This window comes from Phyllopteryx taeniolatus, chromosome 18, assembly GCF_024500385.1.
Source record: "Phyllopteryx taeniolatus isolate TA_2022b chromosome 18, UOR_Ptae_1.2, whole genome shotgun sequence".
Classification (NCBI taxonomy): Eukaryota; Metazoa; Chordata; class Actinopteri; order Syngnathiformes; family Syngnathidae; genus Phyllopteryx; species Phyllopteryx taeniolatus.
Genome location: NC_084519.1, coordinates 3591263 through 3735441, shown reverse-complemented (window position 1 = coordinate 3735441; position 144179 = coordinate 3591263). Strand labels below are relative to the sequence as shown.

The 144179-nt window shown below is 41.5% G+C and overlaps 6 protein-coding genes and 1 non-coding gene across 21 annotated transcripts; 4 read left to right on the top strand and 3 right to left on the bottom strand.

The window, feature by feature from the left end:
- The first annotated feature begins 29112 nt into the window (after window positions 1-29112).
- Window positions 29113-50019, top strand: LOC133468525 (adhesion G-protein coupled receptor F1-like). Its single transcript, XM_061754534.1, has 18 exons — window positions 29113-29155; window positions 33291-33437; window positions 33546-33707; window positions 33842-33919; window positions 34854-34883; window positions 34955-35043; window positions 35122-35183; window positions 35453-35577; window positions 35714-35929; window positions 36176-36376; window positions 42929-43063; window positions 43163-43347; window positions 43652-43828; window positions 43908-45284; window positions 46630-46671; window positions 46949-47005; window positions 47096-47156; window positions 48098-50019. The coding sequence occupies exons 3-18, from the start codon at window positions 33650-33652 to the stop codon at window positions 48148-48150; spliced, it is 2946 nt and encodes a 981-aa protein (XP_061610518.1). The 5' UTR covers window positions 29113-29155; window positions 33291-33437; window positions 33546-33649; the 3' UTR covers window positions 48151-50019.
- An 11811-nt stretch (window positions 50020-61830) lies between these two features.
- On the top strand, window positions 61831-87198 carry LOC133468551 (adhesion G protein-coupled receptor F5-like). 4 transcript variants are annotated; one of them, XM_061754595.1, is made up of 22 exons: window positions 61831-61964; window positions 62378-62487; window positions 63023-63257; window positions 63350-63508; window positions 64281-64313; window positions 66712-66855; window positions 66938-67099; window positions 67227-67262; window positions 73752-73781; window positions 73865-73953; window positions 74062-74123; window positions 75034-75158; window positions 75315-75485; window positions 75711-75911; window positions 81068-81202; window positions 81319-81503; window positions 81766-81942; window positions 82012-83385; window positions 85274-85315; window positions 85687-85743; window positions 85831-85894; window positions 86008-87198. In XM_061754595.1, the coding sequence occupies exons 2-22, from the start codon at window positions 62383-62385 to the stop codon at window positions 86061-86063; spliced, it is 3642 nt and encodes a 1213-aa protein (XP_061610579.1). In that variant the 5' UTR covers window positions 61831-61964; window positions 62378-62382; the 3' UTR covers window positions 86064-87198. The 4 variants fall into 4 exon arrangements, with proteins under 4 accessions (XP_061610579.1, XP_061610578.1, XP_061610580.1 ...); XM_061754594.1 differs by having other exon boundaries at window positions 75270-75485; XM_061754596.1 differs by lacking the exon at window positions 81068-81202 and having other exon boundaries at window positions 75270-75485.
- Window positions 87199-89870: 2672 nt separating this feature from the next.
- On the top strand, window positions 89871-111251 carry adgrf3b (adhesion G protein-coupled receptor F3b). Of its 11 annotated transcripts, XM_061754579.1 has the most exons (19): window positions 89871-89935; window positions 93693-93753; window positions 94548-94560; window positions 94660-94719; window positions 96006-96161; window positions 96982-97134; window positions 98130-98191; window positions 98286-98344; window positions 98464-98588; window positions 100589-100819; window positions 101609-101833; window positions 102866-103006; window positions 103133-103320; window positions 104776-104961; window positions 106925-107497; window positions 108041-108229; window positions 109080-109121; window positions 109217-109246; window positions 109369-111251. In XM_061754579.1, the coding sequence occupies exons 1-19, from the start codon at window positions 89886-89888 to the stop codon at window positions 109417-109419; spliced, it is 2595 nt and encodes an 864-aa protein (XP_061610563.1). In that variant the 5' UTR covers window positions 89871-89885; the 3' UTR covers window positions 109420-111251. The 11 variants fall into 11 exon arrangements, with proteins under 11 accessions (XP_061610563.1, XP_061610567.1, XP_061610566.1 ...); XM_061754583.1 differs by lacking the exon at window positions 108041-108229 and having other exon boundaries at window positions 106925-107019; XM_061754582.1 differs by lacking the exon at window positions 108041-108229 and having other exon boundaries at window positions 106925-107399.
- Window positions 111252-111368: 117 nt separating this feature from the next.
- LOC133468545 (meprin A subunit alpha-like) lies at window positions 111369-119301 on the bottom strand. The gene is made up of 14 exons (XM_061754585.1): window positions 119173-119301; window positions 119071-119095; window positions 118928-118981; window positions 118811-118848; window positions 118652-118727; window positions 118451-118568; window positions 118154-118329; window positions 117526-117747; window positions 115742-115888; window positions 115426-115641; window positions 114906-115352; window positions 113645-113818; window positions 113339-113537; window positions 111369-111750 (listed from the first exon to the last, which is right to left on the bottom strand). The coding sequence occupies exons 1-14, from the start codon at window positions 119233-119235 to the stop codon at window positions 111579-111581; spliced, it is 2127 nt and encodes a 708-aa protein (XP_061610569.1). The 5' UTR covers window positions 119236-119301; the 3' UTR covers window positions 111369-111578.
- Window positions 119302-122530: 3229 nt separating this feature from the next.
- On the top strand, window positions 122531-122612 carry trnas-gcu (transfer RNA serine (anticodon GCU)). The gene has a single exon. It is a non-coding gene; the product is annotated as a tRNA-Ser (tRNA).
- A 502-nt stretch (window positions 122613-123114) lies between these two features.
- brox (BRO1 domain and CAAX motif containing) lies at window positions 123115-138904 on the bottom strand. 2 transcript variants are annotated; one of them, XM_061754143.1, is made up of 13 exons: window positions 138747-138904; window positions 138208-138336; window positions 137916-138086; window positions 135997-136093; window positions 133464-133559; window positions 133320-133392; window positions 128338-128443; window positions 128074-128163; window positions 127851-127936; window positions 127669-127750; window positions 126553-126703; window positions 126050-126209; window positions 123115-124895 (listed from the first exon to the last, which is right to left on the bottom strand). In XM_061754143.1, exons 2-13 carry the CDS (start codon window positions 138245-138247, stop codon window positions 124812-124814), a joined length of 1236 nt encoding a protein of 411 aa, XP_061610127.1. In that variant the 5' UTR covers window positions 138248-138336; window positions 138747-138904; the 3' UTR covers window positions 123115-124811. The 2 variants fall into 2 exon arrangements, with proteins under 2 accessions (XP_061610127.1, XP_061610128.1); XM_061754144.1 differs by having other exon boundaries at window positions 137916-138022.
- A 1899-nt stretch (window positions 138905-140803) lies between these two features.
- si:ch73-91k6.2 (alpha-1,6-mannosyl-glycoprotein 2-beta-N-acetylglucosaminyltransferase) lies at window positions 140804-143915 on the bottom strand. Its single transcript, XM_061754591.1, has 2 exons — window positions 143787-143915; window positions 140804-143708 (listed from the first exon to the last, which is right to left on the bottom strand). Exon 2 carries the CDS (start codon window positions 143554-143556, stop codon window positions 142300-142302), a length of 1257 nt encoding a protein of 418 aa, XP_061610575.1. The 5' UTR covers window positions 143557-143708; window positions 143787-143915; the 3' UTR covers window positions 140804-142299.
- Window positions 143916-144179: the final 264 nt, after the last annotated feature.

Sequence of the window (144179 nt, the reverse complement as noted above, 5' to 3'; positions counted from 1 at the left end):
AACCCAGCTCCTTCTCCCATTTTACGAGGGCCAAATGACCCGTAGTTGCGTGCCAGGACTCTGTACACCTGCCGCTCTCCACTCCTCACATCACCACAGGGACAAGGTGGAATGCCTTTTCTAAGTCCACGTCACCCTGAGGAGTAAGTTTACCCTAACGTTGGAGCCAACCCATTGATCCTCCTTAATGGGGGGGTTGGCAAAACCCTAGTGGGTCAAATTTGAAATTCTTTGCGAATCTCCTACGCAATGTTGAACATGTCTAAGATGACAGTCCCAGAAGTTTGAAAGATTTTGAGGTATTCAGGGCTGTGGAATTGATGGCAATTTCCATGTATTGTGTATCTAGCTGTCTTTTATTCAAATGACAGTTGCTATAAAGTTTTTTTTTTTTAGGGTTTGAAACATTTGATAACCTTTGACTGACTGGTGAACAGCCCAGAATTTACCAGACCTCTCCCTTAAAGCCAGCTGAGATTGGCTCCAGCTCACCCACAACCCTAATGAAGACAAGCTCTTTCGAAAGTTAGATGGATAGAAAGAATTTGATGAGGGCATTTTTTTCCCACTTCAGAGAGCAATACTAAAATCTTTTTTCCAATTTTTCTCTTCAGATATCGACACATGTGAATCACCACAACCACCACAACTAAAAGAAGGTACTGTATAAAAATATTTGATAACTGTTACATGACGATGTAAGACATTCTTTGAAGGCACTTTTAAGGACTATCATTGTATTAATGTCATAGAAGCTGAAGAAATTAAAATAGCAATCAAGTAAATGGAAGCAAAATATTCTTTACTTTTGTGTTAACATTTTCAAGTGATTCAACAATATTAGGTGTGTTCATTCAGTCTTGACAGGTTTGGTTAAATCTTATAATTTCAATTCAGCATCTTAGGTACTTGGAAATACTTGTCTTCATTTAAAGCAGAAGATTAGACAATTTGGTCTTAAAGTCATAAAGACTGCATTTTGTGTACCATGTCAGCAAACTTACTTTACAAATAGCAAAAGTACCATGAGGTGTAAAACTTCATCATGAGATGAAGTGCAGACAAATAGCTAATCAAGTCATGATGGCTGCATTTGGAGTAAAGTATTTTTTCCTGTCTCCTGTGGTGCTCGTCTCCTTCAGTGGACGTTGTCCTCACGGTGGACACTCCAGCCGACACTGAGCCATCAGACATCATTAATCTACTGAGGGATGCTGTGGATAACGTCTCTTTGCCATTTGAGATAGCAGATAATTTAAGACTGACAAGCTGGAATTTGACCACAGGTGAGATTTTCTTAGTTCATCAGTCTCCTCCACAAATGATAGAGGCCATTGTCATTGTATGTTTTTAAATAGGTTACTATTAATATTGTGGCACCAATATCTTTATAGGCTGCTATCTAAAGTCTACCGGAGGACATGAGTGTCATTGTGAAGATTCCTTTGCTTGGTCATGTGACATCTGTGACACCTATGGTGCATGCAGCAATGCCAGTACATTCACCTGTGACTGCATTAATGGCATCCCTCCGTTTGGACAGTTCTGTAAACCAATCTCAAGTAAGTGCAGCTCTTATGAAACTGTTCAAACAACAGTCTATAAAAGTCAAGCATAGCTGGTGTCCATCAATCCATTGTCTTCTAATCATCGGGGTTGTGGGCGCAGCAGTCTAAATTGGGATGCCAAGACTTCCTTGTCTCCGGCCACCTCCTCCAGCTCCACTTAGTTGTTCCCAGGCCAGCTCTGACACGTTGTCCCTCCAGCATATTCTAGGTGTGCCCCAGGGTCACCTCCCAGTGGGACATAACTGGACCACTTCGTCGTGATCTGTCAGGGAGGAATCTTACCGAAGTGCCAGAGCCAGCTCATCTGGCTCATCACAATGCGGAGAATCAGTGGCTCTGACTCATTCCTGGATGACAGAGCTTCTCTTGCCATAGATTAGAGTAAGCAAAGCCACACGACGGAAGAAGCTTCTTTTGGCCGCTTGTGCGCTCGATCTTGTCCTTTAGGTCACTCACCAAAGCTTGTTACCATCGATGAGGGTGGGAATGTAGGTGGACTTATAAATTGGAAGCTTCCTGTTTTCACTCAACTATTACGTCCCCATACCAGTTCCATGCAGTGAATGCATTACTGCAGACGGCCGTATCGAATCGACTTTGGATTTCACAATGCATCCGTCACTCACGCGTAACCAAGACCACAAGAGACTAGAACTGCTCCACCTATTGCACCTGAAGAAAGACTTTGTTCCAACCCCGTAATGCACAATTCACCCATTCCCAAATGAAGAAAAGGACCTCCAATTTATAGGGGATAATTCTAGTCCCAGCAGCTCCGCACTCAGCTGGGGACCATCCCAGCAAATGTTGCAGTTTACCGATTATTCAGGCTATCAGCGCCACATCATCTGCAAATAAAAGAGATTAGATCCTAAAGTGACCAAACTGGATGCCTTCTACGCATGGGCTGCATAGAGAAATTATTTCCAGAAAGATAATGAACACAACCGTTGACAAAGGACAGCCTTGCCAGAGTCCAACATTCACAGTGAACAAGCACGACTCACAACCGGTTATGTCAACCCAGCTCCTTCTCCCATTTTACGAGGGCCAAATGACCCGTAGTTGCGTGCCAGGACTCTGTACACCTGCCGCTCTCCACTCCTCACATCACCACAGGGACAAGGTGGAATGCCTTTTCTAAGTCCACGTCACCCTGAGGAGTAAGTTTACCCTAACGTTGGAGCCAACCCATTGTTCCTCCTTAATGGGGGGGGGGGGTTGGCAAAACCCTAGTGTGTCAAATTTGAAATTCTTTGCGAATCTACTACGCAATGTTGAACATGTCTAAGATGACAGTCCCAGAAGTTTCAAAGATTTTGAGGTATTCAGGGCTGTGGAATTGATGGCAATTTCCATGTATTGTGTATCTAGCTGTCTTTTATTCAAATGACAGTTGCTATAAAGTTTTTTTTTTTTAGGGTTTGAAACATTTGATAACCTTTGACTGACTGGTGAACAGCCCAGAATTTACCAGACCTCTCCCTTAAAGCCAGCTGAGATTGGCTCCAGCTCACCCACAACCCTAATGAAGACAAGCTCTTTCGAAAGTTAGATGGATAGAAAGAATTTGATGAGGGCATTTTTTTCCCACTTCAGAGAGCAATACTAAAATCTTTTTTCCAATTTTTCTCTTCAGATATCGACACATGTGAATCACCACAACCACCACAACTAAAAGAAGGTACTGTATAAAAATATTTGATAACTGTTACATGACGATGTAAGACATTCTTTGAAGGCAGTTTTAAGGACTATCATTGTATTAATGTCATAGAAGCTGAAGAAATTAAAATAGCAATCAAGTAAATGGAAGCAAAATATTCTTTACTTTTGTGTTAACATTTTCAAGTGATTCAACAATATTAGGTGTGTTCATTCAGTCTTGACAGGTTTGGTTAAATCTTATAATTTCAATTCAGCATCTTAGGTACTTGGAAATACTTTTCTTCATTTAAAGCAGAAGATTAGACAATTTGGTCTTAAAGTCATAAAGACTGCATTTTGTGTACCATGTCAGCAAACTTACTTTACAAATAGCAAAAGTACCATGAGGTGTAAAACTTCATCATGAGATGAAGTGCAGACAAATAGCTAATCAAGTCATGATGGCTGCATTTGGAGTAAAGTATTTTTTCCTGTCTCCTGTGGTGCTCGTCTCCTTCAGTGGACGTTGTCCTCACGGTGGACACTCCAGCCGACACTGAGCCATCAGACATCATTAATCTACTGAGGGATGCTGTGGATAACGTCTCTTTGCCATTTGAGATAGCAGATAATTTAAGACTGACAAGCTGGAATTTGACCACAGGTGAGATTTTCTTAGTTCATCAGTCTCCTCCACAAATGATAGAGGCCATTGTCATTGTATGTTTTTAAATAGGTTTCTATTAATATTGTGGCACCAATATGTTTTTAGGCTGCTATCTAAAGTCTACCGGAGGACATGAGTGTCATTGTGAAGATTCCTTTGCTTGGTCATGTGACATCTGTGACACCTATGGTGCATGCAGCAATGCCAGTACATTCACCTGTGACTGCATTAATGGCATCCCTCCGTTTGGACAGTTCTGTAAACCAATCTCAAGTAAGTGCAGCTCTTATGAAACTGTTCAAACAACAGTCTATAAAAGTCAAGCATAGCTGGTGTCCATCAATCCATTGTCTTCTAATCATCGGGGTTGTGGGCGCAGCAGTCTAAATTGGGATGCCAAGACTTCCTTGTCTCCGGCCACCTCCTCCAGATCCACTTAGTTGTTCCCAGGCCAGCTCTGACACGTTGTCCCTCCAGCATATTCTAGGTGTGCCCCAGGGTCACCTCCCAGTGGGACATAACTGGACCACTTCGTCGTGATCTGTCAGGGAGGAATCTTACCGAAGTGCCAGAGCCAGCTCATCTGGCTCATCACAATGCGGAGAATCAGTGGCTCTGACTCATTCCTGGATGACAGAGCTTCTCTTGCCATAGATTAGAGTAAGCAAAGCCACAGGACGGAAGAAGCTTCTTTTGGACGCTTGTGCGCTCAATCTTGTCCTTCAGGTCACTCACCAAAGCTTGTTACCATCGATGAGGGTGGGAATGTAGGTGGACTTATAAATTGGAAGCTTCCTGTTTTCACTCAACTATTACGTCCCCATACCAGTTCCATGCAGTGAATGCATTACTGCAGACGGCCGTATCGAATCGACATTGGATTTCACAATGCATCCGTCACTCACGCGTAACCAAGACCACAAGAGACTAGAACTGCTCCATCTATTGCACCTGAAGAAAGACTTTGTTCCAACCCCGTAATGCACAATTCACCCATTCCGAAATGAAGAAAAGGACCTCCAATTTATAGGGGATGAATCTAGTCCCAGCAGCTCCGCACTCAGCTGGGGACCATCCCAGCAAATGTTGCAGTTTACCGATTATTCAGTCTATCAGCGCCACATCATCTGCAAATAAAAGGGATTAGATCCTAAAGTGACCAAACTGGATGCCTTCTACGCATGGGCTGCATAGAGAAATTATTTCCAGAAAGATAATGAACACAACCGTTGACAAAGGACAGCCTTGCCAGAGTCCAACATTCACAGTGAACAAGCACGACTCACAACCGGTTATGTCAACCCAGCTCCTTCTCCCATTTTACGAGGGCCAAATGACCCGTAGTTGTGTGCAAGGACTCTGTACACCTGCCGCTCTCCACTCCTCACATCACCACAGGGACAAGGTGGAATGCCTTTTCTAAGTCCACGTCACCCTGAGGAGTAAGTTTACCCTAACGTTGGAGCCAACCCATTGTTCCTCCTTAATGGGGGGGGGGGGTTGGCAAAACCCTAGTGTGTCAAATTTGAAATTCTTTGCGAATCTACTACGCAATGTTGAACATGTCTAAGATGACAGTCCCAGAAGTTTGAAAGATTTTGAGGTATTCAGGGCTGTGGAATTGATGGCAATTTCCATGTATTGTGTATCTAGCTGTCTTTTATTCAAATGACAGTTGCTATAAAGTTTTTTTTTTTTAGGGTTTGAAACATTTGATAACCTTTGACTGACTGGTGAACAGCCCAGAATTTACCAGACCTCTCCCTTAAAGCCAGCTGAGATTGGCTCCAGCTCACCCACAACCCTAATGAAGACAAGCTCTTTCGAAAGTTAGATGGATAGAAAGAATTTGATGAGGGCATTTTTTTCCCACTTCAGAGAGCAATACTAAAATCTTTTTTCCAATTTTTCTCTTCAGATATCGACACATGTGAATCACCACAACCACCACAACTAAAAGAAGGTACTGTATAAAAATATTTGATAACTGTTACATGACGATGTAAGACATTCTTTGAAGGCAGTTTTAAGGACTATCATTGTATTAATGTCATAGAAGCTGAAGAAATTAAAATAGCAATCAAGTAAATGGAAGCAAAATATTCTTTACTTTTGTGTTAACATTTTCAAGTGATTCAACAATATTAGGTGTGTTCATTCAGTCTTGACAGGTTTGGTTAAATCTTATAATTTCAATTCAGCATCTTAGGTACTTGGAAATACTTTTCTTCATTTAAAGCAGAAGATTAGACAATTTGGTCTTAAAGTCATAAAGACTGCATTTTGTGTACCATGTCAGCAAACTTACTTTACAAATAGCAAAAGTACCATGAGGTGTAAAACTTCATCATGACATGAAGTGCAGACAAATAGCTAATCAAGTCATGATGGCTGCATTTGGAGTAAAGTATTTTTTCCTGTCTCCTGTGGTGCTCGTCTCCTTCAGTGGACGTTGTCCTCACGGTGGACACTCCAGCCGACACTGAGCCATCAGACATCATTAATCTACTGAGGGATGCTGTGGATAACGTCTCTTTGCCATTTGAGATAGCAGATAATTTAAGACTGACAAGCTGGAATTTGACAACAGGTGAGATTTTCTTAGTTCATCAGTCTCCTCCACAAATGATAGAGGCCATTGTCATTGTATGTTTTTAAATAGGTTTCTATTAATATTGTGGCACCAATATGTTTTTAGGCTGCTATCTAAAGTCTACCGGAGGACATGAGTGTCATTGTGAAGATTCCTTTGCTTGGTCATGTGACATCTGTGACACCTATGGTGCATGCAGCAATGCCAGTACATTCACCTGTGACTGCATTAATGGCATCCCTCCGTTTGGACAGTTCTGTAAACCAATCTCAAGTAAGTGCAGCTCTTATGAAACTGTTCAAACAACAGTCTATAAAAGTCAAGCATAGCTGGTGTCCATCAATCCATTGTCTTCTAATCATCGGGGTTGTGGGCGCAGCAGTCTAAATTGGGATGCCAAGACTTCCTTGTCTCCGGCCACCTCCTCCAGATCCACTTAGTTGTTCCCAGGCCAGCTCTGACACGTTGTCCCTCCAGCATATTCTAGGTGTGCCCCAGGGTCACCTCCCAGTGGGACATAACTGGACCACTTCGTCGTGATCTGTCAGGGAGGAATCTTACCGAAGTGCCAAAGCCAGCTCATCTGGCTCATAACATTGCGGAGAATCAGTGGCTCTGACTCATTCCTGGATGACAGAGCTTCTCTTGCCATAGATTAGAGTAGGCAAAGCCACACGACGGAAGAAGCTTCTTTTGGCCACTTGTGCGCTCTATCTTGTCCTTCAGGTCACTCACCAAAGCTTGTTACCATCGATGACGGTGGGAATGTAGGTGGACTTATAAATTGGAAGCTTCCTGTTTTCACTCAACTATTACGTCCCCATACCAGTTCCATGCAGTTAATGCATTACGGCAGACGGACGTATCGAATCGACTTTGGATTTCACAATGCATCCGTCACTCACGCGTAACCAAGACCACAAGAGACTAGAACTGCTCCACCAATTGCACCTGAAGAAAGACTTTGTTCCAACCCCGTAAGGCACAATTCACCCATTCCCAAATGAAGATCAGGACCTCCAATTTATAGGGGATAATTCCAGTCCCAGTAGCTCCACACTCAGCTGGGGACCATCCCAGCAAATGTTGCAGTTTACCGATTATTCAGTCTATCAGCGCCACATCATCTGCAAATAAAAGGGATTAGATCCTAAAGTGACCAAACTGGATGCCTTCTACGCATGGGCTGCATAGAGAAATTATTTCCAGAAAGATAATGAACACAACCGTTGACAAAGGACAGCCTTGCCAGAGTCCAACATTCACAGTGAACAAGCACGACTCACAACCGGTTATGTCAACCCAGCTCCTTCTCCCATTTTACGAGGGCCAAATGACCCGTAGTTGCGTGCCAGGACTCTGTACACCTGCCGCTCTCCACTCCTCACATCACCACAGGGACAAGGTGGAATGCCTTTTCTAAGTCCACGTCACCCTGAGGAGTAAGTTTACCCTAACGTTGGAGCCAACCCATTGATCCTCCTTAATGGGGGGGTTGGCAAAACCCTAGTGGGTCAAATTTGAAATTCTTTGCGAATCTCCTACGCAATGTTGAACATGTCTAAGATGACAGTCCCAGAAGTTTCAAAGATTTTGAGGTATTCAGGGCTGTGGAATTGATGGCAATTGCCATGTATTGTGTATCTAGCTGTCTTTTATTCAAATGACAGTTGCTATAAAGTTTTTTTTTTTTAGGGTTTGAAACATTTGATAACCTTTGACTGACTGGTGAACAGCCCAGAATTTACCAGACCTCTCCCTTAAAGCCAGCTGAGATTGGCTCCAGCTCACCCACAACCCTAATGAAGACAAGTTCTTTCGAAAGTTAGATGGATAGAAAGAATTTGATGAGGGCATTTTTTTCCCACTTCAGAGAGCAATACTAAAATCTTTTTTCCAATTTTTCTCTTCAGATATCGACACATGTGAATCACCACAACCACCACAACTAAAAGAAGGTACTGTATAAAAATATTTGATAACTGTTACATGACGATGTAAGACATTCTTTGAAGGCAGTTTTAAGGACTATCATTGTAAGAAATTAAAATAGCAATCAAGTAAATGGAAGCAAAATATTCTTTACTTTTGTGTTAACATTTTCAAGTGATTCAACAATATTAGGTGTGTTCATTCAGTCTTGACAGGTTTGGTTAAATCTTATAATTTCAATTCAGCATCTTAGGTACTTGGAAATAATTGTCTTCATTTAAAGCAGAAGATTAGACAATTTGGTCTTAAAGTCATAAAGACTGCATTTTGTGTACCATGTCAGCAAACTTACTTTACAAATAGCAAAAGTACCATGAGGTGTAAAACTTCATCATGACATGAAGTGCAGACAAATAGCTAATCAAGTCATTATGGCTGCATTTGGAGTAAAGTATTTTTTCCTGTCTCCTGTGGTGCTCGTCTCCTTCAGTGGACGTTGTCCTCACGGTGGACACTCCAGCCGACACTGAGCCATCAGACATCATTAATCTACTGAGGGATGCTGTGGATAACGTCTCTTTGCCATTTGAGATAGCAGATAATTTAAGACTGACAAGCTGGAATTTGACAACAGGTGAGATTTTCTTAGTTCATCAGTCTCCTCCACAAATGATAGAGGCCATTGTCATTGTATGTTTTTAAATAGGTTTCTATTAATATTGTGGCACCAATATGTTTTTAGGCTGCTATCTAAAGTCTACCGGAGGACATGAGTGTCATTGTGAAGATTCCTTTGCTTGGTCATGTGACATCTGTGACACCTATGGTGCATGCAGCAATGCCAGTACATTCACCTGTGACTGCATTAATGGCATCCCTCCGTTTGGACAGTTCTGTAAACCAATCTCAAGTAAGTGCAGCTCTTATGAAACTGTTCAAACAACAGTCTATAAAAGTCAAGCATAGCTGGTGTCCATCAATCCATTGTCTTCTAATCATCGGGGTTGTGGGCGCAGCAGTCTAAATTGGGATGCCAAGACTTCCTTGTCTCCGGCCACCTCCTCCAGCTCCACTTAGTTGTTCCCAGGCCAGCTCTGACACGTTGTCCCTCCAGCATATTCTAGGTGTGCCCCAGGGTCACCTCCCAGTGGGACATAACTGGACCACTTCGTCGTGATCTGTCAGGGAGGAATCTTACCGAAGTGCCAGAGCCAGCTCATCTGGCTCATCACAATGCGGAGAATCAGTGGCTCTGACTCATTCCTGGATGACAGAGCTTCTCTTGCCATAGATTAGAGTAAGCAAAGCCACAGGACGGAAGAAGCTTCTTTTGGACGCTTGTGCGCTCAATCTTGTCCTTCAGGTCACTCACCAAAGCTTGTTACCATCGATGAGGGTGGGAATGTAGGTGGACTTATAAATTGGAAGCTTCCTGTTTTCACTCAACTATTACGTCCCCATACCAGTTCCATGCAGTGAATGCATTACTGCAGATGGCCGTATCGAATCGACATTGGATTTCACAATGCATCCGTCACTCACGCGTAACCAAGACCACAAGAGACTAGAACTGCTCCATCTATTGCACCTGAAGAAAGACTTTGTTCCAACCCCGTAATGCACAATTCACCCATTCCGAAATGAAGAAAAGGACCTCCAATTTATAGGGGATAAATCTAGTCCCAGCAGCTCCGCACTCAGCTGGGGACCATCACAGCAAATGTTGCAGTTTACCGATTATTCAGTCTATCAGCGCCACATCATCTGCAAATAAAAGGGATTAGATCCTAAAGTGACCAAACTGGATGCCTTCTACGCATGGGCTGCATAGAGAAATTATTTCCAGAAAGATAATGAACACAACCGTTGACAAAGGACAGCCTTGCCAGAGTCCAACATTCACAGTGAACAAGCACGACTCACAACCGGTTATGTCAACCCAGCTCCTTCTCCCATTTTACGAGGGCCAAATGACCCGTAGTTGTGTGCAAGGACTCTGTACACCTGCCGCTCTCCACTCCTCACATCACCACAGGGACAAGGTGGAATGCCTTTTCTAAGTCCACGTCACCCTGAGGAGTAAGTTTACCCTAACGTTGGAGCCAACCCATTGTTCCTCCTTAATGGGGGGGGGGGGGTTGGCAAAACCCTAGTGTGTCAAATTTGAAATTCTTTGCGAATCTACTACGCAATGTTGAACATGTCTAAGATGACAGTCCCAGAAGTTTGAAAGATTTTGAGGTATTCAGGGCTGTGGAATTGATGGCAATTTCCATGTATTGTGTATCTAGCTGTCTTTTATTCAAATGACAGTTGCTATAAAGTTTTTTTTTTTTAGGGTTTGAAACATTTGATAACCTTTGACTGACTGGTGAACAGCCCAGAATTTACCAGACCTCTCCCTTAAAGCCAGCTGAGATTGGCTCCAGCTCACCCACAACCCTAATGAAGACAAGCTCTTTCGAAAGTTAGATGGATAGAAAGAATTTGATGAGGGCATTTTTTTCCCACTTCAGAGAGCAATACTAAAATCTTTTTTCCAATTTTTCTCTTCAGATATCGACACATGTGAATCACCACAACCACCACAACTAAAAGAAGGTACTGTATAAAAATATTTGATAACTGTTACATGACGATGTAAGACATTCTTTGAAGGCAGTTTTAAGGACTATCATTGTATTAATGTCATAGAAGCTGAAGAAATTAAAATAGCAATCAAGTAAATGGAAGCAAAATATTCTTTACTTTTGTGTTAACATTTTCAAGTGATTCAACAATATTAGGTGTGTTCATTCAGTCTTGACAGGTTTGGTTAAATCTTATAATTTCAATTCAGCATCTTAGGTACTTGGAAATAATTGTCTTCATTTAAAGCAGAAGATTAGACAATTTGGTCTTAAAGTCATAAAGACTGCATTTTGTGTACCATGTCAGCAAACTTACTTTACAAATAGCAAAAGTACCATGAGGTGTAAAACTTCATCATGACATGAAGTGCAGACAAATAGCTAATCAAGTCATGATGGCTGCATTTGGAGTAAAGTATTTTTTCCTGTCTCCTGTGGTGCTCGTCTCCTTCAGTGGACGTTGTCCTCACGGTGGACACTCCAGCCGACACTGAGCCATCAGACATCATTAATCTACTGAGGGATGCTGTGGATAACGTCTCTTTGCCATTTGAGATAGCAGATAATTTAAGACTGACAAGCTGGAATTTGACAACAGGTGAGATTTTCTTAGTTCATCAGTCTCCTCCACAAATGATAGAGGCCATTGTCATTGTATGTTTTTAAATAGGTTTCTATTAATATTGTGGCACCAATATGTTTTTAGGCTGCTATCTAAAGTCTACCGGAGGACATGAGTGTCATTGTGAAGATTCCTTTGCTTGGTCATGTGACATCTGTGACACCTATGGTGCATGCAGCAATGCCAGTACATTCACCTGTGACTGCATTAATGGCATCCCTCCGTTTGGACAGTTCTGTAAACCAATCTCAAGTAAGTGCAGCTCTTATGAAACTGTTCAAACAACAGTCTATAAAAGTCAAGCATAGCTGGTGTCCATCAATCCATTGTCTTCTAATCATCGGGGTTGTGGGCGCAGCAGTCTAAATTGGGATGCCAAGACTTCCTTGTCTCCGGCCACCTCCTCCAGATCCACTTAGTTGTTCCCAGGCCAGCTCTGACACGTTGTCCCTCCAGCATATTCTAGGTGTGCCCCAGGGTCACCTCCCAGTGGGACATAACTGGACCACTTCGTCGTGATCTGTCAGGGAGGAATCTTACCGAAGTGCCAAAGCCAGCTCATCTGGCTCATAACATTGCGGAGAATCAGTGGCTCTGACTCATTCCTGGATGACAGAGCTTCTCTTGCCATAGATTAGAGTAGGCAAAGCCACACGACGGAAGAAGCTTCTTTTGGCCACTTGTGCGCTCTATCTTGTCCTTCAGGTCACTCACCAAAGCTTGTTACCATCGATGACGGTGGGAATGTAGGTGGACTTATAAATTGGAAGCTTCCTGTTTTCACTCAACTATTACGTCCCCATACCAGTTCCATGCAGTTAATGCATTACGGCAGACGGACGTATCGAATCGACTTTGGATTTCACAATGCATCCGTCACTCACGCGTAACCAAGACCACAAGAGACTAGAACTGCTCCACCAATTGCACCTGAAGAAAGACTTTGTTCCAACCCCGTAAGGCACAATTCACCCATTCCCAAATGAAGATCAGGACCTCCAATTTATAGGGGATAATTCCAGTCCCAGTAGCTCCACACTCAGCTGGGGACCATCCCAGCAAATGTTGCAGTTTACCGATTATTCAGTCTATCAGCGCCACATCATCTGCAAATAAAAGGGATTAGATCCTAAAGTGACCAAACTGGATGCCTTCTACGCATGGGCTGCATAGAGAAATTATTTCCAGAAAGATAATGAACACAACCGTTGACAAAGGACAGCCTTGCCAGAGTCCAACATTCACAGTGAACAAGCACGACTCACAACCGGTTATGTCAACCCAGCTCCTTCTCCCATTTTACGAGGGCCAAATGACCCGTAGTTGCGTGCCAGGACTCTGTACACCTGCCGCTCTCCACTCCTCACATCACCACAGGGACAAGGTGGAATGCCTTTTCTAAGTCCACGTCACCCTGAGGAGTAAGTTTACCCTAACGTTGGAGCCAACCCATTGTTCCTCCTTAATGGGGGGGGGTTGGCAAAACCCTAGTGGGTCAAATTTGAAATTCTTTGCGAATCTCCTACGCAATGTTGAACATGTCTAAGATGACAGTCCCAGAAGTTTGAAAGATTTTGAGGTATTCAGGGCTGTGGAATTGATGGCAATTTCCATGTATTGTGTATCTAGCTGTCTTTTATTCAAATGACAGTTGCTATAAAATTTTTTTTTTTTAGGGTTTGAAACATTTGATAACCTTTGACTGACTGGTGAACAGCCCAGAATTTACCAGACCTCTCCCTTAAAGCCAGCTGAGATTGGCTCCAGCTCACCCACAACCCTAATGAAGACAAGCTCTTTCGAAAGTTAGATGGATAGAAAGAATTTGATGAGGGCATTTTTTTCCCACTTCAGAGAGCAATACTAAAATCTTTTTTCCAATTTTTCTCTTCAGATATCGACACATGTGAATCACCACAACCACCACAACTAAAAGAAGGTACTGTATAAAAATATTTGATAACTGTTACATGACGATGTAAGACATTCTTTGAAGGCACTTTTAAGGACTATCATTGCATTAATGTCATAGAAGCTGAAGAAATTAAAATAGCAATCAAGTAAATGGAAGCAAAATATTCTTTACTTTTGTGTTAACATTTTCAAGTGATTCATCAATATTAGGTGTGTTCATTCAGTCTTGACAGGTTTGGTTAAATCTTATAATTTCAATTCAGCATCTTAGGTACTTGGAAATACTTGTCTTCATTTAAAGCAGAAGATTAGACAATTTGGTCTTAAAGTCATAAAGACTGCATTTTGTGTACCATGTCAGCAAACCTACTTTACAAATAGCAAAAGTACCATGAGGTGTAAAACTTCATCATGAGATGAAGAGCAGACAAATAGCTAATCAAGTCATGATGGCTGCATTTGGAGTAAAGTATTTTTTCCTGTCTCCTGTGGTGCTCGTCTCCTTCAGTGGACGTTGTCCTCACGGTGGACACTCCAGCCGACACTGAGCCATCAGACATCATTAATCTACTGAGGGATGCTGTGGATAACGTCTCTTTGCCATTTGAGATAGCAGATAATTTAAGACTGACAAGCTGGAATTTGACCACAGGTGAGATTTTCTTAGTTCATCAGTCTCCTCCACAAATGATAGAGGCCATTGTCATTGTATGTTTTTAAATAGGTTACTATTAATATTGTGGCACCAATATCTTTATAGGCTGCTATCTAAAGTCTACCGGAGGACATGAGTGTCATTGTGAAGATTCCTTTGCTTGGTCATGTGACATCTGTGACACCTATGGTGCATGCAGCAATGCCAGTACATTCACCTGTGACTGCATTAATGGCATCCCTCCGTTTGGACAGTTCTGTAAACCAATCTCAAGTAAGTGCAGCTCTTATGAAACTGTTCAAACAACAGTCTATAAAAGTCAAGCATAGCTGGTGTCCATCAATCCATTGTCTTCTAATCATCGGGGTTGTGGGCGCAGCAGTCTAAATTGGGATGCCAAGACTTCCTTGTCTCCGGCCACCTCCTCCAGCTCCACTTAGTTGTTCCCAGGCCAGCTCTGACACGTTGTCCCTCCAGCATATTCTAGGTGTGCCCCAGGGTCACCTCCCAGTGGGACATAACTGGACCACTTCGTTGTGATCTGTCAGGGAGGAATCTTACCGAAGTGCCAAAGCCAGCTCATCTGGCTCATAACAATGCGGAGAATCAGTGGCTCTGACTCATTCCTGGATGACAGAGCTTCTCTTGCCATAGATTAGAGTAGGCAAAGCCACACGACGGAAGAAGCTTCTTTTGGCCGCTTGTGCGCTCGATCTTGTCCTTTAGGTCACTCACCAAAGCTTGTTACCATCGATGAGGGTGGGAATGTAGGTGGACTTATAAATTGGAAGCTTCCTGTTTTCACTCAACTATTACGTCCCCATACCAGTTCCATGCAGTTAATGCATTACTGCAGACGGCCGTATCGAATCGACTTTGGATTTCACAATGCATCCGTCACTCACGCGTAACCAAGACCACAAGAGACTAGAACTGCTCCACCTATTGCACCTGAAGAAAGACTTTGTTCCAACCCCGTAAGGCACAATTCACCCATTCCCAAATGAAGATCAGGACCTCCAATTTATAGGGGATAATTCCAGTCCCAGGAGCTCCACACTCAGCTGGGGACCATCCCAGCAAATGTTGCAGTTTACCGATTATTCAGGCTATCAGCGCCACATCATCTGCAAATGGAAGGGATTAGATCCTAAAGTGACCAAACTGGATGCCTTCTACGCATGGGCTGCATAGAGAAATTATTTCCAGAAAGATAATGAACACAACCGTTGACAATGGACAGCCTTGCCAGAATCCAACATTCACAGTGAACAAGCACGACTGACAACCGGTTATGTCAACCCAGCTCCTTCTCCCATTTTACGAGGGCCAAATGACCCGTAGTTGCGTGCCAGGACTCTGTACACCTGCCGCTCTCCACTCCTCACATCACGACAGGGACAAGGTGGAATGCCTTTTCTAAGTCCACGTCACCCTGAGGAGTAAGTTTACCCTAACGTTGGAGCCAACCCATTGTTCCTCCTTAATGGTGGGGGGGGGGTTGGCAAAACCCTAGTGGGTCAAATTTGAAATTCTTTGCGAATCTCCTACGCAATGTTGAACATGTCTAAGATGACAGTCCCAGAAGTTTCAAAGATTTTGAGGTATTCAGGGCTGTGGAATTGATGGCAATTGCCATGTATTGTGTATCTAGCTGTCTTTTATTCAAATGACAGTTGCTATAAAGTTTTTTTTTTTTAGGGTTTGAAACATTTGATAACCTTTGACTGACTGGTGAACAGCCCAGAATTTACCAGACCTCTCCCTTAAAGCCAGCTGAGATTGGCTCCAGCTCACCCACAACCCTAATGAAGACAAGTTCTTTCGAAAGTTAGATGGATAGAAAGAATTTGATGAGGGCATTTTTTTCCCACTTCAGAGAGCAATACTAAAATCTTTTTTCGAATTTTTCTCTTCAGATATCGACACATGTGAATCACCACAACCACCACAACTAAAAGAAGGTACTGTATAAAAATATTTGATAACTTTTACATGACGATGTAAGACATTCTTTGAAGGCAGTTTTAAGGACTATCATTGTATTAATGTCATAGAAGCTGAAGAAATTAAAATAGCAATCAAGTAAATGGAAGCAAAATATTCTTTACTTTTGTGTTAACATTTTCAAGTGATTCAACAATATTAGGTGTGTTCATTCAGTCTTGACAGGTTTGGTTAAATCTTATAATTTCAATTCAGCATCTTAGGTACTTGGAAATAATTGTCTTCATTTAAAGCAGAATATTAGACAATTTGGTCTTAAAGTCATAAAGACTGAATTTTGTGTACCATGTCAGCAAACTTACTTTACAAATAGCAAAAGTACCATGAGGTGTAAAACTTCATCATGACATGAAGTGCAGACAAATAGCTAATCAAGTCATGATGGCTGCATTTGGAGTAAAGTATTTTTTCCTGTCTCCTGTGGTGCTCGTCTCCTTCAGTGGACGTTGTCCTCACGGTGGACACTCCAGCCGACACTGAGCCATCAGACATCATTAATCTACTGAGGGATGCTGTGGATAACGTCTCTTTGCCATTTGAGATAGCAGATAATTTAAGACTGACAAGCTGGAATTTGACCACAGGTGAGATTTTCTTAGTTCATCAGTCTCCTCCACAAATGATAGAGGCCATTGTCATTGTATGTTTTTAAATAGGTTTCTATTAATATTGTGGCACCAATATGTTTTTAGGCTGCTATCTAAAGTCTACCGGAGGACATGAGTGTCATTGTGAAGATTCCTTTGCTTGGTCATGTGACATCTGTGACACCTATGGTGCATGCAGCAATGCCAGTACATTCACCTGTGACTGCATTAATGGCATCCCTCCGTTTGGACAGTTCTGTAAACCAATCTCAAGTAAGTGCAGCTCTTATGAAACTGTTCAAACAACAGTCTATAAAAGTCAAGCATAGCTGGTGTCCATCAATCCATTGTCTTCTAATCATCGGGGTTGTGGGCGCAGCAGTCTAAATTGGGATGCCAAGACTTCCTTGTCTCCGGCCACCTCCTCCAGCTCCACTTAGTTGTTCCCAGGCCAGCTCTGACACGTTGTCCCTCCAGCATATTCTAGGTGTGCCCCAGGGTCACCTCCCAGTGGGACATAACTGGACCACTTCGTCGTGATCTGTCAGGGAGGAATCTTACCGAAGTGCCAAAGCCAGCTCATCTGGCTCATAACAATGCGGAGAATCAGTGGCTCTGACTCATTCCTGGATGACAGAACTTCTCTTGCCATAGATTAGAGTAGGCAAAGCCACACGACGGAAGAAGCTTCTTTTGGCCGCTTGTGCGCTCGATCTTGTCCTTTAGGTCACTCACCAAAGCTTGTTACCATCGATGAGGGTGGGAATGTAGGTGGACTTATAAATTGGAAGCTTCCTGTTTTCACTCAACTATTACGTCCCCATACCAGTTCCATGCAGTTAATGCATTACTGCAGACGGCCGTATCGAATCGACTTTGGATTTCACAATGCATCCGTCACTCACGCGTAACCAAGACCACAAGAGACTAGAACTGCTCCACCTATTGCACCTGAAGAAAGACTTTGTTCCAACCCCGTAATGCACAATTCACCCATTCCCAAATGAAGAAAAGGACCTCCAATTTATAGGGGATAATTCTAGTCCCAGCAGCTCCGCACTCAGCTGGGGACCATCCCAGCAAATGTTGCAGTTTACCGATTTTTCAGGCTATCAGCGCCACATCATCTGCAAATAAAAGGGATTAGATCCTAAAGTGACCAAACTGGATGCCTTCTACGCATGGGCTGCATAGAGAAATTATTTCCAGAAAGATAATGAACACAACCGTTGACAAAGGACAGCCTTGCCAGAGTCCAACATTCACAGTGAACAAGCACGACTCACAACCGGTTATGTAAACCCAGCTCCTTCTCCCATTTTACGAGGGCCAAATGACCCGTAGTTGCGTGCCAGGACTCTGTACACCTGCCGCTCTCCACTCCTCACATCACCACAGGGACAAGGTGGAATGCCTTTTCTAAGTCCACGTCACCCTGAGGAGTAAGTTTACCCTAACGTTGGAGCCAACCCATTGATCCTCCTTAATGGGGGGGTTGGCAAAACCCTAGTGGGTCAAATTTGAAATTCTTTGCGAATCTCCTACGCAATGTTGAACATGTCTAAGATGACAGTCCCAGAAGTTTCAAAGATTTTGAGGTATTCAGGGCTGTGGAATTGATGGCAATTTCCATGTATTGTGTATCTAGCTGTCTTTTATTCAAATGACAGTTGCTATAAAGTTTTTTTTTTTAGGGTTTGAAACATTTGATAACCTTTGACTGACTGGTGAACAGCCCAGAATTTACCAGACCTCTCCCTTAAAGCCAGCTGAGATTGGCTCCAGCTCACCCACAACCCTAATGAAGACAAGTTCTTTCGAAAGTTAGATGGATAGAAAGAATTTGATGAGGGCATTTTTTTCCCACTTCAGAGAGCAATACTAAAATCTTTTTTCCAATTTTTCTCTTCAGATATCGACACATGTGAATCACCACAACCACCAGAACTAAAAGAAGGTACTGTATAAAAATATTTGATAACTGTTACATGACGATGTAAGACATTCTTTGAAGGCACTTTTAAGGACTATCATTGTATTAATGTCATAGAAGCTGAAGAAATTAAAATAGCAATCAAGTAAATGGAAGCAAAATATTCTTTACTTTTGTGTTAACATTTTCAAGTGATTCATCAATATTAGGTGTGTTCATTCAGTCTTGACAGGTTTGGTTAAATCTTATAATTTCAATTCAGCATCTTAGGTACTTGGAAATAATTGTCTTCATTTAAAGCAGAAGATTAGACAATTTGGTCTTAAAGTCATAAAGACTGCATTTTGTGTACCATGTCAGCAAACTTACTTTACAAATAGCAAAAGTACCATGAGGTGTAAAACTTCATCATGACATGAAGTGCAGACAAATAGCTAATCAAGTCATGATGGCTGCATTTGGAGTAAAGTATTTTTTCCTGTCTCCTGTGGTGCTCGTCTCCTTCAGTGGACGTTGTCCTCACGGTGGACACTCCAGCCGACACTGAGCCATCAGACATCATTAATCTACTGAGGGATGCTGTGGATAACGTCTCTTTGCCATTTGAGATAGCAGATAATTTAAGACTGACAAGCTGGAATTTGACCACAGGTGAGATTTTCTTAGTTCATCAGTCTCCTCCACAAATGATAGAGGCCATTGTCATTGTATGTTTTTAAATAGGTTTCTATTAATATTGTGGCACCAATATGTTTTTAGGCTGCTATCTAAAGTCTACCGGAGGACATGAGTGTCATTGTGAAGATTCCTTTGCTTGGTCATGTGACATCTGTGACACCTATGGTGCATGCAGCAATGCCAGTACATTCACCTGTGACTGCATTAATGGCATCCCTCCGTTTGGACAGTTCTGTAAACCAATCTCAAGTAAGTGCAGCTCTTATGAAACTGTTCAAACAACAGTCTATAAAAGTCAAGCATAGCTGGTGTCCATCAATCCATTGTCTTCTAATCATCGGGGTTGTGGGCGCAGCAGTCTAAATTGGGATGCCAAGACTTCCTTGTCTCCGGCCACCTCCTCCAGCTCCACTTAGTTGTTCCCAGGCCAGCTCTGACACGTTGTCCCTCCAGCATATTCTAGGTGTGCCCCAGGGTCACCTCCCAGTGGGACATAACTGGACCACTTCGTCGTGATCTGTCAGGGAGGAATCTTACCGAAGTGCCAGAGCCAGCTCATCTGGCTCATCACAATGCGGAGAATCAGTGGCTCTGACTCATTCCTGGATGACAGAGCTTCCCTTGCCATAGATTAGAGTAAGCAAAGCCACACGACGGAAGAAGCTTCTTTTGGCCGCTTGTGCGCTCGATCTTGTCCTTTAGGTCACTCACCAAAGCTTGTTACCATCGATGAGGGTGGGAATGTAGGTGGACTTATAAATTGGAAGCTTCCTGTTTTCACTCAACTATTACGTCCCTATACCAGTTCCATGCAGTGAATGCATTACTGCAGACGGCCGTATCGAATCGACTTTGGATTTCACAATGCATCCGTCACTCACGCGTAACCAAGACCACAAGAGACTAGAACTGCTCCACCTATTGCACCTGAAGAAAGACTTTGTTCCAACCCCGTAATGCACTATTCACCCATTCCCAAATGAAGAAAAGGACCTCCAATTTATAGGGGATAATTCTAGTCCCAGCAGCTCCGCACTCAGCTGGGGACCATCCCAGCAAATGTTGCAGTTTACCGATTATTCAGGCTATCAGCGCCACATCATCTGCAAATAAAAGAGATTAGATCCTAAAGTGACCAAACTGGATGCCTTCTACGCATGGGCTGCATAGAGAAATTATTTCCAGAAAGATAATGAACACAACCGTTGACAAAGGACAGCCTTGCCAGAGTCCAACATTCACAGTGAACAAGCACGACTCACAACCGGTTATGTCAACCCAGCTCCTTCTCCCATTTTACGAGGGCCAAATGACCCGTAGTTGCGTGCCAGGACTCTGTACACCTGCCGCTCTCCACTCCTCACATCACCACAGGGACAAGGTGGAATGCCTTTTCTAAGTCCACGTCACCCTGAGGAGTAAGTTTACCCTAACGTTGGAGCCAACCCATTGTTCCTCCTTAATGGGGGGGGGGGGGGGGGGGGGGGGTTGGAAAAACCCTAGTGTGTCAAATTTGAAATTCTTTGCGAATCTACTACGCAATGTTGAACATGTCTAAGATGACAGTCCCAGAATTTTCAAAGATTTTGAGGTATTCAGGGCTGTGGAATTGATGGCAATTTCCATGTATTGTGTATCTAGCGGTCTTTTATTCAAATAACAGTTGCTATAAAGTTTTTTTTTTTTAGGGTTTGAAACATTTGATAACCTTTGACTGACTGGTGAACAGCCCAGAATTTACCAGACCTCTCCCTTAAAGCCAGCTGAGATTGGCTCCAGCTCACCCACAGCCCTAATGAAGACAAGCTCTTTCGAAAGTTAGATGGATAGAAAGAATTTGATGAGGGCATTTTTTTCCCACTTCAGAGAGCAATACTAAAATCTTTTTTCCAATTTTTCTCTTCAGATATCGACACATGTGAATCACCACAACCACCACAACTAAAAGAAGGTACTGTATAAAAATATTTGATAACTGTTACATGACGATGTAAGACATTATTTGAAGGCAGTTTTAAGGACTATCATTGTATTAATGTCATAGAAGCTGAAGAAATTAAAATAGCAATCAAGTAAATGGAAGCAAAATATTCTTTACTTTTGTGTTAACATTTTCAAGTGATTCAACAATATTAGGTGTGTTCATTCAGTCTTGACAGGTTTGGTTAAATCTTATAATTTCAATTCAGCATCTTAGGTACTTGGAAATACTTTTCTTCATTTAAAGCAGAAGATTAGACAATTTGGTCTTAAAGTCATAAAGACTGCATTTTGTGTACCATGTCAGCAAACTTACTTTACAAATAGCAAAAGTACCATGAGGTGTAAAACTTCATCATGAGATGAATTGCAGACAAATAGCTAATCAAGTCATGATGGCTGCATTTGGAGTAAAGTATTTTTTCCTGTCTCCTGTGGTGCTCGTCTCCTTCAGTGGACGTTGTCCTCACGGTGGACACTCCAGCCGACACTGAGCCATCAGACATCATTAATCTACTGAGGGATGCTGTGGATAACGTCTCTTTGCCATTTGAGATAGCAGATAATTTAAGACTGACAAGCTGGAATTTGACCACAGGTGAGATTTTCTTAGTTCATCAGTCTCCTCCACAAATGATAGAGGCCATTGTCATTGTATGTTTTTAAATAGGTTACTATTAATATTGTGGCACCAATATCTTTATAGGCTGCTATCTAAAGTCTACCGGAGGACATGAGTGTCATTGTGAAGATTCCTTTGCTTGGTCATGTGACATCTGTGACACCTATGGTGCATGCAGCAATGCCAGTACATTCACCTGTGACTGCATTAATGGCATCCCTCCGTTTGGACAGTTCTGTAAACCAATCTCAAGTAAGTGCAGCTCTTATGAAACTGTTCAAACAACAGTCTATAAAAGTCAAGCATAGCTGGTGTCCATCAATCCATTGTCTTCTAATCATCGGGGTTGTGGGCGCAGCAGTCTAAATTGGGATGCCAAGACTTCCTTGTCTCCGGCCACCTCCTCCAGCTCCACTTAGTTGTTCCCAGGCCAGCTCTGACACGTTGTCCCTCCAGCATATTCTAGGTGTGCCCCAGGGTCACCTCCCAGTGGGACATAACTGGACCACTTCGTCGTGATCTGTCATGGAGGAATCTTACCGAAGTGCCAGAGCCAGCTCATCTGGCTCATCACAATGCGGAGAATCAGTGGCTCTGACTCATTCCTGGATGACAGAGCTTCTCTTGCCATAGATTAGAGTAAGCAAAGCCACAGGACGGAAGAAGCTTCTTTTGGCCGCTTGTGCGCTCAATCTTGTCCTTCAGGTCACTCACCTAAGCTTGTTACCATCGATGAGGGTGGGAATGTAGGTGGACTTATAAATTGGAAGCTTCCTGTTTTCACTCAACTATTACGTCCCCATACCAGTTCCATGCAGTTAATGCATTACTGCAGACGGCCGTATCGAATCGACTTTGGATTTCACAATGCATCCGTCACTCACGCGTAACCAAGACCACAAGAGACTAGAACTGCTCCACCTATTGCACCTGAAGAAAGACTTTGTTCCAACCCCGTAATGCACAATTCACCCATTCCCAAATGAAGAAAAGGACCTCCAATTTATAGGGGATAATTCTAGTCCCAGCAGCTCCGCACTCAGCTGGGGACCATCCCAGCAAATGTTGCAGTTTACCGATTATTCAGGCTATCAGCGCCACATCATCTGCAAATAAAAGAGATTAGATCCTAAAGTGACCAAACTGGATGCCTTCTACGCATGGGCTGCATAGAGAAATTATTTCCAGAAAGATAATGAACACAACCGTTGACAAAGGACAGCCTTGCCAGAGTCCAACATTCACAGTGAACAAGCACGACTCACAACCGGTTATGTCAACCCAGCTCCTTCTCCCATTTTACGAGGGCCAAATGACCCGTAGTTGCGTGCCAGGACTCTGTACACCTGCCGCTCTCCACTCCTCACATCACCACAGGGACAAGGTGGAATGCCTTTTCTAAGTCCACGTCACCCTGAGGAGTAAGTTTACCCTAACGTTGGAGCCAACCCATTGATCCTCCTTAATGGGGGGGTTGGCAAAACCCTAGTGGGTCAAATTTGAAATTCTTTGCGAATCTCCTACGCAATGTTGAACATGTCTAAGATGACAGTCCCATAAGTTTGAAAGATTTTGAGGTATTCAGGGCTGTGGAATTGATGGCAATTTCCATGTATTGTGTATCTAGCTGTCTTTTATTCAAATGACAGTTGCTATAAAGTTTTTTTTTTTTAGGGTTTGAAACATTTGATAACCTTTGACTGACTGGTGAACAGCCCAGAATTTACCAGACCTCTCCCTTAAAGCCAGCTGAGATTGGCTCCAGCTCACCCACAACCCTAATGAAGACAAGCTCTTTCGAAAGTTAGATGGATAGAAAGAATTTGATGAGGGCATTTTTTTCCCACTTCAGAGAGCAATACTAAAATCTTTTTTCCAATTTTTCTCTTCAGATATCGACACATGTGAATCACCACAACCACCACAACTAAAAGAAGGTACTGTATAAAAATATTTGATAACTGTTACATGACGATGTAAGACATTCTTTGAAGGCAGTTTTAAGGACTATCATTGTATTAATGTCATAGAAGCTGAAGAAATTAAAATAGCAATCAAGTAAATGGAAGCAAAATATTCTTTACTTTTGTGTTAACATTTTCAAGTGATTCAACAATATTAGGTGTGTTCATTCAGTCTTGACAGGTTTGGTTAAATCTTATAATTTCAATTCAGCATCTTAGGTACTTGGAAATAATTGTCTTCATTTAAAGCAGAAGATTAGACAATTTGGTCTTAAAGTCATAAAGACTGCATTTTGTGTACCATGTCAGCAAACTTACTTTACAAATAGCAAAAGTACCATGAGGTGTAAAACTTCATCATGACATGAAGTGCAGACAAATAGCTAATCAAGTCATGATGGCTGCATTTGGAGTAAAGTATTTTTTCCTGTCTCCTGTGGTGCTCGTCTCCTTCAGTGGACGTTGTCCTCACGGTGGACACTCCAGCCGACACTGAGCCATCAGACATCATTAATCTACTGAGGGATGCTGTGGATAACGTCTCTTTGCCATTTGAGATAGCAGATAATTTAAGACTGACAAGCTGGAATTTGACCACAGGTGAGATTTTCTTAGTTCATCAGTCTCCTCCACAAATGATAGAGGCCATTGTCATTGTATGTTTTTAAATAGGTTACTATTAATATTGTGGCACCAATATCTTTATAGGCTGCTATCTAAAGTCTACCGGAGGACATGAGTGTCATTGTGAAGATTCCTTTGCTTGGTCATGTGACATCTGTGACACCTATGGTGCATGCAGCAATGCCAATACATTCACCTGTGACTGCATTAATGGCATCCCTCCGTTTGGACAGTTCTGTAAACCAATCTCAAGTAAGTGCAGCTCTTATGAAACTGTTCAAACAACAGTCTATAAAAGTCAAGCATAGCTGGTGTCCATCAATCCATTGTCTTCTAATCATCGGGGTTGTGGGCGCAGCAGTCTAAATTGGGATGCCAAGACTTCCTTGTCTCCGGCCACCTCCTCCAGCTCCACTTAGTTGTTCCCAGGCCAGCTCTGACACGTTGTCCCTCCAGCATATTCTAGGTGTGCCCCAGGGTCACCTCCCAGTGGGACATAACTGGACCACTTCGTCGTGATCTGTCAGGGAGGAATCTTACCGAAGTGCCAGAGCCAGCTCATCTGGCTCATCACAATGCGGAGAATCAGTGGCTCTGACTCATTCCTGGATGACAGAGCTTCTCTTGCCATAGATTAGAGTAAGCAAAGCCACAGGACGGAAGAAGCTTCTTTTGGCCGCTTGTGCGCTCAATCTTGTCCTTCAGGTCACTCACCTAAGCTTGTTACCATCGATGAGGGTGGGAATGTAGGTGGACTTATAAATTGGAAGCTTCCTGTTTTCACTCAACTATTACGTCCCCATACCAGTTCCATGCAGTTAATGCATTACTGCAGACGGCCGTATCGAATCGACTTTGGATTTCACAATGCATCCGTCACTCACGCGTAACCAAGACCACAAGAGACTAGAACTGCTCCACCTATTGCACCTGAAGAAAGACTTTGTTCCAACCCCGTAATGCACAATTCACCCATTCCCAAATGAAGAAAAGGACCTCCAATTTATAGGGGATAATTCTAGTCCCAGCAGCTCCGCACTCAGCTGGGGACCATCCCAGCAAATGTTGCAGTTTACCGATTATTCAGGCTATCAGCGCCACATCATCTGCAAATAAAAGAGATTAGATCCTTAAGTGACCAAACTGGATGCCTTCTACGCATGGGCTGCATAGAGAAATTATTTCCAGAAAGATAATGAACACAACCGTTGACAAAGGACAGCCTTGCCAGAGTCCAACATTCACAGTGAACAAGCACGACTCACAACCGGTTATGTCAACCCAGCTCCTTCTCCCATTTTACGAGGGCCAAATGACCCGTAGTTGCGTGCCAGGACTCTGTACACCTGCCGCTCTCCACTCCTCACATCACCACAGGGACAAGGTGGAATGCCTTTTCTAAGTCCACGTCACCCTGAGGAGTAAGTTTACCCTAACGTTGGAGCCAACCCATTGATCCTCCTTAATGGGGGGGTTGGCAAAACCCTAGTGGGTCAAATTTGAAATTCTTTGCGAATCTCCTACGCAATGTTGAACATGTCTAAGATGACAGTCCCATAAGTTTGAAAGATTTTGAGGTATTCAGGGCTGTGGAATTGATGGCAATTTCCATGTATTGTGTATCTAGCTGTCTTTTATTCAAATGACAGTTGCTATAAAGTTTTTTTTTTTTAGGGTTTGAAACATTTGATAACCTTTGACTGACTGGTGAACAGCCCAGAATTTACCAGACCTCTCCCTTAAAGCCAGCTGAGATTGGCTCCAGCTCACCCACAACCCTAATGAAGACAAGCTCTTTCGAAAGTTAGATGGATAGAAAGAATTTGATGAGGGCATTTTTTTCCCACTTCAGAGAGCAATACTAAAATCTTTTTTCCAATTTTTCTCTTCAGATATCGACACATGTGAATCACCACAACCACCACAACTAAAAGAAGGTACTGTATAAAAATATTTGATAACTGTTACATGACGATGTAAGACATTCTTTGAAGGCAGTTTTAAGGACTATCATTGTATTAATGTCATAGAAGCTGAAGAAATTAAAATAGCAATCAAGTAAATGGAAGCAAAATATTCTTTACTTTTGTGTTAACATTTTCAAGTGATTCAACAATATTAGGTGTGTTCATTCAGTCTTGACAGGTTTGGTTAAATCTTATAATTTCAATTCAGCATCTTAGGTACTTGGAAATAATTGTCTTCATTTAAAGCAGAAGATTAGACAATTTGGTCTTAAAGTCATAAAGACTGCATTTTGTGTACCATGTCAGCAAACTTACTTTACAAATAGCAAAAGTACCATGAGGTGTAAAACTTCATCATGACATGAAGTGCAGACAAATAGCTAATCAAGTCATGATGGCTGCATTTGGAGTAAAGTATTTTTTCCTGTCTCCTGTGGTGCTCGTCTCCTTCAGTGGACGTTGTCCTCACGGTGGACACTCCAGCCGACACTGACCCATCAGACATCATTAATCTACTGAGGGATGCTGTGGATAACGTCTCTTTGCCATTTGAGATAGCAGATAATTTAAGACTGACAAGCTGGAATTTGACCACAGGTGAGATTTTCTTAGTTCATCAGTCTCCTCCACAAATGATAGAGGCCATTGTCATTGTATGTTTTTAAATAGGTTTCTATTAATATTGTGGCACCAATATGTTTTTAGGCTGCTATCTAAAGTCTACCGGAGGACATGAGTGTCATTGTGAAGATTCCTTTGCTTGGTCATGTGACATCTGTGACACCTATGGTGCATGCAGCAATGCCAGTACATTCACCTGTGACTGCATTAATGGCATCCCTCCGTTTGGACAGTTCTGTAAACCAATCTCAAGTAAGTGCAGCTCTTATGAAACTGTTCAAACAACAGTCTATAAAAGTCAAGCATAGCTGGTGTCCATCAATCCATTGTCTTCTAATCATCGGGGTTGTGGGCGCAGCAGTCTAAATTGGGATGCCAAGACTTCCTTGTCTCCGGCCACCTCCTCCAGCTCCACTTAGTTGTTCCCAGGCCAGCTCTGACACGTTGTCCCTCCAGCATATTCTAGGTGTGCCCCAGGGTCACCTCCCAGTGGGACATAACTGGACCACTTCGTCGTGATCTGTCAGGGAGGAATCTTACCGAAGTGCCAGAGCCAGCTCATCTGGCTCATCACAATGCGGAGAATCAGTGGCTCTGACTCATTCCTGGATGACAGAGCTTCTCTTGCCATAGATTAGAGTAAGCAAAGCCACAGGACGGAAGAAGCTTCTTTTGGCCGCTTGTGCGCTCAATCTTGTCCTTCAGGTCACTCACCAAAGCTTGTTACCATCGATGAGGGTGGGAATGTAGGTGCACTTATGAATTGGAAGCTTCCTGTTTTCACTCAACTATTACGTCCCCATACCAGTTCCATGCAGTGAATGCATTACTGCAGATGGCCGTATCGAATCGACATTGGATTTCACAATGCATCCGTCACTCACGCGTAACCAAGACCACAAGAGACTAGAACTGCTCCACCTATTGCACCTGAAGAAAGACTTTGTTCCAACCCCGTAATGCACAATTCACCCATTCCCAAATGAAGAAAAGGACCTCCAATTTATAGGGGATAAATCTAGTCCCAGCAGCTCCGCACTCAGCTGGGGACCATCCCAGCAAATGTTGCAGTTTACCGATTATTCAGTCTATCAGCGCCACATCATCTGCAAATAAAAGGGATTAGATCCTAAAGTGACCAAACTGGATGCCTTCTACGCATGGGCTGCATAGAGAAATTATTTCCAGAAAGATAATGAACACAACCGTTGACAAAGGACAGCCTTGCCAGAGTCCAACATTCACAGTGAACAAGCACGACTCACAACCGGTTATGTCAACCCAGCTCCTTCTCCCATTTTACGAGGGCCTAATGACCCGTAGTTGTGTGCCAGGACTCTGTACACCTGCCGTTCTCCACTCCTCACATCACCACAGGGACAAGGTGGAATGCCTTTTCTAAGTCCACGTCACCCTGAGGAGTAAGTTTACCCTAACGTTGGAGCCAACCTATTGTTCCTCCTTAATGGGGGGGGGGGGGGGTTGGCAAAACCCTAGTGTGTCAAATTTGAAATTCTTTGCGAATCTACTACGCAATGTTGAACATGTATAAGATGACAGTCCCAGAAGTTTCAAAGATTTTGAGGTATTCAGGGCTGTGGAATTGATGGCAATTTCCATGTATTGTGTATCTAGCTGTCTTTTATTCAAATGACAGTTGCTATAAAGTTTTTTGTTTTTGGGTTTGAAACATTTGATAACCTTTGACTGACTGGTGAACAGCCCAGAATTTACCAGACCTCTCCCTTAAAGCCAGCTGAGAGTGGCTCCAGCTCACCCACAACCCTAATGAAGACAAGCTCTTTCGAAAGTTAGATGGATAGAAAGAATTTGATGAGGGCATTTTTTTCCTACTTCAGAGAGCAATACTAAAATCTTTTTTCCAATTTTTCTCTTCAGATATCGACACATGTGAATCACCACAACCACCACAACTAAAAGAAGGTACTGTATAAAAATATTTGATAACTGTTACATGACGATGTAAGACATTCTTTGAAGGCAGTTTTAAGGACTATCATTGTATTAATGTCGTAGAAGCTGAAGAAATTAAAATAGCAATCAAGTAAATGGAAGCAAAATATTCTTTACTTTTGTGTTAACATTTTCAAGTGATTCAACAATATTAGGTGTGTTCATTCAGTCTTGACAGGTTTGGTTAAATCTTATAATTTTAATTCAGCATCTTAGGTACTTGGAAATACTTTTCTTCATTTAAAGTAGAAGATTAGACAATTTGGTCTTAAAGTCATAAAGACTGCATTCAGTTGGACAGAACACATTTTTTAAAGGGGAGTGACAGAAAGAAAAAGGAGATGATAGAGAAAAAAAAAAAAAAAAAAGACAGGGGACACTATTTGTAAGAAAAATGAGCAAAACCAAAAAATGTTCACATAATCAATTTCACATTCTATTCCAGTATTGTACGGGGCAGTATTGCTTGACCCTTTGAGGGAAGAACAGGACAATGTAAGACAGACAAGATAGGACAGGGACATGAGGGGAATAGAGCAGTACAAGGGTAGTGGACCCGGCTGTACAATTGGATTCATTACAGGACGATAGAAAAGTAATGCATGTCATGGAGTCATGGGACCTCCCAAGAGTTATTTATAGCAATCAGGGAGTGGCCTCACACCAAGCAATTGAGTGTATACACACACACGAGTGTATACACACACACACGCATGATATATATATATATATATATATATATATATATATATATATATATATATATATATATATATATATATATATATATATATATATTGGGTCACCCATGACAAACAGGTCCGAGGTGAGGGACCAGACAAACCACGACTCAAAGGCCCCTAATGATGATGACAAACAATGGACTTCGTTTTCCCTTGCCCGGACGCGGGTCACCGGGGCCCCCCACTGGAGCAAGGCCTGGTGGTGGGGCTCGAATGCAAGCGCCTGGTGGCTGGGTCTGCACCCATGGGTCCCGGCCGGGCACAGCCCAAAAGGGTAACGTGGGTCCCCCTTCCCATAGGCTCACCACCTGTGTGAGGGGCCTCAGGGGTTGGGTGCAGTTTGAGCTGGGCGGTGGCCGAAGGCGGGGACCTTGGCAATCCGAATCCCGGCTACACAAGCTGGCTCTAGGGACGTGGAATGTCACCTCTCTGGCAGGGAAGGAGCCCGAGCTGGTGTGTGAGGTCGAGAAGTTCTGACTAGATATAGTCGGACTCGCCTTCACACACAGCTTGGGCTCTGGTACCAGTCCTCTCGAGAGGGGTTGGACTCTCTTCCACTCTGGAGTTGCCCACGGTGAGAGGCGCCGAGTTACACCCTAGGTCGCAGTTCGATGATCGACTTTGTGGTCGTGTCATTGGACTTGCGGCCGCATGTCTTGGACACTCGAGTGAAGAGAGGGGCGGAGCTGTGAACTGATCTCCACCTGGTGGTGAGTTGGCTCCGATGGTGGCGGAAGATGCCGGTCCGACGTGGCAGGCCCAAACGTATTGTGAGGGTCTGCTGGGAACGTCTGGCGGAATCCCGTCAGAAGGAGTTTCAACTCCCACCTCCGACAGAACTTTGATCATGTTCCGGGAGAGGTGGGGGACATCGAGTCCGAGTGGACCATGTTCCACGCCTCAATTGCTGAGGCGGCCGACCGGAGCTGCGGCCGTAAGGTGGTCGGTGCCTGTCGTGGCGGCAATCCCCGAACCCGTTGAGGGATGCCATCAAGCTGAAGAAGGGGGTCCTATTGGGCCTTTTTGGCCTGTGGGACTCCTGAGGCATCTGATGGTTACCGGCTGGCCAAGCGGAATGCAGCTCTGGTGGTCGCTGAAGCAAAAACTCGGGTATGGGAGGAGTTCAGTGAGGCCATGGAGAAAGACTTCCGGATGGCTTCGAGGAAATTCTGGTCCACCATCCGGCGTCTCAGGAGAGGAAAGCAGTGCACCACCAACACTGTGTATAGTGGGGATGGGGCACTGCTGACCTCGACTCGGGATGTTGTGAGCCGGTGGGGAGAAAACTACGAAGACCTCCTCAATTCCATCGACACGCCTTCCCATGAGGAAGCAGAGTGTGGTTTCTCTGAGGCGGGATCTCCTATCTCTGGGTTTGAGGTCACCGAGGAAGTTAAAAAGCTCCTCGGTGGCAGGGCCCCAGGGGTGGATGAGATTCGCCCGGAGTTCCTAAAGGCTCTGGATGTTGTGGGGCTGTCCTGGTTGACACGCCTCTGCAACATCGCGTGGACATCGGGGACAGTGCCTCTGGATTGGCAGACTGGGGACCGGACTACAGGGGGATCAAACTCCTCAGCCTCCCTGGTAAGGTCTATTCGGGGGTGCTGGAGAGGAGGGTCCGTTTGGAAGTCAAATCTCAGATTCAGGAGGAGCAGTGCGGTTTTCGTCCTGGCCATGGAACAGTAGACCAGCTCTACACCCTCGGCAGGGTCCTCTAGGGTGCATGGGAGTTCGCCCAACCAGTGTTTTGTAGACTTGGAGAAGGTGTTTTCGACCGTGTCCCTCGGAGAGTCCTTTTTGAGGTGCTTTGGGAGTATGGGGTATCGAATGCCCTGACGCTGTTCGGTCCCTGTATGACCGGTGTCAGAGTTTGGTCCGCATTGATGGCAGTAACTCGGACTCGTTTCCGGTGAGGGTTGGACTCCGCCTAGGCTGCCCTTTGTCACCGATTCTGTTCATAACTTTTATGGACAGAATTTTTAGACGCAGCCGAGGTGTAGAAGGGGTCCAGTTTGGTGGCCTTAGAATTGCATCTCTGTTTTTTGCAGATGATGTGGTTCTGTTGGCTTCATCAAGCCGTGATCGCCAACTCTCACTGGAGCAGTTCGCAGCCGAGTGTGAAGCGGCTGGAATGAGAATCAGCACCTCCAAATCTGAGACCATGGTCCTCACTCAGAAAAGGGTGGCGTGCTCTCTCCAGGTCAGGGATGAGATCCTGCCCCAAGTGGAGGAGTTCAAGTATCTTGGAGTCTTGTTGACGAGTGAGGGAAGAATGGAACGGGAGATCGACAGGCGGATCGGTGCAGTGTCTGCAGTGATGTGGACTTTGTATCGGTCTGTTGTGGTTAAGAAAGAGCTAAGCCGGAAACCGAAGTTCTCAATTTACCGGTCGATCTACGTTCCTACCCTTACCTATGGTCACAAGCTGTGGGTCGTGGCAGAAAGAACGAGATCCTGGATACAGGCGGCCGAAATTAGTTTCCTCCGCAGGGTGTTCAGGCCCTCCCGTAGAGATAGGGTTAGAAGCTTGGTAGGAGCTCAGAGTAGAGGGGCTGCTCCTCCACATTGAGAGGAGCCAGATTAGGTGGCTGGGGCATCTGATTCGGATGCCTCTCGAACGCCTTCCTGGTGAGGTGTTCCGGGCACGTCCCACCGGAAGGAGACCCCAGGGACAACCCAGGACACGCTGGTGAGACTACGTCTCTCGGCTGGCCTGGAAACGCCTCGGGATCTCACCGACGGAGCTGCATGAAGTGGCTGGGGAGAGAGAAGTCTGGGCGTCCCTGCTCAAGCTACTGCCCCCGTGACCCGACCTCGGATAAGTGGTAGAAAATGATGGATGGGTGGATGGAAAACATGAAGGGCCAGGCAAAACACATTTATTTTCATTTTAATGGGATTCAAATTAAACGGTCAAGCATTTCAGAAAAGCATTATCATTTAACAAAATATAACCATAAAGAAATTAATGATGGTTGTTGTTCAGTCATCAGTCATATTTTTAAAAAATATTTCACAAATTCTGTCATGGTATGTAAACTTATGAGAACAACTGTACAGGTTTGCAGTCGTACGTACCTTTGTCATATTGGAATGAAAGTGTAGGCTACACCTTTTTCATAACCACTAGATGGCAGCATACATTTATAAAATGTGAAAGTTTTTTTCCATTTTCCCCTATACCTATGTAAAATGGACACTATTGACTTTTGACAATTTTTGGCGGTGAAAAATGATACACGAGAAATTGCGGTAAAACTCTTACATTCATTCACCTAATATCTGAACTCTATGTAAAATTATGTTAACACTCTCATGAATACTACACTTGATGTGAATTGTTTTCCTGTGCTCCTCCTTAGCTTCAGTGGACACTCTTCTCACCATAACCACATTCAACACTGATCCAGAGGAACTCATTGTTCAACTAAGGACAGCTGTGGAAAATGTCACTTTACCTTTCAACATCACAATTGATTTAATACTGACAAGCTTAAATTTGACCACAGGTGAGAATGTATTGAACATTAATTTGTTTCTGTAATCTGTCTAAAAAGTCTAGTGTTTGATTTTTTTCAAGATTTTATTAGTCAATGTAGTGGCATAATTTTTTTCAGCCTGCTATTCAGACTTTAATGGACAAGAGCAATGTAAGTGTGAGGATCCATATCTATGGCCATGTGACATCTGTGAGATTTATGGTACATGCAGTAATGCCAGTATGCAAAACTGCGACTGCATAAATGGAATTCCTCCAGATGGCCAGTATTGTGAATTAAGTAAGTGCAGCTACTCAGACTCCTGTTTCAGAATATGAACAACAAATTCACTATTAAGTTTGGTAGTAATTATCATGTAATGACCATGTATTTGTATAATGTAAATTAACACAACTTTTAATTTTGCTCCACAGATATCATCACCACATGTCCAACAACACCAACAACACCAACAACAACAACTAGAATAACAACATCACCACCAACAGAAAGTGAAGTATCTGAGACATATACAACTCTTACATTCTTTCATCTAAGAACTAAACTCTCAGTACAATTACAATCACATGGAGCTAACATTATGAAATAAGATAGATAGCAGCATTTTAAATTGCTCTCCAAATAAGTCTTCAAATACGTCTTACGTTCTTCGGCACCAAACATGAAATATGTCGAATGAGTCTTTAGCTCACTCAAATTATAGTATAAAGTTGTAGACAGAACTACTCTACCCTTCAAAATTATTGGAACAGTGAGGCCAATTCCTTTATTTTTTTGCTATAAATTGAAAACATTTGCGTTAGACTTGAAAAGATCTCTATGACACAAGTGATAAACATTAAAGCTTTTATTTCCAGGAATTTGCATAAGTAAACAAAATAATTCAAACGTGCCTGATAGGTGTGCTTGTTGCCCAGGTATATCCTATTACATTGATTATTCAAACTATAAATAGCACTGAATGTCTTCACTTAGTTTCAGATTTTGAATTTCGCCTGCCAACTTTTTTTAATAGTTAAAGATGTAACCAACATGAACACTCTCTGAGATCTGTCTCTGGGCAAAAAACAAACAAGCAATTGTAAGGCTGAGAGAGTCATTGCACAAGCATGATTTCTTTTACATTTGTGTTTTGATGTCAAACTCAAATGTGTCCAGTTGACAGCAAATACAAATTTCGTCTCAGTTATCCCAATACTTTTGGAAATGGAGTATATTGTACACAGTCAGTGATATATATCAGTTGTATCTGATATACCATAATATCCTTAGCAATTAAAATGGCACAATGTTTATTTACTTTTTATTTTTATTTTTCTTTACTCTTGCTAAGACATTTGTACACTACTTGAGTTAGATTAGCGAAAGGCTATTGGAATGTTTGAACACTTCTGATTCAACTTTGCTCTTCCATTAATTTTTTAGGTATAACTAGTATGCCCCTGACAATAGACGGTAAATAAGTTACACACAATGACTCTTTTCTTAATTCTAATTTGTACTAATGAGGTATCTTTTTATTTTAGAGAGGTCGTTGTCGTTCACAATGGGGATCGAATTTGACGAATTATACAACAATGAAAATAATGAAGTTCACCAGAGATGTTTAGGTTCTGTAAGTAAGAATGCTCACAATTGTTATGATTGCTATAATTATTTAACTCACGTTGGATGTGCTCACCATCTCAAACAGATTGAAACCCAATCTGCGATCCATATCCCAGGTCTACTATCAGCGAGTCTTTCAGGCTTCAGGTAGATTCAATTCTTTAATTTGATATTTGTTAAGCTTTTTACAATGATTTAACTTACCTACCTGTCCTTACTGTGCCTACAGTACAATGCAAGCCTTTTTGTCCTTTGTTTCATGATTTTAACAAAAGCTATCTTTTCAGTCACTGTGTACTCAAACAACAAACAAGAATGTAAACATTTTCTGAGATGAAGCAACATTAGACCTCTTTTAAAGGTCTACCATCAAGTTCCCCTGTAATGCTTATTCTGTTTTGAAATGTTTGATATAGGAATGGTAGCACCATTGGTGACTTTGAAATTACTGCAAATACTCCAATTGAAGACCCAGCTGTTGATGCACTTCTAGTGGCATTATTCAATGACCTGAGAAACACATTTCCTATGGTATTTGAGAGTAAGTAACTTTAATAATGTTCTCAATGGAACAACCTTAGAGACGTTTTAATATCATCTCACTATTAAGCCTATTTGTCTAGAAAATTTTCTGCAGAAAAATAATTGTCCACTCTTTGTATTGTTTTCCATTAAAGGCCGTAGAGACTTAATATTTCAACCAGATATTTTATTTTTTGACGACACTTTGAGTGTGACATGTGGCCCGCCACCAGAAGAGCTAGAGTTTCGTATCACCTTGTCAGAGTGGACACGTGATGGTGTTTTGATAAATGAAGATGATCGACACAGCTTTTCACAAGCTAATGGAGTGCCAACACTTACGATCACAAATTATTTTTCCACTGACAACGGTAAGAATCACTTGAAGTACTTTATATTAGTATATGGTCTTTCTAAATAAATACTCAATAAAATGTATATGAGACTACTGCACAGTTGTAATCTTTTCTGGGGAAAATTGAGGAAAAGCAACTTGACCTAACCCTTTATACACTGTTTGAAATCCATTTCCCTTTATTGTAATCTAACAATTGTTGGAATACTTGGTAGTTGGTAATGAAGTCTTAATTTTAATTTGCAAAACAATTTCATTACAGGACGCTATCAATGTCAGCTGTTTGATCAGAATTCAAGTTTCCGACAGGACTCTAATGAAATGTTCAGTCTTTCGGAAACACCCACAATCCAGATGGTTCCCCTCCAAAACACTATCTTGTGTGATGTTGGGCAGCAAGTGTCACTAGAGTGCACTGTCCAGGACCCCTACCAGGTGGAGTTTAAAGACATCCCAAATGCAGGTAAAACTGAAACAGAAAAGCATCAAAATTATGTCTTGCATTTATAAAGTTATGCAGATCTACGGTTTAGCCCAAAATTATTGTTAGCCTTGCCAAATTGTGAGTTATAGTGAATTTGTATCTTTTGAATAGGCATCTTGTTGTTAGAAAAAAACAAGAAAATGAGAAAATACTTGACCAATCACAAGGGTCGGGTATCGTTTGAATCTGAGCGATTCCAGTCCTGATTCAGGTTCCAAACGATTCTTGATTCCGATTATTTTAGGGTTGAAGTTTACATGGTTTAAATAAAGGGTGTCCAAATTATGAACATCCATTTCCTTAGCAGCCCAAATTTGATTCAAGGTTCTTTATAACCAGTATCAATATCAAACCTATGAACTAAAAGGCAATGTGTGTGGAACTAACCCAATTGATTTAATATTCATTAATTAATGTTTCAGCTAAAAGTTAAATATAGCATTGTTAAAATCGTTATTTGGGACTGTTTCATCACATCCAATGGTTTATTTTTTTTGTCCTGTTTGGCTGTTAGGTCAAGCAGAATGGAAGATCTGTATCCCTTTTATGCCGGAACAATTTTACTGTGTCACAGTGGAGTTTTTAAGCTTCCGCTGTGGTTTCTTAGTGTTATAATTGAAGTTTATTGAGAATCAGAGTCGATCAGTCGAACACAACAAAGTTTCTAGAGGGGAGAGAGAAACAAAGACAAAAGACAAAGCACTAATTGTAAACAGGATGAGAGAAGTACATCATTACATTATCTACAATGAAACATTAAATATGAGTGTTGCATGGGGCTGTAGTGCTACACACTGTGAGGGAAGGACAGGACAAGATAGAACAGGACAAGGACAGGAGAAGAAGCATGCAGGACAAGGGTCGTCATGCCGGCGGTACAACTGAAGTGTGGTGGCATTAATTATGTAACTGACAGAATGTCCTGTAATTGCTGTGGCCGCACCGCGGCGGCTGAGGACCCCACCCAATCAATCGAGGGGCGGGATCAGGCCCAGGGGTCCACCCGAGAGCAGCCTGGCGGATGGGACACGTCCCACACCGAGGGACCCAGGGCGCTCCACCGGCCCAGCCGAGGCGTCCCAACATCCGGCCACCCAGTGGGGGTCGCAAGGACCCAATGCCACGCCCCCAGCCAACCACCCCACCCCACCGCCCCACATGCACCACCACCACCCCCTTCACCCCCAGGAGAGCCAGACGCCCCCCCTAAGGGCGGGAGAGTGTCCCTTGTTTGTTGGAAAGGAGGGCGGATATGGGCACCCAACAGGGGAATGATAAGAGGTGGAACCCAAGGAGCAGCGGCGGGCCATGAGAGGTCAGCCCGAACAACAAGCAGTTATCCAGCCCGGGTGGCCCGGCCTCGGGTGCACCGCCATGCAAGTAAGTGAGACCCACCTCCCCCCCTGTTACTATGACTGCCAGGTCCCCGACTGGCAGTCATTGGCCCTACCCCGTGTATCAGTGCCCCCCCAAGTGGTGTGGTGCATTAAAATCTGGAGATGTCAGTGAGCCGAGGGAGTGGAGGCAGTGCTGCCAGGCACTACTGTCTAACAGCCAAACCCCCCCATCTACGACCCACACCGCTCCCCTGAGATAGGTGTATGTGGTGCATTAAAACATGGGGAGTGTGTGTGATGCATTTAAAATCCAGGGGGGCAGGCAGGGCCGAGGGCCAAGGCGCACGGACCGGGAAACAGCACAGACACAGACACCCACACCCTCCCAATCCCATACCAGTCCCCCAGGAACCCTTTGATATGTGTATGTGCCCAGATATGATTAGTGAGAAATATATACAGTGAATGGTGTGAGTGTGTGCTAAGTGAGTGTTTAAGAGGCATGACAACCACCGACGAAGAGGGCTATCCCACCCAGAGCCGCAGCACCAACACCCCCCCCCCCGCCAGCACCCACTACCTGCTTCTGAGCGTGGGAGGTGGACCTCCCCACTCCAAGCCAGGCAGGGAAAAGAACCCCACGGTAGTAGGGCCCACAGCCCACAGGGGACCGCCCGTCTCCCGCACGGGAAGAGGAAGAAGCGACCGCAGCGGCACGCAAGGAACGGAGAGAAGAGCAGGAAGCAGGCCCGAGGAGCGACAGGGGGGCTCCACTGCTCCCACCAGCAGCCAGAGTGGGGGACCCAGGCGGGTGCAAGCCGGCACCACCCCAGCACCCACGGAACACGGGCGCGTCACCATCACACCACCATTACTCCCCAGGAGGTCACCCCAGTGGTTCCCCCCCACCCCCGAGATAAGGAAGGAGTGAAATAAAGTCCCACCCCCACAGACTCTGGAACAGCAAACAGGGACAAGAGGAGAAGAAGGGACGTGTTGAAGCGCCATGTTGGTGGGGGTCCGAAATTTGATTAAACTTTTAGATTGAGAGAAATTGGTGCTTGGTCGCTGATGATGATCGGATGTATTTTGGGGCTAATTCTTTGAGCTGCCGAATTGTTTGAGAGAATGAAAGCTATTCTTGCGAAAGAACGGTGAACTGATGAGAAAAATGTGTATTCTCTTTTTGTACCATTTTTCAGCCTCCATATGTCAATGAGACCAAAGTTATCCATATACTCCTCGAGTATATTGGAGCATTGTGGCTGATTGCTATTTTTGAGATTTGAGCGATCTATTAGGGGATTTAGTGTAAGGTTAAAATCACCTACCATAATAATTGTAGAATTGGAAAAGAGCATGTGAAAAAAGGCTGGATCATCTTTATTTGGAGCATATAGATTGACAATTGTGAAAAGCTTGTTAAATATTGTAGCCTGTATAATTATATATCGGTCTTCTGGATCTTCCACTGTACTATTTATTATAAAAAGTAGTCTTTTATGGACTAGTATTGAGACTCCTCTTTGACTACAGTTATAAAAGGCCGAGATAACCTGAGTGAAATTAGAGTCAATGAGGCATTTTTCTTCTGATTTAGTAAGGTGCATTTCTTGTAATAGGATGAGGTCTGTTTGAAGTTTAGTGGTATAAGCCATAATCTTAATTCTCTTTGCCTCTGATCGAATGCCATTGACATTCCAAGACATTAATGTTAAGTGTAACCTATAATGGGTGTGTCTATCATAATTTTAAATCGATTTGGTACTATGCATTATTTGTTGTTGTTTTTTTGACAGTTTTCTGGAGATTTTTTTGGTATTGTGTTGACGAATATTATTTAGAGAGGATGATAGAGATGCTATATTTAAGTACTCCAAAGCCAGGGTACATAGAAGGGTAACGAACAAACACTGAATATAGGAAACAAACAGTGACAAGGGGATATTATAGTGTATGGTGGTGGTTTGTGGTGCGCAAGAAGAGTTTTTGGTACAATGAGGTTTTAGTTCAGTGTTCAGCTTTTTTTCTGTTATCGGCTCTAAGATTGGTTTGAAGACTAAAATAAACGCAAAAAAACATCACCGCAAAAGTGCAACCGACCGTTTACCTTGTTAGCTGTCTCAATGTTGGCATAGATGTATTTTATTGTTTCACTCACCCAATTGACTGAGGGTTGAGTGTAGGTTGAGGCTCGGAGCGGGAGGGAGCGCATCAGACACTACACATCGTGAAAGCCTCCTTTGCACAATATAATAGTGTCAATCAACCAAGTGTTGCACTGAGGCGACTGATCATTAATTTTAACAAAGTTAAGGCACACTTTTGTTTGCAGTCTTTGGGCACAAGCACATCTTCGTGCACGTTCTTCTTCGTTGGTTTTCGGCACTTTTTTGTTGGTTTTCGCCACTTCTTCGGTGTTGGCGGACTAGGCATCGAAACTGGGAACTAGTGATGGGAACGACAGTTCTTTTGAGTGTACTGAATCATTCAATCAGTTCTTTAAAAAGATTCATTCAAAAGATTCGTTTGCCGAATCGTTCACTTCTTTTTCACAAAATCATTCAAGTGCTTCCTCATTCAGTTAATGATCCATCCCTGAGGTTCACGTTCATTCAACACGTTCACCGAAGGACTATGCGTTGTTGTTGTTTAGTGGTACTGTAAACTAGGAAAGGTGGGGAGGTTAAAATAATAATAATAACTTAGGCTAAATTATCACCTACCTATCTCTCCCTGAGCAAGCTCTCAAACAGCCGGCTTCAGTTGTGATTCGTGAACATGCGTGCCGAACATCCTTCCGCGTCCCCTTAAGGCTTCTTTATACTCGCATGGGCGGTGACAGCGCTGACGTCACTGCGGCTATCCCGCGGCCAGTTTGCCTTATACTCAAGCGCAACCCACCTGCGCTGTTATGAAAATGTGCTGCAGTTCTCTTCCAAGTTGGGGGTGTCACTACGGCTGGTATTGGCTCGGACACCACAGGGTGGAGTTTCCTCCGCATTTTATGACCATTTCCGGTAGCCGTTTTTACTTTCCTTTCCGGAACAAGGAACAAAGTAACAACAATGGCGACCATGGAACAGTTTCTGCGAGAACAAATGGACCTAGATTACCAGATGATACGTTTAATTTTACTGCAAAATCAATCAGGAAGGCGGCGGAGGTGGTATGTGGACCCAAGGGGAACGCTGACTAAGTCATCACAGCATATGACTAAAACGGACCAATGACAAGAGATGATCTCCACGGCGTTCTACGCGCGGCAACAATTTTTGCTGTGTGCGTGTCAAGTGACGCATAGGGACCACATAGGGGCCCAATACATCGGTCACGTGATTCAATGCGGGCGCTTTTGGCCATGCGAGCCCTGGAGTATAAAGACGCCTTTACGTCCAGCGAGCCAGGCCAGTGTGACTTTTCTGGATTCCACCGCGGTGGACAGCGTCGTTGACACCAGCCCCCGCCACCCGGGCTTCCTGCTCACTAGCCTTACTGTTATTGTCATCTGATTAGTGGAAAGCGCCTTTGAGTATCTTGAGAAGCGCTATATAAGTTTAATGTATTATTATTATTATTACAGGAAGTCCTCGATTTACGAACGAGTTCCGTTCCTATGCTGGCAACGTAACACGATTTTCCGCGTAAGTCGGATTTCACCGTTAAAGTCGAAATTTACGTCGAAATACTTCTGTTACGGGTATTGTCCCACGTGATTGTGACAGCAAGCTCAGTGTGTGTGGGCGTGTGTGTCGATATGTGAGTGTGTACAGTGGCAAGTGTAGTGAAAGCGACCGAGGAAGAGTAGCGATTAGCGGAGGACCCGTTGACGTTGAATGTGCAGAGGAGCTAATAAAGCCATTAAAGCAGCAAATCGGTGCTTCGTGCCTTTATTGTTGCCGCCACCCAGCTCAGCTGTGCAACGAGAGAAGGGAGTTAACCCCTGTGTCTCCCGACCGCGGTCAGGTGACCGTAGCAGGAAAGGTTAACACTTCGTATAAAGAAACTAAAATAAAATAATAAGATGCTGTACTTACCATTACTGCTGAGAGTGTGAAAAAGAAGGGCAAAAAAGCCAAAGATACTCCGCCGCACAAACACAGACAAGCACTATGCACTAGCTAAGCAGAAACACTATGGTGCTGGGACAAAATGGCGGACGAGGCACGGCCGTCGTAAAGTCGAAATGTCGTAGGTCGAGTGCGTCGTAACTCGAGCACGTCCTATGTTATTAATAATAATATGACATAAAAAGCTTTAATAATTGCATTGGAGACAGAGGGAATGTTGTGTACGTACATACATTTATTTTTAATTTACATTTATTTTAAATATGTATGCTTGTTTTCATGTGCTTGACTGACTCAACATTAGCCATTAGCTTGAACAAACGGCTGCGAGGGAAAGCTATCCCCACAAGGACGTTTGGACTTGCGGTTAAAAATCACTCATGAGTACGTTCACTGCAGAGTGCGCTGTTCCTTACGCAAACGATTCACTCATCGTACTAGTACATCGTTCCTTAGAGGATCACAAAAACGAAGAAGTTCAATGAACGAATCATTCGTGTCTCGAATCATTCGGATCGCGAATGACAAGTTCAATGAACGAATCACTCTTCACTTCTTCAGTTCTTATGTTCCTCAGTACACTAGTACATTGAACGAATCACTCAGTTCACTGAAGTCCCTCCCATGAACGAATCACTCTTCAGTTCTTCAGTTCCTCATTACACCAGTACACCAGTTCACTGAACGAATCACTCAGTTCACTTAAGTCCCTCCCCCGCCTGCACGGCACTGCCTGACGCTGGCTGCTCATTGGTCATTCGCCAAAGTGAATGACAACGCTGGCGAAATGCAAATCACATGGCAGTACGTTTAATGAAGTCCCGCCCCTGCCTGCACGCTGGCTGTTCATTGATCATTCGCTAAAGATTCAGAATTGAGTGACAGAACGCTTCAACAGTTACGTTTCCCCTCCCAACCGGTTCTTAATTCTCGATGCCCATCCCTACCAGTCACACAACAATGGTGTGGAGTTTTCTTGTTCTTGTGTGGGTTTCACTGAATCAGGGATTTTCAAAAATTCACAAAGCAAAATTCACTTTTAGAATTTATTTATTGTATTTACTTAACTATGGAAATAATTGTGATCACTTTCAGAGTGCTGTGTGTTGTTTGTCCATGTTTAGAAACAGGCCCTGCAATCCGACATCTGATAACAATCACACAGGCAGACTGTGATAACAAAGAATTAAACATTACTTGTCAAGTGATGGATTTTTCGCAATTCAAACGGATTCTAACATTGGTGTTCGTGGCCGATGGTAAGTATTGACCAAGCAATGACAACACATTTAATATGATACAGTTCAGGCTTTTTTTAACCATTCTCTATCACTTGTAAACATGTATTGTCTTCCCAGGTGCATTCACATGTGTTGCTGATCCAGTATTTGGAAATGGATTTTTAAATGATACGGGTAGAGCTACTTGTGAACTAAATGAGGTGGGAGAGAAGACTGCCATTTGCAGGGAAAGTGGAGAATGGGAAGATCGAGCAGACAATTGCACCCTCCAAAGGATTGCGCAACTAGTCTTTGAATCTGGGGTGAGTGAGCTGGTTGGCTTGATTTTTTATTTATTTTTTCTTTGGCACACAACTGAAACTGCAAGGACTATTTGCGTCATTGGAGAACCAATGGGAGTTGTTTCCCCAGTAGGGGTTGTCTGGACTTCCATTAAGGCAGTAAAATCACGAATGATAAAACACTACATTTGATCGATGAACTACAAATCTGAGTTTGTTGAAACATTAGATACATTTGGTTGAGTTGGATTATTTCACTGTTGTGTGTAGAAACCTTGAGCCATGCACTGATTGTAACACTGTTTTTTCCCCTTTGAAAAATCAGTTTTTGACTGAAGGGGCGTTGTCAGATTTCTTGGAAGAACTCAGCATCACCACTCTTGAACTAAGTCAGCAAGTGACTGAATCTCCTAACAATATTGAGGCCATTGTTACAATTCTCAACAATGTAGCAACGTTTGTAACAACAAATATTATCGAGATAAGTCAGGACCCCATGGAGGTAAATGTTTTCTTGCTGATCTAACAACAGATGTTAAAATAAGTATTGACATTTTTTTCTTTCCCCCCTTTTACTTTAGGATATTCTTATAACTACTGATGTCCTTACTAGAGATGAGGCAAGAGAATCATGGGACATTCTCAACCTTCAAGCTGTCATCGAGACCATAGCAACAAGAAACACCATTCCCAGAAATGAGAGTGTCAGCTCATTATTGTTGTTTGGTCTTGAGGGTATAACGAGTAGGCTAATCAATGCCTCGTTTAACATTGAAACACCTTTGATCCTCTTGAACAAAACTACATTCACCAACAGTTTCAATGCGGATTTTAATTCTACAGTGGAGATAGACATAGAGGAGTCTAGTGGGCCAACAAACCTCACTGTGATAACCTTTGAATCATTGGATAATGTACTTCCGCCAAGAGATGAAAACAACTCTACAGGCAGGGTAATCAATGGGAGAGTCGTACTTGTTCAGTCTGACACCACCGTGGACAATGTCTCTTTCACATTTGACATTATAGATGAGACTCTGGGGAACCCTCAGTGTGTGTTCTGGAACTTTACTCTCTTTGAAGGTCTTGGAGGATGGGACGATGAAGGCTGCGAGCTTGTTGACAGAGATGACGAAACGGTTACATGTCAGTGTGACCACCTGACTTCATTTTCAATCCTAATGTCACCCTTTGTTCCAAACAGACGTCTGTTGGATTTCATAACCTACATTGGCGTCGGTATTTCCTTGGCATCCCTAGTTATATGCCTCATTATTGAAGCGTTTATATGGAAAAAAGTTAGGAAGAGCAACACATCACACTTGCGCCATGTTTCCATTGTTAACATTGCACTGTCTCTCCTGATTGCAAACATTTGGTTCATTATTGGTGCAAGTATCTCGGAAGGAGATAAAAGGAATCCAGATGCATGCACTGCTGCTACCTTTTTCATCCATTTCTTTTACCTCGCTCTCTTTTTCTGGATGTTGGCGTCTGCACTGTTGCTGTTCTACCGCTCAGTCAGAGTCTTTGGTGGAGAAATTTCTAAAAACACTATGATGGCTATTGGATACTCTCTTGGCTATGGGGCCCCACTGATTATCACAGTTATTACTATTGCTGTAACAGCACCGAACAATGCTTACATTCGAGAAAATGTGATCTGCTGGCTAAATTGGGAAAGGTCACGAGCGCTGCTGGCATTTGTGATCCCGGCACTGCTCATCGTGTTTATAAACATTGTAATCCTAATTGTGGTGATAGTTAAAATACTGCAGAGTCGGGGGATGACAAGCACTGCACAAGACGATGAGAAGTATGTCCTGATGGTCATTATTCGGAGCTTGGCCATCCTCACACCCTTTTTTGGAATAACTTGGAGTCTTGGAGTTGGAATCTTAATTGACCCAACTAATCTAGGAATCCACATAGCCTTCGCCTTCTTCAATTCTCTGCAGGTGAGTTTCTGTTATTGTTTTGTATGTATATATTTTTTTATGTGTTTTATATGGTTTCTTTTTATTAGAGGTTTACGAACAAAGGAAGGCAGTGGCTCAGGTTTAAGCCTGGTGGCCGTGCGAACCTCCAATAACCCGGTTCTTTTATTCTGGTCGAGGTGATTCTTCAATGATCAGGCCGGATGAAAAGTGTAACAATTTATTCGAGCCAAAAATACAGAGCTAAACTACAAGGTTGGTGAAGCTTCAGCGCTAAGGTCTCCCACACGCAGCTCGAACAGCTCCAGGTGAAAAGACTCCGGAAGTCTGCTGCCATAGTCTTTTATAGTGGAGTCTCTGCTTTCTGTCGTGATGTCATGCAGTTGCAGACCAATCCTAGCTTTGACTCGGTGTGTTGATATTTTGTGCGAGTGTTGCTCTGTGCGACCAGGTGTATTATATGTACAAGTGTATATATAATGCAACTATATGTTTGTGAGAAGAGCTGTGTGTGTATCTGTCATGGAAAGTGGAGAACAAAAATGTGTATGCAGTGTTGTGTAAGCATGCAGTTTATAAGTTTCTTTCTTTCATTTTACTTTTTATTATTCTTCAGTCTTGTCTATATTTAGTAAATTTAAGAACATTCTTAATTATAATGTAAGTGGGCAGATCTGCAACCACTGTGCAGTTAAACAACAAATTATGTACAATCATTAACTTATTATCATTGACTTTAACACCTCGCAGAGGCATGATGTAGTGGTAAAGGGAATTACTACACTTGGAACAGAGCTGATTTTGGAGCATTCATTTAGTTTTTCTGATAATGATATCGCCATGTTGTTGCTCTAGCCATACAATATTGTATTAATTAGCAAGGAGAGGAACGTGGACCATTTTCCCAATATTCGCTATCACTGGTACATCTGTGGTGGCATTGCAAACAAAAACACAAAAATAAAAAAAATGTTTGCAGACTCCTATAGCCACTAAAATGAAATCTCATGAGAGTTGCCAAACACAGGAAATGTTATGATTTCAAGCATGAAAAAGATCCAAGACAACTAGGCTTCATTTTATCCATCCTTGCTAGCTTTCCATTAAGCACTTGAACGAACTTTCCAATTTTGAATTGGATTTACCAAATTGAACAATCCTGTTATAAAAAATAAAAAGGAAAGAAAAGAAAAAGAAATAAATATCAATGTGTAGTGTCCCTTCGAAATTGGTAATTCAGAACTGCCATAACAAGTTCTGATATTAAATGTATAATGAGTCAACATACATACATGTGGATGTGGTTGCATGTTTTACAATGCACAACATTGTTCATTGTTCAAAATTTCTCTCTATCTTCACATAGGGTTTCTTCATATTACTTTTTGGAACTCTCTTAGACAAAAAGGTAAGTGCCTCTAACAGGAAAAAAAGGCTATTTTTGTGTGAGTGTTGCAATTATGCACAATTAAAATGAGCATGACAATCACAATGACTGCATTTCAGCAGTCTCACAACTGTCCTAGTTTTGATGTTATCTTTGCTTAGATTTCCTTCATTGTGTTATTGGTAACACACATTAGCAAATGAGTATAAAAGTCACAAACTTGTCATAACTCCTGGCAGACTCATCGACCTAGAATTATACAGTAGTATGCTAATTTGTGTGCACAAACTTTTTTCAGGTCCGGTCAGAAATTTCAGTTTTCAAATCGTCTACAAGTTCTGGAAGCGGGACAAGGGTAGGAACAGAACTCATCCACATTTTGTTAGCAGATCACAGATCATTTCTCCAACAATGTTTTTATGTGTGGTTTTGTCAATTCTTTTAGACGACGAGTTCTGGAAATTCATCAAGTGGATGGCAGATATGGAAGAACTTTGGAAGAAGAGGTATAGCATCTTTTGAAAAGTGTGCGGTATACCTCCTATGTTCATAAAGCACAAAACCTAAGTTGTAGTGGTTTTTAACCTTGTTTGTACATTTTTGTAGCTCATTCTGAGCACATATTCATCTCTCTGTTGTCAGTTACCAATGGTAGTTACAGTCGTATCATCGCAAATAACATGGGAATCCACTGATTACATGATATTTGACGCTTCATGTCAGAATACTCAGAAACACCAAAACTGACTAGCTATACATCCATATGAGCATACAGTACATAAAATGCAGATTTTAAATGGTGATTTTATTTATGAAGGGAAAAAATATATATTCAAAGCTACCTGACCCTGTGTGAAAAAGTAATCGCCCGTAAACCTAATAACTGTTTGGGCCACATTTTGTTAGCAGATCACAGATCCTTTCTCCAACAATGTTATCATAACTGTTTGGGCCACTCTCAGCAGCAACTGAAATCAAGCGTTTTCAAAACTTACAATGAGTCTTTCACACCTCTGTGGAGATATTTTGGCACACTCTGTCTTGCAGAATTGTTTTAATTCAACAACTCTTGAAGGCTTTCAAGCATGAGCAGCCTTTTTAAGGTCAAGCCACAGCATTTCATTTGGATTCAAGTCAAGGCATTGACTAGGCCACTCCAAAACCAGAGCTTTTAACCCACTGAGAACCGTTGGCAGTGCTAATTCCGATTCTGCCAGCTACGCACGCAGCTGTAAACTGTCCCAACAAACACAGTAATGTTGTTCCTTCCCTGAGACAATCTTAGTTCAAGACTTTCCCACCAACCCTTTGGACCAAATTATGTCAAGATGGGATGATCAACATGACCCAGTAAACAAAGCAACATACGACAGCAACCAGGATGTAGTATCTAGCCATTTGCTACAGCTTGGTCATGGATTGAAGCCATTTTGTTCATGTTTTTCAGGTGGTAACAACGTGTCATCTGATTCCTCTTCATCTCAGGCGATCAATGCTTGATGTCTCCTGCGAACATCTCTGCTCAGGCTGACCAAGCAACAAACTGTTTCCAGAAAGTGTGTGAAATGCGCAGAGATAAGCTGTTACACTAATGCTAAAGTACTTTAATACTACTGTCCCGTTGTCTACTTAATATAATTCCATCCACGACTCTATCAACTAAACACTTTTGACAGCAGTACTATTGCCTTGAAACAGGTGACCTATTTAGGATTTACTTTGTCCCAAACAGATCCCAAACACTGTTACTTGTTTCTAAATATTGGACTCTATCTGCATGATCGTAGGCAGGTTTCCGAACAAAGAAGCAATCGTGTGGCAATGATACGGTAACTTTTTTTTTTTTTTTTTTGCTGTCAAGTTTGCAAAGTATCTAAGGATTGCTAAATTACCAATTGCTTTAAATCATTAACCAATGGTATAGTATAGTCCTCAAAATATTTCTTCTGCATTTTGGTTGGTGACGTAATCTCACAAAAAAATAATTGATGATTTTGTATGGATACGTGATTGTTAGAGTTGTTAATTTAATAACACATAGGGTGACACCCAAAGTATTGTAATTAATTTGCGAAGGGCTTTTTCTTTTGTCTGACCTGTCCAGGCAAAGTTTTGATTCGCCTACACAGGTCAGTGAATTTGCATGAATTTACTGGCGGTGCATTGCAACGACTGGTATTGGATTATCAGTTGAAGTAAAATTATTAATGAATAAATATCACAGCATGACAGGAGGCAATTTAAAAGCATTAACTGTTTTCATGATTTATATCATTAAATAATTTTGATACACTTGCCAGACAACGCTATCATAAGCTGTTTGAAGCACTTTACAAATATATTTGTGATAAATTATACCTTATACTTAGTGTGTACAGTATGTTTCCTCTAATCAAATGTACAATACAACAGGTAACTCTTGACAGAGTCAAGTCACAGAGGCTCAGGATTGTCTTACATTTAAAATGTTTAATGTTCTGTAATACGCTTTACTACTTTGCGGAATTATTCTTTAGTCATAAAACGTTAGGGATACTCAGCTTTGGAGTGAAATTTCAGGATTAACCTAAAATGCCTTACAACCTTTACAGGTGGACTTAATTTGACCTTCTTTCAACATTTGAATGCACTGGTCAATCACTTCAATGTTTCACTACATTTTGCACATCTTTCTGTTCTTTATCAAGGAGCTGAATGGCAAAATTAGCAACTCTCTAAGCACAATAGCCGCTTTCCTCTGAAACATCCGGTTTGAAGTTTTGTAATGGCGAGGTACTGTCGATTAGGTTAAATTTTGGTCTCTTGAATGTGAAGAGCGAGATGAAGAGGACCGTTTAAATACCAAGTCTAATTAAACCAGGAAAGTAATTGGTCAATTCAGGGATCAAACACTTTTTGTGTATTTTTCTGTTCATCTCCTTGTTAGAGAAGAGCAAGTTGTTCAAAAACTACCTGAACATTGAACAGTTGGTCAAAATAAGAGTAATACGTAGTATACAGTGCATTTTAGACTCAACCTAAAATTTTACCTGAAAGCCAAATATCCCAAACTTTTTTGTGAGTAGTGTATGTATTTTTAGTGCAGAAGCAGTTATATACTGACTGTGTTAGTCAAGGACATCATTTGTGTAACACTATTGTACACGTTTGTATATTTTTCCTGTCTTACCTGTTAGTGTTATTTAACATACTTCCATTAAGGGAGTATATTATACTATGTTGCGATACAGTGTGTTCCGTGTTCAAATGTTTAAGCTTAATTAATTCAAGACATCATTCTTGAATTAATTATCTAACAACATAGATAATGAAGTGTATTTGTAAATTAATGTGTACGTGATGATTAAAATGTTGAACCCAAGCAATGAATTGTGCTTGGAAATTGCTTTTGTCCTTCAGAAAAATTGCAGTTGCATGCATTTTATGACTTAAGCATAGGATATTTTTTTTTGGCCTTAGCAGTGCCAACACACACACACACACACACAAAAGTCAAAAAATTGAGCAAGATGTTCGACAGGGAGCGCAGTGGGAGAAATGAATATGAATATAAATGCCCCCCAAAAATGTATGGTGGCCCATCGACTATGTTGCTGCTACTGGTGAGGGCAGGAACACTCCCTGGCTCACACAGAAGGACACACAAATACTGCAGCTTCCATCATCAGGAACTCAAGTGTTGCTGGTGTAATGTAAAACACTGGAGGACGTGTCCTAACGAGGTCACAAGGAATACACAGACAACAATAAAGACCCCTCTCATGGAGAACAGAGCTGCCACAAAACCCAATAATGTGGACGGGAACCGCATTCACGCTGCAAGCTCTCAAACGTTGAGGGTGACATCCAACACGGCTTGCCCTGGCAACCCCATTTTACATCGCCAAAAATAATATGCCGCTATATCTTGGTGTGATGTCATCAAGCGGACTGGAGACATTTTTGTTGCAATATTCATCGAACCTCTTGCTACATCAGAATGCTAATTTAAAGGTATCTGCTCGCCAGTGACAGAACACAAAATCAATCTGTATGCTGATGAAATTCGTCTTTATTTACAGGAACCCAAGTCATCTCTTCAGGCAGTCTACACTCATGAAAACATTTTCACAAATACCAGATTACTCTCTCAACTGGACAAAGTCAACTCATGGAATCCTGCAAATCAAATCCCAGATTACCCCATTCCTATAGGAAACATTAAGTATTTAGGTTTTAATATTTCGCCAAAAACTCACAGAGCTAACAAATTTAACTTACACACCACGTCTGGAAAAAATCTCCTCTGATTTAATACGCTGGAATAGCTTGCCTATGTAACTACTGGGAAGAATAGCCACAATAAAAATCAAAACCTTACCTCAAATAAATTATTTATTCTCAATGATTCCATTTGAGACCACATTTAGATGCTTCCAAACATTAGTTTCAACCGTAATACATTCATCCATCCATCCATTTTCTGAGCCGCTTCTCCTCACTAGGGTTGCAGGCGTGCTGGAGCCTTTCCCAGCTGTCATCGGGCAGGAGGCGGGGTACACCCTGAACTGGTTGCCAGCCAATCGCAGGGCACATACAAACAGACAACCATTCGCACTCACAGTCACACCTACGGGCAATTTAAAGTCTCCAATTTATGCATGTTTTTGGGATGTGGGAGGAAACCGGAGTGCCCGGAGAAAACCCACGCAGGCACGGGGAGAACATGCAAACTCCACACTGGCGGGGCCAGGGATTGAACCCCGGTCCTCAGAACTGTCAGGCAGACGCTCTAACCAGTCGTCCACCGTGCCGCCCGTAATACATTTTTATTCAAAAAATAAGAAAAACGGAATTAGTTTATCCACTCTTCAGAAAAGTAAACAGGAGGGAGGCCTAAATTTACCAACTTTAAACACGATTATTTAGCTAACCAATTGCAATGCCTCATCAAATGCATCATCATTCTTGGCTAGAATTGGAACAGAGAGAATGCAACAACATCAAACTCTCAAAAGTCCCATTTATTTCCACAAGTCTTAAACGTTTCAAGAACCCAATAGTTGCATCCACCTTAACGGCTTGGTGGAAAAGTTTAGAAGCTACAGGTTCTCAATGAGCTCCCAGTATGCTCTCCCCAATCTGGCACAATCCAGATTTCGAAATTAACAATATACCCCTTTATTTTAGCACATGGGAACAATGTGGAATTGACCACCTACAACAACTATTTAACGATAATATTTTTAGGACACATGATGAATTGTTCCAAGACTTTCAAATAAGTGGCGGAAACTTCCTTCAATACAATAAATTAAAAGCAGCAATAAAAAAAAAAAAAAAAAACTGAATACAACACTCCAGAGCACCCTCGGACTGCTGGAGTTTGTTCAGCAAATAGTGAAACTTCTCCCGCAAAGGAAAAAAAAAAATCACTCAAAAGTTTACAAATGAATCTCATGCATTTACCAATCACTAAATGGGAAGAAGACATTTCTTTGTCCGCTGACCGTAATTACTGGATACAGATATGTAACAATCTGTTTAAATTTACATCTTATACAATATAAAGTGCTCCATCGGACACACTTTACTTAATACACTTTGCATAAATTGGGCTCGTCTCGATCTAATATAAGAACGCAATGCACCAAAAATACCCCAAACACGTATTTTCATGCTACTGTATATGGGAACGCACACCAATTCAATGCTTTTGGACTTGGGTTACGCAGAAACTCTTTTATACTTTGAACTGCAGGATTCCACCTTCCCCAAGATTGTGCATACTTGGTGACTTAAGCACACGCATGGAGTGGGGATCTTCTCTTCTTGACCCTGTGCTTTCTTTACTCCTTCCTGATCTCGTGGTGGGGTGATCACTGGGCAGACCTCCCAGCGGGCATTGGTGGTGGACTCGCCCATGTTCATCAGGTGCTGGAGCGGTGCCAGCTGTCTTCAGCCTTGATCCCTCGCTCTGGCTACTGGTCGGTGGCCGGTGGGAACCCATTGTTGCTCCTCAGGCCTGCTTCCTCCTCTTCTCTCCGTTTCTTGCGGAGGCACAGCAATTACAGGACACTTCTGTCCGTCATTGTGCTTGCGAAATGGTGTAAATACCCTTGCATGTGTCCGCAGACACAGACCCCTGGGTGTGGGGCCACTCACTCATTGCGACAAATAACATATGCAAATTGCTTGGGTATCCCCTCGCTCACACTCTGGTCCTATTGACGTTTATAATTTACATAGCCACTCCCACCACATTTCAGTTGTGCAGCCGGGTTCACGACCCTTGTCCTGCATGCTTCCCCTCCGGTCCTGTCCAGTCCAGTCCTATCTTGTCCTTCCCTACTCCCCCGTACAACACTGATATCTAATGTGTCTTTGTTCTATGTATATGATGATTTACTTTCCTCATCTTGTTTACAGTTAGTGCTTTGTCTTTTTCTGTCTTCTTTTCTCACTCCCCTCTAGAAACCTTGTTCTGTTTGACTGATCGACTCTGATTCTCAATAAATATTAAAGGAACCTGTGTTTTAAAATCTCCTAACTCCCGTGGTTCCAAGCGTGTTCGTTTTCGTGAAAGAACTTCGTTCACAACAATGTATCAAAACCAACCAATTTATTCCTGACAGAGGAGTCTATACATTTGCAGAGCTCTGGGTTCGTAACTACCTCATCTTATCCTTAGCAGATAAAGTAGTCGAACTGAAACTATCTGATTCTACCCCAGACTTATACAATGTTTCAAATGGGCCAGTATGGAATCGCTGTCGTCTGATTGGTCCGTAATCTGACGTCATCGTTGTCCTGCAGAATGATGACCATTTGATCTGGCTCCAGACTTCTGCTCCAGGTGTCGCCTGCAGATGTCAGCTCACATTCCTGCATTCAATGTTTATAGTGGCTCCCCGCAGTTCCTTTCTTCCTTGAGATGTGTCTCCAAATACCACCTGATGGGGGGGTTTTCCTGCAATAAAACTCCTACCCCCTTATCTGATTATACTGTAATACACATCCTCTTCCAAACTAGTTAGACCCTGAAACTCTATATTATATTCTATTACATATAGAATTACATATTAGAATATTAAGTATTCTATATTCCCTTCAATATCCATTATAATACTAAGAAACCACAGCAGCAACTTAAAAAGTCCACTGTGACCCAGTAAAACTGTTCCGACATAGAAGGCATACAGATCCTCCTTTCTGCTTGACCTAGTAGCCGAACAAGACACACCAAAAAAAATAACCAAGCGCACCTCAGCCAGCAGTACTCTCTATCAATAATAATAATAATAAAAAGAATAAATTACATTCATATAGCACCTTTCATGACATGCAAGGACGCTTTACAAATGAACAAAGGGGGGGGGGGGGGTTGAGTGTCAACCTTGCGCCTCATTGTAATTTGGATTTAAAGCAATAACCAAACCAAGAGAGCAGTGTTTTGCAATTTTTGATCCAAACAACACCCGTAGTGGTACATTCATAACAAGTAAATCAGAAAGACAACCCTGTAGACAGTCTGGGGTGTATTTACTGTTTAATCGCTAAGTATCAGGGTGTGGAGTTGTTATTAACCAGGCATATAAAAAGAAAAAAAACCCCACCCAGGTATTTCAAGTACTAACAACAACCATAAAAAGGGTACAGCGTTACAACATTTTCATCAGTATTAGAATTTAATAATATGATGATGATTTAGGGTATACATGTCAAACTCAGGCCCGGGGGCCAAATTTGGCCCGCGATGTAATTATATTTGGCCCGCAAGACCATACTAAATGTGTATTAGAGCTGGCCCGCCAGTATATAGCACATGCACCACTAATATTACAAATCCCAGAATGCTTTGCTAGTGTGTTGGCCCATCAGTCTAGACCGGCGAGCGCCCCTTCCCTTTATGTTGTAGTCGTTAGAAACCATGCTACCAGTCTCCTCGAGCAAATTTACACTTTCCCTTCCTAAAAATGGCCAAACAAAAGATGTAAAACAGTCAACTTCCAAGACAGGAGAGAGGCTGATAGTCTGTTCACTAAAGTAAAAGACAGACCTGTTTGTCGTGTGCGGAGCAACATGGCTGTCCATCCATCCATTTTCTTTAACGCTTATCCTCACATGGGTCACGGGCCAATGTGGCTGTAACAAAGAATATAACATAATTGAATTAATGTTTTTTTGTAATGCCCTTTATCAACTCCTAGGCAGTGACTGTTAATAGTTTGAGGTTTGGATTCTTATTTTTTTGTTGTTTTGTCGTTTTCCTTTGAAAAAAGATTTACATCAAAATGAGGTCGTTGGCGATCGATAAATAAAAGCTAGAGAGAAAGAAGAATTCCTGTCATCTATTTAAATACAAAACAACATAAATACCACTGATGTCTTTTATTGCAAATTTGATTTCTCGTGTTTATAATATTAAAGTTTGTTTATTCCATATTCAGTGGTTAAGCAAAATTTAAGTTTGTTGTCAATAATAAACTTTAATGCTACATTTCTGCAGAAAAGGGAAACATGCACATCGCAGTGATTTTTCATTAAATATTGAGTTTGGCCCGTGACGTTGTCCCAATTTTTTATTTTGGCCCACCGTGAATTTGAGTTTGACACCCCTGATTTAGGGCAAAAGGTAGCTTGTGTAACTTGCAAACAAAACTGTTTCAAGTAAAGTGAAATTGAAAGTAAGCTACATAATTTTACCTACCCGTCAACATGCCAGAAAAGATTGCCAAACCACTACTGTAGCTGGATCTTCACCAGGAAAGTGCGGCATGAGCCGCAGACCGTCCTGCTTACATAAGAGAATAAGAATGCCTTGTTTTTACTGACACTGACAGAGAGTTACAGTATGCATTTAATAATGTGTTTAGTGTCGTACATGTAGTTTTCAGTTGTGTAGCATTACACTGTTTCCCATTACTGCAGTCAAGCCAGCCTCCACTCGTAAAGTAGCAGTAAAGCCAGCCGCCCCTAATTTTGTTCATACTAGGCATTACGGTAATAGGTCGCCAACTCGCGGCGAAGCCACCTTCAAAATAAAAGCTTCCCAATAAAACGGACGTCAGTGCTCTTCGGTTAAGGAATGCAACCAGCAAAGTTAATTTGAATCTTGAGATACAAAGCCACCCTAACATAATCCCATTGGTATCGCAAGACAAGTCCAGATCTGTGTGACAGACCACCAAGGACTCCACGAAAAGAGGTTTGATGAAGATCTGATATTGGATTTCAAAATAAAAATCTCTGAAAACTGCATATGTTGCTTTCATTACCCCTGACTGAAAAAATCTGTTAAATCTTTTTAATGAGATATCGCAACACCGGTCCAGTTCTGGGGGACACTACACCTCCCCAGGTCTGCAACAAAAGAGATCCCATCCAAATCTGATGTGGCATTTCAAAATAAAAGACTCTTGAAATTGGTATATTTCACTGTCATGATCACGGATTTCAAAAATTATTTTAAAAAAATCTGTCAGTTATCACAACACCAGTCCTGTTCTGGGGGACACTGCACCACCCCAGGTCTCCAACAAAAGAGGTCCCATCAAAATCTGATGTGGCATTTCAAAATAAAGGTCCACTGAAATTGGTATAATTCACTGTCATGGACACGGATTTCAAAAATTATTTAAAAAAAAATCTGACTTATCACAACACCAGTCCAGTTCTGGGGGACACTACATCAGCCCAGGTATCCAACAAAAGTGGTCCCACCCAAATCTGATGTCCATCCATCCATCCATTTTCTACCGCTTATCCGAGGTCGGGTCGCGGGGGCAGTAGCTTTAGCAGGGACGCCCAGACTTCCCTCTACTCAGCAACTTCATCCAGCTCTTCCGGGGTCTCCTTCCGGTGGGACGCTCCCGGAACACCTCACCAGGGAGACGTCCGAGAGGCATCCGAATCAGATGCCCCAACCACCTCATCTGGCTCCTCTCAATGCAGAGGAGCATCGGCTCTACTTTGAGCTCTTCTCTAAGGGAGAGCCCGGATACCCTGCGTAAGAAACTCATTTCAGCCGCTTGCATCCAGGATCTCATTCTTTCGGTCACGACCCACAGCTCGTGACCATAGTTGCGGGTAGGAACGTAGATCGACCGGTAAATTGAGAGCTTCGCCTTTCGGCATAGCTCCTTCTTTACCACAACGGACCGATACAAAGTGCGCATCACTGCAGACGCTGCACCGATCCGCCTGTTGATTTCCCGTTCCATTCTTCCCTCACTCTTGAACAAGACCCCAAGGTACTTGAACTCCTCCACTTGGGGCAGGATCTCATCCCCGACCTGGAGAGGGCACGCCACCCTTTTCCGACTGAGGACCATGTTCTCAGATTTGGAGGTGCTGATTCTCATCCCAACAGCTTCACACTCAGTTGCGAACTGCTCCAGTGAGAGTTGGAGATCACGGCTGAAGCCAACAGAACCACATGCTCTGCAAAAAGCAGAGCTGCAATACTGATGCCACCAAAACAGACCCCCTCTACGCCTCGGCTGCGCCTAGAAATTCTGTCCATGAAAGTTATGAACAGAATCGGTGACAAAGAGCAGCCTTAGTGGAGTCCAACCCTCACCTGAAACGAGTCTGACTTACTGCCGTCAATGCGGAACAAACTCTGACACCGGTCGTACAAGGACCGAACAGCCCGTATCAGGGCTCCCCGAGGTACACGGTTGAACGCCTTTTCCAAGTACACAAAACACATGTAGACTGGTTGGGCAAACTCCCATCCACCCTCGAGGACCCTCCCGAGGGTACAGAGCTGGTCCACCATTCCACGGCCAGGACAAAAACCACACTGCTCCTCCTGAATCTGAGATTCGACTTCACGATGAACCCTCCTCTCCAGCACCCCCGAATAGACCTTACCAGGGAGGCTGAGGAATGTGATCCCCCTGTAGTTGGAACACACCCCCTGGTTCCCCTTCTTAAAAACGGGGACCACCACCACCCCAGTCTGCCAATCCAGAGGCACTGTTCCCGATGTCCACGCGATGTTGCAGAGGTGTGTCAACCAGGACAGCCCCACAACATCCAGAGCCTTTAGGAACTCCGGGCGAATATCATCCACCCCTGGGGCCCTGCCACCGAGGAGCTTTTTCACCACCTCGGTGACCTCAACCCCAGAGATAGGAGAGCCCGCCTCAGAGAACCCAGACTCTGCTTCCTCATGGGAAGGCGTGTCGGTGCAATTGAGGAGGTCTTCGAAGTGTTCTCCCCACCGACTCACAACGTCCCGAGTTGAGGTCAGCAGCGCCCCATCCCCACTATACACAGTGTTGATGGTGTGCTGCTTCCCCCTCCTGAGACGGCGGATGGTGGAACAGAATTTCCTCGAAGCCGTCCGGAAGTCTTTCTCCATGGCCTCAAAGAACTCCTCCCATGTCAGAGTTTTTGCTTCAGTGACCAACAAAGCTGCATTCCGCTTGGCCAGCCGGTACCCATCAGTTGCCTCAGGAGTCCCACAGGCCAAAAAGAACCGATAGGACTCCTTCTTCAGCTTGACGGCATCCCTCACCGTTGGTGTCCACCAACGGGTTCGGGGATTGCCGTCACAACAGGCAACGATCACCTTACGGCCACAGCTCTGATCGGTCGCCTCAGCAATGGAGGCGTGGAACATGGTCCACTCGGACTCGATTTCCCCCGCCTCCCCCGGAACATGAGCAAAGTTCTGTCGGAGGTGGGAGTTGAAACTCCTTCTGGCAGGGGATTCTGCCAGACGTTCCCAGCAGACACAATACATTTGGGCCCGCCACGTTGGATCGGCATCTTTCTCCACCATCGGAGCCAACTCACCACCAGGTGGTGATCAGTTGACAGCTCTGCCCCTCTCTTCACCAGAGTGTCCAAGACATGCGGCCGCAAGTCCGATGACACGACCACAAGGTCGATCATCGAACTGCGACCTAGGGTATCCTGGTGCCAAGTGCACGTGTGGGCACCCTTGTACTTGAACATGGTGTTCGTTATGGACAATCCGTGAGGAGCACAGAAGTCCAATAACAGAACACCGCTCAGGTTCTGATTGAGGGGGCCATTCCTCCCAATCACGCCCTTCCAGGTCTCAGTGTCATTGCCCACGTGAGCATTGAAGTCCCCCAGCAGAACGAAGGAGTCCCCAGCAGGAGCGCTCTCCAGCACCCCCTCCAAGGACTTCAAAAAGGGTGGGTACTCTGAACTGCTGTTTGGTGCATAGGCACAAACAACACCCGAAGGCGGAGGGAGGCTACCCTCTCATCCGCAGATGTGAACCCCAACATGCAGGCGCCCAGACAAGGGCCAATAAGTATACCCACACCTGCTCGACGCCTCTCACCGTTGGTAACTCCAGAGTGGAAGAGAGTCCAACCCCTCTCGAGAGTACTGGTACCACAGCTCAAGCCGTGTGTGGAGGTGAGCCCGACTATATCTCGTCACAACTTCTCGACCTCGCACACCAGCTTGGGCTCTTTCCCTGCCAGAGATGGTGACATTCCACGTCCCTCGAGCCAGTTTCTGCAGCCGGGGATGGGATCGCCAAGGTCCCTGCATTCGGCCACTGCCCAGCTCACACTGCACCCGACCCCGATGGCCCCTCCCACAGTTGGTGAGCCCATGGGAAGGGGGACCCCCCTTTACCCTTTCGGGCTCTGCCCGGCCAGGCCCCATGGATGCAGGCCCGGCCACCAGGCGCTCGCCTTCGAGCCCCACCTCCAGGCATGGCTCCAGAGGTGACCCACGTCCAGGCAAGCGAAAACGTCTTCCTGAATTGTTTGTCATCATAGGGGTTTTTGGAGCTGTGCTTTGTCTGGTCCCTCACCTAGGACCTGTTTGCATAAAGCCCCAGACAAATTAGCTCCTAGGATCATTGGGACACACAAACCCCTCCACCACGATAAGGGAACAGCTCAAAGGGGCCAAATCTGATGTGACATTTCAAAATAATTGGCTCCTGAAATATTTATATTTCACTGTCACTGCCACTGATTTAAAACATCCATCCATTTTCTGAGCCGCTTCTCCTCACTAGGGTCGCGGGCGTGCTGGAGCCTATCCCAGCTATCATCGGGCAGGAGGCGGGGTACACACTGAACTGGTTGCCAGCCAATTGCAGAGCACATACAAACAACCATCCGCACTCACATTCACACCTACGGGGAATATAGAGTTGTCAATTAACCTAGCATGCATGTTTTTGGGATGTGGGAGGAAACCGGAGGCCCGGAGAAAACCCACCCAGGCACGGGGGAGAACATGCAAACTCCACACAGGCGGGGCCGGGGATTGAACCCTGCTCCTCAGAACTGTGAGGCAGACGCTCCAACCAGTCGTACACCGTGCTGTCTGATTTAAAACATTCATTAAAAAAAATCATTGTCAATACTACTTCTTTTAAGAAATAATTAGAAATAATCCTGTTCGTATCGCAACACCTTTTACCCTTCATACATTTAGGAGACAATTACAGGATGCTACTACATTACTGCCATCACCATTTGATGTAATATATCTGCAATCTGTAAAAAACCCAGATTGTTTTATCATTAAATATGATTTTTTGGGGTATCAACATTAACGCTTTAACCACTGAAGTAATTTCTCATGCGAGTCTGACACTGGAATGAAGACATGCATGGATCCATCCATTTCAACAGCACTTATCCTATTGAGTCGTGGGGTGTTGGAGCCTACGCCTACTGAGTTTGGGCAAAAGACAGAAAAAACCCTGAGCTGGTCGGCAGTCAGTCGCAGGGCACATACACTGTTCAGACCATCACTGAGTGGGAACCAAACCCACGCTGGTTGTATTGAAGTCAGGCAAATGAACCACGACACCATCAGTAACTGGAAGGAAAACATCCATCCATCCATCCATTTTCTGAGCCACTTCTCCTCACTAGGGTCGTGGGCGTGCTGGAGCCTATCCCAGCTCTCATCGGGCAGGAGGCGGGGTACACCCTGAACTGGTTGCCAGCCAATCACAGGGCACATAGAAACAAACAACCATTCGCACTCACAGTCATGCCTACGGGCAATTTAGAGTCTCCAAGTAATGCATGTTTTTGGGATGTGGGAGGAAACCGGAGTGCCCGGAGAAAACCCACGCAGGCACAGGGAGAACATGCAAACTCCACACAGGCGGGGCCAGGGATTGAACCCGGGTCCTCAGAACTGTGAGGCTGACGCTCTAACCAGTCGGCTAGCGTGCCGCCAGAAGGAAAACAGTATATTTTAAATAGTTACAATAAAGACGGTTTTCTTTTTTTTTTTTTTTTTAATCTTGATCAAACCTCTTAGTGGAGACCTGGTGTGGTGTAGTGTCCCCCACAACTGGACTGGTGTTGCGATATCTCGTAATTTTTTTAAATGAATGTTTTAAATCAGTGGTACTGACAGTGAAATATACCAATTTCAGGAGACTTTTATTTTGTAATGCCACATCAGATTTGGGTGGGACCAATTTTGTTGGAGACCTGGAGTGGTGTAGTGTCCCCCAGAACTGGACTGGTGTTGTGATAACTAACAGATTTTTCTTAAAGAATTTTTGAAATCCGTAATCATGACAGTGAAATATACCAATTTCAGGAGACTTTTATTTTGTAATGCCACATCAGATTTGGATGGGACCTCTTTTGTTGAAGACCTGGGAAGGTGTAGTGTCCCCCAGACCTGGACCGGTGTTGCGATATCTCATTAAAAAGATTTAACAGATTTTTTCAGTCAGGGGTAATGACAACAACATATGCAGTTTTCAGAGATTTTTATTTTGAAATACAATATCAGATCTTCATCAAACCTCTTTTCGTGGAGTCCTTGGTGGTCTGTCACACAGATCTGGACTTGTCTTGCGATACCAATGGGATTATGTTGGGGTGGCTTTGGCTCAGTAGGTAGAACAGGTTCGAATCCCTGCTACGACTGTCCGCATGTCGAAGTGTCCTACATTTTTTAATGTATGTATGTATGTATGTCATGTATTTCAAGATTCAAATGAACTTTGCTGGTTGCATTCCTAAACCGAAGAGCACTGACGTCCGTATTATTGGAAAGCTTTTATTTTGAAGGTGGCTTCGCCGCGAGTTGGCGACCTATTACCGTAATGCCTAGTCTGAACAAAATTAGGGGCGGCTGGCTTGACTGCTACTTTACGCGTGGAGGCTGGCTTGACCGCACAACTATGCGTAATGATTCTAATTGTTCTGTCTACGACTGGAAGAATTTGAACCTGTCAGACTGGTGTGTAACTTGGACACAAACTGTATACAGTTGATGGATGACTACTTGACGTGCACATTTCTTCAGGCATTCGTGAAAATAAGTCATCATAAATAACAAGACCAAAGGTAAATAAACACCTTTTCCCCCCCCTCTTTCTATGCTGTACATTTTTACTCAAAATTTGTAGGTGAAACATTTTACATTAGTTTTAGAAATGTTTGTCTTACAAAAAAAAAACTGTATTTTCAAAATAAGCTGCATTTAAGCAGACAAGATGATAACAAATTGATGTGATTTACTCGTTTGCAATGCCTATCACGTTTTAAGAAAAAAAAATTCAATTCATGGGTGTGGGGGTGCGAGGGACAAGAACAAACAAGATCTGCCTCAAAGTCAAGAGGTCCTGGGTTCCAACCGGGGCTCAGACCCTTCTGCATGGAGTTTACATTTTCTCCCAGTAATTGAAGGCTCTAAATTGTCTATGGGTGTGAATGTGTTAATTATTAATTATGATTGTGATTATGATTTCTCTCTGCAGTGGAGATGAAATTACTGAAGGCATTTAGATTCATCGTTCTCCTTCTTCTGGCTGGATACATCTTTTGTCTGAATAAGGACTACACGCCATCTTTCAACTCCTTTTTCAAAGTAAGAATTTACAGCAATGCAGATCACTGACAAGTTTGAATTATTCTCAAATGACAAATTTGCTATGTTTACTGTACAGAATGAGGAGTTCTGTGTAATTGGGAAGCCATTTGCCCCCCCAACACACACACACACACACACTGTATGTGTACTTTTCAGGTATACTGTGGTAAATAGAAAAGCATTAGCCATTCATTTACAACTGCAGTGAGTATACAGTTTCCTTGAACACTAAACATACATAATTTATTTGACCAGGTCTCAAAAGCCTTGTACCCTATTGGTTCATATTCCTTTTGACATTTTTCCTATAGTATAGTTAATGTTATTGAGCTATTGCGAGAGTCGGACAAATAGAGATGTGAATGAATGATGAGACAGACAAAAAGAAACATTTATAAAAAAAAGTGTTAATGTGGTAAACAAAACTGAACTAAAATGTTTGTTGAAGACAACCAAACAGCTACTATTTCAACCTAAAAACAACCACAAATTGGTATTTTATGTGAATCAAATGTGTTTTTATACTTTCCAGGAGCTGACAGTGAGACAACGATCCCACAGTCATGCCAGAGAGAAAAGAGCTGCCGGAGATTGTTTTCCAGAAAATTGCTCCAAAATAAATGTAGACATTTTCCTCTCAATGGACACTCCAAACAATGCCGAGGCAATAGAGTTCATTAATGTACTGAGGGGTGCTGTGGAAAATGTCATTTTACCATTGCATATCATAGATGAATTAGTGCTGGGAAGCGTAAATTTGACCACAGGTGAGAGTTTTTGTCTTAAACTGACCAAGTGAATGTATTTTCATGTTTTAGTTAATTAATTAGTTAATGCTGTCACGCCCATTTCTTTTCAGCCTGCTATCCTAACTCGACTGGAGGACATCAGTGTCATTGTGAGGATCAGTTGTTATGGTCAAGTGACATTTGTGACACTTACGGTGCATGCAGCAATGCCAGCACACAAAACTGCGACTGCATAAATGGAATTCCAAATGGCCAGTTCTGTGAACCAAGTAAGTGCAGCTTATATGAAACAGTTTCACAAACGGTATACGAAATGATTATGTGAAAATATTGCTAACATAAACAAACCTGAGCGAGTGAGATGTTTCATTCGTTTGATGACGTCAGTAAATGGACAGACAATGACTGTGGTGAACAGCGTCTTAAGTGCAGCTTTGCAGGGAGTGCGGACAGCTAGCTGGCCAGTCGCTTACTTACTGAACTACGTAACTAACAGCTTAGCTGCTGTGTGAACTTTCTACCAGCATAGGATGCTAACAGACTCGCATGGTCATAAGGAGCATGACTTACAATGTGGACATTATATCCATTGTTAAGGACGTAATATAATGGAACTTAATTGTTAGAAAAAGGAACACAGCTTCATGAGTACAAATAGAACAATCCAACACCATCCATCCATTTTCTACACCACTTATACTCACTATAGGGTTGCGGGCATACTGGAGCCAACTGAGTGTGGGCGAGAGGCGGGTTACACCCTGAACTGGTTGCAGTCAATCGCAGGGCACAGATAGACAACAATCGTTAACACTCACATTCACACCTACGGCCAATTTAGTCATCACTGAACCTACCATGCATGTTTTTTGGGAAGTGGAAGGAAAGTGGCGTACCGGGAGAAAATCTACCCAGGCACGGGGAGAACATGCAAACTCCACACAGGGGAGAGCACATGTCATAAAAAGAAGAAAGACATGTTTTGCATATTATTGAATTACTTAACATTTTACTCATTTGTTAACTGTTTGTGTTTCACAGGTATCATTACACTTCCCACACCACTAATGACAGGTACTGTATTTTTTCTTATCTTTTACATCCTCCTATAAATACAGTGATCCCTCGTTTTTCGCGGTTAATAGGGACCAGAACCCCCCGCGAAAGGTGAAAAACCGCGAAGTAGGATTTGCCCGCCCCCCCCCTAGGAATTTTTGTGTATGTGTATGTGGGTACCAGAATGTTTAAAATATGTAAACAGTATTTATACTTTACATATTTGAGACATAGATTACAACAGTACACATATTTACTTAAATCTTTAATTATAAAACCTTCGTCAGTAATTAACATTCATCAACATTGCCTTCTTACCACACGTTTCGCTTCCTTATTGAAGCAGTTTTGCGGACGTTTGCTTCCTCTTTCTCGATGTACCGCACTGTTGATTCATTTACGCCATATAATGGCGTGCCACAGATGCATAACTTCTGCCCTCTTTAATCATATCTAAAAGTTTAACTTTTTCGCTGATGGTCATCATCTTCTTAGGCGGCATTGTAAGGGCTTAACTAATCAAAAAAAGTTATCTCTTAAACAAAAAAAGTTATGAACACAACACTAAGATACAGTATGCGAGACAGTCAACAGCGTGGACGAGACTGCTGAGACACAACAAGGGAAGATGCTGCGATTATGCGCAGCCAATCAGCTCACGGGATAAATCCACTCGTGCTCTCATTGGTTCGATGTTGCGCTGGGGAACCAATCACGCGCCTTGTATGAGTGTGGCATGTACAGTACAGGCATGTACAAATCCTCTGAGTCAACTCATCTCTTTGTTTGGCATGCAGGGAAACCTCTCTCGTGCATCAACATGAAACATGAATGCAATATGGCTGCTGATATGCCTGTATTTTTTCATTTTTATTTTTTGATTAATAATTTTTTTTTTGAGGAATATTTTGGAAAAACCTGCAGAGCACTGAAGCCGCGAAACATGAAGCGCGAAGTGGCGAGGGAACACTGTAGTACTTTTTTATCTCTTAGGCCAAAATGTCACACCTAACATTTATGTCAGTGAGAGGCATACATGGTGATAGATATTTCTTAATTTTCTGCTCTCGGAACACGATACCAGTTCCAATCAGTTCCAAAATTCCAGTGGACTGAAGTACACGACTCAACCCATAATATATGACTTAAGTTGGTGAATTTGGCTTCTCAAGATAGACAATATCAACTTTTTTTTAGGGTAACATTCATACATTATGTAATGCCTCTGAATTGTAGTATTTGTCTGCCTTTCAGCATGTGTTTATACAAAGTGAACGCTTCTTTTGCATCACATTGTTATTCTCCTCTTCAGCAGAGTGCGCTGACAACCGTGTGCTGTTGATCACGGCCAGGACGACTCGTGTCGTGTCAAACACATTACCCACGCAAACTTCATTGACTTTATATGTAATTACGTCACAAGAATAGTTAAATTTGCAACCGGTGTGAACGCATCTTAATACTCCGTTTGACGCAACGCGAGTGGAGTGAGCAAGCGAAAAGTCACTTCTTCGCCCATTTTACTCGGGTTGGAAAATTAGAACTCAAGCCACAAATCATGTCGCGACAGCCAATTGGCTTGGAGAATGGTGATTAAAGGGCCAGCCTGGGGGACGAGGCGTACTGCTAGCTGCCGTGGCTGCTCACGGCGCACCGTCGCCGGGCAGAGGGGCTGAAATGGGGAGTAAAACATGGAGGAAAAAAAAAAATTATTCAAAGGAATGAGTTGGGAGCATGTCATACTTGCCGTGGCCACTCACAGTGCATCGTCATCGGACGTGAGTGCGCTAACGACCCACTGAAGAGGGACAGGGGTGGGAGGAGCACAGAAATGTGGCGCAAATGAAGCGCATGCACGTTCAGTGTGCATAAATAACTCCACCAATCAAACTTGTGTGAGTAACGTGTGGTGAAAGTTTGCTTCCAGTGTGAACGTAGCATTAATTAGTCTTTTTAGATTGTGCAGCAACTTTGCCAGTAGGTGCTGCTTTCATTTGATGATCCGATGTGTTAAATGCAGCTGTGTTTTATTGAAAATTGAATAAATATGATTCAATGCAAGCATAAAAACCACGAGCTGAGCTAGAAATTGGACGTCAGACACCCTATGCATTGACGCAACGCTCAGCGTAACGTCAAAACGCGCTCATGCCCCCTCAGCACACGCACAATGAATGGGCAAGTCGAAGGTGTGAAAGTGCAGTGTGAAAAGAGCCGTTTCAGTCACTTTTCCAATACCAGTATATTTACAGTATCTGAAAGGGATTCTGTGTTCTGCACACAAATGATCTACTGTATATTGTCAGCCAACAATGAATCCAATGTGTACGCACGCCTCCTGTTGGTCTTTTAATTCATGGGTACTACACGTGATGTAATTGTAAACTGTTGTCTTGTCTCCTATACTCCTCCTCAGCTTCAGTAATCACTGTTATCAAAATACGCACGTTAAAAACTGAGCCAACAAACCTTATTCAACAACTAAGAGAAGCTGTGGATATCGTATTACAATTCAACGCCACGACTGATTTAATAGTGACAAGCTTAAATCTGACCACAGGTGAGCATGGGTTTAATGTTTATCGGTCAGTTTTTCAATATTTTCCATCAAAGTTAATATTGTGGCGTCAATATTTTTTCAGTCTGCTATACAAATTTCAATGGACAACAGCAGTGTCAGTGTGAGGATCAGTTTCTTTGGTCATGTGAGATCTGTGAAACATATGGTGCATGCAACAACGACAGTATAGGAAATTGTGACTGCATAAATGGAATTCCACCAGATGGGCAGTTCTGTGAAACAAGTAAGTGGAGCTACTTTCAAATGTTTAAGAATCGAAAGAAATAATTGTATTCCCTCGTGTTTTTAGTAATGATCGTGATTTACAGCATGTTTACTATGAATACAACATTTTCAATTTTGCTCCTCAGATGTCACCGCTGCATGTCTACCACCATCGACAGAAAGTAATGTATCTGTAATTAATTCATCTAAAATAACACTTGTATACACATACATTTTCATTGACATGGTGATAATACACTTTGAAATAAGGTAGATTGCAATATTTCAAAATGGCACGGGATTCACAATCTTTACACAAAGAATATTTGAGAATTTTCTTAAGAAAACAACTAACCAACAAATCTTTCTTCGAATAAAAAGTATTGTTCTTTTGCGCCAATACGAACAAATGTGTTACTGTTAATATATATATATATATATCCATCCATCCATCCATTTTCTGAGCCGCTTCTCCTCACTAGGGTCGCGGGCGTGCTGGAGCCTATCCCAGCTGTCATCGGGCAGGAGGCGGGGTACACCCTGAACTGGTTGTATATATATATATATATATATATATATATACAACCCCAATTCCAATGAAGTTGGGACGTGGTGTTAAACAAATAAAAACAGAATACATTGATTTGCAAATAATGTTCAACCTATATTTAATTGAGTAGACTACAAAGACAAGCTATTTAATGTTCAAACTGATAAACTTTATTGTTTTTAGCAAATAATCATTAACTGAGAATTTTATGGCTGCAACACATTCCAAAAAAGCTGGGAGCGGTAGCAAAAAGGACTGAGAAAGCTGAGGAATGCTCATCAAACACCTGTTTGGAACATCCCACAGGTGAACAGGCTAATTGGGAACAGGTGTGTGCCATGACTGGGTATAAAAGGAGCTTCCCTGAATTTCTCAATCATTCACAAGCAAAGATGGGTTGAGGTTCACCTTTTTGTGAACAAGTGCGTGAGAAAATAGTCGAACAGTTTCAGGACAATGTTCCTCAACGTACAATTGCAAGGAATTTAGGGATTTCATCATCTACGGTCCATAATATCATCAAAGGGTGCAGAGAATCTGGAGAGATCACCGTATGTAAGCGGCAAGGCCGAAAACCAACATTGAATGCCTGTGACCTTCAGGCAGCACTGCATCAAAAACCGACATCAATGTGTAAAGGATATCACCACATGGGCTCAGGAACACTTCAGAAAACCAAAGTCTTCTCTGGGCCCGAGATCATCTAAGATGGACTGATGCAAAGTGGAAACATGTTCTGTGGTCCGAAGAGTCCACATTTTAAATTGTTTTTGGAAATTGTGGACGTCGTGTCCTCCGAGCCAAAGAGGAAAAGAACCATCTGGACTGTTTTGGACGCAAAGTTCAAAAGCCAGCATCTGTGATGGTATGGGGCTGTGTTAGTGCCAATGGCATGGGTAACTTACACATCTGTGAAGGCACCATTAATGCTGAAAGGTACATACAGGTTTTGGAGAAACATGCTGCCATCCAAGCAACGTCTTTTTCATGGACGCCCCTGCTTATTACAGCAAGACAATGCCAAACCACATTCTGCACATGTTACAACAGCGTGGCTTCGTAGTAAAAGAGTGCGGGTACTAGACTGGCCTGCCTGGGGCTACTGTCAAGAGGTCAATGGCGCAATCATAGGGGCGGTGGGGGTGAAGAGAGATGGCGAGGTCCTTGCTGAACACGAGATTGTGATAATCTTCTGGGACCCGTGAGAGATCGGTAGGTGTTACTGGTGCCTGAGGTGTGCTGGAGGACGGGACAGCCGAAAGGAGACAGTGGGAATAACAGAAGTGACTCCAACCAGTGATTGACAGGTGGGTCCAATCTATGGCAGAGTTGTGTTGTTTGAACCAAGGGATGCCGAGGACAAGTGGCGTCTCCGGGGAAGGGATGACAAATAACTGGAGTGTTTCGCGATGATTCGCAGAAATAAGCAGGTTTAATAGTACAGTTTGGTGGTTGACAGGAGGGCTGAGTCGCCCGTCCAGGGCCATAACATTCTTAGGGTATGGGAGGGGCTCAAGGGGAAGCTGGAGCTGACACGCCAAGCCCTCATGCATGAAATTGTCATCAGCGCCGGAGTCAATGAGGGCAGAGACTGGTGTGTTTTGAACGGGACAAAGAATGCATGCGGGAACAGGCATACAGGAAGTAGAGCTTTGGGAGGTGTTGCTTTGCCTCACCACGACGCTCTCAGGGTTTGGTGAGCCCAGTCTTTTGGCCTGACTGTCCATGTGGCAATAAAGTGACCAGACTGTCCACAATAGATGCATAACGTCTGAGTGAAGCGGTGCTGTTGTTCCTGGGGGTCTAACCAGGTCATGCCTAGATGCATTGGCTCCTATGGTCCAGTGGGGGGTGAACAGGTGGTGGCAGGGTGTTCAGTGTTCAATAGAGTAGGATGCCATGGAACTCGAACCTTGGGTGAGATCTAGGAGGCGCTGAGTGTCTTCCCAACCCTTAATGGGGTGATTGAAAACTTTCTTGGCTTCGGACATAAATGAGTCTAGTGAGGTGATTACCGGGGAGGAATTATACCAAAGCGCTGTGGCCTATTTTGCAGGTCTACCGGGCAGGAGGTTGATAATGTATGCGACCTTAGATCTGCCGGTTCGATAGCTTAGCAGTTGTAGGTCAGATAATAGATTGCACTTTAGTAAAAATTGATTACATGAACCAAGGTCCCCCGAGTAAGGTTGGGGACGAGGAACATGTGCCTCTTTATACGGGAGGAGAAGTTGAGTGGAGGCTGCGGGCTCGGGAGGAATATTCACGGGAGGATCGCTGAGGTGGCTCTAGGAGGACAGGAGTGATACTTGTTGTGTAAGGGCATTTAATGAGTCTATGATCTTGCGGAGGGTTTCATCCTGTCTGCTTATATGAGCGCCCTGATGGCCGAGCGCTGTCCTCAACGCTTCTGTAGTCACTGGGTCCGTAATGGCCTGAGTATTCTGTCACGGTGTGAAGTCGGATGTGAGTTGGATTGGACCCAAGAGCAGACTGAGGCGGAGGAAGTAGATTTTGAATGGTTTATTGCGGGATGGCTCAGGGTAAGGATATCCAAGGCGAGGTGGTGGGCCGTCGGAAACAAGAAACAAGCAGGAAGCGGGACCATGAGTAGGTGGTGTGACTTGGTGGCGTGGCTGGACCAGACAGCGAGGCGGGGAAGGCACGGAAGGTACAATGGAGATGGGAGAGAACAAAATTGGGTGAGTACAGATGCTGGTCGTTCGTATAATTACCTGCATACCACAGAAACCTGGAATTACGAGCGTCAGCCAGTGAGTCACAGACAAGTGTCAATACTCAGGCGAAGCTTTGCTGGACTTGGCAGGCTTAAATGCAGGCTGTAATCAGTGCTGCTTGAAGACAGGTGCGCTGCACAGGTGATGCTGATTGCTGGGAAGACAGAGGGGGAGAGTGAGAGACAAGGCGCAAGGCGCCACCCAAGCTCCAAAAGAGGAACTGCAGGGCATGAATCATGAGAATGCCTTTCTTAAAAAAAAAAAAAAAAAGTTTGAGATGTAACCAACATGAAAAACCAGGGAGCTGCCAAAAAAAAAAAAAAAGCAAGTGAAAGGTAAAAAAAACGAAACAAAACAAAACACTGAATCATCAGGCCTCTTGCACAAACATTGACCGTGGCTAATGAGTGTGAACAGCGAATTTCTTCTAATAATTGAAGCTGCCCTCAAAGTGATTAGAATTGCCTATATTAACAGTTGAAACCATAAATATAACACAAACTGTGATCCCAAAACACTCATTTCAAATGCTTACAAACATCTTCAAACATTGCTAAACCCTGAAAGTTAGTGTAAAAAGCTTATAGCCAATAATGCACATACACAGCTGTAGGTGCATATCAACAAGTCTGATGATGATGATGATAATGATAAATAATTATTGCAGTGGTGCAGTAAAACAATGAACATTTAACTGCTGCAGTTACAAACCCCAATTCCAAAGATTGCAATTCCATTGTGTAAAATACACATAGAAACAGAATCCAATGATTTGCAAAGCCTTTTCAATTGAATACACTAAATAGACTAGATATTATTTAATTGTCAAACTGATGAACTTTTTTTTCTGCAAATATCAACTTATTTTAAATTTGCTGTCTGCAACACATTCCAAAAAAGCTGGGACAGGGGCATGTTTACCACAGTGTTACATCACCTTTCCTTTTAATAACACTTAGTGTTTGGAAACTGAGGACACTAATTGTTGTAGCGTTGTAGGTGAAATTCTTTTCAATTCTTGCCTGATGGACAGGTTGTCCATCAGGGAAGAATGGACACTCTGGGGTTTCTATTGTCGTATTTTGCGTTTCATAATGCGCCACACATTTTCAATGGGAGTCAGGACTGGACTGCTGGCAGGCCAGTCTCGCACTCTTTGACTTCTGAGCCACACTGTTGTAACACGTGCAGAATGTGGCTTGACATTGTGATGCTGAAATAAGCAGAGACATCCCAGAAAAAGACGTTGCTTGGATGGCAGCATATGTTGCTCCAAAACCTGTATGTACTTTTCAGCATTAATGGTACCTTCACAGAGATGCATGTTACCCATGGCATGGGCACTAACACTCCCCCATGCTGTCACAGATGCGGCTTTTGAAGTTTGCATTGATCACAATACGGATGGTCCTTTTCCTGGCCCGGAGGACACGATGTTCATGATTTACAAAAACAGTTTGAAATGTGGACTTGTCAGACCACAGCACACTTTTTCTTTCTATCCATCTCAGATGAACTCAGGCCCAGAGAAGCGGCGGTGTTTCTTGTTGTTGTTACTCTCGCTTTGCATGGTAGTTGCATTTGTAGATGTAGCGAGGAAGTGTGTTAACTGACAATGCTTTTCTGAAGTATTGCTGAGCCGAAGTGGCAATATCCCTTACACCAGGCATGCCCAAAGTCCGGCTCGCATCCAAATTTCCTCCGGTCCGAAGCATCATGTCATAAAATCAATATGTGGCCCGCCAACACAGTTTACCACAGTAAACAATACACTTTTACCAAAAAAAGCCATTTTATATTTCACCAGAGGGTGGCAGTAGACCTGGGGCCGCACTCTCGTTGCGTGACCCCTGTGTGAACTTTTACCCCTGTGGTATGTTTTTAGCCCATATCTAAAATGGCAACTGAAACTAAAAAGAGGAAAGTTGAAAACGAGGGCCGCCGTGTCCAGGACAAGTGGATTTTTTCACTGACATACGAAACAACTGTGTCTGCATAATTTGCCTGTTTTCAAATAATTTAATATTAAGAGGCACTAGCAGATGAAACATGCTAACTAAGCCAAGCTAACGGCGAACAAACGCGCCGAAAAACTGAAGCCATTGGAAGCTGTTTTGATAGCACAGCAGCGCTTTTTCACAAGAGCCCATGACTCAAATGAAAATTCTACAAAGGCGAGCTATGAGCCTCAGTGAATTGATTTTTTGTGATGATCAAACCACAGTTTTGTCAAATTTCTGTCATCTGATTTGACTATACTATCATCAAATCAGATGACAGAATAATATAGTCACTATTCTTTGTCAAAATGCACTGGGATGTGATTTGTTAAAACAAAATCAATAAATACATGTTTCTAAAAAATTTCAGTCAACTTTCATAAAATAGTTCATTTGTATTTAAGTTATTATTATTTTAACCTTTAACTATCCTGGTAATGCAATTGAAAACAGATTCTCATTTGCAATATCGACCTATCTGCAGACAGCAAAGTGATATAGTTACATATTTACATGTTAATTTACAATGGTAATGGTTCGAGGAATGTCAGGCCGAATGGTCGGCCCCCATACATTTTTTCGTCTGACCAAATCTGGCCCTCTTTGCAAAAAGTTTGGACACCCCTGACTTACACAATGATGCCGGTTTTTAATGCAGTGGCCCAGAGGACACGATGTTCATGACTTTACGAAAACAATTTGAAATGTGCACTTGTCAGACCACAGCACACTTTTTCTTTCTATCCATCCATACTGAGGGATCAAAGGTCACAGGCCTTCAATGTTGGTTCTCGGCCTTGCCACTTACGTGCAGAGATTTCTTTAGAGTCTATGAATCTTTAGATATTATGGACCGAAGATGATGAAATCCCTAAAATCCCTGAAAATGTTCATTGAGAAACGTTTTTAAACTGTTGGACTAATTGGTATTGGAGTTAGTTATAAGAGGGTGTGCACATTTGTGCAACCACATTATCTGTATTTTATTTTTGCTTCCCATCTTGAAAATAACTTATTTTTTTTCAATTGAGTTATATAAGTTATAGTTTATATTAAGGTATGGGCCAGTATCAGTTTTTGACTGACATTTTCATTGACAAAGGGAAAAGAGAGTTTTGATATGATTTATCTTAATCACATTTTTTTCTTTCATGACAATATGACATTTGAACAGGGGTGTGTCGACTTTTATATACACTGTACCTCAAAAGAAAATAAAAAAATGTTGCTCTTGGCTCTTATTCACTTTTTGAACGAGACCAAAAGTTTTCCTTTCCAATATTTTTGTAGCGGAGTGTCCTTTTGAAAATAATTTTGTGAACATGTAATGGAATGTTTGAGAATTTTTTCTTGTTCAACTTTGCCCTCCACTTAACTTTTCAGGTGCGCCTACAGGCCCCCCGACATTAGAAGGTAAATGAGTTACACAGAATGACTTTTTATCTCACTAAAATAATTGTTCTTATTTGTACCAACATGTTGCCTCTGTATTTCAGCGAGGTCGTTGTCATTCACCATGAATATTGACTTTGATGAATCATACAACGATGAAAATAATGATGTTTACCAGATATGTTTACTTTCTGTAAGTTATACTTCGTCATAATTACTTCAAAGAGTGTTTGTGATTGTTGATATTGACATAATGTGACTGTTGAATTCACATGTTGGGTGTGCTCACTGTCTCAAACAGATTGAAACACAGTCTCGGATCCACATCCTGGGTCTACAATCAGCGGATCTTTTAGGCTTCAGGTAGATTTAATTGTTTAATTTGAAATTCTTCAAGCTTTTCTCAATGATATAATTTACCTATCTTAACTTATTGAACCTACATTGCAATGAAAGCCATTTTAACCTTTTTTTATAACTTGGATAAAAAGTGATCTTTTCAGTCACTGCGCTCAGACAGCAAACACATCTGATATCCCTAGATTGTAAAAACGTTTCAATATTTTTTCAATATTATCCTATTTCTCTATTTAATTATTTGACAGTTTATTTAATTATTTTCTTATTTTTCTTATTTAATTATTTCGCTATTTATTTCACTTATTTAATTATTTCACTATTTTGTCACTGTCTTGATATGAACAGGGCACACCCTGTTCATATCATGACAGATACAATTATTTCATGATGAGAGAGATGACTGACAAAATTAAAAAATAAGTTGCGAAATACTTTTAAATTAAATCAATAAATGTTGAAACAATTAAGTAAAAGCAAATAATAATAAAAAAAAAAAACCAAGTCACTGATGGTGTAGTGGTACACTCGCCTGACTTTGGTGCAGGCAGCGTGGGTTCAGTTCCCACTCAGTGACGGTGTGAATGTGAGTGCGAATGGTTGTCCGTGTCTATATGTGCCCTGCGACTGACTAGCGACCAGTTCAGGGTGTAGTCCGCCTTTCGCCCGAAGTCAGCTGGGATAGGCTCCAGCGTCCCGTGACCCTAACCAGGATAAGCGGTGTTGAAAATGGATGGATGGATAAATTAAATAATAAATGAACAGGAAAACAATAACATAATTCATGACATTTATTTATTTTTATTTTTTTATTTTTCCACCCTTACCCCCTGATAGAAGCAACATTAAACCTCTTTTAGAGTTGCTATGATCAAGTTGCCACATATTTAATCTGCTTTTAACTATTTTTATAAAGCGCTGGCAGCACCATTGCTGACTTTGAAATTACTGCAAATACATCAATTCAAGACGCAGCTGTTGATGCACTTCTCATGGCAATATTCAGTGACCTGAGGAACACGTTTCCTGTGGTGTTTGACAGTAAGTAAATTTAACTTTTGCTCTAATAGGAACACATAGAGACATTTATTTCTCTGGAAAATCTAATGCAGTATAATAATTGTCCACTCTTTGTATTGTCTTCCATCAAAGGCCCTAGCAACTTAGTAATTGAACCACCTCGTATATTTTTCGAAGACAATGTGACTGTGACCTGTGGCCCGCCACCAGTGGAGCTAGATTTACGTATCACTTCGACAGAGTGGAGACGTGACGGTGTTTTGATAAATGAAGACGATCGACACAGCTTTTCACAAGCTAATGGAGCGGAAACACTTTTGATCACAAATTACTTTTTCACTGACAATGGTAAGGAAGACTTGAAATCTTTGAGGAGATGCATTTTCAAAATGAACACAAAATGTATACATAACTCTAGTGGACATCTGTAATCTCATCTGGCACAAATAAAGGAAAAGCAAGAATGTTTAAACTCTTTACACTATTTGAAATACTTTTTCCTTTATTTTCACCTGCCAGTTGCTGGAATAGTTGGAGATGGAGTCTTTAAGTCACAAAACAATTTCGTTACAGGACGCTATCAATGTCAGCTGTTTGATGAGGAATCAAGCTTCCGGCAGGACAGTAATGGAAGATTCAATCGTTTAGAAACACCCACAATCCAGACAGTTCCTCTCCAAAACACTATCTTGTGTGAGGTTGGGCAGCAAGTGTCACTACAATGCTCTGTCCAGGACCCCTACCAGCTGGAGTTTAGAGGCATCTCAAATTCAGGTAAAACTGAATCAGAAAAGCATCAAAAGGATATTTTGCATTTATGAAGTTATGCAGATCTACAGTTCAGCTGCAAATTATTCTTAACCTAGCCACATTTTGAGTTGGAGTGAATGCGTGTGTTGAAGAGGTGAAAATTAGAAAAACTCAGACTAATCACACAATAGTTGTTGTGGAAAACAAGAAAAAAGTTCTGCCGTGCTGATATGACAAGAAAAAAGCTTTGAGAACTCCCTAATTAGTTCATTCTTTTCTCACTGCCCTGAAAGAGAGAATAAACCTCTTTCTGACAGAGTATGTACACTCCTTTACCCAGACCTGAAAATTATTGTGGAAAACAAACACTGTTGAGTTTATTAACTGGTGTTAAAAAAAAGTAAAACAAAACAACAACAAGAACAAACAAAAACATCAACAGTTCAGTTTGACTGGACACCAACAACATTAGGTACAACTGTAAAATCTGTGTTACAAGACAAGAGCTATACGGGCATTAAACTCTCAGCATTTACAAAAAAAAAAAAAAAAAAAAAAGCTAAGTTTTGTTTTGATTGACACAGCGGTACTATGTTAACTATTAGCTATTGTAATTTGCTGTTGTGTACAGCTGAATTGAGAATCAAACTGAAATGTTTTCCTAATATTTTGACCTTCTCATGTAGTTGTTTGAGGTAACCAAAGTATGTGAAATAGCTAGCTTGTACCCAACATTGCGGCTGGACATTGGAGGCTAGCAGTTTTGACTATGCATTATAATCAGCATGGAGAGGATGACTGCAATGCAGCCCTATGGCGGGCACAAGCCAGTGCAAACTGTAGGCCGGTCCCAAGCCCGGATAAATGCAGTGGGTTGCGTCAGGAAGGACATCCGGGTTAAAACTTTGCCAAACAAATCCGTTCATCTAAAAAATTCCATACCGCATTGTTCCTGGCCTGGGTTAACAACATCCGCCCCCGGCACCGTTAACCTGCAGGGCGCCAGTGTAAATTCAGCTACTGTGGGTCGAAGACGAAGGAGAGGTGGAAAGCGGGTTCTTAGGCAGAAAGAGAAGAGGATAGCACAAAGCCTAGAATTTAATGTGGGGACTTTGAATGTTGGGACTATGACAGGAAAATCTCGGGAGTTGGTTGACATGATGATTAGGAGAAAGGTTGATATAGTGTGTGGAAAGGAGACCAGGTGGAAAGGCAGTAACGCTATAAGTTTAGGGGAAGGGTTTAAATTATTTTACCATGTAGATGGGAAGAGAAATGGAGTAGGGGTTATTTTAAAGGAAGTGTTAGCTAAGAATGTCTTGGAGGTGAAAAGAGTATCAGATTGAGTGATGAGACTGAAACTTGAAATTGAGGGTGTTATGTATAATGTGATTAGCAGTTATGCCCCAGAGGTAGGATGTGACCTAGAGGTGAAAGAGAAATTCTGTAAGGAGCCAGACAAAGTAGTTCTGAGCATCCGAGACCGAGAGAGAGTCATGAATGGTGCAGATTGTAATGGACATGTTGGTGAAGGAAACAGGGGTGATGAAGAAGTGATGGGTAAGTACGGCATCCAGGAAAGGAACTTGGAGGGACAGATGGTGGTAGACTTTGCAAAAAGGATGCAAATGCCTTTAGTGCACACCTTTTTCCAGAAGAGGCAGGAACATAGGGTGACGTACAAGAGCGGAGGTAGAAGCATGCAGGTGGATTACATCTTGTGCAGACGATCTGAAGGAGATTACCTACTGTAAGGTAGTGGTAGGGGAGAGTGTGGCTAGACAGCATCGGGTGGTGGTTTGTAAGATGACTCTGTTAGTGGGGAGGTAGATTAAGAAGACAAAAGCAGAGCAGAGAACCATGTGATGGAAGCTTATACAGGAAGAGTGTTGTGCGGCTTTTCGGGAAGAGGTGAGACAGGGTCTCGGTGAACAGGAGGATCTTCCAGAAGACTGGACCACTACAGCCAAGGTGATCAGAGAGACAGGCAGGAGAGTACTTGGTGTATCTTCTGGCAGGAAAGGAGAGAAGGAGACTTGGTGGCGGAACCTCACAGTACAGGAAATCATACAAGGAAAGAGGTTAGCTAAGAAGAAGTTGGACACTGAAAGGACCGAGGAGAGGAGGAAGGATTACATTGAGATGCGACGGAGGGCAAAGGTAGAGGTGGCAAAGGCCAAACAAGAGGCATATGACGACATGTATGCCAGGTTGGACACTAAAGAAGGAGAAAAGGATGCCTACAGGTTGCCCAGACAGAGGGATAGAGATGGGAAGATGTGCAGCAGTTTACAGTGATTAAGGATAGAGATGGAAATGTGTTGACTGGTGCCAGTAGTGTGCTGGACAGATGGAAAGAATACTTTGAGGAGGTGATGAATGAAGAAAATGAGAGAAGGAAGAGTAGAAGAGGCAAGTGTGGTGGACCAGGAAGTGGCAATGGTTACTAAGGAGGAAGTTATAGAGGCACTAAAGAGGATGAAAAATGGAAAGGCAGTTGGTCCTGATGACATCCCTGTGGAGAGGTGGCTGTGGAGTTTTGGACCAGCTTGTTCAACAGAATTCTAGTGGTTGAGAAGATGCCTGAGGAATGGAGGAAAAGTGTGCTGGTGCCCATTTTTAAGAACAAAGCTGATGTGCAGAGCCGTGGGACCTATAGAGGAATAAAGTTGTTGAGCCACACAATGAAGTTATGGGAAAGAGTAGTCAGGGCTAGAATCAGGACAGAAGGGAGAACTTGCGAGCAACAGTACGGTTTCATGTCGAGAAAGAGTACCACAAATGCATTATTTGCCTTGAGGATGTTGATGGAAAAGTACAGATAAGGTCAGAAGGAGCTACATTCTGTCTTTGTGGATCTAGAGAAAGCCCATGACAGAGGAACTGTGGTACTGCATGCGGAAGTCTGGTGTGGCAGAGAAGTATGTTAGAATAATACAGGACATGTACGAGGGCAGCAAAACAGTGGTGAGGTGTGCTGTCGGTGTGACAGAGGAATTTAAGGTGGACGTGAGACTGCCTCAGGGGTCAGCCCTGAGCCTCTTTCTGTTTGCAGTGGTGATGGACAGGCTGACAGATGAGGTTAGACTGGAATCCCCGTGGACCATGATGTTTGCAGATGACATGTGAAGCAGGGAACAGGTGGAGGAACAGTTAGAACGATGGAGGCATGCACTGGAAAGGAGAGGAATGAAGATTTGCCAAAGTAAGACAGAATATAGGTTCATGAATGAGAAGAATGGAGGTGGAAGAGTGAGGCTACAGGGAGGAAAGATAGCAAGGCTGGAGGATTTTAAATACTTGGGGTCAACAGTCTAGAGCAGGGGTCGGCAACCCGCGGCTCTCGATCCGCATGCGGCTCTTTAGCGCCGCCCCTAGTGACTCCCTGGAGCTTTTTCAAAACTGCATGAAATTGGAAAATGATGGGGGAGAAAAATATATTTTTTGTTTTAATATGGTTTCTGTAGGAGGACAAACATGACACAAACATTCTTAACATTTTCCAATGCTGTAAAAATGTGTGGAACAAATATTAAATTTCAACATTTCTCTCAACGAAGATTTGCGTCATAGCGTGCGACGCGCGCTTCTTTGAGCTTGGCGTGGCAGGTGGCTGTCGCAAACAAACCAGCGGGTGTGTGATGGGCCATGGATCGCAAAGGGAAAAAGAGAACAATAGCTGAGGATAGCCAAAGCCCAGCTTGCCCAAAGCCACAAATGGAGCGGTATTGAAAGCCTTTTCAAAAGGCTGCTGTTTTATTATTTAAGCAGGTTGCGTTTTAATTGCAGGCTGTGATTTATCACACTCATGTGTAATGGTAGCCTATTCATTTGTGTCTGTTGCCGCCATTAGGGGGGAAAGAGAGGAGGATTGTGCATTATTTTCTTTTATTAATCGTCTTATTTTCATAGTACTTACCTTTTCAAAAGGCTGCTGTTTTATTTTTTATAATTGCAGGCTGCATTTTATTGCACTCTGTCTGTTGCCCAGATAAGGGGGGAAAGAGAAGAGGATTGTTTGTATTATTGAGGATTGAAGAGGACTGCATTTTATTTCCATTAGGAGGTCTGAAATTACAGGAGGCATGTTCCATTTTGTTTTTTGAATCCTCAAAATAAAAATGATATAAAAAAATTAGTTTTCTTTATTATATTTCTATAATTTCATCAATGCAACGAAACTTAAAACACCATCATACAGCAGAGTAGTCACGTGGTGCGTCATTCTCTACAGGATGCGCTGCAGGAAAAATAGAATAGAATAGAATAGATAAAATAAACCTTTAATCATGAATGCTCATTATGTCATTGGGATAATAGGCTAATACAGACACTTACAGCATGTGTTTCCTTCATTACAAGGCTTACATAAAGCTTTAAATTTTTTGCTGCTCCAAACATATTTGTTTGGAGGAAGGTGTCAGGTGTGTTATGTGACAGAAGAGTCTCTGCTAGGATGAAGGGGAAAGTTTATACGACAGTAGTGAGGCCAGCCACGATGTACGGACTAGAGAATGCGGCACTGAAGAGACAACAGGAAGCAGAGATGGAGGTGGCGGAAATGAAGATCTTGAGATTCAGGAGTGACCAAGTTGGATAAAATTAGAACTGAGCTCATCAGAGGGACAGCCAAGGTTAGATGTTTTGGAGACAAAGTTAGAGAGAGCAGACTTCAATGGTTTGGACACATCCAGAGGAGAAAGAGTGAGTATATTGGTAGAAGGTTGATGAGGATGGAGCTGTCAAGCAAGAGCGCTAGAGGAAGACCAAAGAGAAGCTTGATGGATGTCGTGAGGGAAGACATGAGGACAGTTGGTGTTAGAGAGGAGGATACAGGAGATAGGCTGACATGGAAAAGGATGACACGCTGTGGACCCCTAATGGGACAAGCCGAAAGGAAAAGAAGAAGACATGGAGAGGATGACTGCTTTGTGAAATATGGATTTTTTTTTTCAAAATCTAAAGAAAATAATAAAAAATAGCAAATAACAATAATACATCCTCAATTGTGTTGCATGTGGTTGCCGTGTCTCCAACGAGAGTTTCTTGATTCCAGTCTTAGCTCAGTCCTTGTCTGTTTTTCTTTAAGCAAAATTTGCTGTTCAAATTTTTTTTACCTAAATGTATGTAAATATTTATTATCACTTTCATGGTGTTGGGTTTTGTTTTTGCATGTTTAGAAACAGGGCCTGCAATCCAACATCAGGTTACAATCACACAGGCAGACTGTGATAACCAAGGATTAAACATAATTTGTCAAGTGATTGATTTACCTCTATTCAGACGGGAACTAAGATTGGTGTTGGTCCTAGATGGTAAGTGCTAAGCAAAAAAAAAAAAAAAAAAAAAGACGCCTTGAATACTGCTGTATAAAGTTAAAGCTTTTTTCTGCATGTTCCATCACTTGGCTGAACATGTATTGTCTTTCCAGGTGCATTCACGTGTGTTGCTGATCCAGAATTTGGAAATGGATTTTTAAATGATGTGGGTAGAGCTTCTTGTGAAATAAATGAGGTGGGAGAGAAGACTGCCATTTGCAGGGTAAGTGGAGAATGGGAAGATCGAGAAGACAACTGCACCCTCCAGAGGATTGTGGAACTACTCGGCCAATCTAGGGTGAGCTGTTGGACTTTTCACACAAAAACAGCAAGAATGATTCGAGTTATAGGAGAACAAATGGGAGTTGTATCCACATAAGGGGTTGTCTGGGCTCCCATTGAGCCAGTAAAATCACAAATGATCTACAATGCCTTGAGTACACTATACAAACTACAATTGTGCAAATATTACATGGGTTTGCCTGAGTTTGATATTTCATTCTTCTGTATAGAAAAGCCAGGTATTGACTGTAACACCAGTTTTCCCTCTGAAATTTTAGTTTTTGGATGAAATTACATTGCCAGAGTTCCTGGAAGAACTCAGCAATGTCACTCTCGAACTGAGTCAACAAGTGACTGAATCTCCTAACAACATTGATGCCATTGTTACAATTATCAACAATGTAGCAACCTTTGTAACAACATCTACTATCCAGATAAGTCAGGTCTCGATGGAGGTATGTGTGTGTCTCTTGTTTCATCTAACAACAGATGTTAAGTATTGACTGTTTTTCTTTTTCCTCTAGGATGTCCTTCTCACTACTGATGTCCTTACTAGAGATGAGGCAAGAGAATCATGGGACATTCTTAACCTTGAAGCACTCATTGAGACCATAGAAACAAGAAACACCATTCCCAGAAATGAGAGTGTCAGCTCATTATTGTTGTTTGGTCTTGAGGGTATAACGAGTAGGCTAATCAATGCCTCGCTTAACATTGAAACGCCTTTGATTCTCTTGAACAAAACTACATTCACCAACAGTTTCAATGGGGATTTTAATTCTACAGTGGAGATAGACATAGAGGAGTCGAGTGGGCCAACAAACCTCACTGTGATAACCTTTGAATCATTGGATAATGTACTTCCTCCAAGAGATGAGAACAACGCTACAGGGAGGGTAATCAATGGGAGAGTCGTACTTGTTCAGTCTGACACCACCGTGGACAATGTCTCTTTCACATTTGACATTATAGATGAGACTCTGGGGAACCCTCAGTGTGTGTTCTGGAACTTTACTCTTTTTGAAGGTCTTGGAGGATGGGACGATGAAGGCTGCGAGCTAGTTGTCAGAGATGACGAAACGGTTACGTGTCAGTGTGACCACCTGACTTCATTTTCAATCCTAATGTCACCCTTTGTTCCAAACAGACGTGTGTTGGATTTCATAACCTACATTGGCGTCGGTATTTCCATGGCATCCCTAGTTATATGCCTCATTATTGAGGCGTTGATATGGAAAGAAGTTAGAAAGAAGGACAAAGCACACTTGAGCCATATTCCCATTGTTAACATTGCACTGTCTCTCCTGATTGCAAACATTTGGTTCATTATTGGCGCAAGTATCTCTGAAGGAGATAAAAAGAATCCAGATGCATGCACTGCTGCTACCTTTTTCATCCATTTCTTTTACTTAGTGCTCTTTTTCTGGATGTTGGCGTCTGCCCTGTTGCTGTTCTATTTAACAGTCTTTATCTTTGGTAATATTTCTAAAACGACTTTGATAGCTATTGGATTTTCTCTGGGCTATGGGGCCCCATTGATTATCACTGTCATTACGATTGCTGTAACAGAACCGAACAATGCTTACATTCAAGAAACTGTGATCTGCTGGCTCAACTGGGATAAATCTCGAGCGCTGCTGGCATTTGTGATCCCAGCACTGCTCATAGTGCTTATAAACATCGTAATTATAATTGTGGCGTTGGTTACAATACTGCATAGTAAAGGGATGTCAATCACTGTACAAAACAATGACAATTATATTGTGGTGGAGATTGCTCGGACCTTGGCCATCCTCACACCCTTCTTTGGAATAACTTGGAGTCTTGGAGTGGGAACTCTAACTGACCCAACTAATCTCGGAATCCACATTGCCTTCGCCTTCTTCAATTCTCTACAGGTGATTTTCTGATACTATTTTTCTATATAATGGATTTATTTATAACTGTATTTATTCCTTTGTCTTTGTCGACTCTCAGCCATCAGATTACGGCAAAAGTTTGAGTTAAAGACAACTGGACTATGGAAGATGCCTTTTGTATTAATAGTGAAACATTAAAACACAAAGACGTCCATTGCCTTTAAATAAGATCATGTCACAGTTACAGCTAATGTTAAACCTCACTCAGTTTCTTTTTTTAGTCTAAGAGTTTTATACTTTGTATTTTTGTGCTTTCTATATTCAGAGCCATCCATGATGCACCAAATACCTACGTACATGCAAAGCTGCGTGTGTGTCTCAGTGGGTTCACCAATTTGTTGACCCACACTGCATTTTAGTAGCTTGTCATCACTCTGACTATACCATGAGGTGTAGTCTGAGTTATTACAAACTAATAAGTGTAAGTGTGAAAAAGTCCAACACAACAGTAACTCAACAATTTCAGTTTCACGTAAAGACATATGATGGACCACCGCCAGAGAAACAAATATTAATTCAATATACAAATCTCCATTATGCTGAATGTAATTATTGTACTTAGTGGAAGCCTTGGTCTGGTTTCTCTTTAATGAGCCGGTCCTATCCTGGGACATTATTTGTTTTTCTTTTCAAAAATTACACAGACTTGCCTTAATGGACCCAATGTTTGGGCTCTTGTGCCAAAACAACTTCAATGGCTTCACTGCCTCATTTGCGAGCTTGTCGCAGGCTCTCAGCATTTTACGTGGACTGGGTTCTGGTGCGTGCAAGTCAACTAGCAATAAACCCATACTTTAAGTAGCACTGCCAATTTGGCTCCAGTGCCGATATTATCTGATACTCTCTGATTATTTGTCCTATTCCCATTTTCAAAGTAACTCTCCAAAGAAGCTTTCAGTATTTTACTCTTTTGTTCGCTTGTGGGCTTACTTCTTTCCCGTATTGGGGGGCCGAGATCAGCGTTTTGACAGAGGCACATGCAGATGCACCTGATTCGAAATGGCCTGGTGACAGATATGGTCTTGGCTTTGAGGGGATGTAAACCTGTGATTTGCTAGAAGTAGCGCTTAAGATAATAGACTTCTCTGATTATTGTGCAGTCAGTTTTTAACGTTACAACTATCGGACTAGGATAAGTGGGTCGGAAAATGAATGAATGAATGAACTATCGGACAGTAGAAACCTCCAAAGTTGTTAATAAGTTGTATGATGCTGGACAACTTCCAGGTTGTTCTAATTGCCAAACAATATTTTATATGTTTTATTTGCCATCATTAAATTCATTCACACACATAACTACTGTAGAGTAAAACAGTGCGTTGTATTCATCAAAACTTCAAGCACCTTGCAGAGGCATGATGTTATAACACAGGGAGATGATGGTCATTGCTTGAGAGGTGAGTCGATTACCCTCGGAACAGAAGTGATTTGTAATTTTCATTTCATTTTTTGATGTCAGCAGATGTCCCTTTAGCCACACAGTATTATATCAAGTAGCAAGGACCTAGACGTACACCATTTTTCTATCTGTTGTGGCATTATAAACAAAATGAAAAGTTGAACTCGGCGTTCATTTTCCACTCTTTGTAATTAATAATTGTAATTAAACGAACTTTTCAATTTTGAATTGGATTTACCATATTTTGTGAAACAATGCGAGAATAAAAACTATGAATTAATTAATTCATTCATTCATTAGTGCCCCTTAAAAATTGTTAATCCAGAATTGTCTGAACAAGGGTTTAAAGCTATAATGAGTAAACATACACACATGGGTCTGCTTGCATTTTTTTATGTGCTACCATAGTCATATAACGCGTAAAACTCTGACTTTGATTTTCTAAAGCTTCTCCCTATCTTAACACAGGGCTTCTTCATATTGGTTTTTGGAACACTCTTAAGCAGACAGGTATGTGCCTCTAATACCAAAATGAAAAAAATAAAACTATCACATTTCTACAATTTACAATTTTGCAAAACTAAAGTGAACCCAACCCACATTGTTTCTTAATTGACAAAATCTGATGTGTTTGTGCTGTTACTAATGCACAGTTAAAATGCAATGACAAACAACTTTTATCTTTTTAGCGATAGCACTTGACTAGCACTTGCAGTCCCACAATTGTACTCATTCTGAAGCTAGCTTTGCCCAGATGATCGTCAATGCACTATTTGTAATACTCATTGGTTGTATGGCATAAAGGTAATGTATTTCCTGATAAACTTGTCCAGCTAGAGTTGTACAATAGTATGCTAATTTGTGTACACTAACATTTTCAGGTGCGGTCATTAATTTTGGGTCTGAAACCGTCTCAAAATTCTGGAAGTGGGACAGCGGTAATAACACAATTCATGCGAATTTTGGTAGCGGCTCACATATCCTTTCTCCAATGAATTGATGTGTGTTTCTGTCAATTATTTTAGACCACCAGTTTTGGAACCTCATCAAGTGGAGGGCTGTTTGGGAAGAGGAACAATAGAAAAAACGGTATCACAACTTTTTATAAGGGTTCATTGCACCTCTTGTCTCCAAACAGCACAACAACCAAGTTGTAATCTATTTTGTTGATGTATTTTGTTATTATTATTCATTTTTTTCAGGTGGTAACAATTCATCATCGGATGCCACTGCATCATCTCAAGTTGCCAGCTCTTGATGACCACTGCACTCTACTCTGCTCAGGCTGGCCAAGCAACAGTTTCCAAATACTGTTTGAAAGCTGAGAGGCAAGCTTTCACACTAATGCTAAAAGACTTTAATACTACTATCCTATTTTTCTCTTAATATCATTCCAATTATTTAGAAAATTAAAGAACAGGATTATTGCTCAACAAATATGTGCCTATTGCTCGAGACAAGTGAGCTATTTTCTTATCCTAAACATTGTTTTTTTTCATTTCGTAAAATAACTCATGGCTGCATGCGAGTACAGTAACGCCCCACTATATCACGTTTCACGCTTCGAGGTCCCACTGCGTTGGCTAGCATTTACAAAATAAATGTTATTACGGTTGTTACTGTATTATGTACAATATTTTTGTGTTAGCTGTTGTTCTTGCTCTCTCAATATATTATACTGTATAGCTATCCGTATGTCTAAATGTGTTTGTATTTTTTTGAAGTGTGTTTCAAAAATGTAAGCGCCATAAATGTTATAAAAATATGCCTCAATATAATTTGGGGCACAATAGTGGTGTAATAGGGTATAATGTTTGCAAAGTATCTAGTATCTAGTATGTTGCGATATCCTTGAAAAGGATGACAAATGTAATAGTCCTAAATATATTTAATTATTTGACATTTTGTTTCTGAGATGTTAATTTAATATAACAGTCATATACTAATAATATTACAACTATTTCAAATTCTTAATCAGTAAAAAATAATGATTCTTATCACAACAGGGCAGAAGGCAGCCATGCACTTTGGAACATTAGTAACTGAAATAAACTATAACACTATTGTTTGTTTTCATGACTTGTATAATGAAATAGTTTTGATAAACTTGCACTTATTATATTAGAGATAGATTATAGGCCACATCATCATGAGTGTGTTTGTCCAGTAGTCAATTATACAGCAGCACAGGTTTATTTTATTAAGTGACAGAGGCTCAGATTTGATGTGATGTTTCATTTTTACCAGAGTAAAAAATATTAAAAAGGTAGACAGTAGCTAATTATATTACTCTTTATGGGTTTGGATGTCTCTGATGTTTTAAATGTTTAATGTACTGTCATATGGAAAATGGTAAAAGCAGATATGCTGACTAAGGGACATTGCTTGTGTAACACTTTGTTAACGTGTGTCTGTCTTCTCTCTGTATCTTTTGTATTTGACTCATCAGTTTGACTTATCAAAACTATACTGCAAAAATGATTGTTCCATGTTAAAGCATCAATAATACAGCTAATATAGTGTATTTCATCGCTGTCAGGTAGGAACCTCTTATGCCAAAATTTGGTACATTTTTCACAAATCAATACAGAAGTCCCAGTACAAATTATTAAACCAATCTAAAGTATTGAAAATAGCTTACTTTTTTGACTATTCATTGTTAAAAAACTAAAAGTGTGTGTGTGTGTATATATATATATATATATATATATATATATATATATATATATATATATATATATATAGCATATATTAGTAAATGTAATTAATTCATTAATAAAAATGTAATTAATTTAGGAGAAAAGAATAAGATGGAAGCAACGCCTGTGTTACTTCCGGTTTAGCGTAATTTTAAATTACAGCTTTATAAATCAAGCTAGTTTATCTCGAAGGGGCACCACGCCACATTTTAGATGCATAAAACTTCAGGACAAAGTGACGACAAACCTTTTATCCTCAGTCTCGTAATTTGAAGGTAATTTGAATTAGATAAGAGTTCTAGACGACCAAAGGTTTTTTTTTCCTCGAACCCAAACACGCACAACAATGCAGGTAGTGAATTTGATGGGAATTGTAATGATCTAGCATGGGGAATCTGCAGGGAAGCAATACAAAAAATAACAAAGGACAGATGAACATTGGCAAAGGAAACTGACTTGTGATGCGAGGTTGGTCGTGAGCATGGGGTGACAAGGCGTATAGCTGGAATTCCTGTTCTCGCTTGTTTAAAACCCAAATATGCACTAATCTGTACTTTTAGTAGACCGCAAGTTTGACTTATGTGTGTTGACCAATTCAGGCAGGCGGGTCGACCTTCCGGGGTTTGGCAAGAGCGCTCACAAGTGATGGTTTGCAGGAAAAGGAAGCAAAGAGAAAAAGACGCACTTTCAAGTGCAGGTTGGCCGGCACGCTGGCAGCGGCAATGCTTGACCGACCCCTTTTGAGAAAATGGAAAATGGATCGCGCCACTAGAAGCGCATTTCATTTTAGTATCATTTGTGGTTTCAAACCATGCATCCATCCATCTACACATCCATTTTCCGTACCGCTTATCCTCACTCGGGTCGTGGGCGTGCTGGAACCAATCCCAGCTATAAAACCAGTGGAATAAAATATTAATGATTGGATTTAAAATAACGAGACCATTGTTCCGCTATTCCTTGTCACGCGCCCATCCTCTTTAATTCCGGTAACGGATGTTCACTAGTGGCGTCCATGTAAGGTTCTTAAAATACTGTCTTACAATTCAAGTCCAGTGCTATTACGCAATACTACAGTGTCTTTAAATACAAATAGACATCATACTTTTTTCGAGATGGAAAAAGGTAAATGTGTGTTGGTTTTCACGTTACATGTTTGTTATCCAGTTTTTTCTAACATTGCAATATACAAATTGTATGTAGCAGGGTGAAAAAAAATCGCAATGTATTTTTTTTCCAATATCGTGCATACTCTTAAACACCTTTTAAACTTTTGAATACACAGCAATGCACAGTGCTCTATGTACATTTTATTCCTTGTAATGTTTTTCTGGTTTTGGTTTTGTTTTTGTTTTTAGTTTTAATGTTTTAGGTTAGGAAGCGCGGCATGGTGACCGACTGTTTAGCACATCTGCCTCACAGTTCTGAGGACCTGGGTTTAAATCCCGTGCCTGTGTGGGTTTTCTCCGGGCACTCCGGTTTCCTCCCACATTCCAAAAACATCCATGAAGGGTTGATTGATGATTCTAAATTGCCCGTAAGTGGGAATGTGTTCGCAAATGGTTGTTTGTTTATATGTGCCCTGCGATTGGCTGGCGACCAGTTCAGGGTGTACCCCGCCACTGTTGGCTGGGATAGGCTCCAGTACACCAGCGACCCTTGTGAGGATAAAGCAGGACAGAAAATGGATGGATGGAAGGTTAGGAAGCGTTTATTTTACCACATTTAAAAAAATATATATATATATAATTAATTTTTTTTTAACAGTATACACTAAAAATTTCGCAATAATGAATTATGGGCATTATGAATATGGACGAAAATCCACAATGCACTGAATCCGCAATAGGTGATGTTGTCAGGGAACACTATTTATAAACCTTTAACTATATTTAAGCTTAGAATTGCAGGTTCATTTGCTTGTCTTATTTGTTCCATCTGCACTGACCGATATGCTCTAATTCATAGAGACTGATCTATATGAAATTGTTTTATGCGCCTAAATCTTGTCTTTGTATTAATTAATGTAATTTAAATGTAACCAAATTCTGCTGTCACCCATTTTGTCACCTTTCTAGTGCAGTGTCTCTGTCTCCCTCACTCTAGTTTCTCTCTGTGTGTGGCCTGAAGCAGTGGGGGAAGGCTGCTATCAAACCCAGAGAGGGAAAACTAAGCTGAATTTCTTAAATGTGCCTCTCTGCAACATCTTGCTGCAGAAAGCTTCAATATTAATCCTTTCTAAAAAATGAAAGGTTGTCTGCCTCTGCCGGACATTCTGTCATGAAACATGTAACTGATGCAAATTGTTAATGGTGCTTCAGTACAAAGGTGCTCCTTGTAAACAGAATCCCACCTCCCTCATGAATTTGTCTCAAATTTGGATGTACAGTGCATCCAGAGTACATTCCTCTTTGCCAGTTTCAGCTAAAAGGTAAGAACTGTACTCTCAATTGGCTAACATTTCTTGGATATATATATTCATGAAACCTATCTTGAATGTTAAACTAGTAATATTCATCTGTAACAACAGTGCTGTGCTGGAAAGCTATAGGCAAAGCAAGTTTGTCTGTTTATTTTCTTTAAAGGCAGAAAAAAAGTATGAGGCACTACATTGATAATTTAAATTATTACATGCACGAAGGAATGCACAAGGTTGCTCAATAAAGAATATTTTTTTTCAGAAATTCTCTTGAGGGTCGTTAGAGCAGGTTTTGAGTTGACTTAAGGCCATTATCTCAAATATAATTGGTACTACATTCCCTTGATCATAGGGACTCCTGTGACCCTTGTGAGGATAAGCGGCTCAGAAAATGGATGGATTATGTTATCAATTCATTTTAAATGGCATCATATTAATGTGCCTTTGTGAGTTAGATTTTTATTTGCACTCTTTACTGCGTTTATAAATGTAACTGAAATGCACATTATGATACCCCCTGTGTTCTTTCAGTATGTCTATTATAAAAGTATTGTAAAAATTAATGAGGAAAAAAAATGCCACTGTGTCCTTAGTGGACAAACAATGAGGTGGCCTACTCAATTCAAATTTTGTGGTATCATAGCTGTAAAGAGGAGTGAATACAGCACTGTTATTAGAAGCAGTAAACCTTCATGTGTGCCTGGTTATTTGCTCCAGTGGAAAATTATGGAAATTACAATGACTAGCTACTCCAAGTTATGTGTTGCTGTCATGAGCTTTGGTGCTAGGAGCTTAGTGAGGGCTCAGCATTTATGCTATTTCATTCTTTTGCAGTCTAGAGTGACAATGCTCTGGTTAATATTATGTTTAATTATTATACCTGACCGACTTGACACTGGGAGTCAGGGACGTGCACAAATTTTTGTTCAAGCCCAAAAAAAATAAAAGAATAAAAAGGCACTTCCTTACTTTTTTAAAAACTACTTACTTTTTCAACCTGTCCTGTTCAGCTGCATGGCCATGCAGAATAATAGATCTGTATGCCCTTTTGTGCTGGAACCGTTTTGATTTGCAACAGGGGAGTTTGAAATACTCCCTCTGCTTAGTTTTTATTTTTTTTAATTATTTTGATGTTTATTGAAAATGCAGCCGGGCAGAAAAGAGTTTTAGGGGACAGACAGAGGGACGGAGTGGACAAGGGGAATAGGGGCGCGAACCCCAGTAGAAAAATAGTTAGACAGTCTAGATATTTGACCACAAGTAACATTACAAAAGTCAACGCAACCCACTCCCCAGGACCCAGGGTGGTCTCCCAGCCCAACTGAAGCACCTCGACCAGTCCCAAAGGGCGGAGCACGGGTACCTGACCACTACCTCCCCACACCCAATCCCCCCCAACGCCATCACCACCCCCACCATCCCCGGAAAGAGGGATGAGGGCCCCAACCACCAACAGGACCAAATCCCCATCTCCCCGTAGCCCGACAACCTAAGGAGGGTGTGTGGGGGGGGCAGGCCCCAGGAGTCGAGCCAAGAGAAATATGAAGACCCACCACCCACCCTATTACTATGGTTACCAGGTCCCCGACTGGCAACCATTATCCTTATCCCTAACCATTATCATTTGATCGTGTGTGTTGGGGTGCATTAAAAATGGGGAGACTGGCGGTCGTGAGGCGAGACGGTCACGGGGCAATGATGACCTGCAACCGTCAGCTCTGGCAAGGCCAATCAGCTCCCCAGAGAAAGTGCGAATGTATGTGGTGCATTAAAAATCCGCAGGGGAAAGGCATGGCAGGCCAGAAAGCCCTCCCAGCCTGACCATGCCCTCCCCCAACTGACGGGTGTATGATGCATTAAAACTGCAGGACCGGCAGGGCAGAGACGGGGGGCGACCAGACCGGAGACCAACACAGATGTGTTAGGACCGGGCCCAGCGTCCACACCATCATGCCTCGTGCCATCCCCTCAGGGGACCCTGAATGAGATGTGAATCTTCCCAATGTGCAAAATATGTACAGTGTGAGTAATAAAAATGTGAGTGTGTGAAGTAAGAGACAAGACTCCTGCGGGGCCGGGCCAGAGACCACAGAGAAAAGGGGGACAGCCCCTCCCTGCCCCATGGCTAATACCCCTGCACCATCATCCCAGTCGGAATGACTACAGGCCTGTCGCCCTGACATCAGTGGTCATGAAGTCCTTGGAATGCCTCGTGCTGGACCACCTCAAGAGCGTCACAGCTCCCCTGCTGGAACCCCTGCAGTTTGCCTACCAAGCAAACAGATCTGTGGATGACGGAGTTAACATGGGACTGGACTTCATACTAGAACACCTCGACGGCGTGGGGACCGATGCAAGGATCCTGTTCTTGGACTTCAGCTGGCAGCTTCCTGACAGGCAGGACACAACAGGTGAGGCTGGGGGACACCACCTCATCCACATGCACCATTAGCACCGGGACGCCCCAAGGATGTGTCCTCGCTCCGCTGCTCTTCTCTCTGCACGACTGCACCTCAACACACCCGGCTGTCAAAACACCTGAAGTTTGCAGACGTCAGCACAGTCATCGGCCTAATCAGATGCTGACGAGTCTGCATATCGACAGGAAGTGGAGTTGCTGGAGTTTTGGTGAGCCCGACACAACCTGAAGCTGACCATGCTCAAGACTGTAGAGATGATCATGGACTTCAGGAGGCATTCTTCGCTACAACTGCCCTGTGTCAACCGCCGAGACCTTCAAGTTCCTGGGAAATACAGTCTCTCGGGAAGTGGGAGATCAACAGCAACTCCATCCTCAAAAAGGCCCTTCACAGCATGTACTTCCTGAGGCTTCTGAGGAAGCATGGCCTGCCACAGGAGCTGTTGAGGCAGTTCTACACAGGATTCATCGAATCAGTCCTGTGTACATCCATCACAGTCTGGTTTGGTGCTGCCACAAAAAAGGACAAACTGCGACTGAAACGGACAATCAAAACTGCTGAAAAGATTGCCGGTACCCCCCTACCCACCCTTGAGGACTGTCACACTGCCAGAACTAAGAGAAGAGCATGCAAAATCCTCTTGGACCTGCCACAACCCGGTCACCACCTCTTCCAGCTCCTTCCCTCTTGTAACATGCTGCCAATTGTTTTATCTTGAGATTGTTGTCACATCTCTGTCAGGCCAATTATACATTACCCGTGCACTCACTGTAGTAGTCTCACCACCCTGCACTACTTGCATATCTGTTGTTGACCAATACTGGCCACTCATGTGCTTGAAGAAGTATCTGTACCATTTGCACAATTGACATTGTCCCAGATTATCACACGACTCATCACTTTAAACTGCATACATTTCTTGAAGTCTCTGCACCACTTGCACAATGGTCACTGCACCTGACTATTGTTCTGTTAGTCATTTCAAACTCCTCTAATTGCTCGAGGACTCTGCATCATTTTGCACAATTGTCAAAACATAAAAAAATTGCACCGGCATGACCAAAATACTGGTAGCCTTTTATTGCTCAGTGACTTTGTTGTTATGTCTCAAAAGTGTTCTCTATCAATTGACTGTCTGTTGTCGTACTAGAGCAGATCCAACTACCAGAGACAAATTCCTTGTGTGTTTTTTACATACTTGGCAAATAAAGATGATTCTGATGGCTGTCTGTTGTCGTACTAGAGCAGCTCCAACTACTGGAGACAAATTCCTTGTATGTTTTTGACATACTTGGCAAATAAAAATGATTCTGATTATTGTTCATCTAACGGTGATATTTTCCCTCTAGGAACACAAAGTTTCACACCATGTTTGTGTACCTGATGGGAACTTTATACATGTACTATCAGGTAATGATACTTCACATTGTATTGTGTCATTATTTCTGGTGTTTACTCTTGCATGAACTTAAATTACTGTCAATTTAAAGTCCCTATAAAGTGAAATCAATATTTTGTGTAAATTTGACAGTCCGCAAAGAAGAGTTACCAAATGACGCTTCAAATTCGAAAAAAAAAAAAAATTAAAAAATCAAGCTGTCATTTCCGCCCACATGGATTTTCTCCGGGTACTCCAGCTTCCTCCCACATTCCAAAAACATCCATGGTAGATTACTTGAGGTCTCTTAAATTGTTTGTAGATGTGAATGGTTGTTTGTCTATATGTGCCCTGCGACTGGCTAGTAACCAATTCTGGTTGTACCCCGCCTTCACCCTAAAGTCAGCTGGGATCGGCTCCAGCACAGACGTGACCCCAGTGAGGATACGCGGTACAGAATAAATGATTAGTTTTCTTCATTCTGTGGTAGGGTGGGATTTGAAGTTTTTTTGTCTTTAGTGGAACTAACGTGTCAAGTACCAATTTAATGTTCCTGTTAAAACCATCCACAATAATGAGCGAACCACTCGGCACCGTTTTACCCACACCCAGGAAAATCAGGAAAACTGCAATGATGAAAAACAATTTAATGCTATATCTCCACATTTGAGGACTACATGTTTTCAGCAAAGCGAAAGTCACATTTTGTATGCATTAGAATGACAACAAATGTAAAAGTTATTTGATTATAGTTGTTCTTTAATATCTGCAAAACAAATAAGATTTACCAATGTCTAAATTTATTGACTGTTCTTATGATTTGCAGGCTTATGCTGTTGGTATGTATAACTACTTCTACAATTTTCCTCTAGTCATTCTTAACTGGTCATACTGTCATACACCTAGGTTATTATAAAGCTAGATTTATTTCTTACCAGAGTGTCCTTTTTCACCAACACCTGGCGCAGACCTTGTTGACCTGGGCGACGACCAAGCCGGTATGACTGAATATTTCTACTGCTGCTAGCCACAATTTATCTGCTTATTTTATAATTGATACAGCTCTAATGTACTATATTTAGACCATTAATTGTCTATACTCACGCTGCAGTTTAGATTTACAGACTATGTTTTTTGATGTATTTATTTGTGTTGTTTGGGCACACACGGGTGTGTATACACTAATCTGTGTATTTTGAGGGTATACCATCTTTGCGTTTACGGTGCACCATCGTTGCGTTTACGGTGCACTCACATTGGCAGATACAGCGGCTAAAATGAGTATGTAACATGTCACCATTTTTTCTCACTAAATATACTTCCAAAGGTGCTAGTGACGTGAAGATTTCACCAGATGTTGGGAACAAACCAAGTAATCCACACATACAAAAATGTAGAACAAATAAGATCAGAAATTAAGTTGTGCTTACAAATGTGAAACAACACAGGGAAAAGGGAAGTGCAAAAAGGCATGGGAAGCCAAGACAACATAAAATCTATCAATAATTAAAAAGCAATCCAAACCCTTGCCAGTGCAAATGAAGATGAACTAAACTCAAGGTCCATAAAAGAAGCCCACGGAAACTTCAAGAATTGAAGACAGCTTGTCTGGGGGAATAGGTCAAAATCTCACCAGAGCAATGTTGCGACTAGTTTCTCCATACAGGAGGCATCTTGAACCGGTCATTGCAAACAAAGGCTTTTGAACAAAGTATTAAATAAATACCAGTTTTCGGGTTCAATACTTTTTCCCTGTGTCGTTTCACATTTTTACACAACTTAATTTCTGAGTTTATTTGTTCTACTTTCTTTGTATGTATGGATTACTCGGGTTAGTTATTCCCAACATCTGGTGAAATTTTCAGGTCAGTAGCACCTTCAATAGCACCTTTGGAAGTATATGCAGTGAGAAGAATTGTGACTTGTCAAATATTTATTTCAGCCGCTGTATCCAATACATATCACGTTGTTATCCTAATTTGGAAGAGGCCTGATCACGAGCCGAAGAACTCCAATTTCCTGTTTGTTTGTTTTTCTATTTACGCTGCAGTGATGCATATCTGAATTGTGCCACATGGGATAAAAAAAAAATATTTTTGTACTGTTTTTTTTTTTTTTGGTTTTTTTTTTTTTTAATGAGATTTACCTGACTCTCAAATTTGAAACAACTACATTTGTATGTTATGGATTCAAAAGGGTCTACATCATTGATGGAATTTAATGCATATATTTTGTATATATGGAAATACTGTAAAGACCAAATATGTTACTAATATTTTTCTAGGAACACCCTACATTGCTGAACTTTTGGTGGAAAGTAATGTCACAGTACAAGCGGAGACCATCCTGTCACTCTTTGACACTGTACCCAATCTCCAGGTGGAAGATGCCAGTGGAACTTTCCACACAGTGACACTTTTCGAGAGTGTACTGTCTGTAGGTACATCACATGCAAATGACTGATTAGGTTGTTCCGTCATCCAGCAAGGGAGAACCGAGACTATTGCAATCATGTACCACATGCTCCCCAATGTTGTTGGAATGAGGAACAGTTGGAACAATAGATACAGTGCCGTGAAAAAGTGTTTTTCCCCTTCTCAAATGATTTTTTTCCAGACTCCCCACTTTGTTTAAAATCAAACAACTGTAATCATCAGACAAAGATAACCCAAGTAAACTTAAAATGAAGTTTTTAAATGGTGATTTTATTTATTAAGGAAAAAAACTGTTCAAAGCAAACTGGCCGTGTGTGTGTGGGGGGGGGGGGGGGGGGGAATTGCCCCATTAAAATCATGGATTAACTGTGGCTAATCAATTTTTGGGGGAAAACCAAATTTATTTTCACTGACCACACCCAAGCCTGATTACCTCAAGGCCTGCTCATCCAGGAAATCACTGAAATACAATCTGTTTGACAAACTGAAGTGGGCCAAAAAAATTCTATAACCTGCAACAAAATGCCACGATTCAATTTTCCAATAAAAAAAAAATAATAATAATATTGCATTTTATTTTAACTTGTTTTATCTTTGTGTGATATTTAATTTTGTTTGATGATCTTAGTCATTCAAATGTGCAAGCTATGCAAAAAAAACAATATGAATTAAAGGGGCAAATACTTTTTCACGGCACTGTAAATTAGTTGCCACTAGGATAGGGAAAAAATAAAATCTTCTTAGAGATAATATAATTGCATCTTTTACATTTTGTGTCTTATACAGTCCATTATGTCCAAACGCAACATGTGTTTCTTATTCTAGAGTGTCGAATTTCTGAAGATGAATACTATTGCCACTGTTCTGATGGCTACATTTGGAGCAATGAAGTGTGCTACAACTTCAACTGCTGTAATGAAAGTGCATGCAAACACAATGTGTTGACAATCACACCATTCTGCATCACCAAGGGCCAAGGTAACAGATTACTAGAGGCGGGACTCAATTAAAAAACACATGTAATCAATTAGTGTCACGATTCAGGTTGCAAGTTTCACTCGCACACGCACGTACACACACAAGGTCTGTACTCAGGGTGCTGAAACAGCAGCCCTGACAATTAGTCTAATTAATTAATCACACTCCTAGTTGACTCAAATATAAATATTTGATGCAATAAGTTATGTTTTTCCAATTAAAATACATCAAAATCACAGCTCTAAATAAGAGGATAGAGTGCTTCCTGTCATGAACGGAAGAGAGGACAGGACCCAAAATGCACGACTCCAATACAGATGAACAGTTTCAAAAAAAGAGGTTTAATATACGAGCAGAGGTCGGTACACAGGCAGGCAATCCGAAAAGGCAACAGTATCCCAAAAACGTGAGGCAAAGAGGCAAGGTCAAAAATTAGAACAGGGTCTAGTTTTACTATGAGTCGGTGACGTGGAAACAAGGAATGCTGGAACGTGACAACAAGGTACAACGAACTGGCGTCCAGAAAGAATGAGACAGGAGGTCAAATGCATGGGGTAATTAGGGTCAATGAGGCACTGGTGGGGAAGATGCTCTCAGGAGCAGGTGTGTACGAGACAGGGGGAAGACCAGAACACACACCCGTGACACTTGCTTTAGGTTTCTTCAAAGTTTTCGCAACCCTATTAGCTCAATGAGATCAACAAAGCAATGTGATAAAGGCAAGCTCACGCCTAAACTTCTCAGTTTTGTGAGACAATGGGCAAGGCAAATCAATCAGACCAAATATTTGTTTTTCCTTTGCAATAGATGTATGATGAATGAATTAGTTTCAGTATAAAACTGCGGCCCTCATAAAACCTTTAAGTGCCTTGTAAAAAAAAAAAAAAAAAAAAAGAAAAGTCAAGAAACCAGTCAGTGTTTGCAGGGATCCTTTAAGAAAATGATGATGGTGATGTCAGAAGAACTGAACAAAATCCCCCTTGTCATCTCTACAGTTCACCTCAGTGGAACTTCAACACTGAACAGAACCACATGGGATTCAAACAAAACTGAACAGGTACACCATTTTTTTATTTATTTCTTTGTATTACCAATGAATGTTTCTTCATATCAAATTAAGCACAATTCTTACTGTTTTTTTTTTTTGAAAGCTTGAAACTGCCTTTCGAGGACTTAATGGTTTTGAACAACTGAACATTACCGGCCTGAGGTATTAAATCAATTGAAATATGAATATTAGTAAGCACATTTTTCTGCTTAGTCATCTTAAAACAAAAGATTTGCTGGTATCACCAATTGTTTGATTTTGGGCTATTCTCAACCTTCAAGGCTGTCCAACCGTACTGTGGACTTTGAGGTGGATCTTAGCGTCAAATTTGAAATGTCTCGACTCCAAGGCATTGTGTCTACTTTGGAAGCCAGTCTCGGAGCTGTTTTCAGTATCAACTCTGTAGGCAAGTCAAAGTTTGATTTAGATTTGTTCGTATGATGCTGATTTACAGTATGTTTTATTATGTTTGCAAGGGTTTGTTGAAGTCACTTTCTGGAAAGAGACCACTTCCGTTTTCCAAAACTGCTAAAGTGGGATACACTCATACCGATTTTTGACATCTAACCCAATTATTTTTTTTCTTGAGAGAGAGAGAGGCCCTTGCACACATGATGAGGAAAAAGTCAGCTCGTGGGTGCTTACTGTTCTCATAGTTGTGTACTCGGGATGACCAAAACAGCATACCGCACACATACAGTATACAATAGCTACAGTTATTGTATATACCTACAATTGTGAGTCTCCTCCCCAAAACCAGATGTCTTGTGGTAGTACCAACTAATATTGACCTGTGAGAGGCAGTCTAGTGCCAAATGGGTTCCAGACTGCCAGGAAATGTGAAGTAGTAGAAGAAATGAAAAAAGCTGACAAGTGTTAGTTTATCTGGTAACTAGTTCCCAGTTGCAAACGCTTCTCGTTGTCAATTTTACTGTGGTGAATGCTTTGGCAGACACATTATACAAATACCCGATAGAGTTTCTCAATGTCACACCCTTAGCCTTGGGTCAGGGTGGTATGTGACCTTTTACCCAGACCAGATATACAGTAACTTAAAGGATGTCAAGACAATCAATTCGGCAGAGGTTAAATTGCTCATTTTCCCCAAGTGTCAACAACAAAGGAGACCATCACTTATCTCTTTGGAGATATTGGTTCCTGAGCACCTCGAGCCCCGGTGGACAGCAGAGACTGACCAAGTGTCCCCTAATATCATCGAAAGGGGCAACACTGGGTTGTGGTGGCACAACTTTTTTTTTTTTTTTTTTTATTATCAAACTTGTAGTGCATTAAAAACCATACGTTTTCCACAACGCCTTATCTATCCCATAGGCCCCTCCCATAGGACGGACCAAATCATCCATTTTTAAAACGCTTATCCTCAGGGCGTTGAATCGATCGTCTTTAAGACATTTCATCCAAGCGAGCTGCATCAGTTCATGCGCATATGTCAGATAGAACAGCGCTAGGCTGAGTGTTGTGTGGAAACCGTACCGACCAATCATTTGCGAGTACAGCCACCTCCTTCAGCCAATCAAATCAGACTTCAGGCGGTATTCACGGACTGTGCGCAGTCCAGGAAGAGATGAGGAGAAATGTAGCAGGGGAGAGAGAAAGAGACATGGCGTGGAAGTGATTTAAAAACAGAGTAAGGCCATTATGAGACAAAAATAAAGGCTTTGAACAAACATATCCTCTAAAACGGCTCGTTTGTTAAGATTTGTTCAATTCAAATATGTAAAATTGTTTGAGACTTCACAATTAAGATGCCAAACAGAAAATGGCATTTGATTTGAACAAGTATAACTTTCTCTTTTTATTTACTTGCTCTTGTTTTGAAATGGACAGCCCTACTTTTATTTGGCAAAGGCCAGAACACGCAGTTGTTTGATTATCCAGGCAGAATTTGTAAGATGTGCGCAATTCTTGAACGGAAACATGAAGGACCAGGAGAAACACGTTTAATTTGATTTGAAATGGGATTTTAGAAAAAGCACAATCATTCAACAAAACATAACCATAAAAAAAATAATGATGGTTCTTGTTCAGTCATCAGTCATATTTTTATTAAAACAAATTCTGCCAGGTTATCTCAATTTATAAGCACAACTGTACATACCAGCAGTCATACATATTTGCTTAGTTCTGTGTTATTTGACAATAATAAATAACAACAGGTTTTTGGACTTGACCGAGGTATGTATTACAAGCAGATGTAGTCACCTAGGCAGGCTTTAAATATATATCACATTAAATAGACATGAGATTATCTTCCGGACTTTTGCTTCAAGACATTTTCTCAATCTGGACATTTTAGAATTAGATTAGAATCTTTATGTTAATCTGTAGCTAGTCAGTCGTCAGCTACTATATTTCATACATGAATGTATTTTCTTTCTTACATAGGCATGGTCACCATAGAGTCAACAGAACCTTCCGTACCTTACATGTCTGAGTCAACACTGAAATGCACTTTCGAGGAGGCATCGAGCAGCTCTGGCTGGAAAATCACCAGAATGGATGAGTGCCTGCCGCTATATAACGGCAGTGTGGTGAAACTGGACTCCAGCTGTGCCACAAAAGAATACAAATCTTGCACCAGTCTGACCCTTCATAATTTAACAAGCGTTTGGACAGGTGAGTTTACTGATAATGTCATTAACCTCTGGTAGATTAAAATAATCCCCATTCACTTTGTGTTTTCTATAAGAAACCATGTTGTCAAATCATTGGGTCATGAATATCACTCCATCTTATAATATTCTGCCATATTATTCACTGCTCAAAAAAGAAATCAACCCCCTCCCAAATCCAAATGAATCATATATTCCAGTTGAAAAATGATTTATTGATGATTGATTACATAGTGTAATTCATAACGAAATCATTTTAGCACAATCAACGCAAACCCAAAAACATTAACCCATTGAGAACTGGATTCCGAATCATACTCAATATCAGAGTTGGGGGGGGGGAAATGAGAGCAGGCTGATCCAATTTCTGGTGAATGTCCTAAAGACAACTAATCATATGGGTCAGTAGTTTGTATGGCAGCTGTGTGCCTGCTACATCTGGGCTTACTTCTGGATCAGCATCAGTCAGCTCCTGAACAGTCTGCTGTGCATGGCGGTGGAATGGGATTTAGCAACAAATGATGGCGCAGATGTGTTGGATCAGATTCAGGTCTGGAGAACAAGCAGGCCAGTGAATGATCTTAGTGCCTTCCTCATGCAGGGACTGACTTGAAACAACATTGCAATGATGCTCTTTTTTTTTTTTTTAAATATACATGTAGCAGTGTATAATTTGTCCTACAAAAAAAAAAAAGCATGCTTTGTTATTGAGTCTTTTCTAGTATAATAAATTGCAAATTTGTGTGTAGTCACTATCGTGACACATTCTAAGTGTTCCCTACGTTTGATGCAGGCACCTATGAATGTGAATTCTCTAGTGGGTCAATCAGGCATACAGCAACGACAGAACTAAGAGTGGAGCCCCTGCCTGAAGATATCGTCATGACAGCCAAACCTGTTACGGTGGCCTGCTCTAACAGAACTGCAAATGTTACAGTAGACATAACTGCCACTATCTACAACGACAGCAACAACTATGAAGTGCGGTGGAGCTACAAAGGTGGAAATGAAATGCAATGTAAGAGAAGCATAAACAATCACGGCAACTTTTCACTTCTTTTCTTCTTTTTAGCTGCATCACAAAAACATCACAAATGATAATGATAACATTGACACCACAAGTGATTCTGATCTTAGCTATAGATGGACATTTGATTATGTTTCATTCAGTATCTATGCATAAGGAATACATTATTAAAGAAAGCACGCTTTCAACAAATGTTCCGTGGACGAGACTGGCGAGACGCAACAAGGGAAGATGCTGGGTGAGGCTGCGATGATGCGCAGTCAATCAGCTCACGGGATAAATCCACTCGTGCTCTCATTGGTCGATGAAAAACCCGCGAAGCACTGAAGCCGCAAAACGTGGAGCGCAAAGTGGCGAGGGAACATTGTATTCTGTTGTATGAATGGCAACAATTGTACCTTCTGCCATCTAATGGAAAAGCATTTCATTCAGTCACTATACATCACTGGCATACATAGACGAACAAACAGGACCAGCACACCTAATGATCTCTCACCGCACATTAATGTGCCATGTGACAGTGGTTGGGAATCTTTTGTTGTAATGTTTTTTTCTGCATCCCATTTCGGGAGAAAACAAGTTTGGCTTCAATGAATTGCTTTGCCCTTCTGCCCTTGGGACTACATCGTACGAGGGGCAGTCGAAAAGTAATGTAGCCTATAGCAGCTTGCCCATACACATTTTGCGACCTTTTGAAAATGTTTAGTGATGGTTCCCCTTCCAAAGCAAGAAATTCCATCCCAGCTCTTTACCTCTGACGAGCATCCAACAATGACATCGTTTCCAAAACAGCTGACAGAGAGAGGAGAGGCTGAAACAAACTTTTAAAAAAAAAAAAAAGAACCTTCAAACAAGTTTTTAAACTATGAACCGTGAACATTTCTGAAAACAAAAAAATCGATTATTAGTTGGTTAAATAAAATCGGGCTCATTACTTTTTGACTGTCCCTCGTACTTTCAATTTATACGCACTAAACCACAACCTCAAACATCATCCTGAAACTGACATGTTTTTGTTTACAGCTGCTGCGGATTCATTAGGCTACTATTTCAAAGTTATAATCAGCTGCAAGAAAACAACTGAAGCACATTATGTGACTGTCACCTTTAAAAACAACAAGGATCAAGAAAAAAGTGCAAGACTGAAAATTCCAGTAATTTACGGTACAAAACATTAGAGTTGACAATGTTTCTTTACACCTGACAGATATTTTTTTTTTTTTTCACGATTCTTAATTATCATAACAATGCTTATTTGTAGTCATACTCAATTCTTCTATTTCCTCCAAGAGGGTGACAAATTCTGCGAAGAAGATGATTTGTGGCCAAAGACCCCAGGTGGAGACACAGTGATTAAGCAAACATGTCCAGAAGGCAGGGTTGGCTACGAGTCGCGCACTTGCACAGGAAACAAGTGGCAGTCAGTGTTCTCCAAATGTGTCAGCCGCCATTTGTTTAACCTTTCAAGAGCAGCAGAGGTACAGCATTTTTTTCCCCCCTACAATTTAATACCCAGGTGCCTTAATAAAAGGTTACTCACATTTTTCCGTCAAAATACAGTAAAGAAAAAGAATTACAGCACACTTAACATGCATTTGTGACACTCCACTTGAAATTACTTTGTGTTGGGGAGGCGGTTCTGTCTCAAGGAAACAAATTGCTATTCACCGCCTGTTCTAACGGGGCTAATGGACTTTTGTTATCATCAAAACCAGTGGTGAAGCAGGGCGTCGCGATTAAACAAGCGGGTATTTATTCTCAGAAAGCGTAGTCTGAAGAGAAAAGTGAGCAGGAAAAAAAGCAAAGAAATGGTCTTCTTTACTCATGTAGGCAGTACTTCCTCACCGAGCCGCCGCATTACACTAGCCAATTAGTGCACACATCTGTGCACTGACAACATCAAAACAAGCAGTTTGGCATCAGCAGTGAAGATTTTGCACATTTTACTTGGGCTCAACTTGGTACTTATGCACATCCCGCAAATACATGTTCCTTACTAATGGGGAATTATTTAAAAGGGAAATTCCAAAAGGTATCAAATGTATGAATAGGACGAAATGTAAAATTAATAATAATGTGCCACATGTGGTGGACATCACCAAACACAAATAAAATATTGGGTCAAATTTCAAAACATTTTTGAAAATAGGGAGAAAACTAGAGATTTGCAGTACTTGGTTGTTTTATTTCATAATTGATAGGTGGGCAGGCACTCCATTGACCCAAGCAAGAAAAAACTGAATTTATCAAAATATGTCCCCTTTAAGGTTACCCCTGTTGAATTAACACTCTTAGTGTCGTACACAATACTGTTGTCGTCAGGTGTGGGTTCCCTTTAAAAAAGCAAGAGGCTATAGACGGTTATAAATAAAAATATTTTTTACAGACACAAAAGAGAGCCATAAACCAAATGTATTTTTACAGAATTTCTATATTACTCACTATATTAGGCCAGCGATCACTCTTATTTCTTTCATTATAGAAAATAAAACACAGAAACTGCCTCTTTTGAGAGTGCATCTGCAAATAAAAGATGAAATTGTTCACACCGCAATTAAGCCAAATCAACAGGGGACAAAAATCTATGAAAGCACATTACAAAAAGTACAAAGATACGTAGTTTATAAACAATATCATGAACAGTACCAGAGCTACAACCCAAATGCAAAACTCAAGGCAAAGGCAATGTGAGACAAAAAGCAAGGCTGAGAAACAAACAGGGTCAGATCTCACGAGTTCAAGGCAATAGACAGGAGTGTTGGAATGTGACGACAATTTGCCGATGAGACAAGGGGTTAAATACACAAGGTAATGGGGAGTGACAAGACAGTTGTGGGAAGGATCAGCTATGCACATAATGGGAGGAGGGACTGAACACCGACAGACATGACAAACATACAGTATAGCCTAATGACAGTTTTTCATATTTCTAGAACTTCATGACAGGACAAGGGGCAACTCCAGAGGCGGCTGTGGCTATTTTTAGAGGTCTTCGGAACAGTTCTATGTTGCATTCAAACTCAAGTGGCAGGATGGCTGACCTTACTGCATCTATCCGCATTCTTGAGTTGATGGCTAATGCGTCAGAAAGCAATACCCTACAGAATAGTGTTTTACCGGTAAGCCCTCTTCAGTTCTCATTATCCATCCAACCTTTGTATCACTTATCATCACTGGGGTGGCGGTTGTGCTGGAACCTATCCCGGGTGACTTTGGGCGAGAAACAGGGTACACCCTGAACAATCGCAGGGCACATATAGACAATCAGTCACACTCACATTTACACCTACAATTGGGAGTCTTTAATAAACCTAACATGCATGTTTTTGGAATGTGGGAGAAAACCCACGCAGGCACAGGGAGAACATGCAAACTCCACACAGGAAGGCCGGAGCCCGGATTTGAATTTACAACCTCTGAACTGTGAGGTTGTGCTACCGTGCCACCCAGTTCTTATTACTCTGTATCTACTGTATATATATAAAAATATTATAGCGCAACAAGGCAGCCTCTTTTCAGGATTTTTTTTAAAAAGGGGTCACATTTCAGCCTAACTGGTTTTCAACCTGGCTGTGGAACAGTGGACCATCTCTACACCCTAAGCAGGCTGCTAGAGGAGACAAGGGAGTTAGCCTAACCAGTCCACATGTGCTTTGTAGACTTGGAGAAGGCGTTTGTTCAACCATATCCATCTGGGACAGTATTGCCAACTCCTCAGTAAGAAAAGTAGCTTTTGCCTGTCCTATTGCTCGAAGTTGCTAGATGACAATATAGCCTCATTTGCATAATTGATTTCAATGGAAGCTATAGGAGAGAGGAATAACGTCGTGTGAGACCTTAAAGGTGAGTTTTAAAAACACTAGGTATAATTAGAATTGCAAATGAACTTTATTTTGTTGATTCTTAGTTTTATTTAAATTTAAATCAAATTTGTTCTGCATTGTTAAATGTTACAGTATCAAATTTGATCAAAAGAGTGGAGAGGTGTGACATTCACGAACGAACCGAATCTAGTGACTGGCTCATTGACATGAACGAGTCGCAATTGAGGCTACGTGAGTCAAATGCAGTGATTTATTTTAGCGTGATAGTGAAGAAACATTTATCTCGCTCTGTAAACCAAGGCGGACACAGCGGCACCTTTGCACATGCACATGGACAGAATTCATAGATGCAGCCGAGGCATTGAGGGGGTCCGATTTGATGGCTTTAGTATTAGGTCTCTGCTTTTTCCAAACGATATGCTTCTGTTGGCTTCATCATGCCACAATTTCCAACTCTCGTTAAAGCTGTTGGGATGAGAATTAGAACCTCCAAATCTAAAATCATGGTCCTCTGTCAGAAAGTAATGGAGTTGCCCTCTCTATGTCAGGGATGAGATCCTGCCGCAAGTGGAGGAGTTCAAGTACAGTATCTTGGGGTCTCCTTCACGAGTGTGGGAGAAATGGACCTGGAAACTGACAGGTAGATCGGTGCAGTGTCTGCATTGATGTGGACTCTTGTCGGTCTGTCATGGTGAAGAAGGAGCTGAGCCGAAGGGCCAAGTTCGCAATGTCTAAGTTCTCACCCTCACCTATGGTCACTAGCTGTGCTAATAACCAAAAGAACAAGATCACAGAATCAAGTGGCACAAATGAGTTTCCTTGGCCAGGGGTCCAGGCTCTCCTTTAGAAATAGGGTAAGAAGGTCGATCATCTGGGAGGGGCTCAGAGAAGAGTCAATGGCTCCTCATACATAAGAGCCAGATGAAGTAGCTCAGGCATCTCGTTAGGTTGGTTAGTTGTCCGAAACACCTCCCTGGTGAGGTGTTCCAGGCACGTCCGATTGCAAGGAGGCCCAGAGGAAGACCCAAACCCTATGTTTGTCCACTGGCTCGGGAACACCGAGCAATCCCTCACATACTTCTAAAATGTAGTCTGACAAAAAAAAAAAAAAAAAAAAAAAGTACAGTACAGGTAATTCTCTCAGGTAGACTTACTTTGTAATGGAAATTAAACAGGCACTATTAGACCATGACGTAAACACTGTAAACAAAATTTTAAGATGGTTTCAAATGTAACATTTTTTTTTTTGGTATTTCAGGACTTCATACATGCAGCAAGTAATATGTTGGACCAAACCTGGGATGGAGGCAACAACACCTCTGTTATTCATGACATGTCATCAAATTTTCTTAGGTCTGTGGAAGGTTTGGTGAAAAACATCCAAATCAACAGTGAGGAAGGGTTCATCACTCACAATTTAGCCCTCAACCTCTGCCCAGGTGGTCACTGTGAAGTGACAATGTTCAATATCATGATAAATATGAACAAAACCTCTGGATTATCAAAAATACTTGGTGTGAAAAATCTGACGGATAAATTACTAAACAACTTCCCCGATATGGTGCCATCTCCAATTTTAATATCTGCATCACTGGAAAACAAGGAAGAGTCATTTCTGCAAATTAGTTTGGAATTCGCCAAGGAGCAGCCGAACTCCGGAAAACCTTTGTGTGTGTTCTGGAACAGCACAGGGAGGTGGTCAGAGGAAGGATGCACTGCAAAACGTGACACTGGTAATAGCACCCTCTGTGTGTGCAACCACTTGACCGCATTCTCCGCCCTCTGGTTCAACAGTGGCAAATCTCCAGCAACCCTTTCAAAAATTACAACAGTAGGTCTGAGTGTGTCCATTTGCTCCTTGATCATCTTTCTTATGAGTCAGTTTCTGGTGTGGTCAGCGGTGGTGAAAACAAATCTTTCCTATTTTTATCACACAGTCCTGGTGAATATTGCCGGATTCCTCTTGCTTGCCAATTGCAGTTTCTTGGTTTCCTCAATGATCAATCTCTCAAAACATCCCCCATGGTGCGTCATTGTGACAGTCTGCAAACACCTCTTTTTCTTGGCCACATTTTGCTGGATGTTGTGTTTGAGCTTTGTGCTCGTCCACCATCTGATCTTTGTTTTCAATCCACTGAGAAAAAAAGTTTTCACGTTTCTCTCCAGCATGGTCGGCTACGCCTGCCCAGTGTTCATAGTGGGATTCACCTACATGTATTGTAAATATAGCAACCAGGATTACTATGATGAAAACTGTTGGCTTGTTTTCAAAAAACCCTTGCAGGGCTCCTTGTGTTCTTTTCTCCTCCCAATTGGAACCATTACTTTCACAAATCTCTGTTGTGTGGTGATTGTCATTGTCTCTCTGATGAAGACTCCAGGCCCTGATAGCAGCAAGGCAGATCACAAGGAGACAGCCAAAAGTATACTCAAAGTGGTGTTCTTTATGACGCCAGTGTTTGGACTAACATGGACAACTGGACTCCTTTTGTACACGGTGGACCGCAACACACTATTTTTTACTATTATGGACTACAGTTTTTGCATCCTCAATTCCTTTCAGGTACTTTCAACACACACAAACATAACCACAATACTAACTCCTCCAATGTACCAATTAATGCTTTTCGCGATCAAAACCGGTTCTAAAATCTCGAGGTTCTTCTGGTAACCACAAAACCGTACCATCTATTACCAGTGCAGAGTTTTCCCGAACGTTAAACTTAATTGACATCTCATTGAAATGTGACCGACGGTGAAGTTTGGTTAACCTCTGGGTTTCAGACCATCGGCCATGGATCAGTACTGACCATTTCATGGGTGAGCTGGCCAGTACTGTGGTCAAAAAACCCCTTGGGAGGCAATGGGGAAATTTTGCATTGTGTGTTTATCCTTTTTTACTTGCGAATTTAAAAAACAAATTGAATTGAATCCCGCTGGTGGGTACACAGTGGAGTAACGGTACTTGAGATCCCAAAATGGACCAGTAATGGTATCTCTTGTTCAATTTTGATTTGATTAGTCTGAAAAGGCAAGCGCTAAATGCATCTCACAAATTATAGCGTCTCCAACCCTGTCCACATAGCTTCACAGGTTTGACATATTGTACCTTAATTGTAGTTTGTCCGTGGGGTCCAACATTACTGGAATGGTCAAATCAATTGACAATGCCAAATGACAATGCCAAAATAAGCAGTGTGGTGCAGTGATGATTTGACATATTTTACATGGACTCAACTGAGTTGTGCTGTTCATCTCCCAAATACATGCTTCTTACAAATAGGGAATCCTTGAAAAGGGCAACAAACAGGCTCGCTAACGTTATTCACAAAAAGCAACACTAAGATAAATAATATCATCGACCAATCTAGTTGTTTTATATTTATTTTAATGTTATGCTTACTGTCTTGCAGGGAGTTTTCATTTTGCTGTCAGGCTGTTTTGCAGAGCAGAAGGTTGGTATATTTGATTTAAATAGGAGTAAACCTATAGAATCAGTATGCAAAGGATCCCTGCAAATTTGTGCGTGTGTGTGTGTCACAAATGACAGGTTCGAGAGGAACTGTTAAAGCTCATAACGGTACATAAACAAATCTGATCAATTGAATTATGCCATGGAATGGAATATATATATATATATATATATATATATATATATATATATACATACACCATTTACCTTTTTTCTGCTTATATTCTCAGGTGTATTCAAAAAGAACACATGAGAACATAAAACAGCCACCACATGCATGAAAAGCAAGTGAGTCTCGAGGACAGCCCGTGCTCTTCTTGTGTTTGACCTATTTCTGCATGTTTGATCCTTATTTTTTTTGGAGAGAGAGAATATGGAATATTTTCATTATTTTGTCGCTATAACTATAACCATATTAGTCTAATTAGCCAGTTTTGACGTTTTACTATGTGACTGTGACTGCTGCTATGTGAATGTGACTGCCTATATTCTGCTCCATGTTCTGTCAACGTCCCACAGCTAAACAATCAATGACACACATTCAGCTGTGTGCACTATGGTAACACATGATTGTCTCTAAATGTCATTCTGTCGTTCTCTTCGATGTTATTTGTGAGCACTGAGGTTTCAGGCTGTATGCTGATGTGCCACTGGGCACAGGTTTCTAATAAACTAATAACGAAGATAAAGTATATACTGGATTATTAAATGTAGCATTCTTCCCTGTACAAATTTAAGATTCAATTAAAATTTGCCTCATTTCTTTTCTTTTTTGTTTTGGCCTCCAACTTGAGGCAGGCTCATCTCCACCTGTACCTGATACGCGCTTCATGCTGTGCCACATGAATAGCATCCTCCTCTTTAAGCACTCTCATTCTGAAAAAGAATTGTCTGTTTCACTTCATTTTTCACTATTCATTAGGCTAATCCCAAATGCATCCTCCAGGAAAATATTAAGTACAATATTTTTCTGTTTTTATTGGCCATTTCTGAATTTGAAGTGAGTTCATTCTGTGTTGTGACATAATCGCTAACATCGCTCCGTCGCTTGATACATTTAACATTAACATCCGTGAACTAATTAGATAATTGTTGGTGCGTTTCCTAATTAATACAAGGTGTACTAGCGGATCAGCTCTTGTCGCCGATGTTACGTGTGATTGGCGGTTCCGCTGGGATCACAACAAGGGCCACGACCCGCAGCAGCTCAACACGAAAATACAAAAGACCAGTGCAACAAATACAACACTGGCTGATCTGATGAGCAAAAATGTTGCTTAAACGTAAGAGTAGCAAAAGAGGATGTCCGCTCCAGATGTGGGTAGAGTAGCCAAATATTGTACTCAAGTGAGATTACTGTTACTTGACAATAATGTGACTCAAGTAAAAGTAAGAAGTAGTCCTCCCAAAAAATAAGTGAGCTGAAATTTCCATGTTTGGGCTGACAGTGGCAGACAAATACTACAATACATGAAAGCTGTTGTTTTTGTTCATCTAAATGTAAACACGAGTAGCGCGCTGTTGCCTTCATGGTAATGACGACCTTCCCAAAATGGTGGCCATTTAGGCACGAGATCAGCCGGGGTGGCTTATCTAGTGCTAATACCTATGTCTGGAAAGCCCAATAGAAGACCTTGTGCGAGGTCATGTGACTTTCTTTTGTCATTTGATTGGTGAACTAGACTAAAGAAGCCTTTATACTCCCGCGCTCGCGCGGCCGACAAGGTCCGCATTGCGTCACGTGACCGCCACATTGGGCCACGCAGCCCCTCTGCGTCACTTGACGCGCACACAGCAAAAATGGTGCCCATGGCATGGGTAAATTGCACATCTGTGAAAGCACCATTAATGCTGAAATGTACATACAGGTTTTGGAGCAACATATGCTGCCATCCAAGCACCATCTTTTTCAGGGATGTCCCTGTTTATTTTAGCAAGAGAATTCCACGCCATATTCTGCACGGTTACAACAGTGTGGCTTCGGAGTCAGAGAGTGCCAGTATTAGACTGGCCTTGGCAGCAGTCCAGGCCTGTCTCCCATTGAAAATGTGTGACGCATTGTGTTGTTAAAAGGAAAGGTAATACAACACAGTGGTAAGCATCCCCCTGTCCCAGATTTTTGGAACAAAATTCAAAATGAGTAAAAATTTGGAAATAAACAATAAAGTTCATCAGTTTGACATTAAATATCTTGTTTTTGTAGTGTATTCCATTGAATATAGGTTGAAAATGATTTGCAAATCATTTTTTATTTAGGTTTTACACAACATCACAATTTCATTGGAATTGGGGTTTGTCCATGCAGTACTGTGATCATCCTCACAAACTGAACCACAAAAGAGTTACAGCTACAGAATTAGGACTCATTTAGCTTGGTCTATTTATGGATATTGCAAATACTTTTTGTTTAAATGTATTTATCTGAAATTGGGGTGGTGGTCTAAGTAAGTAAGGCCCAGAATGCATTTGCTATCCAAACAGTTAAGAAAAATAACACAGTTGGCGTTGATGCTGGTGAATGTGAGGACAGCATCTTGTACATCGGAACACTGGGCTCACGGTCATTCTCACACCTCGTACCACTATAGACGGAGGCCTGACTTGAAGCACACCTGAAAAGCAGGAGATGGTTAAAATAAAAAACAAAAAAACAAGATTAGGTGTTTTAAACTGTGTATCTTTTTTATTTGAGCAACAAGTTAATTAATAAATAGTTTTAAAAAGAGTTTGGGGGAAATGAAAGTATAACATTTAATCAGTTTGGTTTGATTGCACATGGATGTGTAAGCATTAATATAAATATTATATGCAGTAAGGGACATACTGGGAGCAAAATTCAACCCGGGAATTTGAGATGGAGAGGCCTCTGATCTGTGCGACCTAGGACCGATTTGTTTTTGTTTTGTTTCTCCTGCCGTGCAGTGAAGCCCCAATATTAACCAATGAGCGGTGACCATGATTTTAGGTCTCATCATTTTTGTGGTATACTATGGATAATATAATTGCCTACCCAGCCTTACACACTGCGTCTCTACCGGTCTGGTTATTGTTGGTTCCTGTTCCATTCGCCTTCTTTTCCTCCTCCTCCTCTCCCAATAAGACCACCACATCTTCCTCCTCATTCTCCAAGACCAGCACCACGTCCTCACAGCCACCATGACTCAGATCACCCAGTCCCTCAATAACAGCTTCTGCTAGTGACCACCCCCGATGTTGTTGCTGCTAATAATAATAATAACAATCCGGTCTGGAATGGACCGGCCGTTCTGGAGTTGTCCCGAAATTCCCAATTGCCCCACCACCCCTGTATGTAATGAATAGAAAAGGTCTACACACCCCTGTTCTACTGCCCAGTTTTTGTTTTTGACCATTATTCAACCAATATTTTCGAGAGGGGAAGTAAAAATAAACAACTCTTACAACTGGGGATATGGCTATGTTCAGAATGAACATACAGTATATTTGGTGTCATTCAAATACATGTTAAATGGGAGTCACCACACAGCTGCCACCATTTACAGTGCATCTGATTGACACCAAATATACCGTACTTCTGATGCTTTACTATGCTTTTCCTGACATCTTTCTTGTTGCATCTTCCAACACAAGCCATGGTGCTTATCCATGATCCGCAGAGAGAGCTTCCACAGCATCAGACGGATCTCATTGCTCTCGAAAATATTCTTCTTTTTTTGTTTTTTAATTGAGTTGTACAGGTTATTAGTCATATTAATGGTGGAAAAAAAGTTTTTAAATGATTTATCTTGGTCTCATGTTTGTATATCACAAAAAACTGGCATTTGAACAGGAGTCTGTAGACTTTAAATAACCACTGTAAGTCGGCACACGGATGTTTCTTTGTTATATAACATAAATAGAGGCACAAATACAGTGTGACAAGAAAATATAAATTGTGAAACAGCATGTAGTCTTTGTTCTTGCCGTAAAGATGACTCCTTTAAACACCAACATGTTGCTTTTTACCATCGGTCATAAAAATCAATTCTTTGCGTTAACTTATCAAGGACATTTTCATTACGTTTTGCCGACTTGGGTGAGCTTTAGTGCAGGATGCTGCCATTGCTCAAACCTCATTAGATGCATTGTGTAACTTAAGGGCTCTGTATTCAGTGTAAAGTGACATTAAATATAGTTTTCAAGCCCTTTAAAGCTTTGCTCTCCTTAAAATGACATACACACCTGCATGATGCTGCTCCATCTCTCTCCACACACACACCTCCATTCAAACAAGGGTTGGGACGACATGGGTCTGCATCAGCACGTGCTTTTCTGGGTTTGGAAACCTCCGAGCTCATTTCCACTGGCTTCTCAGCCAATGTATCTTTGTGCTGTGTAACAGGTTTGATGGGAACCTCAGACTTGATCAAATGCGTCAAATCTGATGACACAAATTCATAAAATTGATATTTATTTTTACACCGATAATAAATTATGACATTTATGATGGTGAAGCTTGGTAAGAGAGTGTATATTAGGGATCATCACCATTAAAGTCAGCAAAAATGATGAGGTCATTGTTTTTAATGAAGCTCCTCTTGTGGAGTTGTTGGTGAGAAATAAAAGTGCTCCAGCCTCTTTCTAAACCTCGGTAGCAGTTGCAATTACCATCCCAAACTGCACCAGATGCAGCTGTTGGTTTGCTCCAGCGGCCATCGACATCTACATAGAACATCATGTACGGCAATTACAAACATTTGATGAAATACTGTCCCTTGCATTCTGTCAGCTATAATACTTGCGTTTTCGAATGATGTGATTATTTACTTTATTTGGGTTAGACAAGACTTTTGTCTTGATTGATAATTCTGACCTTGCCATCATTTTAAAATCGTCGAGGGTTGGTGTGCATTCTTTCACTACGTTGTGACTCACATTTCTCTTTTAGCACCTGCTTCTTAAATGACATCTAATTGTAGAAACTTTGTGCCCGCAAAAGCTAGAATCTCCATCAGTGTTCATAAAGTCATGGGCCTTTCAATATGTCAGTCATCACGGGCAGCACCACTGAATGGTGGGTCACCCAAGTCTTCGTGAAGACATTTGTTAGCATGTCAGTCAGTACATGTATCAATAGAAATTACTCTTAGCCCCTGTTTATAATACCACACAGTTTATAATAAAACACAGGTACTAGAGTTAGATGTTTTGTTAAGGCCAAACAGTTAGAAAGGATTCAAATTATTTGTGAGTAGCACAATGAATAGTAGGTAGCTGGTTCAAGTATTCATTAAGTGCTTGTGTGGATTTTCTTCAGGTACTCTAGCTTCCCCCTATATTCCCCCCCCAAAAAACACTGCTTGTTAGGTAAATGGAAGTCTCCAAATTGTCATTTGTTTGAATGTGTGCTTTTGATTTTGGCGGATGACCAGTCCTGGGCGTACCCTGCTTCTCTCCCGAAATGAGCTGGAATAGGTTGCAGCTCGAACGTGACCCTAGTGAGGACAAAGGCTGTAGAAAATGGATGGATGGAAACATCAGTTCCCCAAAGGGTATCATCAGAAAGTAATCTCATTTGAATCTGTGGCTGAAAATGTTTGAAGAAAAAAAGTTGGCTAATTTGAATTAACTGGCCACAAGACATTTACTGTATTGGCATTAATGTTTTAAATGACAACGTGATTAACGTTGACAGTCATATGAGTTTCTATACCAAGCCCCCGGAATGGAGAGTCCTCATTTATTTATTTATTTTAAACCCAAACCAGCATGATCCAATCTACAGTATATGCCAATGACCTGGACCTACCTGTAGTGAAACTCCTTGTGGCTGACATCCTCATTTTAACATCAGGATCTTGGTCCATGGCAACAAATGTCATCTGTCGATTCTGGGCCGGCCACTGCATCACTGCATCATTTTCACCACTGCACAGGTGGAAGAACAGACCCATGTAGTCTTGGTTGGCACTGTCTTTACCATTTGGGTAAATGCTTATTCCGAACGAGTAGCCCTCAGAGTTGTAAAAGCAAGAACTTTTTACTGGACTGCCAGGTGGGGTGCTGGAAAGAAGTCCAGAAAAGTTGTGAATTTGCCAGACAGCAGCAGGGCAAACAGTCTCACTAAGAGTGATGTCATCAAGAAAGATGGCACCAGAGGAGCTGGGTGATCCTCTGATCCCCTGGAAGATATAGCGGAATTTCTGGGACATCTTAAGCGTTACATGGGCTATTTTCCAGGCATTATTTCCATCACCTAAGAAGAAAACAAAAAAACTTAAATCGATTCATGCATCATCTGGTATACCAAAGTTCCCAAAATTCAATACCTGTGATGGTGTGGATCTTCCTGACACTGCGAACAGTCCCTGTTCCATCGTCAATCCGGACCCAAATAACCAGTTTGTCCCCTGCTGCTCCTGTCATCTTATAGAAGAACTGCAAGCACTGCTCATGTCTTTTGGGGTAGAGGATGCGAGACTCCAGTAAGGCGCTGTTTGCAGCATTACCAGAAGATGTGTCAAACTTCATAAAGTAGCCAGAATCTTAAAACAGAGAGAAAAAAAAAAAAACATTTAACAAAACGTTTTGTGAGAATTGCATACATTTGAATCGAGACACAATCGAAAACCTTTTTTTCTGTACCTCTGCACCGTCCTGCAAGGGTGTGATCTGTAGCCGCAGGAGTACTCAACGTCTGGATCCAGTCTGAATTGTCATCCTCATTCTGGATCATTCCACATATGTTATTCAGTTCGAATGAACACTGGTCCAGAAGAGTGTGTGTGTTTGCTGTTAAAAGAATGGATGACAAAAAGAATCTAAAATGAAAACTGTTCAATTGAATCAAAAGTCTCTAATATCAGCTGAAACCAGAGCACTACACTCCACAAACAAAGGAAGATGAGTACGTGATGCAGAAGTGGACACAGACACTGGTAATTGCAGTTCAGACACATCCTGGTGACTGAGGCGGTGATGCAACTGAAGATTGGCGAAAATGGAGAGTAAATTTTAATTGAGAGAGAGAGCGAGAGAGAGAAAGGGAGAGAATATAAATAGAACCTGTCTGACAAAGTCAAGTCAGCCAAAATATCTCAAAAAGCTGCAACAAAATGCCACCTTCCAAAGAAATTCGAGAACAGATGAGAAATAAAGTAATTGACATCTACCAGTCTGGAAAGAATTACAAAGGCATTTCTAAAACTTTAGGACTCTGTCAAACCACGTTGAGAGCCATTATCCAGAAATGGAGAAAACCAGGAACAGTGGTGAATCTTCCCAGAAGTGGTCAGCCTACAAAAATTACTCCAAGAGCACAGTGACGACTCATCCAGGAGGTCACAAAAGAACCCAGGACAACATCTAAAGAACTGCAAGTCTTCCTTGCCTCAGTTAAGGTCAGTGTTCAAAAGGAAGACTGGTAAAAAATGGCATCCATGACATGGAGTTTCGAGGCAAAAACAACTGCTGACTAAAAATAACAAAGGCTTGTCTTACTTTTGAAAAAAAAAAAACATCTGATTCCCAATCTGATTAATTCCCAAGACTTTTGGGAGAATATTCATCGGACTGACGAGACAAAAGTAAAACTTTTTGGAAGATGTGTTTCTTGTTATATCATAAAAATATCACCACCCAAAGAGTCAAATATGGTGGTCAGGGGCTGCTTTCCAATTCAGGAACTGGACGACTTGTGTTGATTGATGGAACCATGAATTCTCCTATTTAGCAGAAAATCTGGAAGGAGAATGTTCAGCCATCAGTTTGTGACCTCAATTTGAAGTGCACTCGGGTTCTGCAGCATGACATTGATCCAAAACACACCAGCAAGTCAACTTCTGAATGGCTTAAAAAACAAAACAAAATGAAGCTGTGGCAGGACCTTAAAAAGGCCATTCATGCTTAAAAACCCTCCACTGTTGCCGGATTAAAATGATTGTGCAATTAAGAGTGGGCTAAAATATGTACAACTACAGAGATGTGAACCACCCCTTGCCGATTATAGAAAATGCTTGATTTCATTTGTTGCTGCTGCAGGTGGCCCAACCATTTCTTAGGTTTAGCGGGCAATTCGTTTTTCCACACAGGGCCAGGCAGCTGAATATTTGTTTTCCTTAGTAAATAAAATCACAATTAAAATAATGCATTTTGTTTATTTGGATTATCTTTGTCTGATATTTACATGTGTTTTACGATAATAAAAATAGTGGGGAAACTATGCAAAAAAAAAAGGAAAATTTGAGAAGGGGGAAATACTTTTTTACGGCAGTGTAGATATACAGTAGAGTAGGTGCTGTGCAGTAGACATGATACCAGTTTCTTACTACCTCATGGTTATATTTCTAATACGCTATTTTAATGACCTGTCTAAGTCCAGAGGATCATGTAGGTTTTATCTCTTCATATGTTTATCAGCAAAAACTCACCACAACTGTACATGTCGTTGAGTCTTGTGATATCCACTGCGCTGAAGTCCAGTCGCTGTCCGATGACCTCATTAAAAAATGGAATGGCGGTGGTGATTGTAGGGATACTCTCATTCTTGTTAAAGGAAAGCGGCCTGTAGTGCATGATGGACTCATAATCATATGGAGTGTTCAGATCAGTGATGAAGTCATCCTCGTACTTGATGAAATTGAGCTCCTTTCCTGTGATGTAGTGACATTGGTCATTTGATTTTTTTCATTATTTCAATGTAATGTAGTTCAGTAAAACCACAAGTCAAACACCCCTGTTGGCCCATAAATAAGAATTTGGCCAGAATATTGAGAAGAACATCCTTCTAAAGCCGAGCTGGGACCAAGTCATTGCTTTGCAAGTCTCAAGTAAATCTCAAGTCTTTGTCCTCAAGTACCGAGTCAAGTCCTAAGTCGAGACAGGCAAGTCCCAAGTCAATTCCCAAGTCAAGAAACTAAAAGTCAAGTCGCAGGTCACACTAAAGTCACACAAGACCACAGCGTGCCTCACGCAGTACATCCAAAGCAGTAATCTTACAACATAAACTGTTATTAAGAATGTTGGTTTACTGTTAAGACTGAAGACCATAGACGCTACCTTCTTCAATCTGGTCCCACCAGATCTTGACATAGTCGTCTCTGTCGGAACGTGACTGTTCATGATAAAAGCCGAGAGCGTGCAGGAGCTCATGCTGTACAATGGCCTTAGTGTCACATCGGGCCCCGATGGACACATTCTGTCCCCTTCTATCATCTCCAACATATGACCAGCATCTGGATTCAGAAAAGGGGAAAATCCCTTACAACGTTCTTACTTGAGTCTGAGGTTTGCATAACATTCAGCAACATCAACATGTTTGGTGTTTAGACACGTGATCATAAGGTTATACTTTACCCGGAGAGCTTTGTGAAGGAGATGTAGCTTGCCTCTCCTTCATAGGGTTTGAAATCCACACAGGATCTTAAACGGTATTCCTCCAAAGCCTGGAGTATTACCCCTTTAGCATTCAACTCTATGACATCAGCAGACATGATTCCAATAGTGCTTTTCGATCACAAATACCGCTAGTAATGTTATTCATTCAGCTCAATGTACCTAATGAATCCGTTAAGATGTAAGGTATAGGGAACTCCCATCTCCTTGTTTGATCAAGGATTGCATTTCTGGTGGGCTGCACACACAGTGAGAGCTGTTGATATGTTGTCTGTTCTTCTTTTCATTTCAATTATTTCAGCATTGACTCTATATACTTACATCACCAACAATGTCACCCTCAAAAAGGTGCTTCAAGCCTAAAAATGTAATGGAATAATGTCAATCAACAAAGCTTGCAGTCACAGACAACTGATTAAACAGCTAAACAACTATTACCTTTATTGATCTCTGGGATATCACCCCTTAGTTCCCCAGCATCTACATTATCATCTGAATAACACATACATTGTGTCTTATTGGTCAAAAGGTCATTGAAGGTCTACAACACGCATGTGATCATTGTATTATGATGAGCCAACCTGTAGCTGTTGGAGCAGCCTGCACCTAGCATAAAAAAAGACAGTTTAAGTCCAACACTGCAATACCTTTCCCAGGTGCAACTCAATTTGAGATAGAGCTACCTTTAAAACTGCCAAAATGACAATCAGCGACCCAATCTTCATCCAGCTCTCTCCAAAACCCATGTTGCTATCTCCATGTATACTTGGTTTTGTGGTGCGAGTGTCAGCCTGCCCATAAAGAAAGCAGGAGGCGAGGAACTTTGCTCTCCAGAATGGGGCTTAATGGATAACTTATATCTTACACATCCTTCCAAGCCTCGTCCTCAAGTGCTGCTGTTGACTCTGTTCATAATCTGATATGATCGTAACCTAGATGATGCTTTCAACTCCATAAAAACATATTTTTACACACACACACATCTTTTCATAATATAATATATAATTCTGTATAGTTGCTATACTGTCACCAATATTACAGACCATTAAAGTATGTGCTCTGGGGTTTCTGGGTTTGAAACTATTGATGCTAATCTGTATCTATTTTACAATTTTTAAAAAAAAAAAACGCTACAGTTTTGCCTAAAATAAAATGATTATTATGATCCCATCCACCTGTTTCCCTTATGTATTAATAACGTTGCTTATTCTTGATGTAGATCTCCATGTTAGAATAAGGGCTCTATTTTTCTGAACGGCGTAAATCCAGCACAGCATGTGGCACAATTGTGTGCCAGAGGCGGGTTGGACCGGTGTTGGTAATTTCGTAGACGAACGCCGGCGGATCTGAGAATGGGCGGGCTGTGCCACTGTGTGGGTGTTTACAGCTGACTTCAGTCGCCGCCAATCAAAGTGGCTCCTATCTTTCCCTTTAAATGTGGTGCAACTGAGAGTCTCGATGGAGAGATGACACCATTCTCTGTGCGGAAGAGGACGGTGCGTAATCACAGCAATCTGTGCGTGAGTGGAACATTCTCTCTGCTCTGGCCATGGTGTGGCAACAGACAATGTTTGCGGGTACCCTTATTTAATACAGAATGTGCTGGTGACAACCGCTGGTGACTGAAACATGTCCGCAGAGCTCAGTATCTGTCGGCCTGCGGTCCAATCAAATGGACCAAAATCACGTTAGACCAAGCGTCTAGCTTGCGCGTTAGACGAGTGCAGAGAGCGTGATCTGAGTGAACGTTTAGACTGACTTTCTACCATAACGGCCAGTTGGCGCAGGCCCATTTTCGTTTGCCAAATTAGCAAACACGTAGCGAGCATTGCGCTTGGATGGAAATCATTTGCGCCCCACCGCAGATGCACTATGAACATACAGCGCAAAGTGTACGATTTTACAATTACAATAGGACACTTTTTAGAAAAAATCTTTTCTTGAAAGAGGACAGAGCACTGAAACCAAAAGCAAATTGCTCACAAAGCTGGAAGATACTTTTTATAAATGTGGTACAGACATAATTACAATGTATACACAAAACATAACACAAAGATAACTTTGCCAAACTTCGTAGTTATAGTCCGATGGTGCCTGCCATCCTGCAGCGATGTGTTTGATGTCTACCAGGATACCAAGACAGTTGACTGATTTGTCAGTGAGCTAGAGAGGGAAGATTATTGAACACTGACCTGAAGATGAAGCAAAGTCAAAGTAAAAGTTGTACTTAATGTCACATTTAGTTCTCATTTGATGGGGTCACATAGCGTATAAAAAAACAACAACATTAACACTCTTGCTATTATCATCACTTATATCTCACACCAGACTTTGCCACAGTCTGTTTACATTTCTGCTTGCCATGACTGTAATAAAAGTGGGATGGTACCTCTGTTATCATGATTATTGTCGTAAACAAATATCTCCTGAATTGAATGAGGTACTCAACTTATCTTCACCTTAAGATTTCACCTTTTAAATACCAAGTATGCTAATTTTATGGCTATACTTACTTTTTATGAAAGGAAAATATTCTGTATTTTTATCATTATGCCTTCCTGTAAAACTATTAAGGACTTTGGCAGATTTACAGTCCATCAATGATGAACTGGCTAATATGTGGCTTTTGAAGTTCAGTTTAATAAAAACAATCAACGTAATAATAATAAAAAACAGAGGTGGGTAGAGTACCCAAATATTACTTTAGAATAATATGACGCAAGTCAAAGTAAAAAGTAGTCATCCAAATATTTACTTGAGTAAGAGTAAGAAAGTACTCAATGAAAAAAACTACTCAAGTAAAGAGTAAATATGTGAGTAACTTCAGATTATTATTATTATTATCAAGCAGTTGTACATCCTGTTGAGTCTGAGTGTGTCCATCTTGCTGAAGTCAAGGTACTGCCCAATTATGTTGTAGAATTCTGGGATTGAACCCCGGTCCTCAGAACTGTCAGGCAGACGCTCTAACCAGTCGTCCACCGTGCCGCTACAATGACATTGATTATTAAATTAATTAGATCTAAAAACATTTGTCAACGGGTTTGTGTACACAAAGAAAGGTAATTTCAGAACATGTCTTATGGATACATTTTGCCTCAATTTATGTTGTTTTATAAAGGTTCAATTTATTCTTTTCATTGAAGTTACATTGTTGGGCATATCTGAATTTGCGCATTACGTATTGGATATTTTTGTGAAATTGAAAAGGGCAAAGATGTTTACATTTTGTGTGTGTGAATGGACATCATGTTTACATTGTGTGTGTATGCGAATGGACAGATATTCCTTTGCATCATGTAAGCGGGCTACTGTGGATGAAACAGTCAGTTCCTCTCCGTATGTGAATAAATTGAATGTGAAATTCAAATGTAATTCTTATATAAAAAAATTTGTAAAAAGGCATTCAACCACACACTTGAGACAGATGATATAATAGTAATACCAACATCCCTTAATGGAAATAATTCTTAAGTAAATTCTTCAGTAAATATAATTTGTATGAATTTGCGGCGTTAATTTCAACACAGTATATTACGTGGTTAGTATAATGAAGGAAATAGGTCTTTTTTTTTTTTGTTTTCTACTGGTTTTTCTTTCCTCTGCCACTGTGCTTCGACACGAGTGCAGTATGCTTCTGGTACCACGAGAGGGCGCCTCAGGGTTGTTAACGATGTGAAGACCAGGAAGACGTTTCAGGTGCTGCTTTGTCGAGATACGGCGAAGCATTTCTCGTTTGAATTCCACAAATGGTGGTACAACGCAATTTGATCCATCGCTAACGCGTGTTGATGTTTTGAGCTAACCAAAATGAACTCTTTGGGTGTGGACATGACAGTAAATACTCGGGGGCAAATGTGTTAGGATTGAACTGTTATCATACTTGAGTGGCGTAAAAAGTAGATGGCAAGGCTGGTTTTATATAGGTTTGACGTGTTATCACTACTTGAAGAGTTCATCGTAAAAAGTAGCTGGTGAGGCTTTGGAAATTTTTGAGGGATACTCTTTATCTATATTTATTCACACGTAGCAGGCTTACACGACGAGGTGGCCGAGTGGTTAAGGCGATGGACTGCTAATCCATTGTGCTCTGCACGCGTGGGTTCGAATCCCATCCTCGTCGCACAGATTTTTATTGTTTTTTGTTGTTGTTAGAATTGCAAATTTTGCGCTCTCAAGTCACCAACTAATTACACTTACGGATTGCACTCAATAAAGCGAAATGCAACAAAGTGCACGAAATTACTGCATCTCGTTCGCCCATTCACACACAATATATATTTGGTCAACAAATACACCGAAACAAGTACAGTCAGCTACTTTTAATCTGTTAATTATGTTTAGGATATTGATAAGCACCAAACCGTCTGTCCGAATGTTATCATGTGTGTTTACAGCTACCAATATATGAACACTGTTACTGTGATGATAAATATTTAAATGATATAAAATGTTTGCTAAGCAACTTAACCGCAGTACTTCAGAGCAATTCAGTTTAATAGGAAGTAGGCTTAATGTTCATAAAGCTTTAATTCGCTTTTTGGGCTTTTATGCGGTTGAAAAAAAAATTTGCAGATTGGACTCTCAAAATAAAAATATAGAAACCCACAAAAGCGTGCAAGGACTCTGTTATAACTGTGATTTATTATTGATTGTAATGCAGTTTACAGAAACGACAAAAGGTACATTACAATGATTTTCACTTGTGATAATGAACTCACACAAAACAAGCATCAGTCAGTTCCAAAGAGCAGAACAATTGTTTCTCTCATTCTATTCCTGTTTTGTAGCATTTTGCCAGCATTTCCATTTTTCACTGTTACCGTCCATCTACCTTAGCTGGACAAAAACGTTGCGAGCAGCATACAGCACAAGTGTAGTATATTACAGCGTGAACACAGTTCGAGTGGTTGCGCTTTCAGCTCACGCAAGTTGAAATCCCACTGGGAGTCTTTGACGCTGTAACTGTCTGTCACGCAGCTCTGCAGCACCACATTGTGTTTCTTTAATTGTCCGTTTGCAGTTAAACTCACAAGTACTGGGAGAGCAACACCTTGCAGTACTAGTCGTGTTAATCATTACCAGAGCTTTTTTTTTTTTTTTTAGCAAATAAAGTAAACATGATTCAGCAGTTTATGTAAGGCAATTGTGATGCATAAAGAATATGAGAAAATTAATTTGGACAAAAATAATTTGAGTCCCACTTCACTGTAAACTGTTGGTTTGAAGTTATCGACTAAATTTATACATAAAATGAATAAATAAGGAACTATGATTATGAGGGACAGACTCCCAAGACTAATGTAGCTTTGTTATTAATTTCATTTTTTATTAGTAAACTGACAGATCCATGTTATGTCAATAAATACCTCTCGTTGTGATTTAACATGATTGTAAAATGCTACACCTAAAATAAACTACATCTGGTATACATGCAACCTAGTACTACAACAAAACAACCTGTTTGGCAATGGGGACTTTGACAAATATGAACTTAAAACGTCTACAATGTTCATTTTTTAGATTTGAGATGTCACCACAGAGCCACCCAAGTTGACAATATTCAATGTTTACGCTTCATTCGTGTTTACTGTACCATGTTTGTATAAATAACTGATCTATGTATATAATTTTTGTCCAAAGACACCAGCTATAAAGAAAGAAAAGTGTGTGCAAATTCGACTTCAAACAATATGTCATCAAACCGTTGTCATGATCATTATCGTGGCATACACAGGAAGTCCGCTAACCTGTTTTCAGGGTTTGGTCACGTGACGTCGGCGCACGTGACAACTTCAGTTCTTATTTATTCTGTTTACCCACCATGGATTTACATGAATGTAAAGCTAATTATATTTCTAAGACAGATTTCATCAAGTGCATTTGCAAAAGTATATATATATATATATTTTTTTTTTTTTTTAAATGATCGTCATTTTCATGGTCCCCATTGATATATTTCTTGTGTAAAACTTGCCTTTTGACGTTTTGTTGAGTGCCATCTCATTGCGCCAGAGCACACACCCCATGGATCAAAACTCCAGTGAGGCACCAAACTAAACCACTCCAAGCTGAATGAAAAAGACTGAGTTGATTACATTTAGGTTTACATTATGAAGGACAGTTGTAATCAAATGCCACAAATACTTGGGCTTTACTATGAGCTCTAAAAACAATGTGATCATAACTGGCTCTGGCAATCATGATGGTGATGTTCTATCCAAATACGCTAAACATTCCAGCATACATGTAAAATAAGAGAAGGCTGTATTGTGGGGCTACTGGATGCTACTGCAGTATGAGAGGAATAAATCCAATATATTTAGGAAACGGTACAGCCTGTGTCCTTCTGGGGCTTTAAATCAGGTTCCTTCATTGGTTTCACTTCTTCCTCTTTAGGTTTGGCCTGGAGAAAAAGCCACAATAAACATGATTAATTGTCACAAATGTGAATTGTTGCACCCGGTGTTTTTTCAAATGTAACATTTTCTTATAAACACTAGGGTAAATGCTAATGGCCCTTTACTTGTATAGTGCTTTTCTACATTCTTGGTAACACCATCTCCTCATTCACCTACTGATGACGCAGCATGAGGAACAACTGGGATTTCAGCACTGTTCTTCGCAGAATTGTTTTAACTCAGTAATATTGGAGGCTTTTCGAGCATGAATTGGTTTGGAGTCCAGACGATTCAGAGGCAAAGAATTTGCTCGTGAATTTCAAGTCGATGTCCCTGTGATTAGCTTGGGCTAACTGAAGTAAAGCTAAACACACACACAAACTGATGGCCAGATTTTGCCTGCAGCATTTTCTGGTAGACGGCAGAATTCATTGTTCCATTAATCACAGCAAGTCATCCAGGTCCTGAAGGGGCAAAGCAGTCCCAGACATCACACCGCCAACACCATGTTTGACTGTTGGCAGGATGTTCTTTTTATCAAATTAAGTTTTCTTTTTTTTTTTTTTTTTTACACTAGATGTAAAGGGCCAAATTTTCAACTCTAACCCAGCCCTCTTTCATACTGTACTGTATGTGGATATACGGAAATTGGACACGTACCCAACGCGAGTGCAATATGGACGCTTAGGGCAGGCTCACCCGGCCTACACGTCATCAAAAGGAGACAAGCGTCACAATTGTTGGATGAAACAGATGTGCCACAAAAGCAATGGCAGACAAAGGAGCAGAAAAGTCAGTGGTGAAAAGAAGATGCTTTACCACTGATAAATATAAGAAAATGTTGGCAAGGGAAGTTGCACAAAGAAGTTGCACAAAATCCTTGAAATTGCCATAAATGCATCATGACGAGACCTATGCGAGGGGCCGTATTTACTTCTGTAATCACGACGCACAATGTGACGTCCTGTTTTATGCGCAAGCGTGTGACGTCACGGACGTATTCCATCCACAATAGAAGTTGTTGTTTTTTTGGAATGTGGCGTCACAGTGAACGCCTCACAGTTCTGAGGACCGGGGTTCAAATCCGGCAACAAATGCACACTGTTTCAATCACTAAAAAACAACAACAACAAAAAACACCCCTTGATGTGAGTTATACCTTGTCATTTTTGGCTCCCCTAGTCAGGTCAAAGGTGGCATAAACTTCAGGAGTACACTGGTCATTGGGGGGTGGCAGCTCGAACGGGACTGGCTCAGCCAGGCCATAGTTCGCCTTCATCTCTAGCTGGGGAGGTTCCGCTGGGACCTTGTGGAAGTATCTGGAAAAAAAAAATATGAAATCAAGTGGTTAAGTTGTGTTAGTGGGGTTCTTTTACAATAAACTAAACCAACATTTTGTGCACATTCTTTCACAATGTTTTCCATTGTGACCCATGTCCTAAACTTTAATATTGGCAAATATTGGCAAATCTGTTTGTCATAAATAATAGTGCCCGTTTAACTTTTATTGGTCAGTGCTACATGTTAACTAGTATTAACTTGACCATTGGTTTCGAGGTGACTTTTTGAATAGGGTCCACTACTCAACTAACTTTTTGTTCCCATTTGCATTCATTTGCTTTACTGGTATACAGTGTATGCGTGCTTATGTGTGTGACTCACATAAAGCCATTTTCTCTCTGGCATTTCTCCAGTGTGTTCTTAATGAAGCCACCCAGTTTGAGGAAGAAAACCTGCTCAGATGGTTTGGCTGTGGTGCCCGGGCCTTTGGTGTGACGATACTCTTTACACAGCTCCTCTGCGCGGGAATATGCTACAAAAAAATACATTGTCATGTTACTTCAATGAGGAAGTCTGCCAGTTAAGTGAGGGCGAGGGAGTTTTTGGGCATGTACAGACAAATGTGGAAAAACACCAAGCCTGTGTAGTGTTGCACTGTACGACAGGATCAAAAGCAGATATTTTTTTATTTGACCTACTGAAACATAAACTGAACTACATGGGCATATTTTCAAAATGTTGCCAAATTCATCCAAACAAAGGAAATGCACGGCTTAAGAATTTTTAAGATGACATTTGTAATGGTTTCTTAACTATGAGAAGACTCCATGACAGTTCTAGTTATCTCGAAAGACTATTCGGTGGTAAACTATCCATCCATCCATTTACTGAGCCGCTTCTCCTCACTAGGGTCGCGGCTGTGCTGGAGCCTATCCCAGCTGTCATCGGGCAGGAGGCGGGGTACACCCTGAACTGGTTGCCAGCCAATCGCAGGGCGCATACAAACAAACAACCATTCGCACTCACATTCACACCTATGGGCAATTTAGAGTCTCCAATTCATGCATGTTTTGGGGATGTGGGAGGAAACCGGAGTGCCCGGAGAAAACCCACACAGGCACGGGGAGAACATGCAAACTCCACACAGGCGGGGCCGGAGATGGAACCCGGGTCCTCAGAACTGTGAGGCTGACGCTCTAACCAGTCGGCCACCGTGCCGCTGGTGGTAAACTAAACTGGTAAATTTAACATACTCAGTGGTAACATGGGGGGGGGGGGGGGGGGGGGGAAATCATTTATTCAGCTTTACTAACTGTAATTGCTTGAAACCAATAAAGTCTACAACTAGGAAGTAGTTTCTTCTTTGTCTCCCACAGGCATCCAACACTTTATGGGGGTGGGACAGTTGTGCAAAAAACAGTGACCTATGTTTAAGAAAAAATCCATCATTTATGGAAGGCGATACTGATGAGCTATAACCGAAACCAAGACATATACCCTTTTCTGCTTCTTGCAGAGATCGTATCGCCTCACCACACTTATCATTCCCCAGCAGCGTCTGTCCATGATAGCAGTACGCCTGTAAATACAAATCATGCAAATGTAAATAAGACCACCGCACTGCTGAGAATATGAGATCACACAATCCTTCTAACCCTTACGCAAGCAAACAAACTTACATAAGCCATGTAAAAGTAGAACTTCAGCTGGAGATACTTCCTCCACTTGCTGCTGCACTCGGGCTCCAAAGTGTTCAGAGTGTGGTCTAGAGATCAAAACAGCAGGTTTTAGTAAGCTTTAGTTCTCTCGATTGTGGCTATAATTCACCGTGGAATGGACATACGAAACAACATCACATGACAAATGAAAAAAAAAAACCAACTCTCCACTTGAAATGCTCACCGGCTTTCTGATAAAAGTTTGCTGTCTCGGATGCCAACGCCGCAACAATTGAGGCGTTGTGTTTCAATTCAATGGCTCTGGCGATTGTCACTGTGGATAAAAGGGAACGTTTACAGACTGGCACCGTTGTCTCTATAGTTCATTGCCTCACAGAGACAAGAACTTAAACGGGGAAGAAGTCAATCCAACAATGAAATATAACACTGTGCCATGTGACATTGGCTGTAAATGCACACATGGGTTTCCAACTATGGAACAAGGTACCTTCTTGAGCTTCTGCCTGAGACTGGATGATGTATGCATCAATCACTCTGGGATCCAGGTCTCTACCTTTTTCTGCGGGGGTGATGAGACGGGGGATGTGGACCTCCTGTATGAAAATTAGAGCCATTTCTTCCATTTATTTGGTTTCAAGTCTTCATGGCAGCACATAAAATGAGGCCAACCGACTATTTTGGAATTCATTTAGTGCAATGTGTTGTGCAATGAGTAGGCTGCGAGCCTGTTAAAAAAAATAAAAATTTAAAATAGCTCACCAGTGATGGACATTTCCTTGCAATGCTGAAGCAATGATCATTTAAAAATGTAAACACTTGTAGAGATTTATAGAAGTGTTCAATATTGATATTTCCTACCTTTTAAATTTTTGATCATTATTGTGAGAAATCATTAACATTACCAGTGCCTTCATAGATGAATATTATTGATTATTAATAATAAAATAATGAATGTAAATACTGATATGTTATTGTAATTTCAATAAATTTGTGATCTAAGATGTGTGTCTCAAACAGGTAGCCCTTCGCATGAATCTGTATCCAGGAAGTAGCTCTCAGTTTAAAAAGGTTGGTGATCCACTCATCACGATACTTACTATATGGACTTCTTGATCGGTAAATAAAAAGGACAATAATTTTTCCCGGACTTGATAAATTGTCATCGTTGCCGTGAGCCAGAGCACGGCTCACACAGTGAGCTGAAGGAGAGTTGGACGGCTGTGGCATTAGCCACTAGTGGGTTCATGGAACACCGGCGGAGGGGTGTTGGCTCCGTCCAGTACTCCTCAGCAGGGTATCCCACATAAAATATTTTTTGTGGCGGACTGCCACAATTAAATTTTGACCGCAAATACATTTTGTCTTTTAGTGCGCAGAATTTGTGCCTGATGTGCTCCTTCTGTGTGTCTGCTAATGATCCATACCACCGATTTCCTTTCTGACACTGAAAATACAGTCGCTGAAATGACTGAACTATCGATATTTCATTTTGAGAATTGATCTTCTGGTATCAGCGGCATCGACATTTCAGACAGTGTCGACCCTTCCCTTCATCTCCTCACAGTACACTTAGTGCTGTTTTTTTTTTGTATTTGTGTCTATTTTCGCTTGGAAATACGGAAAATCCTACGTCCAGTCCTCAGGAGTGTTTGCGTTTAAGGATTACGCCAAAAGAAGACAAAAGAAAACGACCAAAGCTGCGGCGTCGAGCACAGCAAGTCCTCGCCCCCCCCCCCAGTCCACCATTAATATAAGACAGCGTCAGCGTCCTACTTCACTTCAGACTGTCATGAGACTCATACCGTAAACCCGTAAGTTTTTCATTAAAATAATTTTGAAAACATTCCAACAAAAGTATGTACCGTATTTTAACGACCATAAGGCGCACCTTATTAAAAGGCGCAGTCTCAGTTACGGGGTCTATTTCTGTATTCAACACATACATAAGGCACACCGTATTATTGAGCGCAGGCATGGTAAAACATACGCTAGCTTAAAACATATGCTAGTATGCATACACGCTAAAACAATGGTTTTTATAAAGGCAGCGGGAGCAAAACTGAGTTCGGTTGTCCTTTATTGAAGTATTTAACAATGTACTCACGTTTTTTTTATCAATCCTCATCCACAAATCCATCAAAGTTTTCATCTTCTGTATCCAAAATGAACAGCTGGGCAAGTTCTCCATCAAACGCGCCAGGTTCCCTCTCGTCATTCTCAGAGTCAGTCTCGTTGCCGTGCGGCTCCTCAGAAATGATGCCGGCTTTTATGAAAGCTCGAACAACAGTGCAAGCAGACACGTTAGCCCAAGCATCCACAATCCATTCACAAATTGGGGCGTAACTCGCCCGGCGCTGCCTCCTAGTCTTAGTCAAATTGTGTTCGCCATCTGTCATCCATGGCTCCCACGCCGCTCGCAACTTCACTTTGAACGCCCTGTTTACACCGATGTCCAGCGGTTCGTCAAGCCTCCCGGAATGATGGCAAGCTCAGAGTTATTGCACTCAGTCCAATGGTGACTTGAGACGCTTCTCCCGGCTATTCTTTGCTCATTAATCCATTGCTCGAGTTGGTCTTCCAACTCGGGCCACCTCGCCTTGTTTCCGCGTTTTGTTTTTCTTTTTTTTCCCCACGGAAACTCAGCTTCGTCTTCTTGACTTGGCGAAGCTCGTTTTCCTGCTTCCCCCACTTGCGAACCATGGATCCGTTGATCTTGAATTCTCTCGCGGCTGCTCGATTCCCATGTTCCTCCGCGTAACTAATAGCTTGCCGTTTAAACTGTGCTTCGTAAGCGTGTCTCTTTGTAGGTGCCATTTTCGGGGGTCCTGAGCCAAACCGATGCACATACCGGAACTATATACCTACTGGGGGCGTGTCTTTAGCGTCCTACGTCACGTGCACCCTTCCCCCTTTACGTCCGCATGCTGTCCTCAGTCGTGTCCGCTTTTCCTCGATATAAGCAGCGTGTCGGCAGGAAATGCTCCCAGTCACCCAAGCGGCGCGCTCATCACAGTCACACGACAACATTTATAGATTTTGGAACTCGGTGCACACATAAGGCGCCCATCCATTTTGGAGAAAATTTAAGACTTTTAAGTGTGCCTTATGGTCGTGAAAATACGGTAGTTGTAATTATGTACAAGTACTGCATGTTTTGAAAACAACTACATTGTTGCCAAAAAAAAATCAAGTTCTGCTTGTGTGTTTACAAATAAACATTTTATATTCAAGTCACACATTGTTTTAATCCCTTAATCGAAACCCCTCCTAAGTTAAAGTTACGCTGCTGAACATGTTTCTATTCTGGCTTTTAAAATTATTTAAAAGAAATGACCCGTTTCGTCAGCCAGTGCATCTTGTAGACCAACTTCATATTCGCAGTACAATATTTGAGATATAACTCGAGTCACTCTTAATGTAGTAAAATGTATGTAAAGTTAGAGCCCTTAAATGTTTGATTTTACAGTTGATATTAATTTCTTGGTATGTTTCTCTCTTCCTTTCTTTATATATTTATATTATCTATGCGATTGTATTTATTAAATTGTATTTATTATGAGCTATTCAGTAAGTGTTTGCTTAACTTTTAACCCATCCCCCACCACCCCTACCAGCCCCCGTCCACCTCATTGCCCCCGGACAGCTGCCGGATACCTCCAAGCACAAATAGATTCCGGTCCTGTGGGAAACACTGCACAGCCTTGCTCCATGTGCAATGTTAGCACACAACAGAGACACTTTTGGGAAGTTTATTACATTTGCTAGTCCACGAGCCAGTGAATTAAGCTGCTGCAAAGCTTGCTCCACCGCCACGACGTCGTTTAAAACGTTAGCGCCTCACTCGGAGTTGCTGTGTGTGTTGGTCCCCAATTAACACACACACGGGAACGTTCAAGTGTTTACAATGTTCTCTAGCCCGCGAGCTAGGACCTAAACAGCGCGCTCTGATGCGGTGACATTTAAAACGTTCTCGGTCATGACCTGGATTGTGAATACTGTGCTTTGAAAAAGTATTCATACCCCTTGAACATTTTCTCATATTTTGACCTTACAATCACAAAGTTGAATGTATTTTGTTGAGATTTTATGTAATACATAGACCAAAACAGGCGGCACGGTGGCCGACTGGTTAGAGCGTCAGCCTCACAGTTCTGAGGACCCGGGTTCAATCCCCAGCCCCGCCTGTGTGGAGTTTGCATGTTCTCCCCGTGCCTGCGTGGGTTTTCTCCGGGCACTCCGGTTTCCTCCCACATCCCAAAAACATGCATTAATTGGAGACTCTAAATTGCCCGTAGGTATGACTGTGAGTGCGAATGGTTGTTTGTTTCGATGTGCCCTGCGATTGGCTGGCAACCAGTTCAGGGTGTACCCCGCCTCCTGCCCGATGACAGCTGGGATAGGCTCCAGCATGCCCGCGACCCTAGTGAGGAGAAGCGGCTCGGAAAATGGATGGATGGATGGATAGACCAAAACAAAGTAGCACATAATTGTTAAAAGTGGAATGAAAATGGTTTTCCAAATTTTAAGAGAGTATAAATCTGAAAAGCGTGGTGTCCATTTGTGTGTATTCAGCCCCTTGGAGCCCCCTAAATACAATCCAGTCCCTTCAGAATTCACCTAATTTGTTAAGTCCACATGTGTGCAATTTACTCAGTATACAGTAAATACACCTGTTCTGTGAAGGCCTTTGTGGTTTGTTAGTGAACAGCATCAAAGCAATGCTTTTCTTCAGCAGGGACAGGGAAGCTGGTCAGAGTTGATGCGAAGATGGATGCAGCTAAATACAGGGCAATCCTGGAAGAAAACCTGTTGGCGGCTGCAAAAGATTTGAGACTGGGAAGGAGATTCATCTTCCAGCAAATAAAATTACCCTGAATATAAAGCCAGAGCTATCATGGAATGGTTTAGATCAAACAATATGAATGCGTTAGAATGGGCGTTAGAATGGCCCAATCAAAGTCCAGACCTAAATCCAACTGAGCATCTGTGGCAAGACTTGAAACTTGCTGTTCACAGACACTCTCCATCCATCCATCTGGCTGAGCTTGAGTTATTTTGCAAAGAAGAATTGGTAAGAACTTCACTGTCTAGCTGTGCAAAGAGACATAACCCAAAGGACTTCAAATACAAATTGTTATTTGCTTAAAATTTTAAAAACTCTATCATTTTCGTTCCCCTTTGCAATTATGTGATACTTTGTGGTCGTTGATCACATAAAATCTCAATAAAACATTTAGGTTTGTGGTTATAAGGTGGCAAAATGTGAAATAGTTCAAAGCAGTATGAATACTTTTTCAAGACACTGTATGGATATTGACAAAAATCTCAAATATAGCATCAGGTCATGACAAAGAGCTACAGGTATGTCCGAATTTTGATGAAAATCTGCTCACAATTGCTGGTTTGTTGAAATGCGTCTAATACATTTTATGAAATACAGTATATAACTAGTCACTGTATGTCTATTACCTTAAGAGATTTGAAGATTCCAGCAGCAACCTTCAGGCTGCGGTGAACATCTTTCGCTTCATCATCTGAGACACTGTCAAAAAGGAAACTATCTCATGACAGGAAAACTTCTGGAACATTTAAAAGACAATTAAATAAACATACTTTTCTTTTCCAGCAAGCCTTGACGCAAACTTTGTGTACCAGAGCGCTACGTTGAAGGACATGGAGACCAGCTCAAAGACTGCATCTTGTTGGGCACTAAGTTGAGCGCATAGAAGAAAGGGACTGTTAAAACAAAGTCATCAACTTTGAGGATGAGAGTTTGCATGCATAAACACAGCTGCGCCTATGGCTGCCGATTTAGCAGACAGTGCAAACAATACTTGCTATTAAGTGTTTAACTCATAAAATGCACGTCAGGGCAATTGTTAAAATGTGCTGTCGGAAGTTATTTAATTAAGGTCATATACTATTGGGACACACGTTATTTCAATTATTCAACTTTTAAATGATTTATTACAATAAATTGCAAAATGTAATTTAGACGTATCATTACAGTTACAGGTATCTCGTTTGATGTGCGTCCCGCATCTGAGAGGCACAAAAATGAGCAAGTATGCATAAAGTAAGATCAATCTGCATCCGAGGGCGCAATGTATGTATGTATTAAAGTTTTACGGCGTCGTGCTGGAAATCCGGCGTATGAATTTTTTTCATGACTAATTTGGTCGCATATGTGCCCTAAATTCTGAATAGTGCGGTCAACCTGTACGCCCAGTCATTTGAGGAAGAAAAAAAATAACACGGATTGCTGTGTGCGTACGTGCGCGTTTTTCAAATGCGGGCTCCAATCTACTCAAAGCTAGTTTTCTGACGGCGAGCCAATAGATGCGCAGTTACAGAACGTTGCGCTGCAAAAATGGAATTAGTTCCAAAGCCTAACGTGACGATGTGGGAACAATTTGGATTCAAGTCAGATGAACGCTGCCATCAAGCTAACACAAAAGAGCTGGTATGTCGAAGTTGTATGAAGTCGCAACAAAGACAACACAACTTAAAACCTCAAAGTGACAAAATCCATTTTAAACACAAACCTCCCACCCAATTTCTTGAGCTGGGAGTAAAAGAAAAACACAATAGGACATTTCCTGTTTCCCGTCAGCTTGCAATTTTGGAACCTTTTGGAAAAGAATGTAAATACAAACGTGATTGAACATGTTGACAAGCAGCGTTTAAAGAAAGGCTTCAGACTTTTGAAAAGTAGTAAAAATCTTGCTTCAAAACAGGTTGCTTTGATCTACTTGTCGTAGTGTTTTTAATGTTGCTATACTTTGCACTTTTTCTTAACCAACTGGAAACTTGATTGGCAGTATATTGCCTGTTAAGGCATTAACGTGTGTAATCTGTGCCAAATGTTTTCTCGTTTCAGAACAGAGCCTGAGTGTGTTGTATTTATATTTTTTATCTATCTAGGATATATTTATTGTTCTACATTAAAATACCAATGTTCAATATACATTATTATTCGAGTTAATTGTTCTGAAAAAGGATGTACCTTAATTTATCGTGTATAATGCGCATTGCTCCCCCCCCCCCCCCTTGAATTATTATGCTTGATAATCACTATATCAGTGGCATCAAAAATATCAACGATACTATCGTTTGTCATGATAGTTTTTGGAAAAACATATCATCCTAAAAAATGTAAATTAAAAAAACTAAAAACACAATTTATTGAGAGAGCAATGGATGACACAAAAATATTTAACGAATCATGTAAAAAAAATAGAGTAACAACTGTAATAAAAATCCGCAATACAGTGGGACAGCAAAGTAAGAACCGGGATATAGCATAGGATTACTGTATCTGTATTCCGTGATAATAAATTGCAGGGACTCATTGTTCCAGGAGTGGGACTCATTGATTCCAGACATGTACATTCTGGGACTCACACAGTTTAAAGTGGAAATTGATCAATTGCAGTTAGAATAGATTACATGCACGACTGCCTGAAAAGGGGAATTTAAAATGTATCACAAACGTGAGGATGTTATTTGAATTGTTGAAGTTTTACACAGCTGAAAAAATTGATCTAAATAAAACAAGTTTTATACTCAAAAATACTTTTAAAATATGTTCTACATGAGATTGAAAAACAAGACGATAAAGTGGTAATTGACAATAATGGCAAGGCTCTTTGAGACTCTTTTGCGATTAAGGGCTATAAAAATAACCTTGACAAAAACCAAAACAAGGAGTTATAATTTCACATATTATACTTAATTACAGTCCGCCAAAGGGATTCAACTCCTACTCAAGATCACACACACACGCAGGCCAGCAAGGACAGATTCATAGTGAAAGGGTTGGGCAGAGTGCTGCACAACTTGAACTGATGTAGTGGAGATTATGCCTTGCTCAAGAGCACCTCAACAGTCACCACTCACCACCAAGCAGAACTAGCATCTCCCCAACTACTAGTTGCCATTTTTACATTTTTTGTCAGTAGTGGGACTCATAACCCGTGTCCTCCAACTCCAAATCCCAAATCCTTACAGACTGAGGTATTTTAGAGCAAATAAGGGACTGCGCCTCCTATCTTAAATATCAGCAATGCCTGCTGGGGTACAACAGTGGTGAGGTACAATATCTCGCTGTATTGTGAGTGGTTAGGTTGAAACAATTCATTCATACCTTGGTGTGTTCCCTTGTAAAGTATCAGTCCATTTGAAGTTCTGGATATACCTCATCTTGTTGTCCTGTGTTGTTCCATCCAAGGATACAAGAAAGCCTGTTGTGTCACAACCACATTCAAAAAGAACACCAACAAATGAATTAAAATGGTCATTTATGAATAAAATGGAATGCTAGCCGGCATGGGTTTACTATAAGAGTGTTCCCCGTGTTGTTGCCAGATTATATTTCTATAAATAAATAATATACCGTAATTTATCGTGTAAAATGCGCATTTTTTAACCCCCAAAATTTTCAAAAGTCAATAGTGCGCATTATATATAGGTATAGGAGAAAATGAAAAAGACTTTCACATTTTATAAATGTATGCTGCCATCTAGAGGTTTTAAAATGCTGTACACTTTCATTCCGCTATGCCACCGCCCACTAGAGGTTATGAAAAAGTTGGACACGTTCATTCCAGTATGCCACCTAGAGGTTTTGAAAAAGGTGTAGACTACACTTTCATTCCAATAAGACAGGGGTACATATGACTGCATATATGCAATTACGGTACATATATTAACTTTTGTCCGAAGACACCACCCATAAAGAAAACGAAATCTAAGCAAGGGTGGCTTCAAACAATCATGTAATTAAACCAAAGTCATGCTCGTTAGCGTAGCACACACAGGAAGTCAGCTTTCCCGTATAGCGGATTAACGGCCCACCAAGAGTCATCGGGTTAGTCACACTTATTTTCGTTAATTAATGATGGCAATGTCATACTGGCCATACAGTTTTGGATCGTGCAGCCATCAAGCGAGACAAGTGGAACCTACTGACAACAACCGCGTTTGCTTTAGGCACTTTATATGATAATAATACACATAACTTTACATGATTTGGTTTTGCAATATTATATTACAATATTAGATATAATAATATTCTCATCTAATCTTTATATTTTTCATATTAAGCATTAAAGCAATCACAAAAGATTAATCTCACATTAGCTAGCAACTTGCACCTCAAATATTTGATGCATTAATTTTGGTGATATTTTAACTTTTATTGTAGGTCTATTATCGCATACAAATTACAAAATGAAGGAATATGGCCCTTAATCTTTAACCAAATATGTAAATATGTCAACTAAACATTTTCCACTCAACAACTGAATGATTAACACTTGTATGTGTCAGGAGACTTGTAGGCTTTCATTAAATCTTTTGTGTTGGCGTATATTGAGTGATTGCCTGATCGAAAATTTTATTTTGTTGTTGCACAGTGTTAGCAAACAATACAACACAATACAAGGGTCCCTTCATTTCAACAACCAAAAGCAAATTGGCAGAAACAAAAGCTGGTTGTTTTGGCCTATCCCATATTAAAAGTGGCCAATCAAATATAACGCCTCAGGCCAGGCCAGGTGGGTGGATTTGTTCGTCACTGCGCACTGGCATAATGCAAAAGCTGGGGGCTACTGTTGTACAGCTTTGCTGCATATCTTTGCTTGGCATCAGCTGGCACAAACTTGCATCGTGCAAAAACAAGCCACGAAAACTAGGTGACGACGCATTCTGGGGTTTTGTCGATCAATTTCATACACGTGCAAAATTATTTGTCACACTCCTCTTCAGCGAATGCTCCTTTAACAATGTCTTTCACTACATGTAATGTAATGTAACATGTTTAAAGTGTGTGATATGATCACGTTTTTTTTTTTTGAGTGCTCGAGGATGCTACAAAATGTAAAGAGAATAAAAGTGGTCAGTTAGTCCAGAGACAAATTGAGGCACTGTATCAATTAGAGCAGAGAACACAATTTGAGGATATGATACAGTACATGACTGTTCAGATTATTTGATTAACAACGGCACACATCATTACGTTTTACAAATTATTTATAGGGATTTTGTGCGAGTGTGACAACTGACATTGCAGGAGGGAGAAGTATGCATCTGAGGCACTTTTCATGATTTCTGCGTTGCAGGTGACATCGGTGAACATTTCCAGCAACCTTGCCCTGGTTGTCCTTAGGTCACTGCATTTGGTGAACAAACAGCAAATCATGAGATGGTGTTTCTCTTGATAGAACATTCGGTTGGCTATAGCACATTATCAGGAGAGAAGACAGACCACAGTTTGAGATTATCATTTGATCATGATGCAACTATCTGCTTATGCTGTCATTAATATAGAACGTGGAGATCAACACATCAGACATACTTGCAGATTTTATTAGCGGTGGGGCTCCCTGCAACACCATAAAAATTAAAGGACACAGGCGCTGTAGCCTTGAGAGGATTTCGGTGAAACCAGTGTGCCATCTCCTGGGCGAGGGCACGCCTATAATGGCTGCAACAGTCAACATGACAACAGGTTAATCCACGGGTTATGTCCTAATATTAGACTGATGAATTTTGGTGATTGATGACAGTTTCGACAAGGTGCTCCATCCGGTGGATAGCGTGTGCTAGCTAATATGCTTTCGCTAACAACAGCAATACGACGATGAAAACTCGCTGAGACTTGTCTCGTATTCTCGTTGCAGAAAAATAAAAATAATAATATTTGAGGCTTCAAGTCTTTCATTGAGGCTCTCAACTCGGTGTCTTGAAAAGAATCGAAATTCCATTACGTAAGCCACAGAGCATATAACAGCTAACAGCTAATGTTAACGCTGGTTAAAAAATAAAGAGCTGTGATAACAGTGTGTTGACCAAATCGTTACATCACAAATATGTAATAACGGTTTCAACACTTACCAATCGTGGTGACTTTAGTGTTTTTGTGATTTGACAGCCGTGACGGAAAGTCTGAAGCTGACAAGTTATTTCCGGAAATAAACAGGACTGAACGTTGACCAATGAAAACAGGCTGTTCAGTCACATGACAACAATCCCGGAATTACGCACGTTCAACCTGCTTGTCAGGCCGCGCAGTTCTTGTATCTAGCCTGTTATCTATTTTCAACACCAAGTCAGTCTGTATGTGATTAATTTCAACGTCAATTTAGATGACTAGTCCTGTAATTATTAATTATTATTATTATTATTATTATTATTATTATTATTATTATTATTATTATTATTATTATTATTATTATTTAACCTGTCCTGTTTAGTTGCATGGCCATTTAGGATGATGGATTTGTATGCCTTTTGTACTGGAACAGTTTTGCTGTTAAACATTGAGTTTGAAATACTTCCTCTGCTTATTTCTTTTAAATCATCGTTTATTAAAAATAAGATAAAATAAAAGTGAGGTCTGATACTGATATAAAATTGTTGCCAGTGTATAAGCTACGTTTTCATCAAGAGTTATATTACACTTTACACACTATGCTCTTGCTGGTATTAGCCTATTTTAAATGAGTTGTTGTTTGATGAAAGAATCACAGATTACTCTGCTCCATACACAACAGGACCAATGTTAAGTACCAATTTCGTTACCATGGTGACAAGAGGGTGCTGAGCCTAACCCTAATAAAGTTTTGCCGCAGGCCACATTGTAGTTAAGGTTTCCCTTTTTGGGCCGTTATGACTGTGAAACCATATACAGTAACTATATATCCGCCTCATCATATTATTTCATACAGTATAAACAAAAGAAAACTGATGGATAACTAGTTTTGAAATGCCAAGGAAAACAAATTGTTCAACTATTGTTCAGTTTATTTCCAAAAGTGGTTTGGTAACCAAAAAAAATTACAAATTTTATTAAAAATGAAGACAGTTTGCAATTGTGGAACACCATTTAGCAAAAAACTTGAATTAGACGCATATTATTGGCTTTTGCAGGCCACATGTGGCCCCTGAGGCTTGAGTTTGACATCTGTGGCCTCGAGTGTAAAAAAGAGAGCGTAAACTGTGAGGCACGCACAAGATCTGCACAAAGAAAGCACGGATTGTATTTTCCCCCGTGGAGTCAACGCTTTAACACCAAACCACTGAATTACACTTCTCACATGAAGAACCATGTATGTGGCATGCATGTAAATTGAATCTTTTCCGCTTTGGCCTGGAGGACACAATTTCCAAAAACAATTTGAAATGTGGACTCGTCGGACCACAGAACACTTTTCCACTTTGCATCAGCATCTTAGATGAGCTCAGGCCCAGAGAAGCCGACGGCGTTTCTGGGTGTTGTTGATAAATGGCTTTTGCTTTGCATAGTAGAGTTTCAAGTTGCACTTACAGATGTAGCACCGAACTCTATTTACTGACACTGGTTTTCTGAAGTGTTCCTAAGTCCATGTGGTGATATCCTTTACACATCGATGTCGGTTTTTGATGCAGTGCCGCCTGAGGGATCGAAGGTCACGGGCATTCGATGTTGGTTTTTGGCCTTGCCGCTTACATGCAGTGATTTCTCCAGATTCTCTGAACCTTTTGATGACATTATGGACCGTAGATGATGAAATCCCTAAATTCCTTGCAATTGTACATTGAAGAACATTGTCATTAAACTGTTCAACTATTTTCTCACACACTTGTTCACAAAGAGGTGAACCTCGCCCCGTCTTTGCTTGTGAATGACCGAGCAATTCAGGGAAGCTCCTTTAATACCCAATCATGGCACCCACCTGTTCCCAATTAGCCTGTTCACCTGTGGGTTGTTCCAAAAAGGTGTTTGATGAGCATTCCTCAACTTTCTCAGTCTTTTTTGCCACCTGTCCCAGCTTTTTTTGCAACTCGTTGCAGCCATAAAATTCTAATTTAATGATTATTTGCTAAAAACAATAAAGTTTATCAATTTGAACATTAACTATCTTGTGTTTGTAGTGTTTTCAATTAAATATAGGTTGAACATGATTTACAAATCATTGTATTCTGTTTTTATTTAAGTTTAACACAACATCCCAACTTCATTGGAATTGAGGTTGTATTTGTATACAGTAACAAGCAATAAAAAGTAAATGTTCCGTAAATGTCCCTTTTTCACACAGAAATATAATTTTTAAGTAAAAAGTCAACTGAAAATCCCATCGACTAGATACTATATTTTAACCACCAGTAATCACTAAATCCTCAAAGCAGGAAGTACTGTGTCACAGATCAATAAGGACATTTTTTTTGTTTTCTCCATTCTGAAAAAAAAGTCAACAGCTATTACAAGTAATGATCACAATTTAGCCAAGAGAAAACAAAAATCACATTATCATTATCACGTGCAACCAACTTGAGAATCATGAAATCTATTGGCCCTCAGAGGCCGCGATTTGCAGTATACCGCATGTTTGGGATATTCTTCACCAGGAATGACTAATTTGAGTTTACTATCTAGTTGCACTATTATCAGTGAATCATCTTGGTTTACTGACTGCATAAAAAACAAGATGTCACTGTTAATTTCAAATAACTAAACATTTGTGAAATGAACATTAACATCCGTTCCCCCCTCCTCTTCTAATACAAAGTGCTTTGTTGACACCAATTCTCTGTTTTAAACTGCCAAAACACAATTCACATTAATGCATTGTCCCTTTTGTTTGTATCACAAATCTACATTTTGGGATCCCTCAGGACAAGATTCCAAAAGGGCACATTTCACCTGTTTCAAAAGCAAACACCCAGGAACAAAAATCAATAAATCAAACTGTCATGTTTGATACCAGTGACGATCATAGAAGGGAGCAAACATGGAAGGCATCAGGTCCAATGAACAACCCTGATTACAGTCTACTGACACAAGAGCTACTTACTGTATGTGGGTATTCAGTAACTTAAGTTAAATTATGTGTATTTGTTTAAAATTTCCGTGAACGTGCCAGTTTATCTGCACTTGAAATCGTACCATGGAAACTACATGTATTTAAAACAAAAAAAAGACTTACTTAAAACTTAATGTTTCATTGAAGCAGCGCTAGACTTGACCCACTTGTGTAAAACATGTCAAAAATGAAAAAAAAAACAAAAAAAACATTGGAAACAAATAATGGTCAAGGGAATTCTATGGCTTGAAAGATATAATGCACCGCTTCTTTACCGCTTGTCCTTATTTGGGCCACGGGTTACTGGAGCCAATCCCAGTTGATTTGGGGCGAGAGGCGGCGTTCACTCCAATCTCAGATTAAATGCATTGTACACACAAATGATTAATTTTGTCTTTGGCAAAAGTACATCTTTGGTGATGTAGATCAAATAAACAATGTACAAAAGAGTTCAAGCAGTGTATGTACAACATGCTTGGAATTAATTTGCACATGATTTTTGGGGAAAGACCTCCCAAACATTATAACACACACTAAAGACTGGTGAATGTGTACGTAAATGTGCAGCTTGGACATTGTTAAACATCATTATATAAAGGCACAGTTCAGAGACGTTTGGCATAGTTATTGCATAAAACATGGTCTCGGACATCTCCCCAACCTCCATTCTTCATATGGTCCTTGTGTTGGGCTGCTTCAGAAGCAGTAAGGACAAGAGAAGGAGGGAAAAGGCCATCTTTTGCTATCTTAAGTGCCTCCTCGACCCTCTGTGAGGCCCATTCTGGCCTGCAGTTCTGCTTCTGGTGCAGCCCACAGTCCCCAGTGTGAAGAACCCTAGAGCCCTGAGCCACAAGCACTTCTATAGGCTTTGAAATGCAGGCACCAGAAAGATGCTGCAGAGTCCAGTCCCAGTTGTAATCATCATACGTGCAGAAGTCGTCGCTGCAGCCCATCATCTTGTAGTACACCTCTCTGGAGATGGCCATGCCGATGTTGTGTTTTGTGGACATCCACCCAGTGGTCAATACCTTGTTAGACAGTGTGTGAAAGCCAGTAAAGTCATTATGGTTTCCCAAAGCCAGCAAATCACAATCCTGGCAGCTGTTCCTCTTGAACTCAACCATTGATTTATAGAAATGGTAAAAGTCTGGTAGAATGTAGTTGTCCTCCTCCAGAAATATTACAAATCCATTGTAGCCCTGCATTGCCTGCACTCGCTCCCACACAAAGTGTAACTTCCACCACCAGTGATGCTTGGTTTGAGTGATGGAGGCTTCTCTGTAGTGTCCGTAAGAGTCCGGGTGCTCTGCATTGAGACATCCTGTTTTGAGGGCTCTGTCTTTGGGTATGTCCCGTGGACAGTCCCTAGGATCCTCCCCGGGGAACTCAGTGGGATACAGCTGAGTGCTGAACGGGAAATAAATTTGCAGTACCTTGCAGAAAGTGATCCCTTGCACAATGGCGTTGACTTCCGCTGAAAAATAGTCATGGCTGAAGATGAGGAGGAAGCTTTGGACCTCTGCAGCTTTCTCCAGAGACTTAATGAGAAGTTGGAGGTATTCTGGTCTGTTGTGGACCTGCACGACCAGTACCAGCTGGGGCTCCCCTGGAAACTGCTCAGCATTTAAAACATGCTGCTTGTAATTGGCGTTGTAGACAGATTGTGTCAGTTCTGACAGCGACCCAGAAAAGTCGAACTTTACTGTTTCACTTGAGTGTGTGTCCTGATTAGCTTGATTTCCCACATCACCTGTGCCATTCTCTGAAACTGACAGCACACGGGTAGAAACCAAAAGAGTCCAAACAACAAAGGAAACACCCAAAAGTACCAGCAGATTCTTTTTAACCAGCCGAAACCTCATTTTTGATAGATTAGAAAAGCAACCTTTGGTCGATGGCAGCTCACATTGTCCGGAAAGTCCTCTTTATGCGTCGCGTGTGTTGATTTAAAGAACTGCCCGTAACCTCTCTTCCCGTTCTTTTAAACACCGTGCCAGCTGCCACACACGTTGTGCTTGTGGAGGGAAAGGAGGTAAAATAAGTATTCTTTACAATCGCAAAAGCATTGTGTTAAAAGTGGTCTGAAACTTACCCTGGCTGCGGTGTAACTTGACAGTGTGCACTGCTCGTAACAGGAAGAGAGGAAACTGACGGGGCTGTTTCATCTTCTGCACTCTACAACTCCTTGACTGCTGACGTGTACAATATAGGCAGGCGTCACAGGGAGTGAGCGGCTGCTGGACGAATCAGGCCTGCAGTGGTGTATGTAATGTGAGAAGCAGACTGAAAGCGTTCTGGCACTGTTTGACAGTAAAAGGAGGGGCGTCTCTCCACTGAGCTTTACTGCTGAAGTTCTTGAAAACAGCTTTGGTAAAGTACCCCTTCTCTCTCTCTCCCTCTCTCTCGCTCTCTCTCTTACCTATACAGTGTTGGGAAGATTACTTTGGAAATGTAGTTTACTTTTGTAATTTACTTTTGGAAATTA

Excerpts from the sequence above, each read along its gene's own strand:
- LOC133468525 (XM_061754534.1), top strand. The coding sequence starts at position 33,650 with ATGCAAAACTGCGACTGCATAAATGGAATTCCTCCAGATGGCCAGTAT. Across the intron at positions 33,708-33,841 it reads TGGCCAGTATTGTGAATTAA|ATATCATCACCACATGTCCA; the intron begins GTAAGTGCAGCT and ends TTTGCTCCACAG. Across the intron at positions 43,064-43,162 it reads ATTGGTGTTCGTGGCCGATG|GTGCATTCACATGTGTTGCT; the intron begins GTAAGTATTGAC and ends TTGTCTTCCCAG.
- LOC133468551 (XM_061754594.1), top strand. The coding sequence starts at position 62,383 with ATGAAATTACTGAAGGCATTTAGATTCATCGTTCTCCTTCTTCTGGCT. Across the intron at positions 75,486-75,710 it reads TTACTTTTTCACTGACAATG|GACGCTATCAATGTCAGCTG; the intron begins GTAAGGAAGACT and ends ATTTCGTTACAG. Across the intron at positions 85,744-85,830 it reads ATTCTGGAAGTGGGACAGCG|ACCACCAGTTTTGGAACCTC; the intron begins GTAATAACACAA and ends CAATTATTTTAG.
- adgrf3b (XM_061754573.1), top strand. The coding sequence starts at position 89,886 with ATGTACAGTGCATCCAGAGTACATTCCTCTTTGCCAGTTTCAGCTAAA. Across the intron at positions 97,135-98,129 it reads CTGCATCACCAAGGGCCAAG|TTCACCTCAGTGGAACTTCA; the intron begins GTAACAGATTAC and ends TCATCTCTACAG. Across the intron at positions 98,345-98,463 it reads CTGAACATTACCGGCCTGAG|GCTGTCCAACCGTACTGTGG; the intron begins GTATTAAATCAA and ends TCAACCTTCAAG.
- LOC133468545 (XM_061754585.1), bottom strand. The coding sequence starts at position 119,235 with ATGGGTTTTGGAGAGAGCTGGATGAAGATTGGGTCGCTGATTGTCATT. Across the intron at positions 118,330-118,450 it reads TCCTTCACAAAGCTCTCCGG|ATGCTGGTCATATGTTGGAG; the intron begins GTAAAGTATAAC and ends TTCTGAATCCAG. Across the intron at positions 113,538-113,644 it reads CATTTTTGCTGACTTTAATG|ATTTGACGCATTTGATCAAG; the intron begins GTGATGATCCCT and ends TTGTGTCATCAG.
- brox (XM_061754143.1), bottom strand. The coding sequence starts at position 138,247 with ATGGTGTTGCAGGGAGCCCCACCGCTAATAAAATCTGCAA. Across the intron at positions 128,164-128,337 it reads TCAGGCAGAAGCTCAAGAAG|TGACAATCGCCAGAGCCATT; the intron begins GTACCTTGTTCC and ends TTTTATCCACAG. Across the intron at positions 127,751-127,850 it reads TCTACTTTTACATGGCTTAT|GCGTACTGCTATCATGGACA; the intron begins GTAAGTTTGTTT and ends TTGTATTTACAG.
- si:ch73-91k6.2 (XM_061754591.1), bottom strand. The coding sequence starts at position 143,556 with ATGAGGTTTCGGCTGGTTAAAAAGAATCTGCTGGTACTTTTGGGTGTT.